Consider the following 144,179-nt stretch of genomic DNA (forward strand, 5'->3'; position numbering starts at 1 on the left):
AGAGGTTCACTGGCAAGGAGAGGACAGGAGGAACACCAGACTGAAATGTTACACAAAGTCAGGTAGGTCTGGAATAATACTTTGGTTAACTGTTGATGGGAATACATATATGTCTAAGCTTCCTGAGTCTTGAAAAATACATTTTGTTACTAATTAAAAAGCAAAGACTATTGTTTATTCTTATGCGTCTTGCTGCATGTTACTAGTGTCCTGTCAGAGTATTCAGCTGTGACCTATAATGCTGAGAAAATGAAAGTGTATCTTATGATAAACAGTATCAAAAGATGTTGTTTCACTATAGATTATCCCTGAAAAGCTTTCATTTCTTCTCTATTTTCATGGATCCATCCAATGAGCTCTGCAAACTAGGTAGAAATGCCAGTTGTATGTGTTATCATCCAACAGCTGACCCTGATACAAAACATTCATGTGAAGAAGTACTAGCGCTCAGCAGAACAAAAGCTTTCTGCTGCAAGAGCTGAGAATTTCAGAACAGACATGCGGGAGAGGGAGTTGTGAGGACATGCAATCGGCAGCGGAACGTTCTTGGCAATGCGGGAGGTCAGCTTGCTCCAGTGAAGGGTGCTCTGCAGACGAGGGCTGGCACCAGCAGGGCTCGGCAGAACGGTGGCCCACACAACAGTGCATCACAGGGAAGAAGGCAAGACCGAAATCAATCTGGGAAAGCTGGAAGAGGATGCAAAACTGAGAGCAGAAAGCTTAAAGTGGGTGCAGCAACAGGTGGGACCCAGCTTGAAAATGCGTGAGCAGTTCAGGAATCAGATGACAAGCTGAGCAGCTGCATTTTATACAGAAAACAGGCTGTGTTAGCTGTGTTATGCTCTTGTGTCGCATATTGCAGGGAATAAAAAAACCAGAAACTTTATTATGGGGCCAGAAGGATGAAGTCTAACCTAAGGAGAAGGAATACACTGACTGGGTTCTGGGGAGAAAGAAGGAAGTGAGAACAGATATCTCAAAGACTAAGGGCCCAAATGAGAAGAATAATGGCAGTGTGGTCAAAAATATTGGATAAACAGAAAATGGGGAAAAAAAGACCAAAAAGTTATTCTGATTCCTCTGGTTGTAGAAAAGGAGATGATTTATTGCTTAAAAACAGAGAGGACACTGGAGATGAGATTGACTTACAAATTATTACCACAAAGAGAAGTTAAACTAGGTCATTTGAAACAATATTGTCCTCACCAAGTTGATCAGGTCTTCCTGAATGTCTTGCAGTTTCCCTTTAACACGCACATTTGCATTTTCAACCTGGTGCAGCTTCACATTTAGTTGATCAATCATCACAAGAAGTGTTTTGTGTGACAGCTCCAGCTCATTCATCCTGTGATAGTGAGAATGAAAATCTCTGCTAAGTAAATACCACACAGTACAGTTCCAGGTGGATAAGCAGTCGTCAGCAATGTATCAATTTATCTTTATTTTTCCATTTTTCTCCCAACAGTAAAATAACAAATTGTTGATGGCTAATAATAAACACTTAATTCTTAACAAGTCTACTGGGGTTTGCGTATTACGCTGGAGACTCTCAAAACTGCTAAAGATGTCTATGTTCACTCTCTCACTTCTGGCTTCATATGAAAACCACAAGCAAACACATTTACAAGATTAACATTCACTGAAGCTTGCCGTGCTAAATGACGTAACAATTTACCATAAAGACAACCACAACACTTTGGTCTCTATGTGTATCTGATCATAGGATTTTGCTAAGTTCACAGTTAGCAGATTCAAATTTTATGATGATGATAAATGCCTCCCATCAAAATGAAGATTACAGGTAACCTACAAGTAGCTATGTTTTTTGCTGACTGCAGTGTGGGGAAAACATCTCACTTTAACATACCTCACAGTATGGTACTGAAACCTACAGTGTATAACTGTATTGACTTTGTCCACAAAGCTGGATTCTGACAAAATACATGTTTGCTTTTCCTGTTGCTATTTAAATGGTAATGTAAGATGACGTGGTGTGATGTGATGGGATTCCTCTACACAGGAGGAATACCTAAGGTAATCTTACGAGAACAAGCTTCATGTCTTCCTTAAGATTTTCCTTCCCTTTTCAGCATAGACATCAAAATTTTCTCAATGCTTTAGATAGCTGTGAATTCTGAAATATCTTTTTCTTGTTAGGGAAATTTTCTTTCCAGTCTCTCATCTGCTGTGGCAGGTACTAGAACCTCCTCTTTTCTCATCTCAGAGGTGCACACATTACACCCTGTGCCCCTCAGGACTGTGTTGTACCATATCTTCCTTGAATTTCTTCATTCAACCTTCAGCTGTCTTCCACTCAGCTCCTCTGCTCATTTATATTTTCCCCACCCTGAAATCTTTGTTAAAATAGGCCCATTCCTACAAAAGCTTCCATTTAAAAAGCATACATAACTACTTTGAAAAAAGTCCGTTATTTTAACATTTCTGGCCAAATCCCTTGATGAATCAAAACAATTAAGAAATTATACAAATAATTATTTTGAATGCCATTCATGTTTTCTATCCTTTTAACTATTTGGCTTTGTTTGGAACAGTGCAGTTGCTGACTATTAAAACCTTGATGTTATTATTCTAGTCAACTACAGAATTAATGCTTAATGGCACCTTTAGCTACCGTAAGGATTAGCATTAACATACTAAACTAGATGAAACGTTCTGAAATAAGCAACTTTTTTTTTTTAAACACAAAATTCAAAATTAACCCAACTTAAAAGGAAAGGGATGTATATTACAGATGGAATTTACACCTTTGAATATTTAAGAATGAAACATCCTGAGTAGGCTGTCTAGTTATTTGCAACAATATTTTAGATTATGCTGTAAATTTGAATTAGATAATAAAAACAAGAAATCGAACATTGCATTTCTATTCTGACAGCTACACAAGACACTTATACGTGCATCTTATGGCACCCTAAAAACACATAAAGTCTTCCTTTTTGCTAGCTTTGCGTGTATCATTTGACAACCAGTACATGCGGCAAAGAGTAGGTTTGTCACGTCACATTAATTTTGAATGCAAAAACCCATTTATTTACCTATTTCTTAGGACGGAATCTGACTCCATGTAGTTCTCTAGAATACCTTTCAGGTTTTGTTCAGAATTTTCCAGGTCTTTTATTCTGAGGTTCAAATTATCTTCTCCAGCACTGTTTACTTGTTGATCAGGTATGCTTGCATCTTCTAATTCCTGGAAAATCCAGGAAGTGTCAATTTTAACATGGAAATTCAGCATATCAAGTTCTTCATTACCGGGCATTTTAACACAGTAACAAAATCCTTGTTCTCTCCCAGATGAAGTATCCATGATGAAAAAAAACCCAAATTATTATGTTCTCAATGTACTGCAGTCTAAGCATGCAAGAAGAGTCTAAGACTCTGATGATCAAATGAACAGTCCTTCTCAATTCTGAACACGTTTATTATTTATGAGAGAGTCTCATTTCATTGGCCCCAAAGTAATACAGCATGTATGAAAGGAGTTGCAGTTTAGAACATGAGATCCTCATAAAAGATTCAATTAGACTAATTCATGAAGGAATTAAGCATCGAAGTTTTGAAAAGAGGATGTCTATTCTACTAAATAGAGTTGGTAAAATTGAATATGTTTATTAAAAAAATATGCTTATTTTGGATGAATGAATGATATTTTTATTGTTTCAAGACAGAAGATTTAAAGAAGGATATATCCTATTTAAAAAGCAATCTGTGAGTATTTCAGAGAAACATTCAGTATATTTAACAGGTATTTTGGAATTCTGCATTCAGTATTTGACTTAAAAGTCTACTTCACTTCTGACAAGTTATGAAACCATGCCAAAAAGGATTTTTTTTCACTTGGGCTTGGGAAGGCAAGCCAATTTTGGTTCTTTTTCTTTGCCTCTTTTAGCATAGCTCTAAAAGTTCTTCAGTCTGCAGTTCACCTTCAGTTACAGAAATTCTCTTCAGTAAGTACAGTCCTGTAACTCGCATCTGTGAAATGCCTTTGCTTTTGCTACATTTGCATTGATTTGGAACTGGATCCGTAATTGGAATTTAACCACTGAGTTTGGACCTACTGTCCAGGAAATAATGCAATTACCTTTTTTTTTTTTTTTTTGTAAACAAATACTGAGCAAAGAAGAAGGGGAAAAGGGCGATATTTATTTTTGTCACTGAAGAGTAGAAAATAGCAAAAAATCACTGAAAAAGAATAAACAAACAGTTCTTCTCTTTTTGCCTCATGTTTTGATATGTGTTATTCACACATATGGCAAATTACATAAAATTTTAGTATTTTGGCCCAATGTAGCATTCACTGGCCTTATGTCAGCCACACAAGGACCTAGAGCTTAAAAGATTCAGCCACTCCTCTGTCCCTTGAGAAGTCACGATACTTAAAAGTTACAGGTGTGGAAAGACAAACAAAGATTAAATCCACATGGACAACAAAGCTCAAACCATTTTGTGATCTCTTCCAGACTTACCGAGCCCAGTCCCTTCTCAGAGACCATGCATTCCTGAGACATGTAAACATAATCATGGCTGTTCCCTGGCCAATATAATTTCCCAAATAGAACAGCATCTTCGATTTTGAGCCCCTTGAGACACTAATATTTTGTCTGTATTTATTATTTGTAAAGTGAATAGACATACTGCTCCCTGAAATGGGCATCCCTGAATACCACTGCAAAGGGAATACATAATAATAGTGGACATTGCTACTCTGCTCATTAACAATTTACAGTGGAAACCAAATTAATGTCATTTGCAACTGTGCCCCAGTCTAATATTCAACTCATAAGCTGTGAAAAGAAAATGTCTTAGTGGTATATTTTTCAGAAAGTAGCCAACAGATAAAAACAGTGAGGACAGACCAGGTGAGAAATAAACTGTCACTTAAAATCATTGCTCTGATTTCTACTCACATATTTCTGTTACATATTCTTGTTAAAAGTGCACTCTTATTCACTGATATAATGAAAGTTAATACAAAAATTTATAAAGTTTCTCAATTTCTAAGTTTTCTCAAATGTTACAATTCATTAGACTCCAAGCTTCTGATGTTTCACCCTGAAAACTACTGAATACTTCAGCATAAGACCAGGAAAGCTGTTACAACATTTCAGAAATGAGGAACTTATTGTTTCCTTCTTCACTTATGCAGCTGGGAGAGATGATTTAAAAGCTGTGTCACAGAACATGAAAATCAGGCCCAGCATCTTACATGTACCGAATTTAGTCAAGTAACACACTTTACCTGTTCCCAGCTCTATAATAAATAAGAATATGCAATAGATAGTAAGACTGGAACAATATACTTGGTTTTCTAAAACTACAAACTCTGCTATTTTCAGTAAAGAAGAAAAACACGAATGTCATGGAAAATGTGTCCCAAATCAGCCAGCTTCTTTGAGAAAATTGTCACATGTGAATTACAATGTAATAAAACACATAAAAAAATAAGAAAATGAAACTGTTCATACCTTTTCTGCTTCATAACAAGACCATCTCCTGTTTCAGCAGTGCATTTACCCTTGCGGCCACATGCTCTGACCATCTCACGTTTGTGCTTGTAGTTTCATTTCCAAAGCAGTGATGAGCAAAATGATGTCTATGAGAAGAGAGTTCTTTGCCAAGTGAATCACACTTTCCAATCTCTGTTCCTTCATCAGCACCTGGTTTGGTTATTCCAAGCTCTGTTTTTCTCTAGTTATGGTCCTTCTCTTTAGACTAATGCCAAATCTCTTCCTCTTGCAGTGAAGACTTCATTTTTGCACATTCTGTCATCACACTGCTAAAAGCTTTAACCAAATAATGAAAAATCTCTATTTGAAAACACATTCTCTAAGTGCTTGATCCTTTTGAACAACATATTGTGAGCAATACATTCTTTTGGGAATTGAGTTTCCAAACTTCTGTATGATCCTTGTTTCCAATTTAAATTGTGCTTTGTACCAGGAAACAGGGTTATTCAGACCCTCACAGAAGCCACAGTTTGCTGCATCTGACTGAATTAGCCTTGTGGAGTTCCTCAGCTCCTTCAGCAGGTAAATGATCTTGTCTGGTGACTCTTTGTGGAGAGTGTATCTCTGGTCTTGTTTCAGAGATTAAGTTCATCTGAGAAAACTGGCTTATTTTGAGGCTGATTCCTGCACCTTCAACAGTGAGATATTCGGTTGCTATAACAAACCGCTTCCTCAGCTTTCTTTGTGCTGCCTTGATTGTTCTTTGCCTTATGTTATTTTTTCAATCACAATTTCCGCTTCATCTGATGTATTATTGTAATCATCTTACTCCACTCTATGTTCATGTTGGAGTTCAGTGTATCTATGGGAGCGGACTTGTTTCTCTGTAGCCTTCTGTATAGCCCTTTTAACACAAAGATTATTTTCAAGAAAATGTGAAGGAGAGAAAGCTATCTTTTAATATTGTGCTCTTAATATTTTAAGTTTGTTTCAACATTCCAGAAATAATTTATCTATTTCTTATATTGCCTTTCCAGCTCTGAAACAATTATTTGCTTTTCCCTCTTTGAAAGAAAAGCCTGATATTTTTGAATTTTCTGACCATTCTCAATCTTAAATAACTCTTTTCAGTTTTCATTTTTTTAAATCTCTACTTCACCCAGAATTTTTCTTGCAGTTCAGGTAGTCAATGTCCTTGACTGTTTATCTACCTCTGCCTGTTGAGATTGTGCCATTTTTTCCTGGTAGCTGATGTCAATATTTTTGTTGTTGTTGTTGTTGTTTCACCTGGTAGGATGCCATGATTTCCAAATATTTATATCCAACTATTTCTCTGCTTATCGCATTTGTCTACACACCCATTTCTTCAAGCCCTTCTTTCTTCTTGAAGACATAACTGAGCATAGCGCATCTCCCATTCTTTTTCTGACCTCTCAGTCCACCCTGGGATCTTCCACTCTCCCAGTGCTGTCTTTACAAGCTACTGCCTTAATTTTCAAGAAACATTCAAGAAATTGTTTCTCCCATGCAGTTCTTACCACTTCAAAGTCTTCTTAGTTTCTTAGCTCAATCTACCATCTTGCCTTTCTCCATAACCCATCTCTTCTCTCTCTGTGGATTTCCAATTTATGAACTGAATATGAATTTTACTACTGCAGGGTTGTAAATCTGTATTTGTTTCCAACTTTAAACAGTTTTGTTTTTTTTTTTTCCTGTCAGCTATTTACTATAGAGAACTTATTGTCGAACACTTAGCTTTTTTATATAGATATTTAAAAGGAGATTCTGTGTTTCCTGGGTGAAATGCAAACCACGTTTGTTGAAAGCATGCAGTATGGAGACAAAGATCTCAGTACTGTAAGAAAACCATTTGGTAGATAACAGTTCACACAGCAGCCAGTAATTGCACTTGTATTTTTTCCAGTGTTTGATTGGTGTGAGAGTGTAAATTCTGTTTAGGTTTTTTTCAGTGTTTATGTTGTGCTGGTCATTACTTGATTATCAAATCATTCCAGCTTGAAGCCGTATCTTTAAAAAGTCTCTAATTTTAAATTCAAATATTTTGCAGCTTCAAGTATTCCGTAAACTGTTTTATGAAAAAATGCACCAATTTAAAGCTGCTTAACAACTATTTTCTATATTTTTGCATGTGGACTCAGCTGTTCACTCCGTAGATTCTTTCAATAGCCTGTATACAAAACAAAAACAGAAAACAGAAATAACAAAAAAAGAAAAAGTCTACTGAGCTTTAGATGGGTAACATTAATTTAGAAATAAGTGTTGGCATCCAGCCCTAAATACACAGGCAAAGTTTTATATTAGTTTCAAAATAACATGAACCAACATTACTATCAAGAAACCACCTGGTTTGTGTTGAAATCATGAACACTGTTCAAGACTCCAACTATAGTTAAGTGCCTTAAAATAGGCTTTGCTGTCTTACATTAACCGAAGACAGATTCACCTCTGGCAAGATGAGTTAAAGGGAATTACTTTCCACACTAGCACCGCAATATAATGTGCACTCCAAAAAATACGAGAGTTGAGTAGCTGTATGGCTACACAGCCATTATCCCTGTGTTATCTCCTCAAAATGCTTGTCACCAACCTTGAATTTAATAGTTAAATAGTTGCTGTTGATGGGAAGAGTAGTAGGTTACATCAGCCCCATGTATTTTCTGGAGACTAATTATACCTGTAATTTTTTTTTTTCAATGGGGACCCATAATACTATCACCTATATGATCATGGAATTCTGTAGATCAGACTTAAGCTTTGAGCTCACAAAAATATTGGAACTAACAGTATTTCAAAAGATTTTAAATGGAATTTTTTAAATGCTGGTGATCTCAGTTTATAGAAAGCTTATAAAGTGTCCCTAAACTTGGCCAGTATAATTTTTGCGGTATTTAAAAACAAATATGCTCATCCAGATGTTAGCACCTCTGATCAGGACTGGAGTAAAAAAGCTGGATGAAACTCAAAGACAATAGTCTGATGACTTGCTTTAACGTTACTCTTTCCACCTTACAGTAGGGAAAGTAGCATCTGCCCTTTCTGATCTCCACAGAACAGAAAAGTCAACTCAAACTGTGGTAAGGTGAATAACGTACTACAACACTACTCCTTTCTTCTACACATCTCCATAAGCATGTGCTCAATTTTTGACAAAATTAAGGAAATTTCAGAAGGAACACTCAAAATACTGTAAAATTATTGGCTCTATTTCAAGTAATTTTCAACACTCATCTAGCATTGAAAAGAAAGCTACTGCACTTGTAACAAATCAATAACACCCTTGGATTGCATTCCACCCATCTGCACCTACCATCATTTTTTTTGCAAAATATAAAGCATATGCAGCAATGCTAATAATGAAAGACCTGAACCAGTTTCCAAGAGCATCAACAGAAAGATGATAACCAAGTGTATTGGGAGCTGAATAAACCCCCAAAAGAGCCTATGAAAATACAGGTCTGATTTTTCAAAAGTACTTGTGATCGGGGCAGAAGAAAATACTGTTTCAAGCTTAATGTAAGGCAAATATAATAGCTTTTTTGAGTAACTATTTTCATCATGTTTCTTCATCATACAGTACTTGGTCACAGTTTCAAAGGGGTTGATTAACCGCATCTCTTGCTACAAGGAGATTCCATGAACATAATTCACAACAGGTTCCAAAGAAGAAAATCTTGGGAAAATTGTAAAGGTAAAAACATTGTATATTTTCAGTTTAAAAAACAAACAAACAAAAACCCACAAAAAAACTCCAAACCAAAACAACAAGAGGAACAACAAAAAGACTGTGTAAATATTCAATAGTTTTAAACCATAGCTTAATCTTCTAACAGTTAAGTAGTTGAGTTACCATCCTTACTGAAAGTCAGTGTGCAACATGCATTGCTCCACAGAAGAGGGCTAGGACTGATTTTCTAAATTGTATTTCCCTCTTGTTCAGGGTGAAAAGTGAGCACTGCTGCTATAGCTCCTGCTATAGAAGAAATTCCTTGTGTATTTTGCTTTGAACTGAAAGGACCAGGACACTGTGGAAAGGACAGTGGGAATGACAGCAGCGTCTCAGGGGACAGACATCGAGGTTTCTTATCCTTGCCCTTTCCACGTTGGATGGACACATGGAGGGTCAGTCATGTTGCAACCTTCACATCGCCTCATAAAAGGGAAATTAGGTTATTATTCCCAAGACATTTCATGTCTTTAAGGATCTCAATGAAGTAAAATGAAACCCCTTTTTGCATGAGTAGTGATACTTACAGGGCTCTTTAGAAAACAAAACTGAAAACCAAACAGTGTTCGCCACTTCTCCATCCTACATGACAGAAGGTAGGATCCAACATCAGTACCTGAACTCTTAGACAAAATGTATCTGCTCTGCAGAATTAAAAAGCACCCATTGCAGTTAATGCAGTCAACATCTTGTAATGCAAAATCATTTCTCCTTGAAAACTCAATGACTTTCTGCAGAAGTCTAGGAAGGTAACTGAAGGCATCGAAGTTGGATTTTATAGGTGACTCTTCCTTTCTGTGCATGCAAAACCAGTGTACCCTCCCCCATGGTTTCAGGGTCTTACAAAGACATTTCTCAAAGATGGCAAAATCTAAGAGTTAAAAATTCAGTACAAAGAAATATAAAGAATACCAACCACACGTCTTGGCTCAGTTGTGTCATCAAGGCCACAGAATGAAAGCTAGTGAAAAAAACAAAAAAAGGAACAAAAACTATAACATAAGATCAAAAGAAAATGAGGAAAAAAGAAAAGAAAAAAGATGTAAGATATGCAATATGAAATCCAATGACATTACAGCAGTTAGTCTTACATCAATATTAATTGGGTTGATCTGGAAGAGAGATACAGTATACCAATCTTACTCTAAAAAGGGGGAGCAGGGTACAAAATCCAGTATTTGAGGGAAAATTTTAAAATTGTAACATTTGTGGATTACGTAACTTTAGAAATATTAGGCTCGGGTCTGTGACTCAGGCAGGTACGTACAATTGCACACTTTAAAGCTTTCCTGAACCAAGACTTACCAAGCCAAGGCCACAAACTAAATGCAGCTTAAATGGTAGAGAATCAGTTATGAGAACAGCACGAAGTGTTTAAACAGCACTTGTTCCTCATGTATCAACTTGTAGAATAAAACTGAGATTTTGCATTATACTTTTGTATAGCCTTTAGAGGAAGGACATTTTGCTGAAGAATCTATAGGGTAAAAATACTGCCATCCTTATGTTCTTATTTGACAGAATTTCACATAAAACTTAAAAATTGAATCCATTCCTGAAGGAAAATAAAAAGCCATATTCATGACACTAACGATAAGTGGTGCACTGCTCTTAGCTATAACCAGCAATGAGGCCCAGGTCTAAGTACTGCCCTTCCTTCAGAAGCATACGAGTTCTCTCCATAAGAAATTATTGTGCTCAGTATCAACAGCATGTAGGTGTCAGTCTGCACCCACTGACATATTAAACCTTCAGAAGAGCAATGAATTCAAAGTATATAATACATTGATTCTCTGAGAACACAATCTTCCTTCAGGCAGTCAAACTCAGAATGGGATTTTATCCCGAGGAAAAAAAAAAATCAAAGATAATACAGATAGAAGGAAGCCCGCCACCCATCTGGGAGTTCGAAGGATAATAGAAAATGATAAAGCTTTTATGAGGTCTCCTGTGAATGCAACACTAAGGCAAAGAAAATGTTAATCATTTTACTTCATTACCAGCTTTCTGCTGAGCTTATGATTAAGCTGGTTCTTTTCCAATACTTTTTCCTATCCATCGCACTGATGAACCAGCACAGATGATGCTAACTTCCATTTTCAAAATTAGCAGTCTGCCTAATCCAATAACTTCTCTGTAAACTGTAATGACAATGATTAAAGACTTACATTTTGGAAATAGCAACATCTAGAGATGTTGTTGTTTTAGAATAGGTGGATAAACACTAATATTTGCAATAATTAACATGTAGACATATCACCTGTCCCTCAAGGTTTCTCTCCCCCTTGAGGAGTTAACTGTAGCATCTTAGACATCACTGGCTGCTAGGCAAGAACATCTTCAGGTATAAAAGGGGTCCAGGGCAGAAAGGGGTCCAAAGGCAGAAAAAAAAAAGGGGTCCAAAGGGAGCAAAAGAGCCCTTTAAGGGCTGGGTACTGCCTGTGTTTCTCTACTAGTGGAAACAGGGACCACTGCCTCCCTGATGGACACACACAGACTAACCCCAGCCAGGGAGTAGTGAGGCTGGTGTAAAGTGACAGTGATCAACAGCAGCAGACAGCCCAGCTCCCCACAGCTCTTCCCCTGGCTCTTCCACAAACCCAGCTGGATATCGCAGTTCAAAAAATGCAGAACGAGGTATTGCAGAGGGGAGACAACTACAGCAGTAGCAGAAGGGGCCAAGGAAGCTGCTGAGGGAGCTGGAGTGGCTGCTAGAAGTGCAACACCCCCAGAGGGTGACACAGCGGGGCTGCGACATCCTGAGAGCAGAGGAAGGGACAGTGAGACTAGTGAAGGGTGAGGAAGAAACCTTCCCACATCCAGCATGCTGCTCCCTAAAGCCTCTCTCACATCTGCAGACCTCTCTGGCCTCTTCCGACTCCCTTTCAGAGTTCCCCAAAAGTCTTCCTTTTGCTCTTTTGTCCTATTCTGATCCAAAAAGAAAAAACCAATGAAATCTCCCCTAACATCTCCAGCAGCAGGTTTGTGCCCATATATACCAGAGAATATGAACATGAGATGATGTGACTCATCTTGGGATCTAGGCACTGGTTTAGTAAAAGCAACATAACTGAAACACTTCGCTAGAGCTTAGAGAAAGGCCTGTTGTCAGCCTATGTCCTGCAGAATGGACTGAACTCCACAGACCTAGGAAACCCTTCAGTCCACAGCCCGCGAACCTTGTGGCATCTCTTGCTTGTGACCACAGTGACCCAAATACATTTGCTGTCTTAAGGCTCCATCAGAGCTTCTTCAAAAGAGGAGAAAATTTGCATTCCAGATTTTCATTTGTAACTTGTTTCCATCTTAAAGCAAGAAATATTTTTTGGTTGCAGTGTTCGCCACATGCACATCATTAACTTTTTTAAAATTTTCAGTATTTGCAAGTTTTGCAAAGCATTGTTATCCAAAGAACAGGGCTGAGCTAACTGCTTCTGTCAAACAGAGACAAATCTTTATATTGTTTCTTGATCTAAATCATAGCAATCCCCCACCTCCCCATTTAGTCTAGTGTCTTTCAGACCTCTTGATTCCTTTCTGTACTTGAAAGAAAACCCAGATAGCAAATTATTTCGAGCAGATTAGGGACGGAGCTTCATTTTATGCAGCACTGACTTGAACACAAATTTTATCTTTCTTGTTTTAAAATAGATTTCATGATATTAAGTACTATCAACATCAATGCAACAGAGAAAAATAAATTATGAAAAACAATTCATTGGCATTCCCCAGGTATTTATTTACCTTTTCCTCAATTTCTTTGAGTTGCCTCTTTTGAAGTTCGATTTTATCTTCTAGTTCTCGAATTCGCTGGAAAAGAAAAAAGTGAAATATGAATAATTAGACCTAATTTGAAAAATATATGAATAAAAAAGATAAGAAATAGATTAAAAATTAACACAGCAAATGCCCATTATTAACGTAACACTTCCTTTACAGTTACAGTAGGTATGTTCATGGCAGGATCACTCCATGTTTCTGTGAAAACATGGCATTTTAAACAAGCTAAAATTTATAGCATCATGTTTACTACCAGGAAGTCTAATCATCACCACTCATTAATCGTAATTTTAACATATACACACAGAAAATTCCAGTTAGCACCAATACTTTTAGAAGTACAACACTTCTTTCTCTGCAACTGCCAGAAGTTTTTTCTACTTAGCCAGATAGTCTGCAGATTACACCATCTCCTTTCATTCTAACTCTCTACTTTCATTTCCTATGAAACATAACTATGCTTCTGGCATAGTCACGCTATACCAGAAAAACAGAGCACCCAGATTTTCAAATCATCACTAAGACATTATCCAGATATTCAGCTCCGTCCTGTTGCCAGAGCCACCTCCCACCAGAATCAGATAGAATGTGCCCTTCTGTGCAGCTCTCCACATTTTTAAGGATTTTCCTTGTTCAGATCCACAAAGGTTCTCAAAAAATATGACTGTTGTTGAGTCTTCATGTCCTATGTTATTGCTGTCCCCTTGTTTCCTTTCTATAAGTTATACTTCCTTTCTTTTTCTTTTCCTTATCTATTTATTTTTATTTTTCTGGGCTTCTACATTAAGAAGATGCATTTCATTACACCTTTGGTATATTGTATAGTATATTAGTATGTTTTTTCCTCTTTTTTTATAGGCAGAAACCTGGAATCTCCTACTAACTCCTGCTGGGAATCAAGGAGCAATTTCATACTATCAGCTTTCTCAGGATTACCTGACCTTTATGTGACCTACAATAGTTAAGGTTATTAACAATTTCTGAACTTTGAAAGAGAAATCATCTAGTCTAATTTCTATGCATAGGTCACTAAAATTAACATGGCAGCTGCTGCACCACTCCCAAATTATTTTATTACATCCAAACTGATTTGAACAATAGTATCTGTTTCAAAACAACATCCAATCATTATTTACGTGTGATCAACTGCCACCACTAATTAATTACCTGCATTCAATTCAAAGACCTCAAATAGTGGAAAATGTCCCTCACTCATGGTAGCCCAGAAGAGTCACAGCAAGGCAGCAGCTGATCCATTGACCATTTTCTATTGGTTTTGAGAACTACAGTTTTCAGCTTGAATGTTTCAAATCTAACCCGGAGCTACCCTAAAGATGAGGTATATCCACTCTGCAGTTCACCTTGTCTAGGATGTACTCATCTCCACACAAATACTGCAGACGGGTCACAAGCAATAGCTTTGTTGTTGCTGCTGTTTTAAAACAAGAGGTTTTGCTTAAATGACTGTTTTGAATATTATGCAGTCAGAATAAGTCAATCAAAGCCTCCATTGTATCCTGCTGCATTGCTCAGAGATTTTCTCAGATAATATAAAAGCACAAACCAGATTACCCTCGTGTGACATGAGTGCATGCAGCTTTGCTGACAGTAACAAATGCCCCAAGCACAGCTGTATTAATTTTACTTTTCCCCTATTACATTTAAATTGATTTATACTTCATGTACTCCCTGCTCAAGGCAAGTCTATCTCTCAAGCAATGATCTTTATATACCGTATGTACCAGGAATACTGCAATCACTGCGAGAAGACACGGGATGAGAAGCAGTCAGATGTAATCACCTGTGAGATCTCTGGTCCATCAGGTTACACTCCTATTTCTCTCCCACTCATTTCTGTTATGCTGATTCCTACTTACAGCCACATCCCAGATCTGAGTGACAGACTTCAATTCTGTGGGGGTTCTGCTATGCTCTGTGCTAAAGTTTGACCATTGTGAGATGAGTGGGAAAAGCACTATTTTTAAATATCATTTTCACCTTCAAGATTTTTAATATGAGATATTTTTTCAATATCTGCTGAGAAATACCCACTGGAAAAAAAAGGAAAATGAAAAAAACCCCTAACATCTGGTGGGTTTCTCTCCTCAGGGTTTACAGCAAGTGTTCTTTCATAAAATAACATGTTAATTAGGATAAGATGGCATTTTTCAGATTTAGGAATTCTGTTAATTAAGTAAAAATTGAGGTGTTATTATTCCCTTATAAATTCTTAATCTTTTTAAAAAAATACAGCTATTCACTCCAGCTATTCAGAATAGTTCTAAAAAAAAAACCAACAGAGAATAGCTTCAAGGTAAAGAAATAAACACTTTCCCAAAAATCAGACAACCTAGTGATTGGAAGGGAATATACATAGGGTTGAACTCCTTAGCAGTGAAAAATCTACCAAAAAAAAAATCGCAAAATAACTCGATTTATGTCAGTAAGGTAGATATATACAGGGTGGGTATAGTCCGTGGGGCAGATATTTACATGTATACATGTGTATATGTAGACCTTGAACTTGCTACCTAAGGGTAATATGTTGAAGACAGGTGACTAGTATTTAAACAGTGACTATTCCCCTTATAAGAGCAGAAATCACAACAGAAGACTTAAGATGCAAATTAGTAAGATTTTGTAACCAACTTCTTTACTACAAAAATTAGCAGTTCAAAGCTAGACAGGTCAGAAATTTGCTCTAAAATACAACCATGGGCTGGAATTTTCCATCAGGTATCAAAGCTTGGGGTTGTTTACTTCTGGTTGTTTACTTGCTTTCCCCTGAAGTGTTGTAGGGAGGATTATCCAGGAGGATGAAGTGGGCGTAGCTATTCCCATCAATATCCTCTGACTGCACAGGGTCAGCACTGGAAGATAACCAGCCTAGCTCAGCTATTTATATATCCTGAATAATCTGATTTAACTCATTTATTTACATTTAACTGCAGAAATGGCCTTAAAAATATACACATATATACAAATATGTATGTATAAAAGTATATACAAATATACTGGCAGGAAAAAACGAGATTTACATCTGCATACATTATTTAACACATAAAACTAATTCTTTTCCCCCATTGTACCTATATGCTTTTACAGCATTATGTTGATCATACAAAGATAACCATTTCCAAAATATTAATTTAAAAAAATACATCTAAGCTACATTCAACAATCCTAGCTTTAAGAAAAAAAAGTATCTTCTAGAAGTAGCCAGAGATGTTCCTCAGTCAAAGATTGTACTAAACTACTGAGAAGGAAATTACACAAGAATTACACGTACTAAAGACCAAAGGCAGGACTGCTTGAGATTCAGTATAAGCATTTTCATCTTTATCTGCCCTTCCTTTTATTTGCAAGAATTAGCAATCAAGAAGCTGTGGACTCACTCTCAGGTTTTCTACACTTGACTAGATGCTTTCAATGAATTCTGATTTGTTTATGTTTGCAAAAGCATAACTGTGACAACAAATCATGCAGAACTATTATATTGTTATCAAGAAATTCTACCCGCTTCCACACTTTGTGGCATGAGCTGGTGATCAGTAAGTCAAGCTTTCCCTACTATGTCAGAGAGTTATAGCAGTTGTGCTATAAAAGATTCATTCAGCTCTGTCCTTGACAAAGCTCTCAGGAACCTTGCAGGGTAAACCCAGCACATTTTCAACTGCACAAAAAACTATGTGAGAAAGCAACGAAATCTACTATCTCTTGCTCTCAAATATTGAGAAATCATGGTTGAGATGAAAGCCACAGGCTATTCTTTTGTTTCTTTTCTTTTTTTTTTTTTAAAGGAGGAGTAGAACATATGGATAGACAACCCAAAACCAGCAAATTATCTGTGTTTCCTTTAAAGCCCCTAGCACTGGTCACAGTCAGAGTGCGGATTAGGGAGAGAATGGAGAGGTGCTCTGCTGGGTTCCAGCAATTCCTGTGTTAATAGCTGCCCCTCAGTCACACGAACACACCTTTCTCGGGACTGACAGGATTCGTGAGAATAACACCGTGATGTCAAATCACGAGGCCATACAAAGGAATTACTGTAGGTAAACAAAGAACCACAGTCAGATAAATATAGGGCAATGAGAATGCAACCATGAAAGAGAAGAATGCAAACATTAGGGACGTGGATTCTTAACACTGTCTGCCTTCCTGCATTCAAAACCAATCTGCCAAAATAAGGAATGCTAACTTGTAATTGATTTTATTATAATAGCAAATAAAACGTCACAAAACTTCTGGATGATGGATGAATAGATTTGCAAATACTCCCTGTTACTACCTTCACCCACATGTAGCTCTCCTGAGTTTTGGGAGGAGGGTCGGATGAGCATCCATTTTAGTATGGCAGGCATCTACTTGATAAATCGTCCTTCCACTAGCGATGAAGCGTGATGCCACTTCTGAGGAAGTGCTTGCAACGAGCCAGAAAGCAGCAGGGGCTGAAAGGGTCCTACTGCTGTCCTGAGTTAACAGCAGATGGCTCTGCTGGCCAAGCTACGGCTGGAACAGAAGCTTCAGCTCTGCCAGGAATAAGGCTCATCTGTGAAACCATTTGCATCTCCAGACAGCTACAGAACAAAGATGCTAAAGATGTACAACATATGCCTTACTTATTACTTAACTGCAATTTGATCAGACTTTTAAGTTCCATTATAAATTTTTTCTTGATAGTAGTTATTTATACATTATATATGCAAAGGTAGGGGGCACAGCTATAATTCCGATGGACAGTCTAAAAATGCTAACAGTTAGGTAAAAGAGACAACATCCAGAAAGTTAAGGCAGCTAAAGCATACATTTCCTTTGGAACTCTGTAGTGTGAAGACAGGCATTTGACTGAAAGTCTGCTGAAGAACCCCTACCATGGCACTACTTACCACATCGCTGAACAGACCCATAAAAGGGAAGTTTAACATCAGTCATTTGCAATTGTATAAATTATATGTTCACTGACTGCAGTGATCATATACTGCCCCTTCTATTCAATCCAATGCTTGAAGATCTTCCAAACACAAAGGGCTGTCAAATTGCCCAAAAGTGGGAAATTAAGCATTTTTCTCAGCAAAAGATTCCTAACTTCTGGAAGATTCTTCCTAAATGCTCATAACCCTCATTTCCTTTCACCTCATTAAGGGAAGTTTGTCTTTCCGGGAAACAGGATACACTTCTTGAACTTCAATAATTCACTTAAGCGATGGAAGTGTTTACTTGGATCCATCCAAGTAAACTTGGATGGCAAGTGCCTTCAGTGTGTATCTTCCAGTACCAGTAGGGAAATCAAGGCAGTCAGCTCTTCCTTTCTGAGGTGAAAGAGGTCTGAGACACAAGATGGGACTACATAACATTATTACTCACAGCAGTTCTGACCTTCCTCCAGAAGCTGAGGCTCCAAGTTTGCATGGAGCAATGTTATCTGAGCTGACCTATGCAGGACCAATTCAGGTGTCTCTGCACCTACAGCTCAGTTTTCCTGACAGCTGGATAAATTCCTAGAGATTTTTGTTTTCCAAATATATCCAAACTCAGTCAAAGGCTAGGTAGCCCTAGATGCAAATTTATTATTTTCACTAATCCCTTGTACAAAGATGCAAAAAGAGGGATAATACAGTTTTAAAAACTGAATTAAAGGCAACAGGTTCCTTGCAGACCATTCATCAAATCAGACGTCAGCTCAAATGGAATAGTGTTAATGCATTGGCAGTGGAGAACCAGATAGATACTGGTTTCAAAAGGGAAATTTCTGTAATTTTAGCATGATGTAGCTCCTGTGGCTATGGTGTAATCTCAGTGTTGCAAGCCACATCTCTGGGACATCTGAGGAATCAAGGTTTAAGTGAAATGCAAACAGCATAATGGTGGATGTGTGCCTATTTTCACTAACAGAGAAATTCCAATAACACAGGCTTAGAAAACTCTTCTTGCATTATGGAGCAAAGAAGCACAAGTGATGAACTTGATACTGGAAATGATAATATTATTCTTCCACTACTTAACATCATTGAATGGTTTAACTAAAATGAGAAAATTACTCTATTGAAAAAGAAAAAAAAAAAAGTTAATTACATTCCCTCACAGTACATATGAAGCATGTGTGCCTCACTTGTATTATAGTAGCAATCCATCTACATTAAGTACCATCTCCATTTATATAGTGGCTAATGTAAAGGAGCACTGAAACAAATGGAAATCCTTTCACTAAGCTCAGCGAGCCCCAGATTGCAGTCTCAGAGCTATCATTTTTCTGCTGGAGGATGTAAATCAGCCCAGTAATGATTTGTCATCATTTTGAGAGTTTGGCAGGGGAGGAACTTCAGGATTACAAAGAAAGAAAATTGATCTGAAATGTAATGAAGTGCCCTACAGGTTTAAGATGCTAGGTCCAAATTTCTCCCTCCAACCTACTCAAATATGTGTATTTCCTCATTTGTTTTAGTTTTTATTTCATGATACCACAAATTCTGATGAGAAATGGACTGTGTCTCTCTGCAATTACATGGTCCCTTACACATATTCTGGTTTTTTTGACCCCATCTCCCAGATATATTTTTAGCAGAAAACACAGATTCTGAGAATTTCAGTGATTTCCGTTAATTGTATAGTGATACTGGTAGATGAAGTGAACTTCTTCATCCAAGCCTTTTGTCCTCCACAATCCTTTCATACCATTACCCAGCCATTCGCAGTCATCAAACGAAATCTTGGATGATGTCATTCCTCAAACTTTGCCAAATAGGGAAAACATCACCAGGAAAGGAACTTCAGTGACAAGTTTCATCTACCAGACAAAGATGAAGACGTTCCTTCATATAGCTGTCGATCTGCGGAACTGATGTTCTTGCTTCCTAGATAAGTGGGTAAGTAAAGAGCTCATCTCAACAAACATACTGTTTTACTGACAGCAACATCAGGAACATCAATTTATCCAGCTGCAAAATATGCTCCTTGACATGCTACAATAGTTGTGAAAACACAAGTAATCAGGGGATTTAGAAATCACCTTAATAGTTCCTGTGACACACATTTATTGGATTTACATTCACCAGCACATCCAAGGAAACAATTTGATAATTTTAGCACAAAGCAGACAAAGAAGGATTTGCTAAGCTGCTTAGAGCCTCGGCTCTGAAATGTTGGAAAGGTTCAGGCTGATGTACATTTACAGAATAGGCACTATGGATGGACTATACCAAACATGAACTGTGTTTTGAACCTTTGAAGCCAGCTTATGATCAAGAGCGTATCTCATTCTGCAGCAAAATTTAGCAAGGGAAATGTTTTCTCTGACAAAGGGAAGAATCAATAGTATTTCATTATATCATTATCTTAAGCAGCTTCTCAACACTATTAAGACACAGGTATGTAAGATCTTTAATAATGTGAACAGCGTAACTATGTTACATGTATAAAATTAACAAAGATGAATATAAATTGGATTGACTTTAGCTATTATTCAAATGACTAAACTAATGGATAAAATTCCTTAATGAAAATAAATATATTATTTTCTTTTTTTTTTCATAAATTTAATGCATTTTAATAGCCCTCTACTGTGTTTACAATACAATTTGCATAGGTAGTTGCCACATGCATTTACTCAAGCTGTTGCTTCTGCTACTGTAAGGGATCCAGACTCAGGAGTCCAGATGTTTCCTTTAGCTTCATTTTCCTAGTATGTGATTTTGCATAATGGTCATAAGAAAATGAGAAAGCACACTGTAACAGCATTAGCTTAAGCTATCTTTGTTGCCGTCTTGTTTTACTTTATGAATGAAAACTTAATATAAATTTCGTCCAGTTGAATATTATAAATAATACATCATTTTGGTTATACTATACCTCTGATTCTCACCAAATTCTTTCTTTACATAGTAGGTAAAAATTTCATTCCTTTCTGTGTTCTGCAGTCTTAACCATGATAATCCAATTAATTGTTATTGAAGCAGGAGAATTGTTCTAGTTAATCTTTATTAGGCATTTGTCATTTCTTTGTTTGCCTTCCTGAGGAGAATGACTCTTTTAGAGCTGCACTGATGCATTTCTCAGTATGAAAGTTAATATGTTCAATCACATTGCTCCTAGTAGTAAATCAGTGAATTTAATTAATGCATTTAGCTTAAAATAATAATTTTTATGAGTTGATACTGAGTGACTACATGTAGGTGAAGACATGGCTTAATCTACTAGTAAACTTGATTTATTATTTTTTAACACTGGGAGTCTTTTAATTTATGCTATATTAAAACTACATCATACATTGATATCTAACAGAAGAATATCAACGGTCTTATTGCTTTTCATTAGGGAAAAACAATAATTAAAGCCACATTACCCTTAAATCTACAAAGAATGGTTTTTGTAAGTCTGCTTGAGCTCAGAAGGAAAAACACATTCAGCATCTTAAAAATGACTTCTTGACAGCCTAGGCTCTTTATGGGGGGGGGGGGGGAATTTTTAAAAAAAGCAATATTTATTAGTATTAAATTTATATTATTTTACATTCTGGTATTTAAATAGCAAATTTCCATAGAAGTAAGTATCATGATATATGTGTGAATTGTACATATAAACCAACATTTAATCTTCACTTCTATAACAAAACTTACAACACTTTCTTTTTTAGATTTGCCTTTCCTCAGCTCCCACTGGCCTTTCCTAAGAAACACAGAGTATTCACAATTTCAGATCAGAGGATTTCAGCATTCAAACTTCAGACTAGAATTTTCTTGATTCTAATACTACTTTAAGGCACACAGTTGCTTTTGAGAACAACCTCAATTACACCTCATTTAGGACAAAGGGAGCAGACTTTTCAGATATGTTTTGTAGGTATTACACCAGTCCTACTATCATCACTTATTCAGACAAGTAGTATCACTGAGGCAGTTAGCAAAACAGGCATGGGTAGATCTGAACTATAAATATACACGAAACATACATAAGGAAATACTGAAAAATAAACATACAGAAATAACTAAAATTAACTCTCATTTGCCATGCATGTCATCTGTGGGAAATTACAGAAGTTTATTACGATATTATCGTTATAATAGCAATGATGCCTTGGAAGACTCAACATTCACTCCTGCATGACAAGTCAATACCCAAGGTCAGCTATGATTAACCCAGTCACGATGTGCTTGATAAATACAGATTGCAGTTAGACAGATACAATAGCAGATGTCTTTAAGAGTAATTAATGAATATTAAAAAGAAGTATTATCAACAGTAATTTATTATGTGCTGAACAGCAAAGCACAGAACATTTCTCAATTGCAGACATTAGTACTTGCAAAAATTAAAAAATATAACTGATTGCCCTATGAATTCCTATTCGTGTACAGCTGTATGGAAAAATGGGGGGGATGAACTTTGCTAGCATCTTAGCACTTCAGATTTAAAATATAAACATTAAAACATACGGTACCTATATAGATTTGGTTGTAAAATGATCTGAAACTTGACCCAATTGTTAATATTATTGTGTAAGTAACCTTAGTAGTAATACTTCTACCTACTTTCTGAATTGTGTGGCAAAGCTGTGAGTTTTTGACCAAGCCAGCCTCTCTGCCACAAGGCAACATGCCGGAGTAGGTGATGTCTTTGATTTGTCCTCTCTGACGCAAGGCAATGTGCCAAAGAGGACAAATTTCAGACAAGAGATCTTCATGCCTATCAATAAAGTACTCTGAGTATAGCAACCTCCCTCCCCCAAGAGCCTTTCCAGTAAGAAACATTAAACCTTGTGTGAAAAATAGACAGTATATCAACCATGACATTACACAGCAAAGGGGAGCAGATTAACTGCTGGATTCATCCAAACTTCATCTCAACATCTGCAGTACATCAAGGGCTAAATCTCAGGCTCCTACTTCACATTGGCAATTAATGTATTAACAAATTAATTGTTTTAAAATAAAGGTTTTCAGAGAAAACCAATGAAACCCCAAATAGGTATTCCAATAGGCTGAGCCAATAGGATTTTATAGATATAGTGACATACAATCCTATGGATTTGCAAACAAACTACTCTCCTAGTGTGAAAAAGGTGCCCTACCTACAAGAGAGCAGGGCGAACTCATGGAAGAGTAACATCTACTATATCTTTATTTGATCTATAAGCAGTAAGAACTCGGTTTTCAGGTCAGGGAAAAAAAAAAAAAGGAACAAAGAAACAAAGAAACTTAGAGAAGGAAATCAGTTTGTTGTTTCTTGATTTCAAGCTATCTTTATATTTTGAAATTTCAGGATGAAAAAAGACATCATTGCTTCTGACTTTTCCTTGGTGTCCATGAAAAAAGTGCCTGAGACAGTACATTTACAGTCAATCCTTCTCTACATCAGTGACATATAGAGGTCAGTTTTGAGTTATACCTGTTTTGTCCTAAACGATAGTCCTATGCATTCTTTTCGTAAAATGTGCCAAGAAAGTGGTGATTTCTGCTTTTATTAACGATGAATAATCCAACCTCGTCATAGGACTAAATGCTGTAGTTTAAAGAAAACATGCCTAAAATATTCCTGCTACATTCCAACTATTTAAAGCTGCAATTTGGATGCCTTCAGCATTCCATAGATGTATTATGTTCAGGCCTAGAACTGAAGTGATGGTTTGTTTTATTTTGCAAAACTGAGCTCCACCCAAGAATATACTAACTCAGAATAAAACATCCTCATTTTAGTACAGTACTACAGTGCGACTCAGAGAAAAAAAAAAAAAGTTTCACACTTTTTGATGACACAAGGAACTAACATATTTTCAATTTCCTTTTTCTTACAATTTTATACAAAGATAAGACTGCTCTTGGAAATTATTGGATTACATTAACAAAATCTGTCTCATACCCTTTCTGATTAGCAGCAACTATTTTTGCAAATGAGTGTGTGTCAATCTGCTGTCCTTCAAGGACTTTCTCTCTTCTCTTTGTATTTAAAATAACTTAAAATGAAATCAGAATAAACTCTATTTCTGTTATAAATTTTCTTTGTGTTTGAGTACTGCCAACAGTGCAATTTGATTTAATCTATCCTAATTTAAAGCCTGGTTCTGATCACTTTCCACAGTTTTTTAGTCCAGAAGCAGATGCAGTCAAACCAACAGGAATATATTTCAAGTTGGATCCCATTTGGTTTATATAAGACATAACTTGACTTTAAATATTCATTGATTTCATCAGGTAACACAATCATAGTATATTTTTAGGGTGATTTAACTATGATGCTCTGTGGATTTCTTGTGTTGGGTTTTTTGGGCAGCTGGGGTTTTTTGGGGTTGTGGGGTTTTTTTTGAGTTTGCTTAATTAAGAAGTTGATAACACTACTTCAGAAACATATTGCTCCGATTGAAATATTTCTTCTCAAAGATGGTTTTTATAGCTACATTAACACATTTTTCTCTCTCTCTCGAAATGGCTTAGCATGTTATATATGTGTATATATATACACACACACACATAATTACCCTTCTTAACAGAATCTGCTAGTAATGATCTTCATGTTTTCCAAAATGCACAAAAGTCATGCCACTGCACTGGCTAGAGCACAAAAGTTACTTTTAAATGAAGTTCTGCTAAAAATAAACCAGACACTGATTTACAAAAGCTTATAATAACAGTGTAGCACAATGAGACATTTTTGATGGCAATGTATTCAGGAATAGCAGTTGAACTGCACATACCCTATGGCTAAAAGCAAATATCACAAGCTGCTCATGACAGATTTTTAATTAACATATTTTGCCTCCTTCCTAGTAGGGAGGATGGTGTAAATCAAAGCACCTTCTCTGACTTTAAGGGAGTACTGTCAATATGCTTCAGCTGAAGATCTTTCCCCTAGACCTGCATGTTACACTCTGGGTTTAATAAAAGAGTTCCATGCCTTAGCAAGCGGATCTCATCACACTGTCTGTCTAATTTGGCTCCACAGAGGCCTGTTTCCTTAATACGCAAGTGGTGTACACGAATGGTTCCATTTATATACTAATGAACAATAATAATATGAGGCTACACATGCCCAAGATGAACAGACCTGCCAACATAAAACAGGCCCTAACATCCTAAAATTCATTTATTTCGCTGGAACAAAATCAATACCCAGTGGCTAAGAACTAAGGCTTTCTGTCTGGACAAAGAAGCACACAAAGCAGCACAGGCTCACATTTGGACAACAGTTTACCCACCTCTTATGCACGTCCCTGTCCTTTTCAGAGTGTATTTTCTCAAGGAGGAGCATTTACCTGCTCTGTAAAATCAACACCTCACAAGCTAAATCCTCAAAGTCCCTGTGTGAAGCAGTTATCCTATATGAAACCTTGCAGACCTACCTGCAGCATTCATCTCATGTCTTGCCACTTCTGCATCCTGCAGTATGTTCAAGGATCATGTAAAAACAAGGAGAGAACTCAACTTCTCCTTCTCCATCATCAGATCTTCTTGGACACCCACTCCACATGTCTGACACAGAAACTCTGACTCAGAGAAGGCCATGCCCAGTCTGCCAGCATAAGTAGAATTGTTCTTTCTAAGCACTTGTATCAGGCAGACCAGAAGGTAATAGAAGCAAATAAACAGGCCTTCTGGAAGTGATCAAACTTCCAGAGTTTCAGAGAATTTGGAGTCTTTAATACATGGCTGCTGTTTCAGGCAAAGTTTGAGAGTGCTTGCAACAAGGACATTCTGTATTAAGTCTTGAGGTTCACCATGATGTCATATCATTCTCCATATTCAGCAAAGTAAGAAGGGTGGTGCATACTGTAAAGGCTCTGCAGGCTCTACAAACATATCCAGGAGTAGACTACTGTTTTGCCAGAATAAGGTGTAATAGGTGTTTGCTAATGCCAGAATGTCAGCAAAATCTCTGGAGGCCATAAATGTATCAAGAAAAGAGGGGTTTCATTTAATGTAGCATCTAGGGATGTACTATATTTATGGCAGCTTCATCCATACCTTAAGGACTCTGCCAACACAGGTATGCTCTCATTTTTGCAGCATTTCAGCTTCTATCTCTTAGTGCAGATGAATGTAATTCTATGAGAATTAGCCCTGTGACACTACTGATCTAGAGTTTTTTGTTTGTTTAAGTTGTGGACATTTGCATACAACTACTAGGATATCAGTGGTGACAACTGGTCCCATAAGGACCAACAAATACAACCTTAAGAATAAAACAACTGAGAAAATATTTTCAAATGCAATCTGCTAATCTCCCTTACACCAGGCAAATTAACTACCAACTTTGCCTTTGTTTTTCCTATCTACTAAGGGGGAGCGGGCGAAGTAGATGACTAAAATACTCAGCTCGTTATTAACCAGTAGGATTCAGTTTAACATGTCCTGCAGGGCTGTAACATTAGCATGTGTAATGAAGTGGGCACAACACAAAACTCTAATAACAGACTATAAAATGGAACTGGAGACACGTACATAAACATCCAGGGCTAATGAGTCTATGCTTACACTAGCACTTTTGTTCAGAGCAGGAGTGAAGTTCTCATCCACACCCACCATATTTAACTTTATATTGTGGAGCAAGCTATGAGTACGTGAACTGGACTCAAACTGAAGATGTGTTCCAGATGTGCACCTAAAGTGCTCTGACTGATAGTGAGCAGTTCATGGGACCAAACAGAACATAGTCCAAATTAAACCCCTGATAGGCAGCTAGTATGGATATTGAGTCCTCAAGAACAACTGTTTCACTCTACAAATCTCCTCCTATTTTTGCTTCCTATTTGCCAATATTATATGAGCCTAACTTAGAAGCTCTGCTGAGGTGTCCCCCAAAAATACACTCCAGTAAGGGTCACAAAAAGGACCTAGCCAATAGTGATCCTTCAAACAGCATCGAACTACATGCCTGGTGGAAGCAAAGGAGCAAACTACATCTAGCCTGATGTAAAAACCTGAAATTGTACATTGTTTAAGTGTAGAGGCATCAGTCAACACACAACAACATTCATGTCCATTGAACATCACTGATAAATAATATTTACTCAACTGAAAAGTGTTGCTTTATTGTTCTAAATAAACACCAACAGTCTGGCTGGGAAAATGGACTGTCTAAGATACTGGAAAAAACCAAACAAACAAACAAACAAAAAAACCCTAACCACATCTCACTACACTACACTTTCGTCTACACCTTTTTTTACCAAATTTCATATATTTAGTCTAGTCTCTATTTCTGACACTTTTAACACCAGCTGGTGCCTACCTTCTCCAGCTTTCTGTACGCCATCATTGATCTGACACCCATCGAAAAAAATTCAAGAGCTGTGCCTAGCAGAGTTTGGTATTTAAAATATGTGATTCTGGATTTGTACAGATAGTAGCTAGAGCAACTGGAGGGTAGTCCTTAAGATCTAAGACATCTCGCTGCATCTTCCGGAGCTTACTATAGAGAGAAACTAAAATCCTTAGGAACAATTATTCCTGCTGGAATAATTAACACCCTGAGACACTCAGCTCTCTTCTTTCCCTGAATATTTGCACAGAAAAACCAGTAATCCTACCAAATGATTCTTCAGTAAATAACTACCACACTTACCAGGACCTTGTCTGAACTCAAGTTGTCAGTATTTCTCCTTAAGGAAGTGTTTTAGACAGACAACACTTTTCCGGACTAATCTAAAGGCATGAAGCTTTGTAAATGGCTTCCTATGACTTCCTCTTTTTTTCTTTTTTTTTTTTTAATTTTAAAAGATTTCACAGCTACAAGAAATAAAAGTGAAGGGGGAGGGTGGGGGGTGGAGAACGAGAATAAAACACTGGGATTCCTGTAACTACTGCTTCTGTTACAGTCTTAAAACCTTCCATTCTGGCTTTTTCTAATTTAGGCCTTAAGCTTGCAGCAAGCTCCCCGTGGAGTCAGTCCCGTGGAAGACTGTGTCATTGTATGCACATGAAACAGATTGTGCAACAGGACCTTATAGTGAGACAGTGACTCGTTTTGTGTGCGTACCATGCCCTGACACTGCTTGTCTCCTTGACATGGCAGCAATACAAAGAATAGACTAAGCGTAACTTGACGAGGTGAGGGTGAAGCGATGCTGTTGTATGGGCAGTGGTGGCAACCACAGAGGTAACACCAACACAGGGGAGGAGAGAGAACCGGGATTACCTGCTGTGCCTGCTGCAGCATCTCCATTCGCTCGTGCAAGATCTGGCTGTCAAACTCACGGCTCTGCCGCAGGATCTGCCGCCGCACCTTCTCCACTGCAGCTCGCAAATCCTCCCGCTGGGCTTCGGTCAGCGACTCGCTCGCCCACCTTCCTGGATCCTGCTGCAGGGCATTATACAGCGTGGCTTCCAGCTCCTGGATTTTCTAATGCAACCCAAATCACATACAGAGAGGTTGCCATTTGAATCCAGCAAGCAAAGGACGCACCGACAGCTAGAGGAGAAGGCTAGCAAGCAAAGCCTTAGGCAGGAGGGAAGGACAGACAGACACAGGTAGACAGAAAGCAGCAGTGAGCAGTGAGGAGCATTCCACATAGAGTGCACGTGGCCTCCCGGCACTGATTTACACCCAGGCGATGCTTCCCATTCTAGTAAACGATTGATTTCTTCTATATAAGAAAAATTCAAATCACAGGTCTGCGTTCAATGTGTGATAAAACCCCAACACCTGATGCTGAACATTACGAAATTAATGCAAGCTAACAGATTCCTTTCAACTGCAACTAAATTGTTAAGTCATCCTATAAAATAAAAAGCCCACAGAGAGAACTGTGAACAACAGAAATCTTACTGTCTCACTCTCTCTAGCCCTATTGTCCTGTCATTGTCTACTTCTCTGGCTTAGTTCCAAGTTGCCACAAGCAATGAAGAGAGGAACGCTTGTGTATTTGCGTACACTAATCCCTCATCAGTCTCTTGCCATTTGTCAGATTCCTAACCTGATTCTCATGCACTGACCAAAACTGCTGTACTTTGCAAAGCAGAGAGCACAGGAGAACTTCATATTCACATGGAGAACTGTATTTCCAAGGGTAAAGAAAGAACGGAATCATGGCAGTGTTTCTCTGATCACTAGGGTTAGCAGGATCCTATTAAAAACCAGCATCCAGACTGACAATATTTGGACCAAGTGCATCTCTTAGCATTCCTTTAGCCCTCACAACACCTTTGTGAGGTAGGTAATTCTATCCATATTAGTGTTGCATAAACAGCTGCACAGAGAGGTTAAATGGCTTGCCCAAGGTCACAGTGCTATAAATAGAGCCTGTTTGCTTTTATCCCTGTCATCTCCTCTGAGCACTAGACCTTGCTTTTTTTTTTTTTTCTGAAAACAGTTTTCTCATAAGAAATATTTACAATGTATTCATTATTCTTCCGAGCATAATATTTTTATTTCCTGAAGACTCACTATTAACAAAGTTGGGTGTGCAGTTTTACCAGTTCCTGGATAATTCTAATTGTTGCTTAACCTGAGAGAAGGCAAGGTTGCAGCTTCTCTTTTGAAAACTAGGAAAGTTAAGGTTAGGACAGCACAGGAAGGAATCACATAGGAAGAACAGGCATTCCCAGAATAGGATAGGTTAGCAGCAGTAGTATTTACAAATACTTAGGGAAAAGCAATGTTGGAAAATTTCTAAAGTAATTTCTGGTGTATTTTACCAGTCATGGTTTTGTGTACACATAAATAAGTCCTTCCCATTCCAGATGTACTAACAAGATGTTCATATACTTTAGAACAAAAAAAGCAATGCAAAAACGTTACACTTCTAAATACTGTAATCCATTTCCTAAGTCTCCATTTAAGTAATATTTGATTTCCTAGTCTGGCAAAAAAAAAAATCAATTAAAAAAGAACCGTATTTATAATTAAAAGATAAAAAAACGCCTGTATTTTATAAAATCTGTTCAAACATGAAAAATTAATTACTGTTCTTTTCCTACCATGTATGCCTGGTCCAAAGCTTGTTTCCTGTAGTCGAGTTCTTCCTCTAAATAACCCTTCTGTTTACTGAACAGGTCCTAAGCAATAATAAAAAGAAGGGAGTATTTGTTCTTTATCCTAGTTAATGAAGAATCATAAATGCCATCATTTTTATGTGAGCTTTCCATTTGAAAGCAAAAGAACATCTATAGCAAATGACCACATTCATCCTAAGGATATTTAGAGTATCAAATTTACAATATTAGCACTTAAAATAAGTCTATCATATTAATGAGTTGTACCTAGAAAGTGTAGACCTCTACACCAGTGTACAAAGCTGCCTTGACCTGTCAGGCATGCACACAATGGCCAAAAGGTGACTGGGAATGTGCATGCATGTGGTCCAGCAATCGTCACTTTCACAGGGCAGGCCAAGGGAGGGAAGAAAGAAACAAGTGAGGGCACTCTACTGCTTCTCTGTAAATATCCAATGTGCACTCTAAAGGAAATAATGAGGAAACCGTCATTTGTGTTGTCTATCCTGTTCTTCTAGGCAGGAAATCAGAACATGCAGGGTCCTAGCTGGATTCTGCAGCAACTTTCCCTGATGCATTAGTGAAGTGGGAGTAAAAGTTCAGTGCTTGATTTGTAAAGGTAAGAAGCCATTTCAAAATGGGTAAAGTGATGCCCAGAGAGGTTAAGTGACTTTAGCTGAAGAAGTCTTCAATGTTTTACAGGGTTTACAGGGATTTTTTGCTTTTGTTTTTAAAATCAAACTCACCAGTTTTCATAGTTATATGTATTTACACATATCTAACACAGGCTGAGGATTCAGTGGGGCACAGTATCCAAAAGCATAACGTTGCAGGAAAGTTGTGGACATTTGCATGGTTGTCTGAATAGTCAAGCGAGATCTGACTGGTGATGGTGCTCTTGCAAAATATGCCTTTAAAATATTTTGGATGATAGAAAGTAGAATATAAAATAGTTAATTGATTTGATTAGCTTTTCCTTCTAGGCAGGTTTTCATGCTCGAAAAAAATAGTAGTAGTCCAGAAAGCAGAGAAGCCCTTTGATTGAATTTAACCTTTTCCATAATTTTTTTTACTATTCAACAAACTCTTAATTTCCTCAAATATAGAATAAATGCCAAATTAAGTACATAGTGTTCTTAAGATGATTAATTGTAGCTTGTATTAAAAAAAAATCAAATGTTGCTGGTCTGGCTAGTTTTACTGGATATGGTTTTGCGCCAAATTTGGCCAAATTTTACCTTCAGACATATATGTGGAATTCCAACAGTTTTTTCTGTCAACAGTCAGTATAGCACCAGCATGGAATTTGCCTGAGCATGAGCCATGATAATGAATTCTCATTCCAAACATCTGGTTTAAACCAAATTCATTCTGATCAGCAAATTATTGCTTGGGAGGGGCTCAGAACATAAAATGACTATGGATGACCTCCCACATTTTAAGAACAACTCAGAATTGGTGACAGCGGCAACATATAAGACCAATACTAGATGTCTTGGAAGAATAACTTGCTATTTGTTTTCTGTATAAGATATAATATTTACTATTCAGTATTTTTGTAAACTTGGAGTTCTTTTAATTGCCTATGAATTAATGTCAAAAGTAGAACCAAAGTTTAAGTCAGGCTTCGATCCTGGTGCTGGAATTGAGTTACCCACAGATGGGCATTTATTGCTCTTATAGCCATTTTAGGGTGTGCTACTTCAACTGCCGGATCAGAAGGGTAGGGATCTCCAATAGGTCCTGTAGGGCATATTTCTTAGCCCCTCGTGGACATCTCCAGAACTCTGAAGAATGTAATATGGCATTAGACACCATGTTTATGCAACTGAATCCCATCTTGACTAGCCAGGTGGCATTTTCTTTTGCAGATTACAGCAACAGCTACATGGTTATTGTGAAAGACTAATCCATAGTAAAGGACAAGCCTGGTCCTAATGTGCTTACAAGTGTCTCACACCAGAGAAGTAGGCTGACTTGTCCAAGACTATAGAGAGGGTCAGAGCTACCAGCAGATCCCAGAATAGCAATGCACCTGCTCCTCCAAAAGCTATGGTAAAAGTTGGCCACAAAAAGCAGGAGAGGGGAGGAAACAAGAACAGGGTCTCAAACTCCTAACATGGATTCCAGGACAACTAAACCAGCTCAGCTCTTCTGAAAGTGACATGCTAGAATATTATTGCTAAACTCATTTCACCTTTGAGTCTTAGGAGACACAATAATCAGCAATGAAGACTCTCAGATTGCTATACTAAACAAATAGACACAGGGCTGTCCAGAGTAAGAGTTGAAAACATCGCAGGTAGTAAGTGGGAAGACAATAAACCAAGTTAGAAAGAAACGACTGTTTTCCGATCCATTTTATAAGAGAATCTAGGGTTTGTGGGCATTTTCCCTTGCCAAAGCCTTTGAAATTTTCCATAACAAGAGTTAAAAATAAATACTAAATTGGGAAAAGATCATGCCTGTGTTAATGCACAACCACTATGATGGGCTACACTTGACAGAGAACAAAGTCTGAGCACTTCTTTTTTTGACTGTGGTCCAAATGCATACTTCTTCAGTGGCCCTGGGCAAATCGCTTAACCTCCCTGTCTCAGTTTCCCATTCTTTAAGATGAATGTAATGCTGGTTACTTATCTACCTGTTAAAGGTGTGGTGAGGATTAATCAGTGTTTGTAAAGCCATCTGAAGATGCGAAGCACGGCATGCATGGTAAACCAATAAAATCAAACACGTGCAAAAACTCTTTGTTCAACATATGGAAAAATAAGGTTGGGATAGCACTGCGTTTGTTATGCAAGACAGAACTGCTTTTGAGAAAATAATCTGTCTTTAAGCATGAAGACCCTGGGGCCAGAAAGTTTATCTGAAGTAAGAGGTCTTTACAGCTTGTCCAGAAGCTGAATACCAGAGAGCAAAGGAATATCCTTGACAATTAAAATAACATGACCCCAAGATTAAAAAGATGATGCTGTTGCCAGGCACATTAATACACAGAAAAAGCACAAAGACGATTTCACACTGTTTAGTTAATATGGTCTGTAAAGTTATGCCTTCATGTCCTAATTTGTATATATTTTGCCATTTTTGTTCTATATAGCTTTGACAGCTCCCTCCCACCTCAAAGAATAAAAGCAATAAATTGTTCCAGGAACCTCTAGGAACCTTAATTTTACCATGGAGCAATTTCTGTTAAGCAGAGAGAGGCAGCAAATCAACCTTTGATGAAGTTTATCCATGTCCCCTTGACATAAGTTTTAGCTAAGGGAATTATATTTTTAGTTATTGTTCCTTACCTTTTCATTCTCCAGGTCTAACATCTTCTGTGTCAGTGCAGCTTCTGTCCCCTCTATCTGTTTTAACCACTACATGAACATAGTAGTGTGAAGAAAAAAAAATAAAATATTTTTTAAAAAGAGCTCTTCAAAAATTTGCAATGAACATTTTGCAAGTTTGTTGCCAACACTCCCAGGCATATGATTACAACGTACTATCTATTCACTTTGAAGTTGCACATGAATAAAGAGGTTGTGAAAACACAGGCAGAATGGAGGACCGTAGAAACATACTAAAGGCTAACAAGTGGATGCTGTTTTCCTATGATAAATTAAAGGCTTGCCCCCCACAACTCCCCCACTAAAAATTCAAGATACAAATTAGACATGGGTGAAGAATGCAAAAATAACCTGATTGTTTCTGACTTGATATACACAATGCTTGATGGCCTGATTTGCAAACCATCATATGATTTCAGGACACCAGTCCTGCATTTTTCCAGATGGCAATTTAAACAAAAGACAAGGTGGTAAATCCGATCCTTTATTTTGCACAGTTTACTGCATCCTTCATGGGAAGAGGCTCACTTCTAAAACATTGGTAATGTAGAGGGAAGAATAAAATGGACAGACAGATGGAAGTTCATGTGTTTGCTACTGTGAATCCCTTACCATTCTGGTGATAAACAAAACAATCAGATTTAAGAAGAAGGGGGATTGCATTCCAAGGGTAAAATTACATATTGTAATAGTTAAATGCATGGATAGAAAGTTCTTGCTTAATTTCTAACCATCAGCAGGATTATACTAATATTCAGTATTTAAGTTTATTGGAATAGATAGGAATGCTCAGTTCCGAATTGTTTTATTTAATTTCCTTATCAGTTTACAATAAGGATCAATGACTAGCTTACAGAATATAGTTTAGACTAATGCTTCTTTTTATAACACCGGCTCCCATTGAGACCAATTGCAGCTTTGCCACTGATACTTATCACTTTCCTCAAATGTTTTGCTTACTAACACTAGATTACACCTATTTAATTCTTTTGGTAAGCATTATACACTGACTTTTTAAATGTAGGGTTTTGGTGAATTCATTGGGGCTCAGATTCAAAGGAATTAATGACTTTTTTTTTAAACCGAATATTTAGATAGGAAATGTGCAAACATAAGTTTACAAATAAGAAAAATGTGAATTCATCCTTTTGGACCTTCCACTATTTAAGAGGCTGGTGGATAAAAATGGAAACTTGTTTTATCTATTTAGTAGGTTTAGCTTTGTACAGAGCTGAAAAAAAGTGAACAGGAACTCCATATTCCCCAGTAATCCTATTCTCATCATCTTTCTTTTCTTCATTTTGAACATGACAGACTGAAGATATTTCTAAGGAAAGCCACTCAGCTGCTAAAGGATTTCGCAAGACAGTGAGCATTCTGAACCCTTCAACAGCAATAGGAAGTCCTCAGCATCTCTCACAGCTACCCTCAATATTTGCAAAAATCAGAGGTCTAATTTTTTTTAAGGTATGAATGATATGCTAATCTAAATGTTGATTCTGATCTTCCTATGCCTGTAAGCCTTTCTGGAACCAAGTGGCACAGAAGAGATAAACATATATTTAGGACTTGTAGTCAATTGTAGCATTCAAAATAAGCTTCTGGAATTGTGCCGGCAGTATCCAGAAACTGTCCTTGCCTGATAGCTTGATTTCCAAAAGACCACTTCTAGTGGCTGAGTATAACAGTTTTGATCTAAATAAACATTGTGTGATTCATTAGCACATGTGAATATAACTAGCACCACATCTATGTTTGCAATACCATTTCTCTACCAAAAGATCCCATTATGAGATTATTATATACGATAATTTCTTTTAATTAAGGAATTACAGGAATGTACATGGGAAGCTATCTGGCCCTTACTTAGAGGGGTATCTGAGATGAGGCAGTGGAGTTGCTGGAAATCTCCTTTAGTCCAAATAACTGTTGAAACAATCATCCAGTTTGACTTAATAGACTTTGTCTGATTTTGTCTGTGATTTAGAACACAATATTATAAAGTGTGTTATCGTGTTTATTTTGTTAAGGACGGTGTAGGGCTATTTTCCGTTATTCTTTGTTCTAGTAAACTTCAGGTATGGATAGTGCCTTCTGTATGGAGAAAATTAGAGTCGCTTGGTTAGCCTGTATCTCGAATGTGCACCATGGAATAGATGAAAAGGTTTCATGATTCTCAGAGTACCCTCTTGATTTAATCTGCTGTCAGCTTGTACTTACTAGGTTACTGTGAGGCACTTCACTGAAATGGCATCAAATTGATAGAGTCCATAGATAACACGAACTATTTCTATCTCATTATTTAAATGAAGTCTATTTCTCTATAGAAGATAAAGCTAAAATCTCTATCTTTCTGATGAAGGGTTCAATTTCTGTAATAACCAGATTATATGACATGACCACGAATAAAACAACCAAACAAAAAACAAAATAGAGACAAACCAGGAACTGGCAGAAATTTTATCAAAAAAAGAAAAGAAATTATATTATAGACCAAATTTAGCATGAATAAATAAAGTCGCCATTGTAATTGTATGTCTCTATTCCTTTAAGGAATTATTTTAGTTGAGAAAACTTCCAATCCCTTATTGCTGTGATCGGTTGTTAATGCAAATAATTTATAGATTAAAAAGTATATGTTTTATTCTGCAGAACTGACACAAATTAAACAAATTCACCAGTTCTAGTGGCACTTTTTCATGAGCCCTAAATTACTTGAGGAATAATGACCTAATCCATCTCTACAGTTTGGCCAGTTCTGCTCTCTATCTTGCGTACTGGAGTTCTTCCACTTTCCTTGTTGGATTTAGGCTATGATCATCCCCTCCTCTTTTTAATGCTATAACACAATGAATACCATGTGGATTATAGCATTTTCCCTAATTTTTATTTTGCTTATAGCAATTACACACTTAAACCAATGATTATTAAATTACCTAGTTTAGATTTTCTACATTAAGATATTTAGATAAGTAATTACCAAAATTATACAAATTAAAACAATTAGCACAAAATGCTCAAATTTTAATTTTAAAGTTCAGATTCTGAATTTCAAAAATGCATCTTGGAAAGATTTAATAGAAACCTATCAAAAGGATGGACAAAACTTCTTCAGAGAAAAAGGCAAGTCTTCCTAAGGTCTACATGTCATCATTATTCATATACAGATTATTTCCTCTGTAATTGGAAGAGCAAGGAACTAGTCTAGCAGAACTGAGTGACCTGACTGATTACCTACCTTGTACAAATTACTTTTTTGTTATCTGTGCCTAGTAATTTATGGAGAACAGGACCACATACCACTCAGAGGCTTTTCAGTCATACACAGAAACGGACCCAAAATGGACCATGGTGGTACAACTTGCAGAGGACTTCCCAGCAACCTGTTCCCAGAGAGCTGAGTACATTGGCACTTCTGAGAATGAAGTCTCTTCTGTTAAGTGGCTTTTTAGTACTTTATTCTAAGGGAATATATCCAAAACTTGGCTTTATTTTTAAATTTTGTTTATTTTGTAAGTTTGATATTATGTCAAGAATCCCACAATCCCAAGTCATGTAAAGATGAATACATGCTCCAATCCAGATGACTTTAACACAGAAGCCTTGCTTCCCAGGCTAAGTTATGTGGTATCTTAGAATACATGGCGAGTCTTTAGGCAGAGAAAAATCTTTACTGAATTCTACCTTTTCACAGAGGGAAAGCACAGTCACAGCTTGGATTATTGCAACCTGTTCTTCATTTCTCAAATTCTAAAATACAAAAAGATGCATTTTAAATTGGATTGGAAATCCATATTTCAAAAAGTGATTAATTTTAACTGTATTTTAAAGAATAAGTCAGTTATAACATTTAGCATTTTACGAACATGCCCATAAAGGATCCCATGATTGAAAGTATTGAAAGCTAAACCAAGGGTACTTAGTCTCCACTTCATTTCCGTACATCAATCCCAGAACGCTTTTATAACACTTAGTTATTCAACGAAAATTAAGTGGTTTCTGTCTGGGATTTTAATTTTTTTTTTCCTAGTCACAAAAATGTCAGTTCACTGGACAGTAGCCCTGCAGCAAGTGAATCTCCCCCATGTGCACTTCAGAGCTAGACTTCCCATTAACGAAAACAATGTAAAGATTTGAACATAAAAAGTAAATCTAGAGCTTAAAACTAGCATTATAAAGACCTCAAACTGTTAAAACTAACTTTACAGTGGACCCAGCTCCATGGATGTTTGTGCCCTAGCCACATGACAAAGATTTATACTGTATTTGGCAATAAAAGGGACAAAAGGGAACCAGTTATCCTTGTCTTTTCTCCCAGTAAATCCATTCCTGGCAGAGGCATCCTTCACCAAAACAGGTGCTACTACTACTATTAATACTCAAGAGAAAAATCAGGAACAACTTGGTCTGGCTTTTACTTCCTTATTTTTATCCCCTAGCCTGTTTTATATCTTTTCGCTCTGCCTACTACAGCGCCTTTTTTTCCATGTCATTCAGCCAAGATCAAATCCTATCTTCAAAAATACACTTTTCACTAGTATCACTGTAACTGAAAGATTTTAAGTTTGTAAACATAGTACCTAACCATTTATGTTGTTCATGCAAATATAAGCATATAAAAATCACTCTGTGCACTTTCTTGAATGCTATTTTCTGCTATGGGAAAAATGCTTTAAAATAACCATAAAACTACAGGTATATTTGAAATTAAAAAATTGTTACCCCATTATCTCCAAGAATATCTAGCTTCTTCATAAGTTCAGATATATTCACATCCTGCAAAAGATGTTTAACACTTATTTTTTATATAGTAGGTGAGAAAGCTTTTATGTTACGTTTTATGTACCCTTTATTCGCTTCTGCATGCAAAAAGACTTGAAATATAATTAAGTGAAACATGGGTTTTGCATCACAATTACAAAGTGTTATTGATACTTTCAGAGGCAAAACCAAATGTCACTCTTGATTATAGCAGGCAACCTGGATGTCTGTATATGAAGGCAGAATATTCCTGTACAATTCACATTTACCATCCTGCTGATGTATGCAGAGGAAAGATCAAAACTGATAAACAGGCTCAAAGGAGCCTGTTTTTTTCTGTTTGTTTGAAACAGAGCATCAAGCACACTGAGCTCCAGAAGTCAAAATGAGAGTGTGAACAAAATAATTGCAAAGAAGTTTTGTTGGGTGGTTTGTTTTATATTTTCTTTGTCAAATGAAAAAGTGGACTTTCAAATCAGTGTTACGGTGGAAGAAGGAATTTGCACAGTGAGCTGCACATGCTCCACCAAGTACTGTCAGCTCACAACCTTTGTGAGTAGAAAACCATGTTTCTCTGCCAGTCAGCCTCCAGATCCACAACCCATCCTTATTAAGGCCCAGTCACTGAAATCAAGAAAAACACTCTTCTGATACAAAGAAAAAGGAGAAAGGAATAAATTCACACAATTTCTGTATTTTACACAGTGCCAGGAACCATTCCCACGCCCCAGGCCTCTGTTTTCTACCGCAAAAATTTGTTGGAAAGGTTCATGGAACTGTTTAACCTGTGCTAATCACTCAACTTCTACTCATATTCAGCACTCCTTAGAAGAGGCACACATTTCACAGGGCTGTATCTTGGCTCACTAGTTTCATTACTTACAGCACATAACACGCTGCTTTGTGTCTATGTGTTGTGCATCTGCATTGTGTGGGTAGTCAGGAGGATCAGTCTTTAAAATTTTTAAAGGCTAAATTAGCTATGCTTGCAAATTACATAACTATACCAGAATATATTTGCTCATGATTCTGTACCTAACAGACTCCAGCAAGGAAGGCTTGATAAGAAATGAAAGATTTGCTGAAGACCAGACACAGATGTGGGAGAGACTACAAATTAGTCCACCCTGGCTCCAAAAGAAGAATTACATGTGTCCTGTCTTGGGATGTCCCTCCCTCTCTTCCGTCTCTCCCCAAACACTTCAGCAGCGTCTCCAAATGTTACATTAGTTATTAAAAAGAGCACATCAATAATTTTAGAATGGTGCAGAGCTTAATACACGCTCATGTTTGGATTGATGTTAAAAACAAAATTATTGATTTTGATCAGCATTGACAATGTTGAATGTAAACTTCTTCAGCTGATCAGTTACACTAGTGAAGAATGGCATTCAGTAAGACATGCAAGTTCTTGCAACTATTGAGCCAGAAATATTCATTCTAATTCATTTATTTCCATGATGAAGCACATAGGAATATCTAGAAACCAGATCAGATTTTGCACCTGTCTAGAATCTAATTTGTTACTGATGGCTAACGATTCCAAAAGACATTGAAAACATGTAAAAAGTCAACATTTTCACTATGTCCATTGATAGGTGACTGCCCCTGATTCCAGGTAAGTGAACTGAAAAGGCACATTGAAAAAAACGCCTCTGTTTCGGAATGCAACTGAAGACAGTGGAAAAACTATGAATCCTAGATCCTAGTAAGCTGTACCTGTTATAGCCAACATGCAAATTAGAATAAGAGATAAGGTAAAAAAGCACGGCTGGCATCCCATGGAGGTTCTATTTGAAAGGTAATATACTAACTGATGACTCCTTTTGTGGTTTGGGAAATGATCACCCAACCAAACCTGTAGGTAATAATCAGGTTTTAACTTTTTTTTCTTTTAGACTACTCAGCTCCCCAACAATATGCAGCCTAAAATTTGAGTTTATTTCCAATAAAGATAATATTGTGCTTATTAAGGCACTGAATAGAAACAAGCCTTCTTTAAGAGGACTTGTAAATATAATTACAGATACAAGCGTAAATTACTAGAGAGTGCCACGGAGTATAACACAGAGATATTCCACTTTAGTTACTTGTAGAAAAGGTACCCTGGCCTGTTGTGCAACATTACTCACAAAGAAAGTCTGAATTCAGTCTTAAGTGAACCAGTAGGCAAATCAACATGTATAGCCAGACTATTCAAGGGAGAACAGATGTAAAAAGAGTAATGCTTGCTTACTCATAGCTAAGCTAACCAAGTGAGATCCCGATATTTGTCTTCTGCTTGATTTAAAATGGTAGATAGAGTCTCACTTATTTGAATGAGTTTTTGATCAGGCACCTCGTGTTTCAAGGCCCTGGCCTAGGCAAATAACTTAAGCATATTAATATAACAACAACAAGCAGCATAGGTGCTGCACTAAATGAAGTGTAAAATAATAGATTAATGATGTATTTTTGACCTTAGATGAAAACACTTAATATAAAGAACAAACTACTGTAGCAAGCCTGCCAATGATCCACATCAACATTTACATTCTTCTAACATTTTCATATGAGTACCCTAGACTAAATGTAAATTATCTTGATTGAGCAGCCTTCATTTTTGTTGATGAACTCCTGACAGACTGCCAGATTATATTTTTACGTAACTCTTCCCCAGTTAAAAATCTCTTTTTTTTACTGTATTTATTTTTTCAGATTTTCTTCCCTACAGCAAGGAGGCAAACCATTTGTCTGGGTATTGGGTTGGTCATTCCAAAAAAGTTCCTGGCCATCCAACCCTTACGAATGCTCTACATATACCTTTATTCCTTCCTGTTGACAGAACAGTTGAAGTGCGCTTCCATTGTTTTCGGGGAAGGTGGTTATATGAAGATTAAATGCCGGCGACCTTCGTTCTCTCTCCTGAGGAAAGATTTTGTTTAAAAACAACACTTGTGATTATATGTAAATATTAGTTTCCCATGTTTTCAAAACGTACTTGTACATTAAAAAGGCAGATTCCTGTTCACATTCCAAATATATGGTATTTCCTCCTACTTTCGACGTATGTGAAATATTTTGGCTTTAGCTAAGCACAAAAATAGTATTAGCTTCCAACTGATTCCATGCACGCATAGTTTCTGCAAAGTTAACCAACACTCCTCAGATGGTGAAACCCTTGCCAAATACCTGAATGAAGCCCTAAAAAACTGCAGTTTTGTATGTTGGTTGTAACTGTATTTAACTATTGCTTTCTTTCATGGAACAAACAATGATTTAGAAAGAAGAAATATTATTAAAAAATTAAACTCCGTCATGAAATAGTATTATCACTGAAGATTTTCTCAATAAAATTAAAGCTGTGTATCTGTTCCCTGTTCGTTCTACAGTTAAACTTTCTATTAGAGCATGTAAAATCCCCAGTCCTATTCACTGAACAACCCAGGATGTTGGAATATGTTAAAAGGCCGCACTACTCTACATTTATGGTGTTCTTTGTGCCAAAACCAAAAACTATAAATTCCCGTTTACCTAAAACTATAGTATTTCTAAAACTTATCCAGCCTATCAACTTGATCTTCATGTGCTTCTTCAAAACACTCGCCTATTATTTTTTGAGTAGGTAGAAATACAGTAAAACAATAAATAAGCAACTTTACTTAAATTAAGTTTTATCACGCTTGTGAAAATGAATGGTTTAAGGCTCTGAGCAACCAAGGCACTGCATCTTACTCTGAATTGTCTATGGCCATGGGAACGCAGGTGAGAAAAAGTTTCCTCTCCATATTACAGGAGGCGGCATTGGCAAGAAGAGCTTCAGTTTCTGACAGTATAATGAAAGAGAGCTACTGCAAATATTTTAGTTCCTATGATTATCCGTATGCTAAACCACAAAATGAGGTGCTTTAATTGATATGGCCAGTGGGCTGCATCCACTCAAGCAAGTTACAAAGCATGGCAACTCTTGCTCATTAACTAGCTTAAACGTAATTTGAAATAACAATCTAGAGGGAAAAATCTCTGTACTCTATGCATTTTTCCCCCCTTGTAGGCTCTATATTAAATAATTTTTGCATTAACAGTCTAATTTTGAAACATGCTTAAATGACCTAGTTCCTGTAATCTAAAACTGGAATTTATATTCTTGTCCAATTCAGTTACCATTTAATATTTTAAAAAAAATATTTTACTGCATTAAACTCACCTGAATTTGCTTGCATTAAATGACAGACAAATGGTTGTGTTTTCTATTTCTATTTCTATTCTATTCTATTTTCATGTGAACTAATTTAATTGCTTTTAAAAAAATACTGTCATGATTACCAGAAGAATTCATTATTTTACTAAAGCATTCACATTGTCAGTCACATTTGTGTTTACATGCTTACCTACTAAGGAAAAAAAACCTTTTCTTGCAATCGCACAAAAATATTTCTGTTGTTATTCTGTGAAACAAGTCCTTCAAGATTTGGCACATGAAAAAACTCAACATATCACACTGAGCTATTTTTGATGTGATTCTTCTATGTGAAAAAGACATTCATAAAGGATGTATTGAAGCACTTTTTTCTTTTAGTAAGAAAATTTTTTCAATTGTTCTGCTTCTAAGAGCACTTACACTTTAGGAAGCAGTTTCTAGTGTATCTGCCAATTCAAATGCTAAATTCTTCAGTATTTTACTTTACAGTTGCTTAATAGAATAGGTATTTATTTGAGTTATATATTTATTTATTTTTCCTGAACATCTACTGAAATTCTAAAAACCTAAATTCATAATTTTGAATATAATGGGCTGTGACATCAAAATATATGGTTGATAGGTAAAGGATTAAAAAAAGATTAAGAAAGGTCAAATACAAAAAGCAGAACGTCCACATGACAGGAAGACACAACATTTTTGTCGCTATCAGAGAAGTTACACATGCCAAGATTTATGGTGAAACGTGCTGGGTGATGAAAATTATGGAGGAGTGACAATGACAGATTTCTCAGAGAGTTTATTCTAAATGGTGTTAAGAATGCTGATAATCTTTGAAGTTGAACAGTGTGTTATCAGGCAATAAACTGTGTGACAACTGGGCATCACACACGAGTAGTTTAGTGTTACCAAGCTCCACATGGGCCCCACTTACAATGTGATGAGAACCATTGCTTTCTACTGTAACCACAGGCTACATATTAAAACAGTTATTCACAAATAACTTCACTGTTATTTTGTTTATGCAAAGTATAGAATTTGTTTGCTATTGGCAACATACTACTTTCACATGCAGAAGTTGTAGCTGTACTTCACTAGTTTAACTTTGACAGACCCAGAGGGTTTTTTTCCTTTTTCCATTGACTGATGACAACTATTTCCAGTTCATGACCATTTTATACAAACAGAAAATGGATTTCAGGTAAGACAAATTATTTTAAAGCTGATATTAAAATGCATTCTTTTAAGATCATTTTACTTCTTATAGATGTTGTCAATCTTACTGTGACTTAAAGCAATTATACATTGATGTGATGGATGTGTCAGATCTTCAGTCAGATCATTGCATGCAAGATGTGAGAAGATGTGTTAATTTAAACAATGCCAACCAAGGCTGTAGTACACATACCAAGTGATTTTACATGCAGGAAAGGAGCAGTTATGGAAATGAAACAAATAAAAAAGGCAAAACATTGCAAAACAAAATATTTTATTAGATGAAAAACAAACTCTATGCAATATATATTAGCTATATTACATCTTTATAAACATTAGTGAGCACTCTCTTCAAAACATATTAAGGCAGTGGCATCATGTTCATTATCCCATGATACAACAATTAAAAAGTAGATACCTAAGTGATTTCCCTTAAACATGCACCAGACATCAGTAATCTTTACAGGAATTTCAGCTTGGGTTCAAACATAATTTCTGCTCCATTTGAGAGTTTGCAACAGAGAGAATCTCTTACTTCAAGCTCTAGCACTCTGAATTCTAACAGCTCGTTCTGGTCTTTTGCGTCTTGCATCTCATTCTTCAGCTGATGCTCTTCTTGCTCCATTCTGTAAATCTATGAGAAAAACACATCGCCATAACACCCCATAGGCAGTGAAAAAGACACTGTACAGAGTAGTGAGGAAGGGGTTTAGACAAAACTTAATTATTTCAGTTTCTCATTAGATGTTGGGCCATGTCTTGGAGATAAAGGAACATCACATCAGAATGTTTTTGTGAGAACTGCAAGCAGCAAATGGTCAATGATCTCTTAGAATAGTAATCTGGTAGTATGAAAAGTGACATGAATATTATATCTAAATAAGTTAAGAAATACAAGCTTTTTTTTTTTAAAATCAAGTTAATGAAACTAGGTTACATTAACATTTGTGTAGGCTGTTCTCATTGTCTTTGCATAACTAGATGTCTATTCTTTACAATATATGAAAGACAATAATGGAGAGGTTTTAATGCCTACTATTTAATTTCGCAGATTTGTACTTTGGGGTGCTAATAATGACAAAACAGAAATTGAAAATTCACTACTCATTATGCCAACTAATAGCTTTGGTCTCCTGTCTAGCTTAACTGGGTGATCTTTATATTTGTATGAAGCTAAATAAAAGCGTAACATCTGGCATAATGTACTATAATGCTTATAATACCTGTGTAAGTGTCTGAATAAATTAAGTCCAGCTGTAGCTACTTTTAGTCATGAATTTTTCATTGGTTATCTTATTTCTATTATTTTAATATTGAGCTACTATTATAATTAACAAAAAGAAATTCTTTGACTTCCTGAGTACTAAATTTCCCTCGAATACCAGTGAAGCACAATGAGGTGCTCAGGTCTGAGTATCTCAGAGAGTAAATAATAGTCTTAAATCAATCAGTATTACTTAATGTGTAGAAAAACTGTAAAAAATGGAAGGTTGAAGGGAGTAGGCAATTTTATTAGTGATCAGGACAATAATAATTTCTGTGTAACTTATTGACAAAATACAAGATTCCACATTATGCTTAATATTTTCAATTCTGTTTTGTTGGACACTAGAAACATCAGCCAGGTTGAGTTCAACTGTTGGCAACACAACATGTAATCCCACAGTAAAGAGCAACTTCCATTCCCAAAGCGTACAAAAATATATGGGTACTTTAATCAGAGACACTTATCTGAAGTTCTGTTCTTGGAGAGAAAAAAAAGTAACCAATTTTCATGTTGATGTTCCAGTACTTTGTACATTCATTTCCTTTTACGAGAAAGGGCAGCATTTGTGAAAATATTCCCAGATTCTGAACACATACCTTCTCTAGTAACTCCTGATTTGTTCTGATTAATAACTGCTTTTCTTCTACCCATTTTGAATCCTGTGAGGAAGAAGAGGATTAAAATATTAAAAGTATATCTATTTCTTTAAACAAGAAAAATGAATAACCACAAGAATTAGAAGATCTCAGACATCATTGTACATTCATGTATAAAAATGGTCATGCATCAAAAAATAATAGCTTTCATAAATATTTCGAGGATGAATAGCATTTTAAGTTATAGAGAAAATAAAAAATCCTTTCTTTTCCTGAAGCTGAGTCTCTTCTTTCCTAATATATTCCAGCTAAGCATATACTTTAAAATCTTTACATATAACAATTGTGGGTGAACTCAGTCATATGATATTTTATGTCATTTTAAAGGCATTTATTTACACAGCTTAATTCAAAACTATTTCTTTCCATCGTAACTTTCCATGGGAACTTTCTTGCAAAATCATCCCAATTTTGAGTGGTGTAATGCAAATTCAATGGAGAAAGGGAAGAAAAAACATTTAATGATCCCGAATGACTGAAAATAAGCTTTAGCAGTATGCATTTAATTGCCCTCTGCTAAAAGTGTGAGAATCAGGCTAACACACAGTGTTGGTGTTAAGGAATTCAAGGCTATGGAGGAAGGGCAGTGATCTAAGACATTCTATACTCCATTTGAAAACCTTATTTCCATTTGATCACTTGTTGCAAAGCTGATCTTTGCTTTTGGGTTTTTCCATGGCTTCAAAGGCCTCATCAAATATCCCTTATTTTAACTTAAAAAAAACGCACTGCCAGCCATAGCTGGATATTCAAATTTAATGGTTTATAACAGCCAGTTTCACATGTTTAAATGTCTTTATTAAAGTATTAAGGCTGATACTTACTCTGTCAGCAAGATGTTTGCATACTGATGCTGCACAAGAAATTAATGAAATCTGGATATTTGAGCCCATTAACTAGCCTTGACACATCAACCAAAAATATCTAAAGTGTTATGATATATTTACATTTTTTCCAAAAGTTTAGTTTTTCTGCTTACTGTCCACAACACTTACATATTCTACTGGTCTTTCTCCTTTTCCCACACATATACAAAAATATGCGAGTGTGTTTTAACTTTCATGCAGTAAATAAGCTCTTCAGGTTTATGATGTTAAAAGCATCATACTAAGAATAATATAGTAAAATACGTACCAAAAAGGCATTACACTTGTCAAGAAATTTTCAAACAAATGAAAGAAATGTTGAAAATAAAATCCAATGTCTAGTTTAACATTTAACTAGCATTTTAGTAAGGTCAAGGAATGAACAAAGAGTTGCACTCACTGACTCAGGGTGCATAACCCAATGCACGCATATGATAAGAGGCAGGTTCAACAGTTACATCAGACCTGCAAGTTCCACTACTCCAGTTCACACAAGTAGAAAAAAATGGATTAATTTGCCCTATTGATAGTTAACCATGTGTCTTCCTTGATGAAGTCAGTTCCACTCAGCTTTCTGAAAAAAATCTTAACTTCAGTGTGATTGTATTTATATACATAGCAGGTCACCAAGAGAGCTGAACATTCAAAAAAAAAAATCCATGTGGAACATTACATACTCCAATATTTTGAGATTTATTATATACCACTCTTAATATGTTATAAAATTTCTTCCCTTAATATAAAGTTTTGTATGCATGCACCTCAATGTACCTTGCAGAAATGGATTATTAGTCTTTTTTTTTTTTATGTCTAGGGGAATTCTGACAGATCGAACTCAGGAGATATTAACAACAGCCTTTGACACTTTGAAATTACACGTAAATTGTTATAAACCAAGCTTCAAATCATTTTTAACAATAAGATTCTAATCTTCTGCTCTGAATTTGACTTCAGCAAAATCATGAAGGTCTTCACTTCTTCAGTTTCTTAAAGCTGCAAAGTAAGACTAAAAATTCCTGGAATATACACTAGGATCTTTTGGTTCCCCAAATGAACATTTCACAAGTATTAAATCATCATCACTACCATGACCTCCTAAATGACGAAGTAGTAATTTAAAGAAAAAAAATCACATAGTGCACAAAGAAGTCAGTTTATCATCAGAACCATTTATTTTGTTGAATGTAAATACTAACAGGTCAGGAGAACTGAGCAGGTACTAGAACTCCTGGGAAGACACTGTCACCACTTCTGTGGAAAGCTAACGCTCCGTGTACACAGTAGCCCACTAGAGACAATATCATATTGCTCCTTGTCACATCCCTGTTGGCCTTCTCAGGATTACTAAGAGATACAAGGTTGAAAATGTGGTTATGAATCTCAAAGTAATAACTAATTTAATTCTAATTTCCAGGCATACCTTTTTGACATACCATTCTGGAAGCAAACTCAGTAATAGTTTCTTACATGGCCATCCTTGCTCACTTATTTACATACACAGTACTTACTTCTTACACTGTAAGAGTCAACTATTTCGCTAATGTTTTTGATTACATGTCAATTTGCCCACAACACCTATATTACCAACACACTAAAATGTCAGCAGCAGATCCACAAGAGGTCTTCAGTTTCATTTGTTCTTCCAAAAGCTCAGTGAGCCATCATTTTTAGATTCATGACATAATTTCTATTTTCAGTAATGTTTTATTTACATGGAATTTACTAAGAAAATTGTGTGGAAGACAGGATAAATGATTTTTATCCTTAATTTGTATATGTTCCCAAAACCTTTGTATTTATACAGAATCTTACATAAAAGTTTTCTTACAAAGAATAAACCACAAAAATAGCAATATTATTAACTTGGCATTACCCATAGGTTGTTTTTATTCAATTCTACAGGATCATTAGTCTTTGAAATGTCTATCTATAGATAGCTGTATCTCATTTTATTACCATATGTTATCTGCAATCTTAAAACAGTTATTTCAAAAAATAACATGTAAAATTACATCTCCCCAATTTTCTCAGCATGTTCTAACATTTATGCAACCGAACTTCTTTTAAATGCACTCTCGTAACTATTAATCAGCCTTCCTGAAATTTCTAGAAATTATTAAATATGCATCAGCAACCACATAGTCGTAAAGTATTTACAAGATATCCTGAAACATAAGGCCTAGTTTTACTCTGTGTGATGGTATGGGAATTTGAAAGCAGTTGAGTTCTCCAAGAACTTCAGCCCAGGACAGTAACATTACAATTGCCTTCCAGTAACAAATACAATCAGTGGTTCCTTTCTCTAGCTGAGGGTGGGTGAAACTATTTGGTTTTTGAATTTTTCTATGCTACACACCAAAAATATTCTCCACTACAAATAAAGAATATTTTATTGGAATTTATAGCAAATATGAACAAAATGGAAACGGGAGAAAAGCCTTCACCAAATGACAATGGGAACAGAATTTACAAAGCATGTACACGCGGTTACTTCCATATTATGCTTTAGTGTATTACATGATAGAAAGTGAATCTTTAAGGGCATTTTCTTAGCCTATGTAATACTTTTCTTTATTTAATTAATCTATTGCTGGAGTAGCAATTAAGCTGCATCAGTCACACCAACACACCAGCAAGCAATGAAGATGGCACCACTGCATGCAAGGGAGAAAATGACGTGGTAGAGGATATTAAGAGAGCCTTTTACCTGTCCTTTCTCGATTAGAGCTTTCTCCAGGTCCTCAATTTTTGCCTGACACCTGAGAAGATCAGCTTGCAGTTGTTCCCGAGTCTGGGGAAAAAAAAAAATATATATCAGAAAGTGCTTGTATGTACATGCACATCCACGTAGACGGGTAGCTATAGTTACACACAGAATCAAAGTAAAGATACTTTCTACACATTTATGGGCCGCCCAGTCAGCTTTTAGTACTTTTCATTAAAATAACTGGATGTGTGTTTGTGTTACAAAATATTTAAAGCCATCAGTTTAACAGCATTTTTCCTCCCTAGCCAAAAAAGATATCATCATCACATCCATATTCAGTGACAAAGCTCTTCCCAGGGCAGGGTGGGGAAAAGTTAGGAACTGAAAGAGCTCTGAGAAGCTATGCATAAGCTTTAGTAATTCAAGGCAGTTGGGGGGGACGCGCACGGAAAGAGGGCGAGAGAGAAAGAGAATTGCAATAAACACTGAAAAAGTCTTATAGATTGATCCAAAATAATTTATATATCCCATAAATAGCATACACCAGCCATTTTTCCTCACGCTGCATGATTATGACACTATTACACTATAGTAGGTAGTACCCCCTGAGTACAGGGATACTCTAAAAAGGGACTGGATCATTCAGGGTACTAAACAGAAAGGATATAAACCAAAGGATATCTCTGGAGACCTTCAGACACTGAGGTCCCTTGAGCTACTGCAAGTATTTTTCTCACCCCACTTCAGGTACTCTTTTCCCAAGCAGTTCAAAAATTTCTACAGTGATTTCTTTCTGCACCTTTGGGCCCTCATTGTTTACCTTAAGACTCACCTAGGAGTAATAGGAAATGTTCATCCCACCAGAACTTTGGCCCTATGAAACTAACCATGCAAAAAGCTACCTTCTGACTCACTCAAGAGATGGATTTGCACGGATGTGACAACAGAGACCAAAGTGCTGTTAAAAAGAAAGAGCAACAATTCCAAAGTGTACTAAAGGGACAGTTCGCAAACGCCTGCAAAATACAATTTTAAAAAGCTAGGAGATAATATAATGGTCTCTTATAACTGTCAAATACATGACTGCCTCTGAAATCTTGCTTTCTTATAATAGTAGATGGAATTATGCCCTCTGCCCCACTACCAGCTTGAGACGTGGTCTCCAACACCCTTATTACTTTCCTTGGCAAAATGTCCCACACTAAAAAGAGAGTGTCAACTGTGACTAGTCTTTCGTAAGAGGCTGAGAACTCTCAAAAACAAAGCCATAAAGCAATAATTTTACTATTATAAGAATTGTATTTCACAGGAAAAAAAAAAAAGTCAAGGTTGGTTGAGAGCCACTTCAAAGAACCTTGGAAAAAACCCAAAATGAAACACTACACATTTTAAAGTAAATCCTGAATCTTCTAAATACTGGCTCTGGGGATAATAGACTAACATTTCTAGCTATAAATAATTTCAGATAATGTCAGGCAGTTTACATTCTCGTGTAGCTTTTATCTGGAAAGCTTTGCCTATTAACACATAGAAATTCTGCTCCCACAAGCATACTTTCCTTCATCAGACTTGGGTCAGATTTTTAATCTACTCATATGATAGAAGTACTTATAACAATCTATTCTCTGATCCATTTTAAATCCATCATGTTGCTATCCAAATTGCAGGTTAAATTGGGATATCATTCTCAATAACACTGTCTTACTACTGAAATCTTTAATATATTATGCGTGCTAGAATAAAGTATAATGATATCTTTGTTCTGATCACATGAGACGAAATCTAAATTGTCACTTTACTGATAATATCTTCTAATCCTCTAAAACACTGTGCTTTGCATTTCACTGACCTGCAAAGATATCTCCTGCTATTCTAAGTTTCTCCAGGTTTTTCAATTATTTCAGAGTTAAAAGAACTTTCAGTTAAAAAATTACCCTTGCTTCTCTCTCTGCATCCAGAGTTCCACCAACTTGTTCTTGAAGCAATGCATATGCTCTTTGCAAAGCTTGATACTCTCTTGTTAGCTGGCAGAACCTTAGTTCAGCTTCTTCTTTAGGCATGCTCTTAATGAAGAGGGAAAAAGAACAAAAAAAGTGGGTTTGTATAAGTATATTTGATAATGGGTTTATTTGTATAGACAGACTCATAAACACAACAAGCAATGCAATTCATACTGAGTCTCAAGGTTTAATAAAGGTTTTTTAAACTAATATAAGTGGAAATGGAAGGAAGGATGATGCAGAAATGCAGAGATCAATAACTGTGTCTAACTTACAGTTTCAGGAGAGTGTAAGTTACTACATAAGGCAGGAAAGTACAGAAATGGGAATGAACTGACTGGGGAAAGATGGAAGGGAAGAGTTCTATGCACCACTGTCTTCAGCAACTCCAGAGTCACAGGGGCTTCAGAGGGGTTCATTCTATTTGTCATGCAGTCCACCACTCCTTCCTTACTCTTTTTCTCTACAATGCTTTTTACCAGCACAAGTACATTAACACAGAAGTTATATTTCAAAAGCAATACCATGTTTTTTAAAACACGTTGGGTTTTTTTTGACACATAAATTGTTTTTACCATCTTAATTTTCTTTGATTTTTAAGCAACTCACATCAACAATTTTGAGATCGATCTTATAATGCCGAGGGCAAGAAATGTGCTTCCCTTTAATTAATTTTTGCTGTAGGAACTCAAGCTCCAAGGAAAATTGATTGCAATATCATTAGATATTAAACCTAGAAAAATAGGAAGCTTCTCGTGACTGAGAACTATTAGGGACAAGTTAGGGAACAGGAAAGAAAGACAAAAAAGAGCATCTAATTTGTGCTTTGTCCTCATCCCTGCAATCTTTTAAAGTAGGCCAGCTGCATTGTATATCACAGAGCTGAGACAAAACATGTCAGTGGATTTTACTACCTATAATCATCTAAGCCGTAATAAATAGCAAACCCTTCTCTTAGTATTGTAAGTACAGGAAGAAAATCCTAGTTATATCACAACAGTCAAATAAATTATAAGGTTGAAAGGCAAACCATTATCTAGTAACTACTGACTTTTGGCAAAGCAATGTCCCTATTCATTTTCTTCTGAGTAATAAGAAAAGGTTTGAGAAAAACAATTTTATTTCTCAGCCCAATATCTGCCAAATCTGTCAGGCAGAATATTATCTTATTAATTCTATTGCAATGACTGTATACGTTACCGGACTTGACACAAAACAAAGCAATTCTCTGCCAAATCTTTCACAGCTCCTGTGGCAGAATAGCTGAAAAAGATGTCAATTTTTACAGAACTTAAGAACAAATCAGTTACTACTTACATCTTCCAGATCTTCTTCTGGTGTTGCTGGTGTCCTATCTGTTTTATCTGTGTTATATGAAGTTATAGAGGATGTTTCTGAATCAAGAGATTCTTCATCAAATCCAAAAAATGTCTCCACAACATGCCTCTGAAAAGTGAGTTTTTCTTAGTTACTAGCAAAACAGTTGGAAAACCCCAATGACTCAGTAAGCAGTAGCCAAGGTCTCTCTGATCACTATTTTAGTACTGAGGAAGAAAAAGGTTTCCACTGTAAACTCTTGTTCTCTGATTAAAGGATCTACTTTCTCAACATCATTTGAATAAGAACTGCACATAGCACTGGGTAATGGCCAATAGAATAATGCTTTAGCAAAAGCATAAAAGCTAATTACCAAAATCATAAAGATCTTACAAGATTCACAGTTGAGGAATACAATATTTATCCAGAAGTAGCCCAGTACAATGCAACATATAAGATAAGGAAAAAAAAAAGGAAAACAAATTCCAAGGAACAATGTGGAACAAGTTTCAAAGTAAGTAAAGAAAAAGAGATTAATTTATTGTATCTATTTTGCAAAATCCTACGTAGAACTATAAGATGCTGATTTCAATTTATTTTTCCAATATCATCATTCTAAATTTTTTCAAAAGTTTGCTCCAATATTTTGACTAAACCTAAAAAAAAAAACCAAACCAAAAAATGATGCTTGGGGAAAACTAGCATTTCAATGCAGATTTTAAAAATTTTACACAATGTAATTAATTAAATGCATGTTTACGAAAGACTAGAGAAAACGAGTAGCTAACAGAAGTGAACAGTACCATACTCATTGTGAAAAAGATTATATTTTATATAAAATATGACAACTCAAATAATTGTTTCACCATTTTAAGAAAGTTGTAAATTTCTATGGAAAATTACACTGTTAAGAAAAAACTTAAGCTTTTAATGAGCAAAACAATTTTTCAAGTATTTTTTCTTCCAAAATAAAAACAACAAAAGTTAACTGTTATCAATCAATACAAAGCCCAACTTTTACACCATAAAAGTGTTCTAATAATCCAACAATTCAGAGAAGCAGGAAAATTAGGAAAACAAAAAAACCCAAACAAACAGTATTGCTGGAATAATAGAATCAGATTATGAAGTGTACTAGACAGGGAGAATAGTGGAGAGACACGGCTTTAAGAAGATGAAGAAAAATCTGTCTATCCATCTCTATATCTTTTGGCACTGCTTGATGCTGAACCATAAATCCTGATGTCACAGTTTGGTGGGTTGCTTTTGGCTTTGTTTTATTACAATATAAACCACAGGTTGTATGTGAGAAAATAATAGCCCTGTTTGTTAAAAAAAAAAAAAAAAGCTTAAAGGATTTAAAAAATTATCGGGTTTAATTAATTCAGAACATCAGACACCTTGCACCTCGGCAAAGCCAAACTGGCTAAGTGAGTGGAGTTGTAGGCTATCAATTTCATTCAAGATACTGAAAGGTTTTGTTTTATTTATAATGCCTTATCTCATGATGAATTTCAAATATTTATCTCTCCCTGCAGTGTTCTAGACTTACCTAGCTTTATATATTCTTCCAGTATGTCTACAAAGTACTGTCTTTACTTTCACAAAGCTCCATAATGCTTAATATATTCTTTTGGTTCAGCACAGTTCTCATCAACAGCCAAAACATTGTGTCTTGGTTTAGGTGGTGCCATAAAATCAAGCTCGTCGGTGTGACTTGGTGCCTGCACGCATGACACCATGCACTCCATCTACAGTCTGCAGCCCTGGTTACCATGGTCCACCAGGTCACAGTCTCATCACTCGTAAGTTAACAACTCCATCATATTTTCACAGTACAGCTAATCCCACTCAAACTACCAAAGACAGCTGCAAGGCCCTGTTCTGAACCACCTAAATTACTTCACTTAAGATGAGCCCTTCAAATAACAATAATTTTAAAATTTCATTCACAATGAATTTTTAAATTGACTGCTTCTACTAAAATCTCCTTCTGAAAGGATGTTAAGCAAACCAAAAAAAAAAAAAAAATCAAATGCCACATCTTTTCCAAATAAACTGTTCTTATCCGTATGGATACAGCACAGAAGGCAAAGAGCTTCCAAATGATCTTTAGAAACAACCTTCCTTTTGCAAGCTACTAGACCACTATTTCGTGTATTCACAAGAAAGGAAAAGGATCACAGTTATAGCACTAAAACCTTGTAAAGACACATTTCTCTCACTTGTTTAGGAAGCACTGTGATCCTTTCACCAGGCAGAGCTATGACTAAGGCACTTATGACAAATGATTTCCTGGGATAATTTAATCCTTTCCTCCAGCATTCACATGCTACACTAGTTTGTTCACCATTCTGACCGACTTAACAAAACAAAGGACATGGGGAACAGGTTTACAATCTACTCTAGAAATATAAAGACTTATCCAGAAAGCTAATGCATTCTTACACTCGAATTACAAATATTTCAGGCTACTCTCTTGTAAGTACAAAGGTTTACCACAAAAACTGAGGAGTAATTAGTCCCAGGGAGATGGCCCATCCAGCACTTCTACCACACTGAATACTGGTTGCAGCCTACAATCGCCTAACAGTAACACTACTGTTGGGAGTAGTGTTATTGGGAAAATAGGGCTAAAGACAAATTTAGAGTTTGGGTTGCCAGGGCAACTCATCAGGAAGTACTCCTTTCTGACTCCAAACCAATGAGCAGATATAGTTTCATAAAGACGAAGGTAGATTATATGGAGGTAAAGATGTTGATGGCAGGTAACCAATAACCAAGAGAATTTCATGAAAACCACATCCTCATTTTGAAGCGCAGATACTTTTAAATGAAAGATGCTGAGAGTAAACCCAAAACAAAGCTGCACACAGACTCTTATGTCAATACTTGTATATCCTGCTCTTCTGCCTGTACCAGCTTGTCTGTGGATGCGGCTCAGAACAAGTAGCCCACGCTTTGGAGGAACCTAGCCGAGGACAAACCACTCAGAGGACTGATGAACATATGACCTGACCCTGCTCATGCCTCCTGCTTCAAGGGTGCTTGGCTTCAAATATGACAAAAACACTTGAGGAAAGCTCAATCAAAACCTGTGATGAAGTATTTTGTCAAATATGACAAAAGCACTTGGGCAAATCTCAACCAAAACCTGTGATGAGGTATAGGCTTGAGGACTGACAAAGTAAATAAGAGTCAATTCTGGACTTTGAAAAGGCTGGCAGATGGCACTTCTAAAACAAGGAGAACAAAATTACAATTTATTATCATATATATGGCACAGAGTACACAGTACCATGAAGGTCAGCAGCAGATTAGTTAAAACTGACATTAAGACTTCTCATACCTGAGGTTTTTTTGCAATACCTGCTCTATACAGTCACTTTTGTAAATAACTTAGGTTAAGTATGTATCTTCCTTTGAGTCTGCATGCACCCACACACACACAGTTTCATGGAGTGAAAAACAATAGTAGAACAACAGTGGGTTTGATTTTACTTAAATGTATATAGGTTTGAGAAGAGACTTAAAGCAATGCCATTATTTTGGCGAAAGATACTTGCATTTAAACATTTCACTAGTAGCAAAAGTAGGGGAAAATAATTTGCATATAAGTCACTAGATGGGAGGGAATTATGATGAAAATTAATATTTCCTATCATGCTAAAAAACCCTAACACTTAAGGAGAGTTAAAAGTAAAAAGCAGTTAAATGCTATACAGACTGCATTTAATATTTGGATTTAGGAGGGAAGCACTTGTTTGTTTTTAATAACTCCTTCTTCAGAGAAGTTGTACATTTATCATTTTGTGGAGCAGATATTTTCCATACAAATAGAGATAAGGTATTTAACCATTGTATATTAATTGCACATGCATGAATTGCTTCATGACATAATTACAGAATAGCTGGTTTTATTATCGATCACCTGGTATCTGAAGCAACTAGCTACGAGAAGTGATTCACAGCAAAACCAAAACAAATTAAATGGTAAGGGAACAGCTGTAGAGAGAAAAAATAATTTGATTCATACAAAGCTTGTTGATAAACATTGTAATAAATAATAAGGCATAGATACATATACCAAGTCCAAGGAAGATGCCATATATAGCTCAAAAGCTGAATCATAATGGGTTTTGAAAAGTATATACAAACACGTACAATACTCACTGGATTTTCATAACTATACACTATTTTCATTCAAGTTTCATTCAAACTTTTCTTAAAAATGAGAACATTCTCAACTAACAAAGATTCTTTTCTATTGATTTGTACATGTGTTACTTCTAAATCATAACTTCATAACTGAGAATAGGCATTTAAATTGCTGAAAAATTCTGATTTAAATTCTAATTTCCACTGACTACTGCCATGCATTTAATGGCAAGTATTTTTCATGTGGATTTATATCAATGTTTTCACATAATTTTGAAGTAAAATTATGCGTTAGGGCTTTATAACTCAAGTATTAATGTTTCTACTGAAGTATGGTGCTCAATAAACATGGAAGTTTAGAATATTGTAAATCAATAGCGACACAGACTATATTATATGCAAATTTCATTATACACTCATATTTTTAACGGTTTGGTTTAGATACAATTACTTGTAAATAATCTGATTTCTCTGTTGTGAGAGTAGTTTCACTTTACATTTAAATATCTCATTTTCAAGTACTTAATCTAACATGGTAAAAATGATTGAAGATTAATTTCCTTGTAATGCAATCAGATGAGCTAATCAGTAACTTCTTACCTTCATGCTTATATGTCATTTCTTGGCAGCCAGAAAAATACAGGCACACCAAAGCACAGAGGCAGATAAAAAAAGAAAAGTATAAAACAAGAAATATGAACTCCATCACACCAGTGTGCAGGCTTTCCACTATCACGAACACAGTTTGTTTATTTATTGAAGCTAAAATACGGAAACAAAACCATAGAGTCCAGCAGTTTCCAGACCAAGCAATTATGTCGTATTTTCAAATACAAGACTCCATCAATCATGGAATCACTGTAACTGTATTCGACGTGTGAAAAATAAACAAAACACAAAAAATACTGTTTCTGGAGTTTCTTGGTTATTTCACTGCCAAAACTGGAAAAAAAAATAAACAAACACACCACCACACCTGGAAAAAAGCATGCCTTAAGCAGCAAAAGAATATTCATCTTGGGTACATCTTTTTCTTAGCAAATCTAGTGGCATGTTAACATAGAAGAAAAAACCAAAACCCTCTGTCAGCTTAGGCTGCTTCACCTCAGAGAAAACTATCCTACACTGCCCAGCCATACAGTCTCTCTATATTACTCCTGTAAACACCTTGCAACCATAGAGGTTATAAAGCCCATCCCAGTGTGCTCCTCCTTTCCTTGGGGAACCTGAGCTGGTTGCCAGTGCTGTTCTATGGACCTTCTGTGCCCCTTGGTAATTAAAAGAGTGCTCAGTCAAAGCAACACTAGCAACAGTAACCTAGTGCACCTACAGAGCTCCAGAAATAACAGACACATCTAACTGGGGGGGAAAAAAAAAAACAAAAACCAAGCCAAATATTCAAATATTTACTTCAGTAGTTTCTCCTTCAGCACAGCTGATTAGGAGAGAGACACCCATAATTTTGTTTACTATTGTATATATGTTATCATCTGTATGACATAAAAAACTTGCATAGATTATAGAAAGAGATACACTTAGACTGTACATGTCTATATATAAAGCAACTCATCTTCTTTTATAGTCATGGAGAGAAACAGGCACTACCACCAATTTTTTAAGGGTGTCATGAGCATTTTCTCCAACCCCCATGTTGCTCAACTCTTGCTTTCATCAATAAGGGAAAGAAGAAGAAGATACCACCTAAGAAGCAGTTTGCTCAAGAGAAAAATAGGTAAAAGGAAAGAGTACAGAGTCTAGGTCAGCTGTAGTTCTATTAACACCAAATATTTTTAAGATGTAAATGAATAATTACAGAAGTTTCTGACCTATAGAAATTAGCATCACTAGTTATCAACTCCTAAAACATTAAATGAGCTAGTTTTGTTTCATTAGGAACTTTACAATTTAGCAAAAGATCTTATACAATTAATTTAAAATCAGATAAGGGCAAATAATTACAGACTACTATAAAAAAAGCAATATTAATTATATATATATTTAATTGTATGTCCTGTTTTTAAACTCACTCTCAACACACAAACTTCCATGTATACTACACCTAGAAAGAATGGTTCAGGTTTACTCTAAATATATTTTGTCTCTATCAGCCTTCCATTACGAACAATAAAAATATATGCAAGATTTATTGTTACTTCTGATTTTTACTTTCTTCATATATAAAAGACATATCATTATTAGAAGCATAATTTGAAAAATTATCACTGAAACAGAGAATCACAAAGGACAAATTTTCCAGAATACAGGTATTACAGAAAGCAGAGCAATAAAAAAGCACCACCTGGAGGTCACCAGGATTACACTATGCAGAACACAGTGACAACAAAAACCCATTTAAGACAGAATGTATCTCAAGCTACCATATAGATGATAATCATCTCTCCATTCTTCACCTCCGTTTTTTCCCCTCTTAGCCCATTCCCCTCCCCTCACGCACTCCAGGCCACTAATGTTCAAGAAAAACCATTATTCAGAAAAAGTAACTAATTAATTAATTAGTAAGTAAGTATTGAAGGTACACTCTGAAGCAAAACTTTTCCATTTCTACAATATAAATTTTTCTCTTTTACTTTGCATTCTAGAGAAAAATAGTTACTAGAGAAGAATAGAGCTGTCTTACTGTTAATATATCACATACAGAAATATCATTTCAATAAGATCACTAGCATGAGTTCAAGTTTTCAATTGTGATTAAGTAGCAACTTGATACAAGCAGTTTAAAGGGTGTATTTTCTTTAAAAAGGACTGAGTATTTGTCCTTTGAAGTGTTAGTTGTTTCAAGTCATTACAGCATTTAGGCCTCAAGCCACTTGAATATGTAGGCCACAATGACTAAAAGTGTATATTGTTTATTTTGAGCAAAACCCAAAACAAAAACCCTCGCATGCAGTACAAAACCTGAAGCCTCTGAATTATCCTAAGAACAAAATATTAAGTGCTCACCAAAGAAAACAGGAGAATTATATGAAATTTTACTATTAATTTAAGTAGACCTTCAATTTCAGGCAGTATTTAAATCAAGTATTCACAACATAAGAAATGCATGGAAAACCAAAGGTTTGCTCACCTTTGGAGGCTTCAGACTTTTCCTCTTCTGTTTTTTAGATCGCAATAACCGTTCCCTTTCCTAGAAGGAAAGAAATATTTTGGTATGGGTTTCTTTTAAAACATATTTAGATATGCCTAACTCAAAGAAATATCATTAAAATTTTCCTAAAGCCTATGGTAAAGCTAACACAAAGACAATGCCTTTATCCTGTTGGATAAGGCCATGTTGATATAACGCCACGCTGTACTGCAGCTTTAACCAGTTAGCAAACAAACCTTCTGCCATATACTTCACTCTCTTGATGGTAAGCTGGCTGGAAAAGGCTTTATTAAATACTGGGCACTGATTTCTTACAGTTCTTTTGACTCTTTTACCAAGAAGCTCCCTCCAATGTTCAACCACCCTAAAGAAGAAGGTCAGTAGCCAAAAATGTGTCCGGTCTTAGTAATTACAAGTCATTATATCAGGCACACTCTAATACACAAGCATGCATTTGCGAACATAGTGTTGCACGTGACTTATCCTTGTAGGGCAAAAGTCTCAAATCCAAAGACACTCTCAGTCTGTGTCGACTTAGTTGGTGCCTTTTTTCTACTATGGCTTTGGAATAAGATCATGATTAACTATACCATAACAGGTAAAGGTTATAACTGGGAGGAAAAAAAAAAAAAAAAAAAAATTGGGGGATACGAACATTTAAGCCTGAGAATACTGCCTTGATTTCCAAAGGAGAAAATGAGGAACACAAGGTAAAAAATGTAAAGGAACAAGGAAAACAAACAAACAAACAAACCAAAAAAAGAAACCAATGAACGACACAGCAGGCAGGTGATCTGTCTCCTTGCCTTTTTCCTGATTATTTGATTATTTCCTTAGCTCTGCATCTTTGTTGGCAGCACCTCTATTTTTAAAAGAATGGTAGGAGTCCCAAGCACTTCTCTAGCAGTTATTGCTCACTGCATGGTATTATTCCATCCGGAGTTATTTGCTTTATATTCAATTCAGAAACTGGACAGATAGGAAGCTCCCAGTAGAAATCACAGTAAAAATATTCCTCTTCATTAGCACATAGTTCCAGGAACAAAATTTTGGAAAATACAAAATAATTCAGAAAAATACACCTACTTATATAGCACCTCTCAGATATGTGGTTTTCAAAATACAGAAAGGTAATGCATGCCAAGGTAGAATGGAGAAGGTATTTGAAGCTGCAGAATAATATAGTAATCTAAAGTTGAAACCACAAAGTTGACTTTTAGACAGTGTTGGTGATAAATGCTCCATCCTCAGGTACCTGGTTAAGGCATAGTCCCTGCATTAACCTGGGTCTCCTGCATCCCAAGCAGGTGTCCAAACAGCTGGAATTTCACTTCAGTGAAGAATGACCAAACGTGTCCAAAATTCTCCACTCCTTCCTGTTTCTACTCTTGTTTGTAAGAAGACTGGTTAATTTACTGTCTCAATAACACATCAAGCTACCAGAACAATAATAATGCCAATTAAAAACCACCATTTGCCGAATCACTAGCACCTTTTGCAATCATCTGAGTGTATCTTGACAGCTTTATTTTTAAGAACTGACCAGAAAACCACTGTTGTGGGAGAACTCAGCTTTATACAGCTTCAAATGACAATATTAATCAGTTCAGACAACCCTATTGCCTAAAAACATCATTCTTATTTCTTTATATCATATTGGTCTCAGCTGGAAGTAAGTTGATGACTTTATATTAATCAGGTATGTGACATGTGGGTCATTCTTGATAATTATGACACATTTGTATTCTGCAGAGGTCTGGCTTAAGCCAAAAAAGGTAGCTGAAAAGCACAATGGGAAGTGCAGAGCTCCACTGCATCCATATCAAAGGCGATGCATCGATTAGTTTGTACTGTTAACAAAAGCAGTACCCTAGTTAACAGTTTAACTTATTTCTGTGAGTGAAAAAGTATCCATAAATAGGAAACAAAGCCAAAATTTAACCATATTACAAATATTTATTTATTTTACTTTCACACTAAACACAAGTTAATACTAGTTGACCAAAGTCAGGGTACAATATATTTCCTCAGATTACTGGCTGAGACAGTAAAAAGAGAGTCCTTTCATACCCACTGTACATTGAAATATAAATGAGGTTGTATCTGTCATATACTGAGAATATCATGTCATAGTCCCTTCCTGTACAGTTGTATTTGTAAGGTAAAGCAGCACTGCTCTATGAATCAGACTCTACATCATAGTGCCTGGGTAACATCCTACTGCTTGTAACACTGGAGAATGTATGCAGATATCAATCTTTGGCACTGATTACAGTCAGAAATCATGGGTCAAGATCTCAGAGGAATTGCCAAGAACAGAGACAATGTTCCAGACAGAGCAATAACACATCTTGTCCTTTTATCTTTTTAGATCTTCTATTTTTATTTTCAGTGTTGTATCCAATTGTTTAATTTTTTTTTTTTTGAAAACATCAGTCAGCAGTGACATTTGAGATACTCTAGAATAGTCTGCCTGAGTTTCAGATGCTGCTCCAGAAGGGCAGGGGTCTCTCAGAGATGATATATCATTTCTGCCAGCACCAGAAGGGTATATCATACATTGCGCTAAATTGCACTAGACAACTCTAACACAACTCAAAGAAGTCCTGATCAAACAGTGCAAACATCTATGAGCATCATCTTGAGTGGTCTTCACAGTCAGAGGGCAGCAGCTGTGCAAGTCTAATCTTAAACTATGCCACTACCTGTGTTTGGATGAATCATGCATATTTCTCCCCATCTGTAATAAAGACAGCTAGTGTGGTCAGCTCAGAGATGCTCAGTTAGGTGAAATGAACACCATCCTGCATTTTCCTTTCTCTCAGGAGAATTTCTAGATCAGGAGAGTGGTTTGGTTTGCACCAGGATCTACATCCAACATGTTTCAGTCATTAAGTTTTGAAATGTGTCCTCTCTGCCAAGTTCCTAAGTTGTTGACAGACAATTTTCTAAGTAAGGTGGATGGACAGATGCACTTCTTTTCACAAGCAGCTCATAATAGGTAACTATTTTCTAATACAGAGATTCACACACATTCCAAAGAAATTTGTTCACTACTTGAGAAACAACAAGAACCTTTCAATGCCAAAGAACTATTTCTGCATCACTACAACTGGAGTCAAAATATTGCTCTCAAATCTTTAGCTTGCCTATAGATGTGTGTGCATGCACGTGTGTATACCAGTGATAAGCATTACCACTGTGAGATCATCTATAACATGCTGCTGTTCCTTGACTTGAAGTCTAAGGAATTCAATTTCTTGTTCCTCCCGTGTGGTGCTGAGATCATTCAAAGATGTGTGCCTCTTCAGTGCTGGTTGTGCAGATAACTTTTCTTTCTACAAAAATAAAAATAAAATTTAAAAAAACCCAAAACACAACAACTAAATATAGAGAACATTTTAAAGTGTCTTGCTGGAAGAGTAGGAAAATTCTCATGTGTGATGTAGTAATCAAGAATTCTTTGGACTCATCAGTGCATACTCCACTACAACATACAGCCTCTTCCAACAAAAAAAGTATTACACACTCTGTATGCCTAAGTGTTAACACTTCATATAAGATATTTTAAAACATGGTCAAATAACTCAGTCTGGGACAAAATTAGCAGACGTGCACTCAATGATATGATATAGCAGGGCCTTTGGCACAAGCACTCAAATTCAATTCTGACTTTTAATCATAAAACCAGCATTTATTAAAGTTGAATTTAGTCATAAATTTTTATAACCTCCAAACACACTTTATCAATCTGTGATTCTTTCCTGTAATCAGTGTGAACTGATACAACATAAAGCACATGCCACTCTGAATTTAGAGCATGAAGGTTCATTTGCATTGGCTGCATTTCGAACTCTGAAATGTCTATATTAGAGTAAAATCCTCACAAGCACTTCCACGTCAAAAGTAACTATGTACGTGTCCTTATAACATCATCTCAGAGATGATTACTTACCAATTCTACATTTTCCCTTGATAGATTTTTTATTTTCTCTTCCATTCTCTGGATACATTGCAACATATCATCATTTTTTTTGCTCATCCTCTTATTTTTTTCTACCAAAGGTTTCAGCTGACTTTCTGTCTCCCGAGAACGTTTCAGCTGCAAACAGCAAAGGAACAAAGTTAGCTGTGCTTTAGCTCGTAGTTGTAGAAAAGAAGAAATAAATGTTTTTTTCACTTGCCTTCTTCCTTCATTCAGAAAATTTAGTTCTTTTGTTAAGTGGCATCTGACAGAGATTACAGCTGAACTAAGAACTACAGGAATCCAAACAAATAACCCAGAGCATTTTCGTACAGTCTACAAAAGCACTAGATCTGCTCACTGGATTTTGCTCTTGGAAAACTCGATGATCCATAAAAGTGATTTATTGATAAACTAATTTCATTGTATATAAGCTTCTTGAGTAGTCATTTTCACTATCCCTTAGTAGGAGTAAACTCTTCCTGCTCTACTTTAAAAAGCCTATGCCTAATGTGTAATTAGAGCAATGAGAAAGTCAGCCAGGGGGCACAGATTCAATCTCAGCATTCTGCTGACATTTTCAAGCTGCTCAATTTTGTTCCTGTGGTTTTATGATGTTAGACAATTATGTGAAAAGCAAATTATTGCCCTTTCTTGCATTTATGCATATTCAATATTTCACTCTTCTTATTTCATTAATCCTTGAACTGTTTTGTTTGTAAAAAAATCTATTTTTTCCAATCATAAGATTTTTCAATTTACTGAGTTTTAACTGGAAATGAGAAAAATATAATCTTTCTCCTGAGATAATTTCACTGACTATTTGGTTTTCTGTTTCATTTTCAGAAGAAAATTGTTTTTCACAGTGCTTAATCACACAAGCTTACTGATATTGCTGATTTTATGTAATATTGTCTCACAATATGACAAAACCTTCTCCATATCTTTTCCAAAATATATTTCTTATGCCTCTAGGTTGAACATCAAGAAGAGCACTTGACTGAGTCATACATGCCCTCCATCTAAAGGGACACTGAAAGATAGCTGTTCAACACTCTTCAGGGATGTTTTGAATGAGTTATGTCCACAGGATTAGGAGGCTGAATTATCTCGTCTTTATATAACGTAATCTTCAAAAAAGGCAAGATGTTCTTGAGAGTATAGAGCAGATAAAACAACTGTAGCAGTTACAGTGGGGAGGGAGGGGAAAACAAACAAAATAAACAGTTCCTAGGCAAAGTAGGAAAAACGGAGAACCACACCCAGGCTAAAAAACATGTTCTTCTTCCCTCAAGAAACTTGAATTTTTAATGAGTAATCAATTTTGTCATGTGAAAGGGCAGGTTAAGCTATACAGCTATGTAAAAAGTTCTAAGAAAAAACACACTATTGTGTTATCAATTCATCTAATTTTAGTCCAGCATTGTTCAATTGCCTTCACTAATCTAGATTCAGCCAAGATATTGGACAAGAAAATTTCAAAAATTAGCTCTTCTGATAATCAATGAGATGTCATAACTAAATTAAGTCCTTTTATCATAAAGCAAATCCTTCATATCTCAACATGAAGAGCTAATTCTGACAAAGCAAGGAGGAAGATGTCAGTGCTTCACTCATCTATAGGACTGACACATGGAAAGAATGCCCTCCCCATACAAAATAGAACTATTTTAGAATCAGATACATGGGTTCTACCAGGGACAATTTCCATCTGATTAGAATTAAAAAATATATATTCTCTTCTGCTACTAGAAATAGGCCATTATAAGAGGACATGTAACAAAAAATTTTTATTGTTAAAACTCACCTCCCATTGCAGTCAATGCGAGTTTTAGCATTAATCTCAGTAAAAGCAATCAAATAGTGATGCAGGGTAACAAAATTCATTCTTAAAATTCTTGTCATACCATTTCTTTTGTAAGTTACTATCACTCTCCTAGGATAATTTCACCTACTTAAGAGATTTCCCTGGAGAAATGGCAGATTTTTCATCTCCAGCACAAGAAAGCTTTTTTAACTTTAGCATAAACATGTCATGAAAAAAAAAGTCAAGTTTCAAAAAGATTAATACAGTAATTTAAGTGCACAGTTTATGCATATTTCACACAACATCATTACACAGTGCCATAGGCAAGCTACCGGTCAATTTGATCACAATGACCCCCAAATAAATCTATAAGGATTTATTTTTCTGGAACAAGAGACTCCACACATGTCTTCTATGGTCACAAAGTGGATTTCTATGGAAATCTCTGTTATATTTAGATATAATTCATTGAGGCCAACCAGGACTAATTTGTAAATTATTTATAACACTGACTTTCTAGCATTAAATCTTTTACCATAAAGAAGCCCTCCCAGCCACCATCTGTGTTATTACCAATTAATTTACCAGTTCATTTCTTTCATCTGCTAGGAGGGTATTTCTGTCTTCCAGCTTCCTTATTACAGCATTCAGTTCAGCAATTTTTAACTGAAATCTCCGCACATCTCGTTCATCCAAATGCTGCTCCTTTACATCAAAACATATAGATACATAAAATTAACTTTAAAAATATTGTATTATCCATAAATTTAATATAATGGTTTAGCAAGTGGATTGTGTAAATTGAAAATAGAGGCTTTAGATCGATGTCTCAAACTTATTCTAATTAACTGAAACAATAAACAATAACATCCTGTGAAAATCGTACATGATATATTACCTGAAAAGTGTCTACCTGTGAAAGGAATGTAAAGGTTTAGCAATTAAAAAACTCCCAGCTACATAAATATTGTTTCACTTATTATTGGTTAGTTCTGACCAGATTTCTGACTACCAGCTAAAAGTAAAATAAATCTAGTGCATAGGACAGATTAAAATCACATGGCAGTTTTTGAAAAGTATAGTATGTATTTGCCATTGCTTAAAATAATTCCTAAAGTTATGAAAGAAATAGCTAAGAAAATAATGGGGTTCACAGCTGAAGCTCACAATGTAAATTCTAAAAGTTCTATATCAAGATATTTTTCAACATTCTTTGAAATTCAGGAGATCCAAGGACTTTCTAAGTCACCACTGAAACAGCACAGTGCAATGCAGGGCCATTTAGCACAGATTAGTCCTTCCAGTATTTTAAAAGAAACCACAAAAACAATGTGAATACCCAGGCAGCAGTTACCATGTTGAACATTGAAGAAAACACGATTTTCTTACCGGGCTTCCCATCAGTTCGGTGATGTCCCCCACTCCCGCAGGAAGCTCTCTCTTAGGACTGCTGTGGTATCGCTCTGCCTCCTTCACTTGGACAAGCTGTTCATCCAAAGCCTCTTTCTGAAGGAGCAGTTTCTGTGTATGGCCTGCCTGGACACCAAGGTCTTTCTCCAGAGCCAGAATCACTCTGTCTTTGCCTTTTATCTCATCCATCTGGAAAGAAATAAAGCAGGAGGTTTCTCTAACATCTCCAAGTGTTCACTGCATGCATATCCAAAACTTGCAAAAACAAAGTTCTGTTTCTCTCAGAATTATACCAGTACCCAAACTGTGGTGGCTAAAAAGAAGATCTATCCTCCTCTGCAGCCTTTTCCCCTCCCCTTAAAAAATATTCAGCCTTCACTTGATCGTGAGATTACTCAGTGCAGTCTCAACTCAAGAGACAAACAAAAATAGATGCAAACATACACCAAAACAGAATACATAGCCACTGAAATCATCCACTTCATCTGAGTATACACACTTCTATAAGCAGAAGAAAAATCTCTCTTCACTATGTTTCAGGGAAGAAAGGGCCAGTAGAAGATAAGAAAAACACACCTTTTAAAACTCACCTGGGCTTTGTTTTAAAGCTTGAGCCATACACATTTGCCCCATGTTGACTGCCACTTTATTAGTGAAAATCACATGTGGTAAATCTCTACACAGGCCTTTAAAAATTAGTAGCATATACACGCACACACATTTAAACTTAAAATCTTAAGCATAGTTATGTATTTTATGTGCCCTTATTATAAGATTCAAATCAGGACTAGTCTTTGTTTAGAAGGAAAAAAGCATGTGCACACAGAGCATTAGAATAAGGGATACAAAAAACCAGTTCTTAAGCAGCATCTATGGTTACTGAACTGCATTGTTCACACACCTTGATACAAAACAAAGCACAGTGCTAGAGATCTACTGCAGCTCTCATAGGATTTGTCCCTCACAGCATCAATATTAAGAAGTAACTTAAACTCTGAGTGATGTTCAGGATTAACACAATCAGATTACATGATTTGATACAGTTTGCTTCTTCAGGATTATTGCCCTACTGTTTTCACCGTCTGCAAAGCACGTGAAATTAGTTTGTGTACAGAATCTGAGTGGCAGGAGATGGCCTGGCTGAACCAAGTCAAGTCACAATTGGCAACAAAAAGCTTCAGATTTGAAGTGAATAAACCGGTCTAGACTACTTTTAAGTCCGAACTGGTACTGAAGAAGATTGGTTCTGACAGAAGTTTCTTTCCTGATTTGGGAAGGTTGCTGGGTCCCAATTCCTAGTCCAGTAAATAGGTGTAATTCTTCCCACTACATTAATTCAGATTTGTGAGACTTTCAAGTATGCCAAAAAAGACTTGCAGGAAAATAACACAGTTTTTATTAGTGGAAGAATCTGCAACATGCAGGGTTTCAGAGGAACTGTGCAGTGAACAGCAATGACAAAAATTAAGCAGCTGCCTCATTCACTGAATGCTATCTGTCACGAACACTGATCTATAGGGACCTCTTGGGAGGAAAACATGTCATGTAACTAAATACTGCAGAGAGTTTCGCTTTCAATTACACAGGTGTTCACACTGAACATCTAAGTAATTGAGATAGAGATTTGGCCATGCGAGACACATATTTAACAAGGAAGAACCAAGGTTACACAGGCAGCTTTGATTTTAGTCACCCAATAAGTAGCGCATTTCATACTCTTGATACTCTCCCAACTTAAAGGGTAAATGGAATGATATAGGGGTTTAAGTTGGAAGAAAAAAGAAAGCAACTATCTTGCTATGGACTGCTACTTGCTGAACTACTGCAGAACAGATTGTTTAAAACAGGTGTGACCAGTGAAATCACACCCATGTCACCCTTTACACAAACTTCCATTGATCAAAGCACATAAGCTCAGACTTGTGACAAAGAAATGCCATGAAAGAGCATGGCTTTGGAGTGGGGGTTAGGGGAAGGCAGGAAAGAAGGCAGAATTCCCCTCTGCTCTTCCTGCTACTGTTGGAGGTTTTTTTTCTACCATAAAATCTACATGCGGTGAAACTTTCAGAAATAAGAAACACCTCATTTTTCAGTCAAACAGAAAAATCTTTGAAACATTGATAATAATTGAACATAAGCATAGCAATGACTACACATCTTTTTTATTTTGTACTTATTACTGGCACGCACTAGAAAATCTCTTCCTCATGTAAACATGCACGCACACGTACACAAATGCGCATAGTACTGCAATAGCACTTACTTTGTTAAAAGCACAAACTAGCCTGTGGCATGAGACAATTCACCTCAATTTCCTCAAGGTGACAGCTACACCTTTGATTTCTCTAATGTAACTGCATCAACCCAGTCAATGCCTCAATTTTCTTAAATTTCCCCCAATGCTTGACCCTGCAAGCTACAGAGCAAACTTGTTCATCTTCCATGTCTGCTTTCTTAACAGAGAGTACAAATTATGCTGGGTGGGAGGGCAAGACGGGGGAAAGAGGAAGAGAAATATTTTACAGGGATACAACATCCCTCAGTTCCACATGGGAGAGACGGCAGGTCAAGGGGCAAGCAGGCAAAGAAAGAAGAGGTGCAAGACTAGGAAAAGGAGAGATATGGTCTAGGTTTAAACTGAACATAAGCTGACAGAGAAGAAAGGTCAATCACTCCCAGAAGACTTTAGTTTAGCTTAGTCTTATATTTTCAAGTAGTTGTAAAAGCTCACGCTAAGTCTCCATGTCAGTTCTGTACCACTGGAGAACTACTTTTTTCTTGTATTCTTGCCTTACACAAAGAAAAATAAACTTTGGCAGCATAAAGGAAAACAGCTTTATGTAATTAGACCATGTATTACAGTCTTCACTTTAGTGAGGAGTATCTTCCATTAGGTAAATGAAAATCAAAATGGATTAACTGTGTTCCCTGACGCTTGCTATTTTGATCAAATACATGTTGTGGAAGCAGCGCTGTCATAGCCAAGATTGTTTAGGAATCCACATGGTCTAAAAGAGAAGGAATGTTTTTTATTAGACCAAGTGACAGAGATGGAAAGAAACAAGGTTTCAGGTACAGAAGCCCTTCAACAGATTAAGCAGCTATATTCTTAAAAGCTTGTCAACTTTTCCCCCTTTGTAAATTTGATTTTCTCATAAAGGTTTTGCTCCCTCTCTCTATGATATGTATATGTGTACATATGTACATACACAACCACACACAGTGTACATATGTATGTACATAACACATATTATATATACACTCATATTTTGAGATATTATCCAATTGGCATTTATGACTACTGTAGGCAAGCTGAGCATCCTTGGCTTTCATGGAATTAACTGAAGTAAAAATTAGTGCTCCTCTCATGACCTTTCAAGTTTAAAGGTTTAACCCTGTATTCTGTTACTACAATATTCATTCACCAGACAGGATCCAGAATTTGTTACTTTTACCATGCATAGCATTCCTTTCTTTTTCATGATTTTTAATGTCTGTTCTACATTACCAGGGAGCCATTCCCAAACTACTCATCACTTAAATACATAAAATAGTTATCTTTAATCCTGTTCTCTCCAGGTGCAATTTGATCACGTTTAAAGACTCTTCTTTGCCTATCAGCTCTGAAATCCATACACATAGGTAGACTTTTACCTGAGTCCCTATACCATGCTTTAGTCATTGCAACACCCTCCTTACTGACCTGAAATGCAGTCCTGCCTGCTCACCATCCAATGTGAATGCTGCTGTTAATTATGCTCTTTTCAGTCAGAAAACTCTCATCTCTGGATTCTCTAAGATGTTTTTCTTTTCACTACATTAAACAACAACAATAAAAATCACTTTCACTGACAAAGTTGTCCACAGCCTAATTGGAGTCCATTCATCTTTTATCTAATATTAGGGTGCCATGTCCCCTCCCCAGTATCAGTTTGTCACATAGGCAGTCATGCATTTTCTTGTTTTCTCCCATGCCATTGCTCCTACTTGAAGGGACATTCCACAAACATCCGTTTAGTTACCTAACTGACCTTCCTCAAATTCCTCTTATATTTCTCCCTTTCCATGACACCTCTAAAACAGAAAAGGAAATGATGAAAAAACTGTAAATACTTAACAGTAGTTGCACTGCTTAGATCACAATCTATTGTCTGGTCATCGAACAGGATACCCAAGCTCAGAGATCCCTGAGAACCTAAGACATAAGAAGCACATTATAGAAATGCTGGGATTTCTCTACTGGGAGCGGTGCAGGTAGGTCAAGGCCAGCACTGAGCTAATAAACCTGGACAGACAAGTCCTCACCTGGTGATTCATGACCCGATTCTGAGCAAGCAGACGCCTTTCCATTGTGCTCCTCAACTCCTCATGGTCCAGGGAAAGTGGTGCAGGACCTGCCACAGGTTTCTGCACCTGTGGCACAATGTAGCTGGGACAAGCAACATATGGCAACTGAAATCTGACGGCATTAATCTCCTACCACTGCTTTCATGTATTCCTCCTCAGTACTACTATTCGCTTGGGACCTCTCACTAAGATACAAGGAGTAGAGACCACCTTTTCTTCCAACACACTTAGCACAGTGAGATCCCAATCCATGCATTGGGCTCGCAGTTATTATTTTAAATTATTCCAGAAATTCCTTCCAACTGGTTGCTTTGGTTTCAAGTTTGTTCTAACTAATTTGCCCACTTTTTGCAGCTACACAATAATCAGGGTCTCATGGACTCTTACATTCTGTTTTGCATATATTTAAAAGCATTTAGAATACCCACATTTTTCTTTATGCAATTAGGCGTGGTACAATTCAGTGCAAAAAATCTGTGATAAGAAGGCAGTGGAGCAACATGAGGTTAGAACACATTTTCAATTACATGCTTTGAGAACAAAAGTAGCAGAAATACCCTCAAAGAAGATTTTAAAGAAAATAAGAACATCCACAAGCAGCTGCAGAGGGAAATTACTGAGAAATCACCTTGAATAGCAGAAGTAACTCTGAAGCTCTTGGTTAAAATTACAGCTTTCTAAAGTATCATTTCTTAATTAATGGGGTTTGTGCTGTCAGACATTAGGTGCTGAACACAGCTATTAGCTGCATTACATCAGTGAAGAGCTAGTATTTATAGCCTGTGTCAAAGTTACAGAGATTCCTAAAAAGCTAGTGCCTAACTGCCTTCTAATATCTAATAGAAATTAGCAGAAAGAGATATTTTAATAGTATTTATCAAATACAAAAGAGAACCAAGTCAGCTATTGGAAAAAGTACCCCCTGCTAATTATCCCACACTTCAATAGCTACAGTGAAATAAACTCAGAGACCTTGGGGGGAACTTTAGCCTCTCACAAAGTTGAAAGAGAAATTCCCAGGGAATTAAATGCTAGATCTATCAAGGCAGTGACATACTCAGTTTTCAAAGTGGAAAAAGCCAGCTGCTGCATTGCCAAGTGTAAGACCTTCCTCTTTACCCATCCTTATCAAAGTTATCTCCTAGCCAACTGCCAAAAAAAAATTCTACAGTGCTCTTCTCCAGAAGAAATTGAATTAATCTTTATACTAAATATTTGACACTGAAAATAGCAGTATCTTGATAGAAGGATTGTTAGTTACTAGGGAAAAAAAAAAAAAAAAAAAAAGAGATGCTACTCAAATAAACAGGTAAAAGACAGAAATAAACGGAATTAACACCTTTTACCTTTATAAAGGAACACTAAGGCTTAACGACAATATCCCAAGCTAAAAGCCCACCTACATGGCCACCTATTTAAATAAATGTTTGCTGCTTATCTGGGAGCCTTAGAGGAAGGAGAAAAGCTGCCAGCCATCCAGTGGAGAAGGATCACAGACACGAGACTTATTAATTTCATGTGTAATTGTTCTAAACCAACAGTCAATATTTTCTTTCAGTAGCTTTTCCACATATTTTTTCAAGTCTGTAAATCTCATAAGTAAGGCATATATTAAAAGTTCTGAGAAATTATACAAGAAACACCATATGGGCAGACAATTCCAGAACTTACTAATTGGAGGTTTCTTACATCATTACCAAAAGGACTTTGCATTATTGTAGCTGGCTACAACCTCTACTACTGCATCTCTCCTGATACCCGTTACAAGTGTTCATTTACAGAGTTCTAATGAACTCATGGTCAAAAAGATGGAAAACATAGGAGGACTAATTAATACAAATTTAAGGAGATTTTTGGCCAGTTTCCACACCATACGTAACTTCTGTGGGTTTCTAATACTGTTCCATAATTTGTAAGGAGATATAAAAGTCAGATTTGTGACCTACCTGCCATAAGAGAGTCCTTAGAAAATACTAAGAATAAACACAAAATGCTGAGCCTGCACTATAAAAGGGTTTTATTAAATCTGCCTGATTGAGAAAAAAAAAGAAAAAAAAAACAAACAAAAAAAGGCCCGGGTGGAATGCTGCCCTGTTAGTTCCTGAGAGGACAAGCATAAATCTTCAGGGGACCAAAAGTAAAGTATTATTTGCAGTCCTAAAATGCTGGAGGTGGTGGAAGGGTTTTTACAGAAGATCAGCTCAGCCTTGGAATGTAGCTGAAACACACATCTCAAACAGATGGAGAATCCAGAGCAGCAGCCTACAATTTGATATCAGCAGCTGTGTGTGAAACACAGGTGGGTTTAAGCAGCTGATCAGAAGCATGCGATGGCAGGCTCTACCCAACCAGGCATGGCTGCACACACTGGGATGATTCAAAACACAGCTTTCCAGTCTCAAAATTTAAGATTTCGCTTAGGGATCGAAACTCATGTCACTGCACAAAGTGAAAAAAGCCAGGCCCCGTCCTTCTCAGGGCAGCAGAGGGTCATGGAGTGCCCCTGCCAAACAGCCAACTATCCCTCTGCACCAGAACTTTCTCAGAGAGACAAAGGTCTCTGCATTGCCCCCACTACCGAACGTAACCAAAAGATATTAATTTCACTGCATTAAAAGGGCAAAATCCTAGTAATGGGAATGCAGGAAAATGTGAATTATTGGAAAATAGAAGCCAACACTGCAAAGGATGTAATTTTGGGGTTTGGCAGAGTGCTAAATTTCTGTTGCTACTATTTTTCATTTTTTACTGAAAAATAATTGCTGAATATCTTGCAAGGTAAAAGGTCATCTAAATGATAGGGTCCTCTAAATTTTATCCCTTAAAAACTGAAGGGAATAACATACTTTAAAATGTCATCAACTGCCTGGATTAAAAAAAGGAATGCACCATCCTCAAATTTGTGGATGATGCCAAATTTTTGGAAGCTGTTACTGCACTAGAGAACGGGAACACCATACAGAGGGACCCTGACATGTTGGAGAAATGAGCCAAAAAAGCCTCATAAAGTTTGCCCAAAACAGATATAACATCCTGCCCCTGAGAGACTTTAAAGTCCTGCAACTGAAAAGACTGGATGCAAATTGAAATGGACAGTTCTGCAACAGAAAGGAAGAAAAATAAAGAAAAAAGAAAGAAAATGACTTCGGTGTCCTGGAGGACAAGCTGGATATGGGTCAGTGACGGGAGCTTGCAATGATTGAAGTTAACTTGATAGTGGGCCAAATCAGGAGGAGAGTAGCCAGAAGGATAGGGAAGTGATTTCACCTTTTATTAAGTACTTGTGAAACCACACCAGGAGCAGTGAAGCCACTTTTGGGCTCCCCAGCATGAAACCAGGTATTGACAAACGGGCACAAGTACCATAAAACTGTACGAAGTCCAGGAAGACCACAATGGGGCTGCAGCACATGGAACTGAAGGAATTGATGAGGAGCTGGGCTTGCTCAGCCGGACAGAGTAGACCATGGGATGGATTACAATTGCAGGTACCTCCTCAGCTATCTAAAGGGGGATACAGGGGTGAACAAGGCAGATGTTTCTCAGAGATGCAGTAAGCACTGAGGCAGATTGTCACAGAGATTGTGGATCTCCACCTTCAGAGATTTTTCAAATTTGAGTGGAGGAGGCCCAGAGCAACCTGATCCAGCTTTCCAGGCAGCCCTACTTCAATCGGGACATTGGACCAGACAATCTCAAGAGGACCCTTACCTTACCTTTCCATGATTGTATGATACTCCATGTATAGAATGCCAATGCTAAGTGTTACATTAAGGACTCATAGGCAGAAAAACACAGTAAGAGCTGCAGAAGCCTAGAAAACACTAGCTTATGAAGAACTTGAGTTCTCATCCCTGGAAGTGTTCAAGGCCAGGTTGGATGGAGCTCTGAGCAACCTGGTTTAGTGGAAGGTGTCCCTGCCCATGGCAGGGGGATTGGAACTAGATGATCTTTAAGGTCTCTTCCAACCCAAACCATTCTATGATTCCATGATGCTACAAAATTTGAGTCTGTCCTCAACTCGAATAATGTAGTTCTTAATTCTGAAAAGATGTCATCTTCAGTCTTTCAGAAGCCTTTGCTTAAATTATGACATGTTACACACAAACACAAAACTAAAACAACAATAATAATATTAAAAAAATACTATATAAACGGTACATAAACTTATTCCATAAGAGGGTTTTTCTGTTGAATAGAAGTTTCTGTGAAACTGCCTTGATTTTTGCCTTTAAAAGCTGCTTAATCCATTACTTTGAATTATATTCTTCCAGATACTGCATTATATATGGCAAACACCAAAGAGAAGAAGGGTTCCAGTCTGAAAGAGATTTTTAATTTATGCATCTAGATAATTTGGACTAAGGAGACTAAGGACACTTGCATAGTGCATCTCTCTTCATAAATCATGGCTGATCAGGAACTTCTGAAAATCAACCCTGAAAACAATTTGTTTTACTTTGATTTTGTTAACAGCAAAAGGATTTTTTCCTTGCAATAGAGCTGTAGTAATGTCACATTACTCTTTAGACATTTTTTTTGAGGTTATTTGAAAATACAATTGAAACAAGCAAATTTAATTCATCTAGTGTACTGTGTGCCCTCTTAAACATGAATCTGATCATGCACCTAATAAGATCAGTGGAATCTTTTACATTGATTTTGTGATTAAGACAACTGGGACTATTTTACATTCACATGAAATATCTTTGTATTCATTTCAATTCAGGCTCTCTAGGAATATTTAGGAAGGCCATATATGAAAAGAGTTTAACACATTCAAATGGTATGTATCTGTAAAACAGGTGAAAAGTCTGATGTTAAAGACATTTCCAATAGAGGAAATAATATTTACTAAAAGCCTACACCACAAAATGCAAGATGCAAGTGTCATCTGTTTATTCCAAAGTGTAAACATTATGTTTATATTAACAGTGTCTGACAAAACAAACATTGAGCTTCCTTCTCATTCAATACCGTAAATAAGTAAATCAGTGATGAGATAATTCAATATACTTTTAATGACTGTATTGTGCACGTATTTTCCACGGCAAGCACCATAAAGTGTCCATTGTTCTTATCTGTGCAAAGAGAGTACTTAGAGAAATGTGCCTTGCAAAGTAAGTGCCTACTTCAAAAGTGTCCATGTAGTCCCTGTATGAATGTAACCTCTAAATAATATGATCTACTCAGTATTTATGTTCTCCTTCACAGCTGTGCTGATAATAGAATAAGGTTGGTCTGTTGCCAAAACTCACCAATAATTTGAACATGCTACTTCAGCAATTTGAAGCAAATGAGAGAAATTTTACTTACCACTGAAAGCTAACTTTAAACTTGATTTTAAAACCAAATAAATCAGTTAAATGTCAAGCTTGAGTTCAAAGAAAAACTGGCTGAAATATACTTTTATTTTGCGTGCTATTTTATATTTAGATTTAAACATTAAATGTCCTTGTAGTACAATTCTGGTCTTTAAGCTACTTCATAAACACAACTTAATAAACTCAAATTCTCTTCACCATTAATCAGATGTGTATAAAATTTAACTTGTACCAGCTCAGACCTCAGAAGGAAATGAGCCATACGGCTTCCAAGAATGCCATTAAAAGTCTGTTGATAGAGTTATTTAGGTATGGACATGTTCGCCTATGCAGCCCTCAGCTGACTGTATGCTTCAGAGCTGTTTATACTGAAGCTCCATGAACAAAAAAAAGTATAATTATGATTTTCTACATTCATTTTTTGAAAAAAAAGTGATCCATAAAAACAGCCTTTAACATTTCTTCTTCAGGCAGATTATTCATGCAAATTATTTTTCAATTTGCTATTTCCTTTTTTTTTTTTTTTTTTTTTTCTGTTTTTGGGGGGGGTTATGTGATTTCTGTTTGCAAGTATCTGCATCTCTATCAGCATAGTTTTCATACTACATTGGTAGAACAATACAACTGTTAATACTCAACTAGTCAGAAAACATTGTCTGAATAAAACTACATAGTAGCTGTTCTTGCTTTCTTATCATATTCTCAAAGTTGTCTCTTTACTTTTAAAGCATCTGCTTAATTTGTCTCTCCAGTTTGTTACTAGCTATTCTTACCTTCCATTTCCCTGTTGTGAACACACACATTGTGCTGATGCATATATACAGCAAGATTTTTTTGGGGGGGGGGGGGCGGGGGCGAGGGGGAGAATCCATGTTCACAGGCATCCCTTACATTAATGAAAACATTTCTAATACTGTAATATTATAGCTCATTACAGGAACGGACAAATTCCTACATAATTTCATTCCGCACAGAGAAAAAGTCTGTTATATTTTTTTGCCAAATAGCTATTTTACTTTCTCTTACTAGGCACTAGGAACTTCCCTATACAATTTTGTTTGTGTTGAGGCTTACTGGGTATTTTTTATGGCTCATCTCAAAACTCTTAAGGCAATCTGAAAATTGATTAATCACATTTTTTTAAATACTGACATTCGTACAATATAACCATGGCTGTTTATGCACACAATGTAAATGTATCCATATATTCATGGATAATGGATTTTGCTTTTTTCCTTTCTTACTACTCTTTTCTTGACAGCAAGACAAAAAATGCAAGATTTTACTCAAATTAGTGATGGGTATTATAATTAATGGTAAAAATGTTGATTTTTTTTTAATCTGCAATCAACCTGCGGTCTAAGATGCAAAATAAATGAGCCAAGTCTGACAAGACAATCAGACACTGCAGCCTGAATTACTCTATCTGAATTTGAATTACAGCATGGCCAGCCCATTTATACCAAAGATGTGATTTCTTAATAATGCCATAAAACACAGACAGACATACAAAAAAGTGCATGAATTGAAGCTTGGCTAAAGAACTGTGCTAATATTAATAATACTACCTGCCACATCCTTGCTATTTCATCCCACGAGGGTAGGAACCAAACCAACCAAGAACCCCAAATCCACAGCTGATACAGTTAATCTGAAATTGAAGGCAAGCATCCCTTGCACTAATTAAAATGGGGAGGAGAGAGGAAAATATCCTGATGATTTGATTCCATAATCCCACTTAGACTCCCAGAGCAGCATCTAGGAACTCTGCAGTATTTTTTACCTTGCCCCAGATTTAAAGAGTGCCCTATGCAATAACAGCTGCCTAAATTGCTATGAATTCCTAAAAAGTAACACCTCTCTCTCAAAAACGACCCATACAATTTAATGGAAAAAACCAAAATTCTTTATCTGAAAGAAGTCGCGATGCTGCAAAGGTAACACAAGGCTCCTGATATTTTTCCTGTGTACTTTTTCTGAGGGGGAAGGCAGGAACACTTCCAGTGAAAGCCCACGAGACTGTCCCCAGTCTTCCTCTGGGGCTGGGTACGGGAAACAGAAGCTATCTGCACATTCTTCAAATACAGTCACCTTTTAAGATGTATGGAGTAATGAAAGCCCAGTAAGGCTCCAATTATAATTCTTACTGAATTCTTTGTATCACAGCAGGCTGAAAGCATCCACTCTTGAAAGAGAAAAGTGGTTCCTTTACAATACCAAAGACGTGACACAGGTGTGTTTACTGGAGCAATTTAGGGTGCCTCACCTCACCATTTCTTAGGTTTGAGAAGGTTAAATGTAGTTAGAAACTATTCTCTAGTAAAATACAAGCCACAACATAGCAACCTTCTCTCCTCTTTAACACTTTTAAAAATTAACTGTACTTTATAGTCAGGATTTTAAAATTCTACATTTATAATATGGAAGAAAATATTTAAGAAACTATGCTTACAGAAATCTCATGTCATCAGTCTTTGCAGTGGTGTTTAATCAAGGCAATTATATCCCTGAGGCTTGATCAATTCCAGTTTATTTAAAGCATAAATATTAACTAACTGCATTAAAAACTGCCATTGTCTCAGACAGAAGATCACCACCATTAAACAGATATTACACATCTGCAGCTTGCCATCACCATCATTTTTTCCAAAGGAATACAAGAAATAAGAAGACCTACAAGTATAAACACAAACTGATAAAATATTTTTCTTAAGAAAACTGATGTTTCATTCCATTTGAAGTCTGTTCTTCTTGATATGGGATAAATATTAAGCTTAATATAATTTCAGATTTTATTTGCATAGCTATGATACTGCTAGTTTAGACAGATTAAAAATCAGATATATACATATCCATATAAAATATCACAGTATCAAACAGAAGTGTCATTTGATGATGAACTCTCTAAACGTATTACTGTGAACAGCCCATCTTAGATTCTTTACATTTTACAAAGCTGCATAATTTGAAATATTTGGGGCACCCGCTGTTGGGAAATATTGCCTGGTTTTCAATTTTATACTGACAGCACAGTTTGCCATCTGTGCTGAAGTCCTAGGGTTTGTGAAGCGTGAAAAAAGCCTGCAGTCCTAGGCCTTAACTTTGCTGCTGTAATAGAAAAAAGCACAAAAATTTGAAAAAAAGAAAAAACGGCAACAGTGTTCAAAATCAGATGACCTAGATAATGATGTGGAAAAAGCATAGACATTGTCTTGTTTGAGCACAATTGGCTCCTCCAATATAAATATAAAATCTCTCTGAAAAGTTAATTTTTCCATCTCACAAAGGTGTTCTTGCATTGCCAAATGAGCAATGCCTGACTGTTTTCATCAACAGGAATTCGTAAGGAAATACCATTGAGCAAATGAGAAAGTCTGTTTCTTTGATCTGTGGAGAAAATTCACCCTGGAAAGTCTTGGTTCATTCACATTCTATTTGGTGGGACATAAAGCTTTGGATTTGGTTGGGTTAACATGGAGCCAAGGTTCATCTACGCTGTAAGGAGGAGGAAGTGCAAATAGTCGCCTACTGCAGCAACCTGCACCGATGAGAGGCGTCAGTGCAAAAGAACAGTTTGATATTTATGGGCACATACAGCAATACACTAATACCTGCTAGAAATTGAAATAAGCACACATTACTTAATGAACTTACCAGTCTGCGGATCTCTCTCTCACATTCCCGCTTTATTCTATTAATCTCATCCTGATGGGACTGATAAGCCGTGCGCAGGTCAGCAGCCTTCATTTTATCTGCCTGCATAATGTTGTTCAAAGCTTCTTCAAGCTGCTTTTTGCCAGATTTCAGCTCCAAGATCTCCTGTTGCAACTTCATCCGTTCACTGTCGAATGCCTTGCGAGCCTCCTCCTTCGCTTCGCCCAGCAGCGCCGTCTTCACTTTGTCAGCCGCCCCGTCCCGCAGGACATTGACTGTTGACTGCAAACGCTGGATTTCTCCATCTTTTATTTTCACCATTCTCGCTACCTCCTGCTCATGCTGCCGGATCAGTAGCTCTCTGACACTCTGAAGTTCCTTCATTTTCTCCTCGTGGAGCTTGGCTTTCAGTTCAGAAACATAAGCAGTGTGCTTGTGCTGCTCCTGCTCCCTTTCTTGCTTAACCTCTTGGATTTTCTCTCTCAATTTACCCACCTGGAACATCAATATAGAATATCAATTAACAAGTGGTACCACAGTTTTAAAGTCTTAAAGGGAACTTTTTCTAAATCATCGTTTAAAACCCCATCCTGAATATTCAAAAGCAAAGATCACATATCTGATGCTTCTCTCTCCAGTGCGCAACTAGAGAACCAGGGACAGAAAAAGGCTGTGTGTCTGTGCAGGAATCTGCTATGGACATGTGCTATTGGTGACAAGTTCTCACAGTTTTAGGTAATAAAATAAAACTGAGAAGCCTCCAATCTAGTTCTCTCCTTATCTCCTCCACCAACCATCCCAGACTACTCTTAACCATAATCCCTCTACTGTGTCCTACAAGTAGAAGGAAAACAAATCAGAGAGAAAAGAGTTTCTGTTTATGCTGGGAAGGAAATGCTAGAAAATCTTGTAGCATTTGAAGGACCAGACTTCATGGATGCTCATAGTGACGTAGATCTTCACATATATTCAATTAATTCATTCTCACAATAACCTTCTGTAGCTAAGCAGGACTATTATTGTTTTACAGATGGGATGCTCAGACAGGCATAGATTAATTTACCTAATTTACACATGAACTGTCTTTGGATTTGAGTCCCAAATTACTACACCCAAACCCACTACTTGACCTGAGGTACTTCCTGCTAATCAGATGAGAAAGGATCTTGCCTTGAAGGAAGAGAGAGAAGAGATCCTATCAACAAAGGAGCATTCTTATCAGTAGGAACATCAGGAATAAAAAACAAATTAAAGTGGGAGAGGAAGGGAAAAAGAGACATTGATTTTTTTATTTCTTAATTTCTTAGCGACTTTAACAGGAAAGTCTTTATTAGATAAGCCAAAAGAATTGGTATTCTGGAAAATCAAGTCAAGGGGCTTCAGACAGGACCCCCCAAAACTGAGGCTATTCACGGTCCCCAGACACTTCATAAAATATAGGCCAGTGACTCTAACAGTTGTGGGGGGAGTAGGGGAAAGGTCTTATAGCCTATTATAGTAATACCCGCTGTGACAAAACCTCATTATAAAATGATGCTCAGCAGGCTGCATGGAAAGCAATGCCTTTTCCAAGTGGGATTAAATGTTAATTTAGAAGAAAAAAAAAAAAAAAGGAAAAAAACCTGCATTTCATCGTGCATCATGTCAGTAATACCTTTCTACTATCCCTGTCACTGAGACTGTGAAGATATGGGCTCTACAGTTGTACTTCTCATGTAAAGCAAAGTCAGAGAAGAGGTTTCAAAGACTTGTGTTTTAGCCTTGTGTGACAATATAAACATACAAACCAAACAATGCTTTGTGGTAAAAGGAGGTTACTGAGCAGCAGGACATTAATCACTGTCACAATATTCATAGACTGCTTGCATCTGTGCTATACAAAGCTAAGATCTGTAGTCATAAACCACATTTAATTTATGCTAAACTAAGCCAGAATTGCAACTTGCCTCACATTAATGCAGAAAGGATGGGAGATCTCTATTAATACTCAGACTATCACTAGCTATGAAGGTATAATTCAAACAAATTTTTTTGCATGTTTCTGGATTCTACAGTCAAAAGAAAAAAAAAGTTAATTAAAAGTAATAATACTAGTTCAGGAAAGTTCTGGAAGCCTTCATTATTTTGTTTAATGAAAGCAGTTTGGTTGTCAACAGGTATTTTGGTGGGTTTGCTTTAGGAAAAATGGGATATCTTAACTCAAAAGCCTCAGATGTAACTAATCCAATGAATTTAAGTTCACTACTTAAGAGTGACCATAAAATGAGACTGGTATGTTACTCAAACCCACAGCACTGACAGTAGGGTTCCCAGAGTCAGAACTTCACCTGAAGTCTTCAGGCAGCAGGGGCAGCACACCTTCCCTGTGCAGAAGATCTTATGATCCTGTTATTTTCAACAGTAACTTTGAGAATTAACCAACTCAAACTTATCCTAGATTAAAAAAAAAAACAAAAAACAACCAACGAAAAAAACGACCAACGAAAAAAACGACCAACGAAAAAAACGACCAACGAAAAAACAGAAAGGAAACAAACTGGAACAGGAGAGGGAGCAAAGATATCTTCACTTTCATTAGAGTAATCTAGATACACTGAAGACTAAACACCAGCTGAGAGAGCACTAACATTATATTATAGCTGTGGAAAACTAACAGCTCTGAATCAGACATTATCAGAAGCAGATTTTATTACACAGATGCTGTTACTCTATTCCACAATGATTCAGATAACATATCTTCTTGAAGAAAAATTGATTGTTTTATTTACTTATTTTTCTCCCAAAACATTAAGTCCGGCTATTGGAAATTATCTGCCGGAGATATCTATGTATTATTTCTCCTGGTGGGATGATACTTAGTTCCAACCCTATAGTGGACAGCACCAATTTTCAGTGCTTGCATTAGGGTACCCAATTCCATAGGACAGTCTAACACTCTCCCGTCCATGTCCACAGCATGGGGGTTGAACTAGATGACCTTTAAAGGTCACTTCCAACCCAAACCACTCTACAATGCTATAACAAAGCTAAGCCACCTATTCATGTGTTTACTATCACAAGTAGATGAAATAAAAAATTTGCAAATGAACCAACACTTGATATTCATGTAAATCTATTAGTTACTTCCTTATTGCTGAGCAAAGAAAATCGAAATGAAACTGGGTAATGAAACCTAGTAACAATGACACAGGAAAACTGTATAATGGCATCTATGAACAAGGTTAATATACCTCCAGAACTACAGTCATTTAAAATTAGTTATATCTTACATAAAGCATGCAACTTAAAAGCAGTTTTAAATAGAACACTTTAATGAATGTGGCTTCCTAAAAGAATTTTTAATATATGAGAAACAGGTTTTGAAATTTTGGTGGAGTACTGAGTTACAGAAAATTACATACTTGCTTAATTTTTTTTTTGTCTTTTGCTGAATTGAGGGAAGGCAACATCTATACACATTGTTTCTGACTGTGTCAACACATACTAAACCACTCAAAGTAACTGAATCTTATCACATATCACTAGACATTTTACTTACAAAGCTTCAGCAAAGAGCAAGGTAAACAAGAAAAATAAGAATCCTTCTAAACCCACTAGATTTTCATGCTGCCAATCACTCTTCATGACCCAGTGAAAAAGATGCATCCTAATTCTCAAGATCTTTAAAAAGTGTTTTCTTGTTGTTGCGTCTCATCCAAGAAGATGGAAAGTTAGATCTGTCTGTTAGGTCTCTCCTGTGAGCCACAAGCTGTCTTCCCTATACTCCCTCCATCTCTCTCTCCCGCACGCTATGTGGATCTGTTCACGTCTGGCTTCCAGAGCAACAGACTGACTGAAAATAGTAATGTGGCATTTTCCTATAATTTCTGGTGTGGGTTTTTTGCTTTGTTTTTGTTTGTTCGTTTTTTTTGGTTTGGGGTTTTGTTGGTTTGTTGGGGTTTTTTTTGTTTTGGTTTGGGTTTTTTTTAAATGAAGAAAGCTCTTATGTTCATAGGCAGAACATGAAGCATAACCAAGAAATTAAGCCAATAGGTAAACAAAGACAGGCAGGATATCAGGGCACCAATGAAACAAGTATTTTCTGCCTTTTAAAATTAAATCTTTAATAATTGGTACACATTGATACAACATTGTTGCCAAAGCAGAAGCTAGCTTGTTGGAAAAATAATGCCAAACATCATTGCTTCTTCCCTATCTTACATCTGAAAAAAGGATTTTCCTTAAAACAATAATACTATATTATCATAGAATATTTGTATCTGGTGTTGTTTTCTTTGACAAGAGACTCTGCACACTTGAGACAGAAATGGAATAATTCAGTTTTATGAACTGCAATCAATGATATAATTTTTAAATTATGCATTTCTTAAAGTCAATAATCCACTGATGCATATATGTTTCCAAGTGCTACTGAACTACTGCCCCCCCTCTCCCAAATGTTATGATAAGATCTTACTAAGGACCAGCTCATGTTTTTTCTCTTGTATTTAAATGTAGATACCTTTTATTTGTGGCACAACAGTCAATCACATGGGGGGCAGGAAGGATACTCTCCATGCAGCTTTTTCCCAGGAGCTCAGGTTATGGCAGGCAATTTATTGCCAGCTATGAAAGGGCAGGTTACTAGGGTGAGGCCAACGAGTAAAGTTGCTACTGTTCATTTGTAAAATCAAATGCAATAGCAACTTTCCTTCAACAATAACAAAAGAAGTCCATATGCTTTGCTTTTTCTAAAAAATATGTAAACTCTACTCCTATTTAAGAAGACTTACAGTGTAATCTAGTGTCCAGCCAGCAGCGTCCTTTCTGTTAAAATTTCAACATGCACTGGATCACACCATTAAAAATGATTCACTTGGGCAAGACTGCTGCAGACATAAAAAAGGCAGGCCTAACACTGGCCCCATATTTAGCAACATAATAGCCAAATGTTGAAGGGGAACAGAACATGTTTGTCATAGTGACCCAAGATACATGGCACTTGTCATGATTTGTGGAGTTCAGCCTAGAGTTTAGCTTCTCCAACAGCTAAGAACAAACTTTTGAAGTTTTTTGTTTGTTTAGGGTTTTTGTTTTGTTTATGTTAAGTAACAAGTTTCCTTTCCTGACAAAGTTCTCTATTTGACTACCTATTTGCAATGCAATTCTAAATTCAAAATCTCATTTACACTGCAGATTATATAGCACAATGAAAACCACATGCTGGGAAGAAAATCTTATCTCTTTCCATAATAACTTTGGAAACTCAGCTATTTAAATTAAACTAAATAAATTTACCTTTTGAATATTTGCAAGCTTCAAGGGAAAGAAAAAAAAAGTACGTTTACTGGTCTTCCATTCAAAAACATTACTGCATCTACACTAGCTTTTCAAAAATTAATTGAACTGTAGTTAGATAACTTGTGCTTGGAGTTGGGAATATAGAGTCATAGAATAGCTGAGGTTGGAAAGAATCTCCAGAAGTCATCTAGTCCAGCCCTGCTGTCAACCAAAGCAAGATGCTCTAGACAATGTCCAGTTAGATTTTAAATATCTCCAAGAACATGGCTTTCACAGTCTGCATGAGCAACCTGTTACAGCGTTCCATCATCTCATACTAATAAATAGATAAATTCACACCGCAATGGCAAAAAACCTCTCTTACATATAAATGTTATTTCTTGCATTACACGTTATACTCACTGCCTCCGGTCATCTCACCAGGTACCACTGAGAGTGTCTCGCTCTGTCTTTATTCCCCCATCAGATATTTTATACACATTGATAATGTCTATCCAAATGATCCAATATGTCTATCATACTCTTGCACTAGGGGATCCCAGCACTGGACTCAGCACTCCAGACGTGGCCTCATCAGTGTTGAGTAGAAGGGCAGGATCATCTCCCTCCACCTGCCAGCAACACTCCTCCCAGTGCAGCCCAGGGTACCACCGCCCTTTCCTGCCTCAACAGCACATCGTTGCCTCATATTCACAGACATTTTTTCATCACTGCAAACACACACTGAGCAGGTTCGTACACTCTATTTTAACTCCACAGGGATTCTCCCGTCACCAGAAAGGTGATTGTTCCTCATTGTTCACTCATTGTTCCTTCTCCATATCAAAAAGCCTCTTGTCCTCACTCTTTATTCTGCCATTTTCATAAATATTGTCTTCTTGCATGCCCATTTCCAGTAAAAAATATATAATAAAAACACTTTCAAAATAATGACAAAAATCAAGTCACATTTACTGCAATCTTTCTTGCCTCAAGTGTTTGCACTTCTGATAATCTTTTAACTTAAACTCTCAAAATTATGTGACAATATCAAAGGATCACAAGAAATGTGTTTCTGTTCATATTTGAATATATGAAACATCTCTTTTCCCTGTGCTATATTTGGATCCCCTTGAAACTTCTGAAGACTCCAATGATTGCCCTTTTATTCCAGATTTAAATAGTTTAGATATAAAATTTGGTAAGATACATTAATTTTAAAGACCCTACTACAGTTCTGAGTAGAATTTTCCAGGAGATCACATTGTAGCATCAGACTTTTTTAGGCTCTCTTCCACTGTGTTTTCTATCACCCTCTTCCAACATACCATCTGAAAAGTTTACTTATCATACTTTCTTGTCGATTCTTCCAAATTAATGATAACTGCTTAATACCTATGTGTTGATGTCTCACTCCTCTCCATTATCTGTTTTAACTGGGTTAGAAATTGCACTATCACGTCTAGCACATTCACTCATTTAATAATTTTGAATTCTGATTGAAGTAACACTGCCATATTTATTCTTAATAACTTCGTTACTTACTGTCCAATGTTTGACAAATGTCCAGAATTCTCTAGTTTTAGTGATTTTGTTAAGCATTGAGCATTTACATTTATGTATCAAGCATAGAGAACAACTGAATTCAAATGCCCTTCAACTGCTGCCAGGAAACTACCCAGCCAAAGGGATGTGCTTCCTTTTAGTCCCAGTCATTAGTGGCAGGAGAAACTATACACAGTTTTGCCAATACTTCAGCCAATTCCCTACTCCAAGAGGTTTGTCATATTTCATTCCCGATTACAATACTCCAGTGCCTCCTTGCTATTCAGTACGCTCTTCAGTAAGTTAACCAGCTCCTTTCTAATTCCATAAATAGCAGATAGGAATAACATTCATTTATATATATATTCAGTATGCCTGGATTCTCAAATCAACAGCTGTATATAGAGTTCTTCCATACATACTGGCCATAACTCTTTTCCGTATGACCTTTTTTAATCCCCACTAAATAAAGCTGTTTTGACAGCATGATATGCTCTTTTTTAATTATTATTTCATATATTGAAAATAGATTTTTCAACTTACAAGGAAAGATTGTTACATACAGATTCAACATCTGACATCAAAGCTCAAAAAAAATGAAGGAAATCTGGGAAAAGACTTAAAAAAACAATCTGTAAAGTTGTGAGATGATACAGTGGCAACTGAGTTGGAATACCTCATTTATCCTAACTCCTAAATGTGTTGTGATCTCAGCTCTATAAATGTACAGTCACAAGCAGAATATAAATATTTAACAGCAATAGCAGAACACAGTGAAGATGGTGCAATAGTAACAGCAAACACTGTAACACCTGCTATGAAGAACAAAATATTACAAAATAGACTGTCTTCTAATGTTTGCTAACCATCTCGGCAGGAGTAAGTACTTTCTAACACTTGTTCCTAAATATTCATGGATCTCAGCATAAGCATTTATAAAACCACTGAGCTGATGCACATTTTCTTGACTTTGACTGCCAAGACCCTACTCATTCACTGCAGCTTCTTGTGCTCATTGGACCAGACTTAAGTTCAGTTAGAGTGAGTCTTGTCTCCATGTTGAAATAAGTATACTTTTTGTACTTCAGTCAAATATTTTTGTTACTTGATACTCAAATTTTGGATTTCTTCCAACCAAACATTTCTACTAGCAGAGAGAGGGCAGTATGTGAGCCCGTGTTCAGTTCATGCACATCCTTCTCCAGCCTCTCCATAGATGGCAGCAAACCTACAATCTCAGGAGGACATGCTACATCAACAGGTTGCCCAAACCTATCAAACCAGTGCTCCCAAAACAGAGGTAGTACAAGGGAACTAAGGCAGGGCCACAACTTTTTCTTCACCCCTTAGGTAACATAAATGAATCCAGCTACTTGTACACCAGAGGCCCAAAACACCACCATCAAGATCCACAATGATGCGTATTCAAAGAATTGCAAACATACCAATTTTTGATCAAGTACTGAATAAGCATGGAGGGGAACAATTTTATTTAAATGGCTCAACAACAAATTAAACAAAGTGAACTGGGAAAATATGCCTGAAACTTTGGATGTCTCTTACGTAAAATTTTATTTCAGAGAAACCAGTATTCTGCAGGCTGGTTTCTAACAGTGCTGCTGTTCAGAAGAACGATCACAAAATATAGTCAGACAAATACCTTGCTTTTTTCTTGCTGAAATTCTATCTGGATATTGGTTAGTTTAGTTCGTAGCTCCTCATTAGCAGCTTGCAGGGCTTCAATCTCCATGTCGGACTTCTCTCCCTTGGCACGACTTTTCTTTGACATAATTACTTTTGAAGTTTAAAATAAATTTTTTTGCTCCACACTGAGCTAGTGCCTTTTGCTTTTAGCACTTAAGAATCACGCAGCGTTCAACAAAATCTTTCACACAAGTCTCTGCCATCGTGGGAGCAGTCCCTCGTGTCCTGGAAGAAACAAAGTAGTAGCAATAGAATTAGGCTGCAGTATTGAGCAGAATCAAACATCGGTTTTAAAGCACTCTGAACTTCTTCATAATATGTGCTATATTTGTATAGTGTACTAGACTTTGGAAGAAATAGATCAGAAAAGAAGTAACACAATGTTTCATCATCTTATCTAAACCCCGTGCACTGTAATCTGATGTCTTCACAGTTATGGTGAATATAGCATATAAACAGAAATCACATCTTATTCAAGACCTGAGCTGGATCATGCTCACGATTCCCAAGAGGCACAGGGACAACCATAACTTAACTGAGACTGGTGGTGTTTCACTGGCAATAGTTTATTTCCTGTAGTAGGAAGAATAACTGCTACATTAAGGTGAGAAGTGCGCAACTCATAATTGTATTATTCATAATTACCATTGGGTCTCACAGCATCATGATATATGGAAATGGTATCACAAATCTCGAAAAATATTTCAAAATTATTTCTTAAAAATATCATACATATAAACTGCTTATGTTCAGGGTTAATCCTGTTTGAACTGCCCTAATGAAAATGTGAAGGTATTTAACTTCATTTTCATTCCCCAGCATGCCTCTAAGCTTAAAAAGCATTCAATTATTTAAATCAGATTTATGTAATATTCAAAGAGAATATCAATAGCATACAAAGAACCTTAATTCCAATAATTAGGAAATCCCATGATTAGTTTACTTCATGAGTAGTTACAGAAGCTTAATCTGAGGCTCTTTTCCCCGTCTGCTCTCCTCTAATAATAATCTAGTGCTCCACAAGAACAAACTGAGCAACAAATGCTATCAATGCTGAATTAGTTTCCAAACCCACATCTTCTACTCATTTTAAATACCCATCATTAAATTGCCAACAAAACAGAGAGGTTCCTACTTTAATACTGAACTACATTCCTGGAGTATCATATTTCCAAGAAAATTGCTACCAAATTGCCTTCGAGCAATAAGTTGCTCTTTCCAATGTACTTCTGCCTGGGAGCTATTTTAGAAATTGTATTAGAATGAAAAAAAATCACATGCATTCTTTAGCACATACTTTCTAAAGGGTTAACAATACCTCAGGTGTGTATAGACAAACACCATTTGGTGAGTTCAATTACATACATAAATTTTATTCTCCTCTTTAAGGGCCGGTAAACAGAAACCAAGGAGTTAAATATCTTGTTCAAAATGACAAGTCAAATCGGATGAAATGTGCACGGAACTTAGGACACCAAGTATTCTCTGTCTGTTTGACAATATTCCCATGGAGTTCTTTCATTTATAAAAAATAACTGAAAAAAGACCAACTATATCAATTGTTTGCTAAGTAACATAAGTGAAATCATTGATTTGCTTTGTAATATCAGATGTCTTTCCTTCCAAACTTAATAACCTGTCAATTTATCCTACACAATAAAATTTAATCTGTTCTTTAAATTCATTATAGTGAGTATTTTAAGTATATAATTTACAAACAAAGAGGAAATTGAGTTAAATTTTAATTTTATTTATGAATCAAACCTGCCTTACAGAACAAATAAACACTGGTGCTACTGTGATTTTACACATAATTATTGACTCAAAAAAATAAATTAACAATATTCTTACAGTAACTTGAAACGAAGACCTCTTTAGTGCATAGAGGAAACGTGAGGAATTGTTCTTAAAAAAGGAACTTCATGCTGTTTTTCTATGGGGTTTCTATAATGCTATAGACTAAAACTAAAGACTGTTTAATCAATGTTTTCGTTCAAAATCCTTAACCACATGGAAAAAATTTAATTTAAAATCAGTTGCTACTGTTATTTCCCTGATCAATTTGTTAAGAAAACCTAGGATAACATAGATGTGAAAATCCGATCTATAATAATTCCACAACATTTACAATAGTGGAAGGGGAAAATAGGGGAAATTAGTTGTTCCTTATGTAAAAGACTGTCTGAGATATTCACATACTATCAAAGAATTATTCCTGAAATTCTTACTAAAACAAAATTCCTAATGCAGCCAGATTATATATGATTTAATTCAGCAGATGTTTAACTACGCTAAGGAAACAAAAAACATCCCTCACTGGCCTGGTTACTTTAATTTTAACCTTATTAGACCCACCTCCCCCCATCTCAATTACAGTTTGGAAAAAAGAACATTGAAGTTATAGACATGTTTGCTTCTCCATCAGTCAAACAAAAAAGTGAGGTAACTGTGCTTGATGTGGATATACATGACATCCAGAGAACCAAAAAAGAGATTTGGAATGTGGAGTGTTTTGAAATTACCACACGTATTTTATTCAGCAACAACAATTTCTCCTGACCGTACCATGTTTCCGAGCATATTATGAAGATACTAGACCATTCCACGTGAACAACTGATATTTCTGCACTTCAAGGGATGGCCCATCTCTGAAGTCCTGGTCTTGTAAAACTCTCAATGAATGCAGATTTCACGTTCTACCCCAGAGTCACCACCACTCAAACCCTTTAACAAATCAGGGTTAGAATGAGTGAGTGCCTAGATTCCCCTCTAGCTGAATACCCACTTGTACTGTTTGGAGAAAGGTCAGAATAAACAAAAACAAACAAACAAAACACAGGAAAAAACCACCACACCACACGCACACCACCACACACACATACTTGTAAATACAGTGAGAAAAAAAGAAGGAAAAAATATTCTACTCTGACAAAATTTACTGATTCAGAAGTTTCAACCAACTGTTTATTAACTCACCAATTGTCAGTTGAGAGGCAAGTTCATGAAGCCACCACACCACAATACAGTTCCACAATCACTCCATGAATAAAAATAGCGACTTCCTGCACTGTGAGTTCTATACACTTATTGTAAACCTTAAGATCATCTGAATATATTGCATATTTCACAAAAAAAGAAAGGATAGGAAAGAGTAATGGATTCCAAATCACAAGTCACCTTTTCAGCAGTTTCTGGAACACACCAACTGTCTCACTTTACTTGATAGGTATGGGGCACTTGTAATTCAAGATAAACAACAGCAAAAGAAATAAACTTCACTGGATTTGAATCAACTGTTCAACTGTTTGAGGGACTGACATGTGAGAGATCAAAATATTTGACATGATTAACAAATTATTACTCCATTTGTGTCAGACCTTCTGGGAAATCCATTAAATGTCTAAGGTACCTGGAAAACTAATCAGCTGAACAATGTTCCAATCATAACTTTCAGTTTCTCTTCTATTTGCTTTACAGATTTAAAGAATGTACTTTCTCACTGTCTCAATCTCTTCCCTGATTTTAGCGAGAAAGGCATAGAGTCATGAATTGCTATCTGATGCTTCTAGATCCTAAATATCAATAAAACATAGCAGTAGAAAAAGAAAAAATAATTACTGCAAAAAATGTGAAAGTATAGCATCAAAGAATTTTGAATATTGAAGAGTAAGAAGAGAAGGAACTTAACAGCTTCTGGTGAAAAATAACTTTAAAGAAATGCAATACTTTTAACATGATTCTGTACTGAATACATGAAAATAAGTGGAGAGTTATACCCTTAGAGAGTGAGTCTAACAGTAATAAACAGTGATCAACAGGAATATTACGTATAGTCAAACTCAAGTAATAAATATGGTTAAATAACATGGTAACAAGAAAAATTTACTAAATGGTGTCATCCAAAATTCATCATTCCAGTCTTGATTCAGACTTGAACAGTGTTATTTAGCTTCAACAGGATTTTAGGAAGGTGAAGTTTTTAACGAGTCATCTCAGCTGAAACACCAAGCAAAGCACACACACATCCCCAAAAAAAAAACCAACTTCTTCATCTAGGCATTTTTTTTTTGTCATTTTACTTCAGCCTTTCTCTTATATTACTGCAGAGCCTGCTATAGGCTACCCTCAACTCATTATACTTGTAAACACGAGATTTAAGTACATTCTTAGTACAGCACAATCCTGGATGCTTGAGAAGTTTAAAATAAATTGATGACCCTAGCACCTGAGAAGAGTAAATGCAGTGGACACAGGCACAACTTTAACTTCAGAAGTAACTGCCAGTTCACCTATGTTCTAGTTTATAAACCAGTCATAATCAACCAGTGACTGTGTGGGAAAGACAATGTTCATAGCTCCCAATGCCCAAGGCGCATTTCTTACAAGGTTCAGATGACCTACATTTCTTGCTTCAGTTCTCAGTTCTATGTAATAAAATGTGACTGAATGGATAAAAGCAAAATCTCTACAGGATGTAAAATAATACTTTTCCCAGGCCAGAAATATAAATACAAATTATCAGATACATTTTCTAGGTGTATTGTAGACTAGCCACATTTTAGATACCCATTCATTAGCTACCTACAGAAATAGATCCATTTCTAAAACAGTAGAGCCTTTGAGGGTTATTTCAAATCCTATCCCACTTAGGGAAATTGAGAGTTTCCCTACAGTGCAACACTTGTGTCACTGGCAATTTTTTTAGTGAATAAAAACAAAACCATCTTTATTGTTAACTACTAGCTCCATGTTCATTTTTCCAGATTCACAGGCTACAGTCCTGAGCCATTCTTGCTTTAATAACAACATGCCTAATACATCCAAACTATGTGAAAAGCAACCACCAGGAAGCTTTAAGTATTTTTAACTGTAGTTTTGCAGAAAGACGTCATAGCAACACAACCCTGTTGACCACGTTTGAACAGAGTTAACTTCTTTGCTTTGTAGAGATTCCAGTGTACCATGAGTTAGGCTTTTATGACACCTCACTCAGAAGGTTTCATAGCAAGTGATACTTTGTGGATGAGCAGAGTATTTGTAAAAGTCAGGTAGGTCTTCTGCCAAGGACAGTAATTGTTTCCAATATCTTTTCCAATGGCATCTCAGGAAAAGTGATCTGCTGAGATCCTGTATTTCCACAGTCTTTCAGAAAATTTGCACTGCCCCCAGGAACCAGTATTCATGTTTTAACATCGCATCACAAATCACTGCCTTCCAGGTCCTCACGGGGCAGTTAACAGAATAAGTGTGTGGCAAGTTTCAGAATGAATTTCACCAATGTATTCACTTTCACTTCAGTTAATTGGTTGCCTGTGTCATGTATGCATCTGTTAAAACATACACAACTAAAATAAGTTTCCAAGTCACTGCATACCACAAAACAAAAAAACCTATACACACCCTCAAACCTATGTGTACCTACTACAGACAGCCATATAACACTGAATAATTACTTTTCATTGGTGCTGCTGTAGGCCATTGGATGACATCCAGTACATTAATGGCTTCATTCTAGCCAAAGAACGTAAGCAGCCCACCCTAAAAAAAGCTGGCCCTTAACTTAAATAGTCACAAGTTAATGTGTCCAGCCGAGCAGGGGAGTGACAGAGCAGCTTTAGTGGGCACCCAGTGTCCAGGTAGGGTCAACCCACCACAAGGATTTAAAGGAACAACAGGTCTCTGATTTCATAGGTTATTTTGGAGGGCAACTGAAGGACCAGTTCAAAAGTATAACTGCAAATGGACTATTTACTATTATTACAGACAATTGTCACTACTTTTGTACTGCCAAGCAACAACAGAAATGCAATACTTTGGGTGCAAAGATGCTGACCTCAGATATGAGACCCCGTCTGATATCCTGGAACTGATAATCTCCTCAAATTGCTACAACTACTCAGGTCAAAGCTACTGGAATAGCAGAGAACAATCAAAATGACAAATTCACATAATGAGATGGGAACGAAAAGCACAACAAATGTGTTTGCACAACACCACAGCTCATTTGGAGACATCTACATAGTGCTCAATGAGCAGTGCAGCTGCCTTACAATATCACATAGTCTTCATGCAGAGAAGTGCTGGAAAGCATTGACTCCACTACAACCTCCCAGGAGAGACAGTGAACCAGATCTCCTCCAAAACACTGTTGCCACATACATCCTTTGGGTCGGCTGGCCCATTCAAAACCCTATGCAGGTGCACTCTGCAACTTCCTTTCTGCACTACACAACACTTTAATATACTAGGAGTTACAGAAACCTTGATTTGAATCTCCCTTTGAAAAGTGATGAGCTTGATCACAGACATTTAAAGTAAATAAAAATATTCATTGGCTTCAATGAATGATTATTCTTTACCAATATTTACCCAATTTCACTTGTAGCTCTGTTTTGTGGATTAGTCATTAAAATCACTCTGCCACCCATATTAAAAGACAAACTGCTACAAATAGAAGCCCTGTGGCACAAAATAATATTAAAAAAAAATAGCACAAAAAGGCAAAGTTCAACTGCAAATAAAATAATAAAACAAAGCCATTCCTCCACAACCTTCCAAACTTAGTCCTGTTACAGAGTTAAGAGACGTTTTGGGTGCTGGTTTATCTGCAATCCCAGAGGCAGCTCAAGGCAGAGATGTTCCTCTGATCTCTGTGCCAGGTTCTTTCTTTCAAGCACATGCAGGAGACCTGACAAGATACCTGCGGTCTAGCACGACCTATGTCCAGCTTCCTGCTCTTCCAATGGTACCCTGCGGGTGATGAAGGGAAATCCCTGGGCTTCCACTGACAAGCAGTATTCCCTTTAAAGCACAGTATTTAAGAGTGAAAACAGGAGCAGGAAGAAAGGGCAAGATGTAGCATCTGCCAATTAGGGTTAGATAAATGGCAAATACAGAGACAGACTCCAATATCTGTATTCATTGTCACTGACAACCCACAGATCAGTCATCCTGCCCGATTTAGGCTTTTGGATTATACAGGACTGCTTTTGTTTAATTATTTATCCATTTTTTGCTGTAAGGTTCCTTCATATTTTTTTAAAACCATCATTATTAGTAGTATTTTTATTGTAAAGGACTAGAATAGTTAAAACTTGAAACTGGAAAAACAAAAAATTCAGAGATGGCAGCTATGTAGAAAATGTGCAAGACATCTGCTGGGCTTGGGGAGAGAGGTTCAGGTTCCCAATTTGACAACTTGAGAGACAGGTGGAACCTCAGTGGGAGAAAAACTGGGGTAGTCTAATACTTTGTCGAATACTTACTTTATAATCAATAGGACAGATCTGAGAGGTCAAGTAGGTATAAAGAGGAGAAAAGGTATATCTGGATGTGATCTAGTTACCAGCTGAAAAGTGAAGCAAACAGAGGTGGAATGATTTGATTCTACTGTCTCTGATGTCAATAATCCTTGTGTGCAATTAATCACCTTTCCTAAACCTGCAAGCTACCTTGTATTGTACCAGCCAGGCCACATTCCCACCTTACTGCCCCGTTGCAGAAGAATTACACAACTACGTGCAGAGCAGCACACGCATATCAGTCAGCACAATAAAGAAAGATATAACACAGAGCAGTTTAATGAAAAAACTTTCTCACCTACCAAGGGCCAGCTTAACTTCAATAAATATTGTTGTTAAAATCAGGGTTCTCAGCCAAAATGAAGATGTCAGCCTGTTCCAGTAATACAAGAGGACTGATAAAATGCCATCATGCTCCACTTTTAAAGCCAAGTTCCACAGTTCCTGAGATCAAAATACATACACTACAGACCTGACAGTGCGGTTGTTTTATTTTTGAAGAGTCACAGAATCCTCAAAAAGTGTCTACTTGCCCTCAGGAATTTAGGACCTCAAATTTACATTTGACTGCCACTATCAAGGTCTCCTGCTCAATTTCAGCTTACTTGAAGTAAGACATCCCACATTCACATTTAACTGGATAATAATAATATTATTTTGTGAGCAACACACTGGGCTAAAGCTTGATGGATTTTGGTTGCATCCAGACTTCCATCACAGATTCCTTGTACGACCTTGAACAAATCACTTAATCTCTCAGAAAAATAGGCATTAGACTTGCCTACCTTATAAAGATACTCTGAAGACAGACACTGGGTAGCAATTATAAGAAATGGGGCTTATGAGAAGCTAGCAAGAGTTTACAATTGTTAGTTGGCAGGAACCATCAAATTCAGTGTCCCACAAAACTACAGTTCCCTCACAATATCTGTCAATTTTTTCCTAACAGTGCTCTAAAATCAGCCAGCTAGTGCTGGCATTTCAAGTATTACTGAGTGAAAGGTACATTGGAGTAAAAAGAGTTTAAGTCCCTCTGGTTCTGCAGTACAGGCTGATGGAAGAGCATCACCTGGGATAAAATATTTAAACTGGATATTTCAGCCAGACAATAGTCTCTTTCATCTCTCAATTCGCTCAATTCTACAAGGGAGCAGTGCAGCAGCTTAAAACTACAGTCAGTAAAATGCACAGCTAGATACTAACACAGCAAGAACCTGGAGGCAAACTTTCATTTCTTTCTCAGCTTAAACAGGGCACAGACGAGCATGAAAAAGCACAAGAAAAGTACAGAGGAGAAACTTTGTGAACTAAGGACTTTCTTTGTGTAACCATCCTCCAATATCCATGAACTGAAAATGCTTCACCACCGTGAGAAGGCTACCAATAAAATATTCTTCTGGTGACTGCCAGCAAATTCAATTCAAACCACGCCAGGCTTGTTGGAAAGGTTGTTGGCAAGTCAGCCAATAGAAGCATGAATGTGCTTTCTGAAGATAGTTAGAGTTGAATGTGGTGGCCATGAAGACTTGCAGAAAATACTTTTGTCCACATACATGCATCAAAACTGTAAAATACATAAAGTTGAGGCCAAGACATGTCACCTAAAGCTTACAGGAGTCCCTGTGGCTGAATGAAAGATTTTTTTATGTGTCACTCCTGATGAACACAACTTGCTTCTTCCCACGGTGACTGCAAAGAAGGCTGTCTTCTGCAAGATCTAAATCATTCTGTAGATCACCTTTGACCACAGACAAAAGTTGGAATATCATGTAAATATCATGTAAATAGGACGGAGTAGCAATCCTAACTTTGCGCCGTTGTATAAAAATATACTCATATTCATATAATTTCTGCTGTGAATTCATTTTAGTATTCAGATCTGTTTGTCTCCCCACCTCATTCCCTAAAAGCAATGGCAGAGGGAAGCCTCAAAACTCAAGGGTGTTGACAGTGACTTTACAGACACACTTAGTCTTAATGAAGACTCAGTGGAAAAATACAGAAATAGATATTGCCGAAAGAACTATTCTTTCCCTATCACACATCATCTCCTAAACTTTAGGTGAATCTCTGAATTCTGCTTTAATGTTAAGGTTATCACAGCTATGACAGTAGCACTGCAATTTTTTACCTCCTAAACAGCAAAGCTACAGTAGCTATAGTAGCTTTAACTACCTGTTTCCAAAGTATGAAGAAGGCAGGGAAGAGGGTGGTGGTAGAATATATCCTGGCAAATGAACTATCTGACTGGAGCCTGCTTAAGAAGGCACTAATAAAGGAATAGAACTAATCTTCTCAGTGATGTAGCCCACTTCTTAACACTAGCCTAAATAAGGGTCCTATCTGCTGTTTGTCTGTTACTCCCCAGCACCCTAGAGTCTGTCCCAGCTTGTTCCTCACAACCACCAGTTCACACAGACAGAAGAAAGGAAAGTGCATATCAGAAGAGGAAGAAGAAAAAATAAGGGAGGTGAAAGCTGAAAGTTACACACAAGATTTAGTTTTTATCTGCATACCCTGCCTTTGCACAGGAAAAGGAAACTGATGAAATGCTGCCTGATTCAGTGAACAATGTGTAAACCAGGAGGTCTTAAGTGTGACCACATCCATTACTCCCCAGGGAATATCAGTTCAAATGGCTATACTACAAACATATATTATTATTTTTTTTAGCAGTACATCATAAAGGTCTTCACTAACACTTCCCAAGTTGTAAGGGATTAGAGAAAGGAAATTACTAGACGTTGTCTTTGAGATATGCAGGCCTTCACCTTAGATTGATTGTTGGAAGTTAATTGAAACGCTCATATATTCTCCACCTCCTTTCTACTACCGAATTGCTCTTTTTTTCTTGGGTTGTAATAAAATCCACCAGACCTGGAAACTGCTCTCCACCAGCAATATAACACCCTCTCCCTGCTCCTCTTTCATTGACTTAAAAAATTAATTCACATATCTATCACTACATGTATGGCAGGGGAAATATAAAATTATGTTTGTGCAGGAAATTTTTACAACTGAACTCTTGCAAGCAGTTTAACACAAGTTCTTTTACTTGAGAAAGATGGGAAGTCAACTCCCCACAGTTTCCTGAAAAGCACAGAAATATTAAACCGTCACTGTTGAACAGTTGGAATAAAGTGCAACTGATCTCAAAAGCAAAACAATACTAGGGTAAGGCTCAGAAGAACAGTAAAATACTATAACTTTTTTGCATTCCTTTCTACCTCTTGTCTGAAACAACAAGAAGGCATTAAAGTATTTGCTCAATAAAGAAACACAAGCTCCTCAATGAAGCAATACAAATGTCTCTGCTATAGATTGCACAATTGTCATTTACATCTCAGCATATTCCGTCACCCGGTCCCCTTTTGCATTTCTTAGTTGTAAGATAGATGTCAACGAGAATTTATTTCCTTTGCCAAAACTTTACTTAGTTTTAATGGCAAGAAGTAGTGCACAGGCTAGCAGGGTTGTGGTAAAGAAGTTTATTAAGCCCGCACAGCACTGTGTTTAGGGATTGCCAACTAATCAAACTTAAACTTCTTCCTATTCAAATGATTTAATTAATTCTGATCCCCACAAACATACACATTCCCTTCAATATTTCCATCTTGTTCACCTTCAGGACTAAAAACAGATTTGCATCCTTGATGGTCCTGGCTTCAGAGTACACCTATAAAACCCATCACTCTGTCTACATAGCAATCCCTCTTGTACATGCATACCTCTAACAGATTTGCATTATCAGCTTCTCTAATCTCCTTTTCCTAAACTGTAAATAGAGAGAATTCTTCCAGGAGCATGGACTAGTACTGTCTTCAGGGCTGGGGAATACAGGCAAGGGTACTGTAATGATAAACGTGTGATAAACTTTCAGTAGCAAGTAACACTTCTGGTTTTGATAATACGGTGGTTTTTTCCAGACAATAAATGCTTAATACATCTTAGATACAATATCTAAACAGTGAATCAACATCTAAAAATAATTCAGGTAAAGAGGATCATAGAGATTCAATCAGTGAAGTAAGTTTCAGACTTCAGAGCTTACAAAACATATTTCTTCAAGATCAAAATACTTTCAAAAAGTGAATAAAACAGAACTTAGGACAGTACCTGAAAATGACACCGTCTGGTACCCCATGCTAATACTGTGCCTTCAAATCAACATCTTTGATGAGCAAGCAGTTTTTCAACACAAATCAGAACTCTGTTGATTCTGCAGTCATGAAGTATATTTGTGCTACTTGGTTCCATCCAGATCCAAAAGAGTATATTCACCAGAAAGGGTTTTTTCTTCATTGTGGTGGGCTGTATTTGCTAACATGCTCTGTTGTATTCAATTTAGTTTCTATACTCATATATATGGTCCTATGAGATGCTCATTCTTCCTCATATCTTGTTTTCCTCATTTCTGTTTCCTGATATAACCAATGCACACAAGAGCTACTAATACGTTTTTAAATAGGAAATGTTAATAAATACGATTCTACCAAATATATTTCCATTTGAAGTAACTTTTCAAAAAAACTCAAGGGACCTTCTAGTAGTTTGCATTAAAGTTTAGCTTTTGACACAGATTCAGAGCACCATTCACACTGAATACAAAGGGAACTCAGCTGGGAGATGGGAGCATTGCAGTATGTGACATTTTTCAGGCATAATGACTCCTAATTTCATATAAAATAGAAGAAGTGCAAAGAGATCACACAAAGTGGAAAAGGAGCAGAAAGGTCTGTGTGAATGAAACAAAAATCTGAGAGAAAGCAGTTTGCTCAAAATAATACATTATGCCACTCTACAGCATTTGGTTGCAGAGCTGCAGCACCGAGCTACTGAGCAACAACCTGAAATCAATTGTTATTGTCCAACCTGATCATAATTTGGCAACACATAAATGTGCCTTTTAAAATATATTGTTGCTTAAGACTACTAGTGAAACAAGGATTCTTACAGCATATTCAACACAAGCATGTATAAATATGTGTGTATGTGCACAGGATGGGTTTCCTCCAGAAAGAATAAGTTTCAGGTGTTGAGATAATTTGTGTCCTTCAAAACTATTCTCCTGGAAATCTATATTTCTACAATGATACAATGCCCCCACACCCTCCCATATATTTCCATAATCAGATCACGTTATCAAAGTTATTGAATATTCATGACACGCCATGCAGAGCCATTGAACTTACAAATTAATTGACTGGAAGAGCTGAGAAAAAACAAACAAAAAGCTAGAAAGATACCCATAAGCATGAGAGAGCCTATTTACCAAGAAAAAGCACCAGGTATTACAAGGACAGTATCCGAAAGAATTGTCAAAACTGCCAACTTCATGTTGTCTCACTGCCATTTTTTGAATGCATACCATGTAGGCTACAGGTTTCTCACAGTTCATACCTTCTTTTTCCATTCATACCTATTTATGAATAGACAAGGAGCTTCATAATAGCCTGAAGATCTGTTATGCTTAATACTGGACAGCAAGGCTTATATACACAAGAGAACTTTCCAAGGTGTCAGAAGAGCTTGTTTAGTTTTCTTTTCAACACCTCTTGCAAACATTCAACACATGGATGAGTACTTTTAGATGACTAAGTGAAACATTACCTATCTTATCTCAACACGACCATTACCAGCCACAGTCTTATCTAATGGTAAAACGCGTGTGGGAATTCTGCCAGCAGCTGTACAGCTACGCAAATGTACTATTTACCTTGTTAGATTTGCAAGTAAGAGAAACTATTCAGACACAAGCAGGTTCTAGTACTTCTTTTCTGTGTTTGAAGAGCAATGGATCTGTAATCACAGATCCAGCGACCATGAGTAATATTTGTACAGAGGATTAGTCAGCACAGATGGATCGTTTGAAGGATGTTAAGAAAAAAAATGGAAATATAAAAGTAATTTCAAAGTTTATCTAACTTCTATTTATGCCAATTTAAAGAGAGAGAGAAAAATTTCATGATCAGTCAGCAAAACAGAGAAAGAGTCATTTTAAAAAATGTGCCCAGTCTTATACCCAACACATTGCAGCAATCCTCATTTTTCACAGAAGCAGCCAGTCTTTCTCTACAGCGAAGTGCCTGCATAGATCTGCATGACATAACAGCACTGTTCCTGCATTAAAGTCTGTGTTTACATCACTATTTTGAAGAGATAGTTTGGAAATGTCAGAAACAGTCTAGACAAAGAAATAAGACATGCAAATGCAAGAAATATGACTCATCAAATAAGACAAATAGGGACCAGATAGGGAAGGGGGTGGTTACCTCTAGCATTGGGCAAACATGCATAAGCAATCCAGAGGATTAAATCCCTCTGATCAGATTTTCATAAGCTAGTTCCAAATAGTAGCAAACATCCTTATAGATAATTTGTACATGACAAAATCACTTTCCAAAATATACTAGTTGTTAAAGGTGCTCTCATGTTTTGAGCATTTCATTTTCTTTATACAGAATCAGCTAAATAAAAGATTCCATCTAAATCAATTTGTTAATTTATATTCAACTGTTTGAATGTATAGGAACAGGACAGACTAAAGGACAACAGGGAAAAAAAAAATCTTTACATAGCATTTCTCTCAGATTTAAAAAACAAGACACATTCACCTTAGCAGAGAGCCAAATGATAATACTCAACAGCTGGTTTTAGAGTTCAGCATTTTTATTCTTTTCAAAATCAGCATAATCTACTTTCTCTTATTTTAAAGTAGATATGAAATGATTTTTTTTCTAGATACATCTATGATTGAAGCTCCTCGTGCACTTACCGTAAAGTTAAACCCAGTCAGCAGTAAAGGTTGAACTGCATTCCCAATTACAGAAGAGAGAATTTAGGGTCACATTACTTTATCTGTTGCCCCCAAAACAAATTTATATACCATAATTCTTCTCCATAGTAAAAGTTAAGTACATTAAGGAACAACAAATTATTTTAAAGTATTTTTTCACTGTTTATAATGGCTACACTATAGTGAAATTATCTGAAGCATTAAAATCAAAGATATTAATGAACTATCAGCTGTATTCGAGTGTCACAGAAGAAAATCGAATACTACCCACACGGGCCCTAAAGCGTGTTCTGTACCCTACATTTTTTACTTTACTCTCTTCTTCTTCTTGAAGTTTTCAGTAACAGTCATACACTCCATAGCAGTCATTTCCCACAGCACTTGCTTTACTTAGGGTCACATTTTACCCTTTTGTTCAGAAATAGAAAGTGTTCACTGTGCACTATATTCAACATAACAGTAGGGTTCATGAGCAAAGAAGCAATAATTTCAATACGTGAACTGCAAAATATACACTGGGAAAGGATATTTCCTAGACCTACCGCTGCTTTCCTACAAGATGAAAAAGCCAGGAATTAGGCATTGCGTTAAACTGCTACACTTACCATACCTCCTCCAATAGGCGGAAACAACTACTTTTCACCATACAGTAGAAGGCCCCTTGAAGCAACCAAAATACTGTGGTGTGCTTTTATGCATAGCATATATAGCTGCCTTCTGAATACCCAGACTATATACTATAAACACATAGAAGTCAACAGAAGGCTGGGAAGGTCTGTCAAAGCAGCTTAGCATCCAACTGAGACCAAAGCAATTAAAGCCTATCTTCTTTACTAATGGTGACAGATGTAGCTGAAGTACGACAGTGGTCAAGTTAGCGAGCATATGATAAACATAAGACACTGGGAAACATTCTGTAGTTCATATTTTAGATTCCATGGTGGGGGGAAATGCCTTACAAATTTAATGAAGAAAAATCATGAGTAAGACAATGTTCATATCACTGAGAAACTTATTCACTGAACATAGAAAGTGTCTATGTAAAGAGAAGCAAATTAAAGCAAAGACAAAAACTTGGCACAGTTTTGGTTTACTTCACTGCCTGAAAAATCTCATTGGGTTTAAAGTCAATCTTGGTACAAAAGAAAGTTTCAAACTTGAAGATTCAAATGAAATTGTCTCTAATACATTTATAACATCATATCTGTATCGTAGAGTTATTCCCTCCCTACCCAACCAACATGCTGGCAATCCACAGTACCTTTCTCTTGTCTGCAGGCTTCTGAGGCAGTTGTGTTGAATTTTAACTTGAAGAGCTGAAGACTGAGCAGCACCAATAGCTAAGTCAGTAGCTACGTTTGTACCAGGACTTTCCACACCACGACTCCTACTCCAGTTGGCACGTTCTCTTTTTCATCGGCAAGGAGAGATTTCTGAGCAATATTGGTGACATCATCTGTTAAACAAAAGAGAAGATAGTTAATCCAAATCAGATTTGATTAACAGCTTTAATGGTAGCAGTGTGATGAAAAAATATTTACACAGGGTAATAAAATGCAGCAGAATAAGATACCATGCCAGATTACAAGTGTGGTTTCTTTCTACCAAGAAGAACATATGCAGAGTCTAATTCATGGTCGTCTTTGTTAGATGGTCCTCATGGATGAAAGCAGGATGAAAGCTGCTAAACTACTAGACAATTAAGCCAGGTCAGTCTAGACTGTTAACTCTGCATAGCTAACACTAAATTTGTATTCCATTTCAACACGTTACCTGTTTTGGCACTACAGGCTTTAATTGTCATGGTGGCTACCTGTAAATTGTCACATACAGACTGGACATTGCCAAGGATCTTTATAAATACCAAAAATATAGCAACATAAGGAAGTTATATGTCCTGTAGAAAAGAGGACAAGACAAAATTTCAGAAAACCTGAATTATACTCTTCTTTCTGTGTATAGCTCTCCTGTACATGGAAGGTAATGACAACACTTTCCTCTCTGAAAACAAAAAAATCAAGATATGCACAAATGCTTGATATTGTTTCACTTCACATTTCTTGATAATATTTCAACATATTTTGATCACAGCGGGAAACAAAAGAAGCATTGAAATTTGTGTTGGTATGCACTGCATGTTAGTTTGGATTGATATTTCCCATGCTCAGAAAAATATATTTACAGAAATAAAATTATCTTGATGGAAAATAACAATCTGAAAGCTTAATAAATAAAAGAAAGTCAAGTTCCTTAGTGAGTATCATCTACCTCAGTTTTCCTGGAGTCTCTAAACACCTATGACAGCACCTTTATTTACACTGTGGAGTAAAGAGAGCATAGTCTCCTAAGCAATAAACCTTGTTATGGCATGCCTTTCATCTTAAAGTCAAAGACTGAGTAAAAGCGATTCAGGAAAGGCGGACAAATTCCAACAACATCTGGTGCAGACACGGCCATACCATGGTCTCCAAAGCAGAGGGCTGGCAGACATGACACAGAGCTGATCAAAGACCCTGGCCTGTGGGCAGAAGAGCTGAAAGCCAGACACGATACCCCATCTGAACATCACTGAAACATGATGGATAAACCTATTACCATGTACATGGTTGAAGTCTTCACAATAAGCTGTGCTTCATCTAAGAGATGTCTGGCTTTCATCCAATGGTACTGGTCCCAAAAACATAACTCCTAAATGGTTTCCTTTGCTAAGAAGTATAGCACTCATTTCTAGCAGTTTGTTAAAGGTTACAGAGTCAATTCTGTTGCTGGTGGCTTAAAAGCTAAATCCTCAGGGAATAATTTATTCATTCAATGAAGGCAGCCATCTAGGCAGTATTTAATGGGAAAAAAATGTGCATACTCATTTCCTTAGGGTAAAATTCTCTGCTGTGAGGGAACACTTTTGAAGAGGATGAAAGCACAGCTAGGGCCAGATCATGGCAGCAGATCAAAGTGCTGAAACGGCTTACTCAGCATCTTTAAGGAGCATAGAAGGTTAGAAAAGAGGAATTCAATATATTTATACAGTAACAAGCCTCCTCAGGGAGAGAGGGAGGCTAAGAGACTCTACTTTATGTGACGTCAGATATGTCTGACTTCAGCCTATCTTCATCACCCTTTTCTGAGTTGTCCTCTTTGTATATATACTCATATCTTGTTATTCCACATAAAACATTTTGTTGCTTCCTGAAGGTCAGAAGAAAGCAGTGTGAAACCATTTGACTACCAGGGAAATAGAAGTTTTTGCCATCTTAATAGGTAAATGCAGAAACATCTAAGAGAGAGCAAAAATTTACTTGTCAATATAGCAATCAGACCAACAAGAAGACAACAAAATAGAGTTAGAACAAAGTTATTTCTAAATGTGCATAGTATAAATCTCAATACTAAAAACCAAACAAACAAAAAAATCACCACACGACACCTTCAAATTCATAAGTTATCCAGGTAAGTTTTCTACATTTAAAAACGTATTTAAGTTTTAGCAGATCTATTCATTCCACAATCACAGAATCACAGAATCACAGAATGTTAGGGATTGGAAGGGACCTCAAAAGATCATCTAGTCCAATCCCCCTGCCAGAGCAGGAAAACTTAGGTGAGGTTACACAGGAAGGCGTCCAGGCGGGTTTTGAATGTCTCCAGAGAAGGAGAATCCACAACCCCCCTGGGCAGCCTGTTCCAGTGTTCCGTCACTCTCACTGAGAAGAAGTTTCTTCTCACATTTAAGTGGAACCTCTTGTGTTCCAGCTTGAACCCATTACCCCTTGTCTTACTGTTGGTTGTCACCGAGAAGAGCCTAGCTCCATCCTCGTGACACCCACCCTTTATATATTTATAAACATTAATGAGGTCACCCCTCAGTCTCCTCTTCTCCAAGCTGAAGAGACCCAGCTCCCTCAGCCTTTCCTCATAAGGGAGATGCTCCACTCCCTTAATCATCTTTGTGGCCCTGCGCTGGACTCTCTCCAGCAGTTCCCTGTCCTTCTTGAACTGAGGGGCCCAGAACTGGACACAATATTCCAGATGAGGTCTCACCAGGGCAGAGTAGAGGGGAAGGAGAACCTCTCTGGACCTACTAACCACCCCCCTTCTAATACACCCCAGGATGCCATTGGCCTTCTTGGCCACAAGGGCACAGTGCTGGCTCATGGTCATCCTGCTGTCCACCAGGACCCCCAGGTCTCTTTCCCCTACACTGCTCTCTAATAGGTCATTCCCCAACCTGTACTGGAACCTGGGGTTGTTCCTGCCCAGATGCAAGACTCTACATTTCCCCTTGTTATATTTCATTAAATTTTTCCCCGCCCAACTCTCTAGCCTGTCCAGATCTCGCTGGATGGCAGCACAGCCTTCTGGCATGTCAGCCACTCCTCCCAGCTTGGTGTCATCAGCAAACTTGCTTCTAGAAAACTAGTCATTAAGAATTGTATGTAAATTTTCTAGTAAATTTGGAAATTAAAAGTACCTTAATATTTTTAGCCAATTGGCTTCCCTGTGTGAAGAGAACACTGTTTACAAAAGTTTTGAAAGAAGGATGAACATAGATCTAGAGCCTGCAATTTCAATTAAAATGGATGTTTCAGTGGTATAGCATACCAGTGAGATTAAAAAGATGATTATTTCCCAATAAGTTTTACAGAAACTATGGCAAAACTGAAACAATTATGCCAGCCATTACAAGCTGTTATAGTGCTATTCACAACAAATTGCCAGCAACCACTGGGAACCTACAACCCAATAATCCTTCAGTAGTACAGTTCCTTAAAAGATATGGTAATTAAAAATAACTTAAAATAATTGGATACTTAATTTGTCATTTCCAGTAACTGCTAAGCTGAATCTACTTCTAATGGCAGAGGGAAAGGATAAAGAGGGGAAGCTGTTGCTGTGGAAATGTATCTGTTAATCTACAAAAAACCAGAACATAATCACATTTGTTCAAATCCATTCAGAACTCAAAATATACCATGTATGCCATCAACTCCTCAAAGAACTAAAACTATTATAGAAATAATTTGACAGAGGAGCTTATGGTTAATAAACGACTAATTTCACTCAATGTAGTAAAGTCACCAACATATTCATATCCTGTAGTTATGGGAGTACATGCTAAACAAAGTAAGTCGATTCAGTTATGTGCTTTATTATGTAATGGCTCTCTAGACGAAAGTTCAGTGTTATAAAAATGAAGGTTTTATTTCTGTTTACATGGCAATGACTTGCAAATCCGTCAATACTTTCCAAATAGTTACGAAAGGCCTGAAAGTGTCCAAGTTTGTTTGGTTTTTATTAGAAACTGAAATACATAGAATCTTTGGTGAAAATTATTTTTCTCACACATTATTCCATCATGTCAGGTAGCACCATACCTTGAGAACAACACAAATTTAAAGGTAAGAGAGTAAACCCTGATGCCAACCTCCACCTTTTAGATTCCCATAATTGGCAAAGCACTCAGATTCTCAGAGATTTTTGGCCAGATCTGTTCATATGGGACATCTTAGTCCATTTGAACTCTTAAACAAAGTGCACTCCTTGCAGAAGGTTTAAATAAACAAACACAAACAAACAAAAAAACACAAAACAAACCCCAAACCTACTAAGATGGGCATCTCTTTTAGAGACTTTAGCTATCTTAGAGACAGTTCCCCTGGTAATTTGGTGATGTCACATACATCCCATACATGCAGTGTCTGAGGACTACCAATGGGAGTGGGGGGAGGAAGGAATAATGTCAACTCCTTTTTCAATACGAAAGAGGTAAGTATGTAAATCATCCTCCCTCCTGTCTTCCACACCTCAAACAGGAACAAGTAGGGTCCAGCTCTAATCTTCAGAGCAGAAAAATAAGATAAACAACAATCACATCCTTCGCATGTGGTGACAGCAAAGTAGTTTCCCTCAATACTTCAGAAAGCCTCTCTATATCCTTGTACAGCTGATCCACATTTTGAAGACCTTTTGGAAACAAGGTGTTTTGGTCTTAAAATGACTAAGCACAAGCACAGTAGGCAGTGACAAGGATGACCCAAATAGAAGGCAATTCCTTTTGGAATACAGTGCTGAGCACATCTGTGAGTTCTCTGCAGTAGTTGCTAGAAATTTTGCTTGGCAAATGCTTTGTAACAGGAATGTACATTACCATTGGCTTTTCGTCAGAAGTTATTCTAATCGGCAGTTGAAAGAGGGAGAGAAGGGGTTCCTTCTTATCACCAAATGTTCAAGTATTAAAAAACCACACTTCTTTCCAAAAACCCATTACATTTTACTACCATATCTTGCTTTCCAGTTTAAAGCTTTATATCTGTAGTATTCATTTGATTTATAATTTTTCAGTAAGACATATATTTGCCATGCTTACAAATTACATGCAAGAAGATTGCATCTTTCCATTCATGCCTCTAGTCTTTGATTTTCAAGAACGTGATATTTGCTTTGCTACCACATACCCTTGGATTTCCAGCAGAGCAAAGAATTCATTTGTGCGTAAATAAAGCAGCACAGATGCAGTCCTTCATGAATGCGGCTTGACATGTCGACAGCCAGAACATATCAGCAACAGACACTTGCATCCAATATGCATCACTTGCTCTCTCTTTTGCCCAATCAGTCTCCACCTAATACACCACATTACAACCAGAAAAGTGATGCCTTCTGCTGCGGCTGCATCAAAAGCAGATAGAAAAAATGGTATTTAAAAGAATCATCAGAAAGCAAAGACAATATAAGTGGAAGCTTCAATGTAAAACATAGTGACTACATCATGGCCAAGGGTAGAAAAAGCACAGATCACGCCACAGTGGCATCCCCTTTCAACACAGAGACTTAGCAGCAAAAAAACACCATGGCATGACATTTATAGAATATTCTACATGTTCTCAGCAATGCACACTTAGTAAAATGCGCAACCGCCATCTTCGTCCTTTATATACTGAACAAACCTAAAGAGGAGAGGACAGAGTGACTTTAGGAACTTTTCCTACTAATACTTCTTATTTTTAATATCACCCTGGAAGTTGACATGGCAGAAATCAAAGACGTGATAAGAAGCAAGTTCTTGCCTACAAACACTTCTTCAATGGCAACAAGGAACATTGATGGAAACTCTCCTGATTTGTTTTAATCTGCTGGTTTTATTGCAAAATATGTCTTTGGTGGATGAAACACAGAATTTTTATTTGGGTACTAGAAACAATGACAGACTTAAAAGTTGTCACTCCCTTTCCTGCCTCCTCTATATTACAGCTTTCTGCTTTGGGATTCCAATATCAAGTCACTCCTTGGGATTCCTTTAAACTTCTGCCAACAACGGTGGACTACCAAAAATAGGTCTAACAATTGAAATTAGTTTCTGTGCTGTTCTATTTTGCCTTACTGCAGATTATTACGCCACAATTCCCAGACGGAAGGCCTAAAAATGGCTGGTAGGCAGTGCATCATGCAGCAGTGCTTTCACAGGAATTGATATCTTTCCTGCCACCTTGTTTTAACTGGATTGTCAGTGCAAAGAAAAGTCTTCCTATTCTTCTTTTTTTTTTTCCTGAAGTTGGAAGCAGTAAGAATTCTTGAGTGGGTATTTCAGAAGATTGTGAATGTGACTTGCATGTATAGTCAATTTAACACCATAAAACACACTTGGAAAATAAGTTAATTACAGTATTTACTAGACTTTGTGAAAAATCTGGTATGTAAACTGCAGGACACTGTTGATTTTGTGTGTAAAAGTAGGCAGATCTATATTCTCTATGTTACATAGTTCTTATGTATAATAAAGATATACAACAACTTTCTCTGTAATTAAGATGACTAGGATGAAGTAATTGGGTGGCGGAGAGTTATGCATGTGAAATTATCTCCTTAAAGACTACCAATAATTAACTAATAATCAAAGTTATGAATGACATTCTGTATTCATTAAATATCGAGCATGCTAATGTTCTATATATTTTTTTATAAAAACAGATTCAACAATTTTTTAGTGAGCATGACCAGAGACTACAGAGTCTCATTAACAGTAAGAACTAGCCTTTTCATACATTTAAAAAAAAAAAAAAAAGGAAAAAAAAAATGGAACATTCATCACAAAATATTTTCCCCAACTCAGATTTCCTTGCTGAAGGCTGAGACTGGTGACATCTCTCAGGCTGTTTACACAAGTTTGTGGGCTGTTTTTGTTCTCAAGTCTGCCAAAGAAGCCAGCCTGCTTCCTGAAGTCTCCCCTCTGAGACTGCTTCTCTCACACCAAATTACCTTCTAGATAGGTTCCATACAGCTAACAGGACTTAGACTCCTCAAACCTTACAAAAATAGACTATCCTTCTACTTGTGTAGCATTACTGTTTATATTACCATAGGATGTATATAAATGCAAGAGAAACAGGAATGTCAAAGTATTATACAACCATCCATACCACATCATCTAGAGCAAAGGATAAAAATCAGTGTTCTTGGCACTTCAATAGGAGCAGTGTTGAGTGCATTAAGAAAGTAGCTGGAATATTCTTTTCTTTATACAGTTTTAAATACCAGCGAGTTTACTCAAGAACTTTTAAGAACAAATTAATACACTTCGACAAACTTTCTATACAGCCTTTGCTGCCTGATACAGAGATCTGGGGGAGTTTCCAGCCACTTACTGTTTGGTGCCACTCTCATGCCTTGGCTTGATGTCTCCTGCTCTGTTTGCTTGGTGCTTCACCAGCAGGGAGCTCAGCCCACACAGACTCTATGAACTCACACCTTGAAGGGGGTAAGAATGGAGATGTTGTGCCATTCCTCTCTGTTAGCAGTAGTCTGCTTCCAGATCAGTTTCAAGCTGCTCAATATCATTTTTTGTGCCCTGGACTGACCCAGCAATTGAAGCTATTTTGTTTTGCTCTTATACAGCTTGCTCAAAGACATAGTCTGGAGTAATGAAGGTTTACAAGGCTATTTTTCCTCCCCACTACCACACACAGCATTCATTACCACTTTGATAAAGTGACCAAGATTGCTGATGTAAGATCACCGATTAGACTGGCCCTCAAAGGGAATATAACTCCTGGACTAACTCTCTTCTTCGCGATTTCAGATATTAGAGATTTTGTAGTCGTAAAGCCTGAACAAGGATTCCTCATATATCTGTCACTGGTAAGACAATTACATGTATTTGTATGTCCTTCACACGATGGAAAACCAAAGGTTTCAACTTCCAAAAATAACTCTTATTTTCCGTATCATGTGAACAACTAGAAAGTATAAGCTTCTGCTTTACAATGTTACAATGACCTTGTAGGGTCACACAGTATTTCCCTTAATTTCTTCTACTAATTTGAGACAAATTCCTGGCTTTGGAGGCTGCTGTTTTTACAAACCCTTGTAACTCAATATTTTTTGGACAGTTAGTTCAAAAAAAAAAAGAAGAACAGTAGCTATTGAAAAGAAGTCAAAGATTTGGAAAGCTAGAATATAAGATTATCTATCAAGAAGGGGTAGATAAGGTGTCAAAGACCCATTACAGTGACAGTCCACCATAATGCTACTAATTCCAGATGATGTGTATTCCTAAGCACAGACATGTATGCATACAAAAAGCCATACCTAGTCAAATTAGAAGTAAAATTAAGTTGAGAGAAATTTTATTTTTAAGTTACTAGCACCAGCTTTTATTATTATTATTGCTTTTTAAAACACAGCCCTCTTAATAACTTTGAATTAGTGTTGCAGGATCAACTAGCATATACTCTAAAAAATCTAGGAATGCAAAGACAAAGTCACTCAAAACCTTATCTACAATCTACTTATCAACCCTCTGTCCTGGTTTTGTTAAAAACAAGTTTCTCTTTTAGTGAATTTCCCTGTAAGCTAAAGTCTTCTTACTAACTGCAGTTGTCCTGAAAGTTAGATACATGTTTTGGTAGACATAGCAATGGAATGCAAGGTCATTGATAATGATGCATCCCGCGAGATGTGCAAGCAGGAGGTGAACTGAAACCGACCAACTAAAGTATCCCATCCCATTCACGCGATACTTCATATAAAAGTGGGGGATCACGAGGATCTCGTCCCTTTTCCTTATGGCCAACATTGGGAGAGGACCTTGCAAGTTGTCCCTGCGAACTGAGGGCTAGTGACAGGCTGAATCCAGCTCCGGTTGGCTGCAGAATCCAGTCCAGGACTTCGGGTGCCGGCCCCACATCTGCCGGAGCAGCTGTCGGGACTTTCAAGATTGGTTTTGTATATTTTGTATTATTTTCTCTATTTTTATTGGTAGCATTAGTAAAACATTTTTAATTTTTCCAACTCTCTTCTCTCTGTCCTCCTTTCCCTTCCAATCGCCTGTCCTTAGTGGGAAGGGGGGAGAGGGAGGGGCTGGAGGGGGAAGTGGGGTGAGAGGAGGTTAACAATACATCTGCCACGGTTCTATTGTCACCCCGCAATCAAACCACAACACCCTCCATCCCAGTTCCCTCCTTTCTGACCCTTGACACATATAGCCCTATCTTCCTTTTTATTACCAACACACAGGGCTTATCATAAGGCTAATAAAACATGAAACAAAACAAATCATTTACATCAAATCTGCAGTTTCACAGAACTCATCATCCACGAATAACACCACAGGTCATTGCTAGTACTTCTCCTTTGCAATCAGCATATGCCAAGGGCAGAGGTCTACTCGCGGTCACCCAGTGAGTCAGCAACAAATTGTGAAAAGGACTCAGGGCAGTCGAGTCGCAGGTGCTTGGACTGCAGCTCAGCAGTTAACCCTGCCTCAGAGGAAAAACTGCACTTTCTATACCTAACAGCATCAGTTAGCTATGGTAAGATACAAATTGAGTAACCTCTTTAATGTTCGGTTTGTAGTATATTATTAGTAAATGCTTCAATTCTAACAGCAAATTTACAAGTATCAACATTTCTCAAAGTTACATAGCAGCTACAAAATGCGCAGATCCTGCATGCTCAATAAAGACTTCACAATGAACATAAAAGTGACACATGTACATACATCTGTAAATTCTGTGCTTCTCAATGCTCTCTTCCAGGTTTCAAAGACTTAAAAGTTAATAAATATCAGAATCCAGCTAGCATATTATTCCACCTGCTCATAAAGGGGAGATTTTTATACTCAGAGACAGCATGTTAAAGTGATTCACAGGAGGACTGATAGAAGTTTCATCCTCTAAGAAACCTTGGCAAGTCCAATTAAACAAAGACAAGCGTAACAGTTTGAAACAGGCACTGTTTGATACAAAGACATCACTGTCTTTCAGTAAAGGACTTCATGCTAGTTTTACATGAACAAAGAGCTGTTTCCAATTAAAATCATAGTAATGAGGGATGGGAGGGGGAAAAAAAAATATATTGACCCAAACGCTCTTCAGGTACTTGTCTTTACAGAACAATTACCCAGGTATGGAGTGACATCCCTCTCTAGCCGTTTTACCAAGAGCGCCATGAGTGCTGTAGAGAAGTAGTCACGTCTAAACATGCTGGCTGTTAAATTCTAATTCTCTGTTAATTCCAGTCCAGTTATTTACCAAACTGACCTCTTCAGATGTTTCTACCATGAGGATCTAATGTGGCAGACTTCAAAACAGATCATATAGAATTTTACAACTATTAATGAAAATGCAGCTACCAGTCAAAAGGTATTTAGGTATCCAGATATGCAGTGACCGAATGATGCTTTTTAGAATAGCAATCAATATACATTGAAAAGTACAACTTATCTACCACAGATTTTTCAGTCCCTAAGACTGAACACTACAAGCCCTGTTTCAGTTACTGCTACGCACAGAAAGGGCAAAGGCTTTGACATTTTTAGTCCTTTAATTCAATAATAGCAGAAAAGCCACACCTCACATTTTTAAAAGAAAGTCTAAGACTATTGGATACTAAAACTACAAACTCAATACCAGGGTTTTTTTAATATAATTGATTATATTCTCCCTCTGCTCCATCTCCTCTCCCATCTTCATGTCCTACAGAGAATGAACACTCTCTCACTGGAGACAAATACCTCATAACTTCTTTCCATCTACCACATCACATATCCTTTGTATGCCATGAATACTAAATACCTTTTCTTCTAGAGATGTTCTGGCTGATATATATCTAATTAAAGTCAGAACAAGTCTTCGGTCAGGAGATTATGATCTGGTGGCAATTACAGAGACATGGTGGGACAGCTCACATGACTGGAATGTGGTCATGGATGGCTATGCCCTTTTCAGGAAAGACAGGCCAGCCAAGCGTGGTGGTGGAGTTGCTCTTTATGTGAGAGAGCAACTGCAATGTATAGAGTACTGTCCAGGTGCGGTTGAGGAGCGAGTTGAGAGTCTGTGGGTGAGAATTAAGGGGCAGGCTGGCAGGGGTGACACTGTTGTGGGTGTCTATTACAGGCCACCAGATCAGGGTGAGGAAGTTGATGAGGCCTTCTACGGGCAGCTGAGCGTGGCCTCACAGTCACAGGCTCTGGTTGTTATGGGGGATTTTAACTACCCTGATGTTTGCTGGAAGGACTACTCAGCCAGCCAGCCTCAGTCTAGGAGGTTCCTCCAGTGCATTGACGATAACTTTCTGATGCAAATGGTGGAGGAGCCGACTAGAAGAGGTGCGCTGCTGGATCTCGTCCTCGCTAACAAGGAGGGTCTGGTCGAAGCAGTAAAGGTGGGGGGCTGCCTTGGTTGCAGTGACCATGAGATGGTGGAGTTCAGAATCTCCTGTGGTGGGAGCAGAATACCGAGCAGAATTGCAACCCTGGACTTCAGCAGGGCCGACTTTGGCCTTTTCAAACAGTTGCTGGAGGAAATCCCGTGGGCAAGGCTGCTTGAGGGTAAAGGCGCCCAAGATAGTTGGTTAACTTTCAGGGACTGCTTCTACCAAGCTCAAGATCAGTGCATCCCGATGCGCAGGAAGTCAAGGAAGGGAGCCAGGAGACCTGCGTGGTTAAACAGGGAACTGCTGGGCAAACTCAAGTGGAAGAGGAGGGTTTACAAATCATGGAAGGAGGGGCTGGCCACTTGGGAAGAATATAAGGCTGTTGTCAGAGGATGTAGGGAGGCAACTAGGAAAGCTAAGGCCTCCTTAGAGTTAAACCTGGCGAGAGGGGTCAAGGACAACAGGAAGAGGTTCTTCAAATACATGGCAGATAAAACTAACACCAGAGGCAATGTAGGCCCACTGATGAACGGGGTGGGTGCCCTGGTGACAGAAGATACAGAGAAGGCAGAATTACTGAATGCCTTCTTTGTCTCTGTCTACTCTGCCGGAGGCTGTCCTGAGGAGCCCCGTACCCCTGAGGCCCCAGAGGAAGGCAGGGCAATGGAGGAGTCTGCCTCAGTTGATGAGGACTGGGTTAGGGAGCAATTAAGCAATCTGGACATCCATAAATCCATGGGTCCAGATGGGATGCACCCGAGGGTGCTGAGGGAGCTGGCTGAAGTCATTGCTGGACCGCTCTCCATCATCTTTGCCAAGTCTTGGGAAACGGGAGAGGTGCCTGAGGACTGGAGGAAAGCAAATATCACTCCGGTCTTCAAAAAGGGCAAGAAGGAGGACCCGGGCAACTATAGACCGGTCAGCCTCACCTCCATCCCTGGGAAAGTGATGGAACACCTTATCCTTGGTGCCATCTTAAGACATATCAAGGATAAGAGGGTCATCAGGGACAGTCAACATGGCTTCACCAAGGGGAAGTCGTGTTTGACCAACCTCATAGCCTTTTATGAAGACGTAACAAGGTGGATTGATGATGGCAGAGCAGTGGATGTGGTCTACCTCGACTTCAGCAAAGCATTTGACACCGTCTCCCACAGCATCCTCATGGCAAAACTGAGGAAGAGTGGACTGGATGATCGGGTAGTGAGGTGGACTGCAAACTGGCTGAAGGAGAGAAGCCAGAGAGTTGTGATCAATGGGGCGGAGTCTGGTTGGAGGCCTGTATCTAGTGGAGTGCCTCAAGGGTCAGTTCTGGGACCAATACTGTTCAATATATTCATCAATGACTTGGATGAGGGAATTGAGTGTACTATCAGCAAGTTTGCTGATGACACCAAGCTGGGAGGAGTGGCTGACACGCCAGAGGGCTGTGCTGCCATCCAGCGAGACCTGGACAGGCTAGAGAGTTGGGCGGGGAAAAATTTAATGAAATATAACAAGGGGAAATGTAGAGTCTTGCATCTGGGCAGGAACAACCCTAGGTTCCAGTACAGGTTGGGGAATGACCTATTAGAGAGCAGTGTAGGGGAAAGGGACCTGGGGGTCCTGGTGGACAGCAGGATGACCATGAGCCAGCACTGTGCCCTGGTGGCCAAGAAGGCCAATGGCATCCTGGGGTGTATTAGAAGGGGGGTGGTTAGTAGGTCCAGAGAGGTTCTCCTTCCCCTCTACTCTGCCCTGGTGAGACCTCATCTGGAATATTGTGTCCAGTTCTGGGCCCCTCAGTTCAAGAAGGACAGGGAACTGCTGGAGAGAGTCCAGCGCAGGGCCACAAAGATGATTAAGGGAGTGGAGCATCTCCCTTATGAGGAAAGGCTGAGGGAGCTGGGTCTCTTTAGCTTGGAGAAGAGGAGACTGAGGGGTGACCTCATTAATGTTTATAAATATATAAAGGGTGGGTGTCACGAGGATGGAGCTAGGCTCTTCTCGGTGACAACCAACAGTAAGACAAGGGGTAATGGGTCCAAGCTGGAACACAAGAGGTTCCACTTAAATGTGAGAAGAAACTTCTTCTCAGTGAGGGTGACGGAACACTGGAACAGGCTGCCCAGGGGGGTTGTGGATTCTCCTTCTCTGGAGACATTCAAAACCCGCCTGGACGCCTTCCTGTGTAACCTCACCTAAGTTTTCCTGCTCTGGCAGGGGGATTGGACTAGATGATCTTTTGAGGTCCCTTCCAATCCCTAACATTCTGTGATTCTGTGATTCTGTGATTCTTAGCCCAGCATAAGCTGTCCTTTGAAGATTGCTTCTTGTGTTTCAGACCTGATTAAAAGACTGCATGTCCAAGATCCTGTCTGTCTCTTCCACTGACATTAGCTGGATTTAACAAAGGCAAGGAGGGGGTGCCCCTGCCTGCAAACATTGCCTTGTCATTAGAAAGAGTCACTGTTCTTTCTTGAGAAGTACATATCTATAAACAGGGATGGAGGAAAATATTGGAGTGATTTTGGTCATTAATGAACAGAAAGGTAGGAATCCACTCAGTTATATTTTAACAGAGCTTTGCCTTCACTTTTATATGATGAAGTTCAACTTCTACCCTTCCCAACAGGAGCTGGAAATACCAGCTGTGAAAATCTGAGTGTCTTAAAAATATGGCTGTCATGGCCTTCTCAAGACACACTAGAGAAACTAATCTTGTTCCACTAAGTAAATAAATTAAAAGTAGAAACACACCTCACAAAGCCTGGTATCTAAAATCCTTTTTCCTTCTTCTCCTCACACATTTTTATCCTCTCTCTATGTATAAATGTACATATACACAGTAACACATATACTATACACCAAAGCAGGATGCTTGCATTAAATGCTGTTCAGAAATAGCTACAGATTTGGCAGGAAAAGTCAATTTCTGGGATGCCTAATGTCCTGCTCCCTCAGCCCCAAACACAGTGACCTATTCAAAGCATTATGCCAGCATTCACAAAAGTCAGGAGGAACTTCATAGAAGAATCATAGAATCATTTTGGTTGGAAGAGATCCTCAAGATTGAGTCCAACCATTAACCTCACACTGGCACTAAACCATGTCCCTAAGCATCACATCTACATGTCTTTTAAATACCTCCAGGGATGGTGACTCCTCCGCTTCCCTGGGCAGCCTGTTCCAATGCCTGACAACCCTTCCAGTGAAGAAATTTTTCCTAATATTCAATCTAAACCTCCCCTGACACAACTTGAGGCCATTTCCTCTTGTCCTATTGTTTGTTACTTGGGAAAAGAGACTGACACCCCCCATGCTACAACCTCCTCTCAGGTAGTTGTAGAGAGCAACAAGGTCTCCTCTGAGCCTCCTTTTCTCCAGGCTAAATAACCCCAGATCACTCAGCTGCTCCTCTTAAGACTTGTGCTCCAGACCCTTCACCAACCTTGTCACCCTCTTCTGAACTCTCTCCAGCACCTCAATGTCTTTCTTGCAGTGGGGGGCCCAAAACTGAACACAGTATTTGGGGTGCAGCCTCACCAGTGCTCAGTACAGCAGGACAATCACTGCCTTAGTTTGCTACACTCCCTTTGGAGTTTCAGAGGTCTGTTTATACAAATGTGCAAAATAACCACCTTTCAGGAACATGAGTGTGGGGACCAGCACAGACACAAACCTGCTTTTAATGTTTCCATGAAGGAGTTCCATCACCATGACATATGCTGAGCTTAAAATTCTTACTGGCCTGTCAGCAGTGACATAGTTCAGCTTATTTTACTTTGTCAGCTCATAAAGTTCAAGCTCAGCATCCCTAACTGCAGTTCAGTTGTGTTTTCTCATTTCCACATCTGAACCATCCCTTCTTTTGCTGCTTCGTTCTCACATAGACATGTTTGGGTTTTTTTAATATCCTGCTGCCCTACTAAATTTCCAAAAGAAGAAAAAAAGTAAATCCAGTTCCAGGCTAAGCGTAAACTCACTTTAAATGTGTTTGCTCTATAACACACTAATTTTGAAATTAATATTCTTCTAACATTATGTCAGGAAATACCAAGTCACATTCTTTTCGATACCAGATACATTGTAGAAAATATTTTTTATTCACAATTGAGTTAAGATGTTGTATCTCAAACAAAGTTACCAGCAATACTATGACCTGATCTGTTTTCCTGACAGAGTTTAAAGTGTTATTTTTCACTTTCTTTTTAACACTACCTTGAATACAAAATATAAAATAAAGCGCTTTAAAAAAAATCTGTATTGCATTGTTATCTATAACTTCAATGCTGAATAGAAATCTTCTGAGAAATTATTTGTTTTCAGGTTTGTTTGTTGTTCTTTTTCTTGTGTTCCCATGTTTGATAAATCCCTTGGTTTTATACCACCCTCCTTTTACTGTGTATTTATACAAACACCTCCCAGTAAATAAAGTTTCAGATGAAATAGACTGCTGCTTGAGTCAGCAAAGATATACTAGAAAAAAAGAGAACTAACATATGCATGCTACTGCATCAAAGTATTCATATTTATCAGGGACAATGGAACAATAAAGCCAAGGAAAGTGCAACCATCAGCAGAAGTGCACATGTTGCTGATAAAATATATTGAAGAAGCCATGTAAAAGGGATGCAGTCCCTAGATACAATTCAGCTGGATTATACTTAGTCCTTTTCTCCACAGCAATAGTTTATATAAATTTATATTTTATATATATATTTAAATGTACATAAAATAAACACATACAAGCACCCATGGTAATTTTTTGACCAACATAGCAGTTCTTATGCATCTTCTCTCTAAACCAGGAAAACACAACTTTTTTAATGTCGCGTCGTTTAGAAGTCCTTAAAGGGGTTAAAATGGATAGATGTATACCTTGAACTTGTATCTCTTGCACAGATTTCCTTTGTTAAAAGGTAACCCTAGCTAGGACTAATGCTGTGGACATTACCAGTTATGTGGCAGTGAGGGCATTCGAGTGCCAATGAGCATGCTCTGTGCCCATCACCTAATAGGTCAGGGTACTGAGTTTGATCTTTTTGGTTCAGGATAGCCCAAAAGCTTTTAAGTAAGCTGTGCACTAGGTTGCGTTTATCCGTTATAATTTCAAATCTAGCAGGCATTACAATACTTTATTTGCACATGTACCAGCTTGAGCAAACCTGCACTAAATTTATTCCGTTATCATACAGCCAACATTCACCTAGAAGCTTTCCAAAATTCAATTAAACTTCATACTAGAACATTGCTAAATATTAAATGTTATTGTATTTCAAATATGATGCATTCAAATTCATCCATTTCAGATCACTGAACACTTCACACACAAAGGAGTTGTTCTTAAAATTTAAAAAAAACAAAACATAACAAAACAAAACAAAAACCTTAATTAAGGTTTACTGGATAAAATATGTGTGAATGAGCCACCTAATTATCATCAGGTTTTAAATTCCAAGTAAAGTAGTAACATTTGGAGTGAAAATAAAATCTAGCTAGAGGACAATTGATATTTATTGGTACTATTTCACCCAGAATGTAACAGAAATCAATTCCTCACTTTATCCCACAAGATTCTCTGGCTGCTGTACTGCAACAGGATAAGTTATACCTTCCTATTTGTTCTTGATGTTTATAAAATATGACTCAGTACTGCTATGAGCAAGTCATCAGCATGTTTGCAGACAGAGGAGAACATGATTTATGCACATAGAACTAGATTCTCCTATACACACACTACTTGTTTACTGCAAACTCCATGAAACTTGGGAATTGTATTTGGAAATTTTAGTGTAATCTGCTCTAATTCCAAAGGGTGGAGACATGTAATAAAAGGGAAGTCCCGCAAACTGCTCATTGGAAATGTGTTGTAACCTGAAGAATATCTCAAATAATTCTTGTTAAGGAGCAGAGTTATTAAAAATATGATATTATTACAAACATCACAATAAGAAATTGTTGAAATCGAGAAAATTGATGACTGAACTTTCAGAACTGATGTCCTGATTCAAAAGCAGCACCACAGATTTCTAAGATAGAAACAGACATTTAATGAATCAATAATATGATTGCGTTGATCAATAGGAATCCAGGTGAAGAGTTGCTACGTAATATTCTATTCTTATATAGCACTAAATATACATTTATGTGACATATTGTATTTATAGTCTTTAAAAAAAAAATAATAATTGATGGTCTCCAAAATAAGTCCAGGATTAACACAACATGAACAAGTAATTTTATTTTGACAGAAGCATGAGAAGATACAAGAACTTTTATTCAACTCAGATCTTGTCTAACAAAGGCAGGATAACAAGTTAAAGAACAGCTGTCCCCTGACCTGCATCCTGCTAATTACCATTTCTACATATATGGGATTTTAGCCTAATTAAGAAATGTAACTGAAGTCCAATCTACACTACAAACGATAACTGTATTAAGCATAGCAACTTGCTGGCTTTGCTGGATCATGAGCGCCTCTCAGTGAATGCCAACTGCAGGACACCACTCTCTTGGGCAAACATGAGCTGAGCCTCAGCTGTGCAGCCAAAGGAGCCATCTGGCCAAGTGAGCCCTTCTCAGTGCCCTTCACCTAACCCACAAGTCACAACCCATTATTCAGAACATTACACAGATTAGTAGCATTTCTTAAAGGATTCAGGTAGCTATAAAATAACAAAAACACTTAGTAAAGCCACATAAACATGTTTTTCAGTAGTCATAACACCAGCTTTCACATTTCTTAGGTGATTGCTGAAAGGGAATCATAAGACACCAGATTGGACTCCCCTTTAAAGAAAGCTGAAATAAAACCATGCATCTGTTTACCTGGACTTCAGTAAAGCTTTTGACACCATTTCCCACAGCGTTCTCCTGGAGAAACCAGCTCATGGCTTGGATGAGGGGACTGAGTGCACACACAGTAAGTTTGCAGATGACACCAAGTTGGGTAGGAGTGTTGATCTGCTGGAGAGTAGAAAGAGTCTACAGAGGGATCTGGACCAGCTGGATCGTTGGGCTGAGGCCAACAGTATGAGGTTCAATAAGGCCAAGTGCCGGGTCCTGCACTTGGGTCACAACAACCCCAGGCAGTGCTACAGGCTCGGGGAAGAGCGGCTGGAAAGCTGCCTGGCAGAGAGGAATCTGGGGTGTTGATTGACAGCTGGCTGACCGTGAGCCAGCAGTGTGCCCAGGTGGCCAAAAAGGCCAACAGCATCCTGGCTTGTATCAGGAATAGTGTGGCCAGTAGGACTAGGGAAGTGATTGTCCCCCTGTACTTGGTGCTTGTGAGGCCACACCCCGAATACCGTATTAAGTTTTGGGCTCCTCACTACAAGAAAGACTTTGCTCTTCTCTGAACTCTCTCCAGAACCTCAGTGAAGCTGGTGAAGGATCTAGAGAACAGGTATTGTGAGGAGCATTTAGATTGGATATTAGGAAAAAATTCTTCACTGAAAGGGTTGTCAAGTATCAGTACAGGCTGTCCAGGGAAGTGGTTGTGCCACCAGTCCTGGATATATTTAAAAGACACATAGATGTGTTGCTTAGGGACATGGTTTAGGGGTGGACATGGCAGTGTTAGGTTTATGGTTGGACTGTATGATCTTAAGAGTCTTAACAAAAAGACATATATACCAATAAAATTTGATACAGACAAGTAAGAGCATAAATTGTTGTTACCACGAGAAGGAGGGTTAAAATCCCCATTAAGTTAACTGGGAATCATAATAAAGGAATAAGACTTAGGACAGACACTGTGAGGGAGAGAGGAATCCAGTAAGACTGACCAGAGAGATCAATAATCTAGAAAGAAGAAACCTAGAAGATCTATCTAATCTTTCTGAAAAGTCATCTCCATCAGGCAGTCAATTAAGAACAAGTCAAAAAAAAATACGTCAGCTGTGCTTTATCTATCTATCCTACTCTTAAGAAGGACAATGGACCAAGTAATGTCCAAAAACATTATGTATCCTTTACAGATTTTTCTTTTTTTCTGGGGGCTTATGAATAGATAAATTTTTCTCTGTATTGCATGTCAGTTCTGTAAGAGTATTTCTCTAATATATCTCCACAAATTCAAGGGTCACTTAAATGCCAAGCTAAGATAATTTGATTGTTTAGAGAAGTCTCAAGGCATTTTGAAAGGGTAATGATCTAATGCTCACTGTACTTGCCTTATCAATCATCATACTTGCAGATTTTTTTGTGCATGCAGCACTGTACAGTAGGACTTCTCTCTTTTTAAGGACAGAAATCAGCCAGGGTACCAAATTCCAATCTAAATCACACACTGTCTTCGCAAAGGTTTTAACAGACTAGCTAATCACTGAATGGTTTTAATTGCATGTTTTCATACAAGTAAAACATCACTTAAGTTCAACACATGTACCCAAGAAATAAAATCTTGGTTCTATAAGACAAGCAATCCAGAAAATATTCATTGAATTTAGTGTTAAGAATTTCTCAAAAACCAAACACCCAACCAACTAAAATTCCTTATATTTTCATGGGCTGATTAAAAAAATCATATTTATCAAGAATTACAAAGCAAATTAAAGTTGTTATATATCTCATGTCTACAGAACTAAATTTTAAGTCAGAATTTAAATTTAGCCCCTGAAGTCATAGTCAAATGAGGAGGAAAATCCACTGTGTTTTCCTATCCTTGCATGTGCTTTTGTAAATTTTTTTGACATGTAAATAACAGAACTCCAGAACAATCAAGAACTACTTATTTATAGTTTGATGAGCCGCAAATCAAGATGCAAATTGCATGGGCAAAGCAACAGCACTGAGGATTTTTTAACACAATATATACTGAAAACAGTTGTACGTGACATATAAAATATATGCAAATGGATGTTCTCACAGATCCTGGCACATTTTTAAGGGATCGCTATTACAGGACCAGCTTGACAGTTAAAAATGAAAAGACTATGTTTATTTTTTTAGTATTACCAGTGCTCCCATGAATGTATAGGAGTGATGTGCAGCATTGTTGGAGAGAAGTCCTGGTTATCCAGGTGACAGGATAGCAGAATAGCATGGGTTAGCAGGGAAACTCAGGAGGTTTCTAGTTCAACCTCCTGCTCAGGGGGCGGCTCTGAGGTCTGACCAGATTGCTCAGGGCTTTATACAGCCTGTCCTGGAAACCTCCAAGGACTCATGCTGCAAACCTCTCTCAGCAGCCTATTCCAATTAATTCCTAACTAGTACAGGAACAATTTGCACAACATATTATAGATTGCGCATAGTACACTGAAAACACACCCATGTCCAACAGCTGAGGCTGTCCTGAGAAGAGGTTCCTCCACTAAGCATTACAGTCTTTCTTGAAACTTGCAGAACCCACTCTTTCCTTCAAGGAACAGATAACAGAGATCTGTTATCCCTGACCTTCTATGACATATCCCCCAAGACAATTAACACAGACTATATTTCCCTTTCCCATATTCCTTATTAATCAACTAGACACTGAAACCTGCAGTTACTACAACATAGCACAAAGTAACATCCACAGACCAAGCAAAAATCACTTTGTTTCACTGACTAGTTTTTCATCATTATGCTTAATCACATTCTCTTACCATTTTAATTCACTGATTCAGTCAAAGGATAGGGGAGATGACAAAACAAAAAATACTATTTGTAGAAACACATAGGTGGTGAAAAAACTATCAGTGTTTTCACACACTTCTGAAATACATTTTAACTAAATCAATGTTACCAAATTTCTACAGCTTTATTGTTAGGGAAGGAAAAAAAAGAAAAAAGAAAAGAAAAAAGAAAAAGAAAAAGAAAGAGAGAAACAAACAAAACACACCCTGTCATACCTCTTTGGTCAGATGGGGCAGAAAGATTTGCCCCATCCTCCACCAGAGCAGGAATAATCAAATACAAATGAAGTTGAAAAAGAAAAAATTCCTCCCCTGCTCCAGTACAGCATTGGAGAGATGTTCTTCTAAACACTTGTAGATTTGTTCATACAATATAGCTCATGAACTTCTGATATTTAGGCATACTAACACATGGACACAGCGCAATGGTAGAAGATAAACATCCAAATGCAATGATTGCTCCAAATTTATTCCGTCTCAATATGCAGTCCAACATAAAAGACATCTGCCTTATCACCTCAGATCTTAAAGGATGATGGATCTATTTGCACAAGCACCAGCAGTGATTTTTCTCAAGGACAGTACGGACAATCTTTTTAAGTATCAGTAATTGATCAGTATTCTATTGACTCCTCTGAAATTATTCAAGCTTGTCAGCAGCATAACTTCTAAGACGAAAAAACAAAAACAAGACACACATACACACACATGCATAATGTGTTATTTTAATTTAACTGGCATTGCTCTGAAAATGGCAAACATACATTGGCTGAATACAAAACATAAATGCTGCATTTTTCCAACTAACTGCAAACTTCTACAGTCCCATCACAGCAGGTTTGATACAGCAAAAACATAGAAGACAAACTCCTGGTCACTACAAAAGAGTTGAGAATACCCAAGACTTTCCAAAACTAAACCCTTCAGTGCCCACAACTGACTTGACATGTTGAGATACAGCATGTTTGTTTGACAGATCTGCCTTCACAAAATGCATTTTAAAAGTGGATTACGGACTTGAATATTGTTGGTACTTTCACATGTCATGCATTTTATCATGATAAAAAAGTGCAAACAATATGAAAACGCCATTTTAAGATCTGATTTTGTACCTTACCTGTTTTGTACACAGTAGGCTGAAATAATAAGATTGACAACAGCTTTGCATTTTCTATGCTTCCTGTATATCGGTATTATTTACTGATAATATAAGAAAGTACTGAATTCCAAACAGTTTGCACATTTTAATGGCACTGCTTGACTATGATACATGAGTCAGGTCACCACGTTGATGTCTTTATAATCTTTTGTTATGTTTTGCCCTGTTTTACAGGAATGTGTTATGACCTCACTCCACTTCTGAATGGACAAGTTGATCTTCGTTAAGGAAGCCCATATCGTAAAATGTTAATCAAAGAAAAGGTTTCTCTCTCTGTTAATACTCGTAAGGCAGAGAGGGAGATTTTGAGACACACTTGGGAATCAGACACCCAACTGACAAGAACCAGGTAATTAATTCAGTCTTTAAAGCTATCTCCCCATTTACAAGAAACATTATACAAGTTAAGTTCCTGATCTCATGTGCAACAATAGTATATGACATGCAAAAGAAACCTGAGTACTTACTACTGACATTAATGCTTCCTCCCTGCTCAGAGCTAAGATTTTGGTCAATAAAGTGTCTGCGTTTGGATATTAAAATAACTTAGACATGAAATAGTCAGAAAAATACTATGTTGGCAACACTTTGGTCTTCATTAGAATCTCTAAACCACAGAGATCAAAAATAAATAAATAAGCAAGCAAGCTCTGCTTCTTTCTTATGTGGAGAGAATGGTAGAAACCTGTACCAGACCTAGAGACTGCAGCAATCAAAACCATTTTGCACTAATAGAAAAGGTTAACAGAATAGATACATTTAAAAATGCTGACAAACAGCATCTGCAAAATATTCCTGAATCTGCAAGATAGTCACACATCAGTAGCAACTGTGGTGCAGGCATCTAACAACCTACCAATTCCTTTCTTTTCTCTCTCTTGCCACTGTATTTCTAACAGAAGTAAGAATAGCCTTTTAAACTATTAATCTCAAGAAATCAAAAAATCAGACTTCTAAATCATCTGGACTATTGAACAAAATTCCAGCCATCCCAACTGAAGCATTTGGGCATGACTAGAAATGCCTCAGAGAAGTAAGACTTATCATTTGCATCCTGATATTCAGTTGTCAACAAATCACGGACATATGAAGACTGGTGCTGTCAAAACAGTAAGTATGACAGTCAAATGGCACAGCTGGATTTTCATATTAAATATCTTAAATATTTTTTCAGATGTAAACAAGATGTAAGCAAAACCCTAAATTATTCCCTCGTGACACCTGTACATCTTTGCTGTCTGTATATAACCTGCCAGAAATCTTATTGTATTACTTTAATTTACTCATAAACAGAAAGGATAGAAAGAAATGACCAACAGCCACAGAGATTCATCGCACAAGTAAGAACCCATAGAATTACTCTGTCATAACAGAGGAGGCAGATGAATTAAAGTTCAGATACTGTATCTAAAAAAATCTAGCAAAATCTGTGCAATATCTGAGTCTGGTCAATCAAACTGTTGGCCCAAACATGAACATGTAAAGAATTCTTGGTAAACATAAACCTTGGTAAACTTTACTGTAGGTGGGAGAACCCAACTTCTTTCTTCCGCATTCATTTTTCTAAATTACTCACAGATTCACCATCTGTATTGTTTATACAATATGCAATACTAAACAACAGCACCAGCTGTGGCAGAACTTATGCATAGCTACACTGGCTCACATCAAGATCATCTCATCTAACATACTGTCTCTGACACTAACTGGGTGCTAATCCAACAGCAAATGTCTTTGGATAAACATAAGAATAAAGCAAATGAAGGGGGAAAAAAGGCAAAAAGTATGAAAGGGCTCCTGTGCAAGGAAAATTGAGTGTAGAGCTCTTTAACTCAGAAGGGAGTGGAAAAATAATCCAGTGAAGGTTACTAAATACAAATAAACCACATTCAGTACAGAAAACCACTGAGCTGCAAACAGCTTGAGGATGGAAAAGTGGGAAGTGTCTCATATTCTTGCCCTGCTTTTAGTCTTACCTCATACTCAGCTTCCTGTTGCTTAGGATACGAGATGCTGTTAGATAAAATGCAGTATGGCACAGTATAACTTATCCCTAAATATTACAAAAACATATAAAAATGTATCAGATTATGATGAGACCTATACTTAGAGTCAAGAAACTTTCTCTCAAACATTACAGTAGCGGTCATTACCCGAGATCAAGTATAAGACTAAAGATACGTGCATTGGAACCAATACGAGAAGAGTAGGCTTCCAGTGGTTTAGCTACTTACATTCAGTGTTTTACTTAAAATAAAAAACCTCAACTTTGTCATGTTTTCCACAAATCTGATTATTTTAACTAAGTACAAACTATTGAATTACAGAGAGATTAACAGAAGACCAGATTTTTCTTTTAGAACATCTCTTAAAAATATGATTTTTACCAAGTTAACTTTTAATTATTTCCTCTTACAAGTGAATACCACTTGAAAAAGACTATGCCATTATCTCCTTTCTATTTCCAAGCAAACTCTTCATACAGGTTTTTTTGTTGAATAAGAATAGAAAACAAGCCTAGTTCTAGTTTCAAAAATTAATGACGGACATTAAATCCCAATTTGGCAAGAAGAGGGATGAAATAACTGCCTAAAGACTGGTTACTATCTTCACCCTATATTATCATGTCAAGTTGTCATGTTGAAATGCATAGAAAAAGAACACAAAAGAGAAAAGAAAAAGCAATCTGACAGTAATTTATACAGCAGATTTCAAAAACCGTAGGGAAAACAATCTTGTTTGATACACCTTGTTGTTTTCCAGTCATATCTTGAGGGCTTTCCCTTAACGTCACTGGAACTACTTTTTAATGAAGGCTTAGGAAAATTTGTAGTTAAAGCATGGCATGGTTTTTCTCACTCTATGACATTTATCACGGCTGTTCAGCTTTCTGAGAATTCCCAAAGGTTTAAAAATCACGTTGACCAATCTGGTGGGAGGGATAGGAGGGAAAGTTAGGCGAGTGCCAATTCACATAACTCAATAATTAGAATCAGCAAAATTGCCATTGATCACATCACCTTTCACCAAAAAATACAAGGTTTTCTACAGAACATTTTTATGCTACCTCACAATAAGAACAAATACTCAAAAGGACACTGATAAAAAATGTGTTTATTTATAATTGTTATACTATCACCAGCAATTCTGCTTTACAAATCACTGAAATTAGTTTCACAGTTTACACTTTCTTCCCTGTTTCAGCTGACATCCCATACACTTGAATTTGGAATAACTATTGACTGGTGAAGACGTGTTCTTTCATTTGGTTGCAGTAGCAAGTACATGGAACAAAGATTTATCACATGCACATGTCCAGACACACGCTTGAAGCCTCGAGAGACAGCTCACACAACACTACCACAGCTGATATCCATATTACATATGATATTCCAATTGATATTGTTGTTGTTAATATTACAGTATAAATATTTTTGCTTAAGGAAGCAACTACAAACTAGAAGATGTGGAGATTATATATGAATGACACAAATGTTCCAGAGTTTCCCTTATTTCAGCAATGCTCCATGCATATCAGTGATACTTCATGGAAGATATTCAAAGTTCTATATACCTGTACCATTTTCTATTGTCTAGCTAAATTCTGTATGTAAAATAATTAAATGCAACTCCTTTAAAGCAGTAAGTATTAGCAGAAATTCTATTTCAAATAATACATGCAGACGACAAAAAACTGTTAGGCTAACGAAAAAGAGTATTACATCTAGGGAAGTTTGTGTTTTAGATGCTAATCATATGTAGACATCTCTAAGGAAAAAGAAAAAGAAAGTCCTCGTAGAAACATTTCAAGAAGTTTTAGGAGATTATTATGTCAAAATACGTTCTGCATGATACAGTGACACTCAAGTCTTCTGCTGCACTTTCATATTTAATGAAAGAATGGTTAATTGACATCCTATGCCACACCCTCTTTCCTTCCAAACATACTGAACTGATACCAATCACATCAAATCTATATTTAGAAACTAGTCTAGAGGTTCTATTATGTACATATTTACTTTACATAAAAGCCAATTCCCTGTCGTCCAAGAGGAAACACAGAAGTCTCTATGTAAGAAGGGTGGTTCAGGCTCTTTTCATTGTTATCACCTACACAATACTTGTGTGTTTTATGCAAAGAGGGAAGTACCAGCACAGCAGCACAGATCAGCCCATATCAACCAGGCTATAGCTTTTTCAGTCCATGTCAACTATGCTATAGTTTCACATCAGGGAAATTTAAAAGCAAAAAGGGCTAACAAAGCTGAATTCACCCTTGACAGTGCTGAAGTTAAAAAGTGCTCTTTACCTCACTTCATAGCAAGACTGAGGGCAAGTCGAGCAGCATTTCCTCTTGAAAATGGCTTCATATATCTAACACCTCAAAACACAATTGCATGTGTACATTTGCTTTACAACAGGAAGGAATAAACTTCAGCATTTAGGCAGTTTGGCTAAGAGTAATTTGTTTTGGATTTTTTCTCTTAAAATGAAATAAAATAAATCTTGCAGAAAATTACAGTCTTATAGCCTCAGTCCCCCTATTTCTGTTGAAATACTGAGCCCTTACAGCTTGAAGCTTCCCTAGAAGAGAAATTAAGAGAAAAAAGCTCTGAAAAGTTGATTTGTTTTCATATATGTAGGCAAATATCTCTTCTCCTGAAAGATTAAAAAAAAAAAAAAAAAAAAAAAAGAAATTGCTTGTATTTTCTATAAGGAATCCCCTAAGTAGGGAACTGAGGCAAAAAAAAAAAAAAAAGAAAAGAAAATCTGCCCAAGATTATACAAGCAGTCTGTGAAAGAACAAACTAGGACAATCCCTTTAAATCTCATCATCAACAACAGTTACTAATCTTGTTATGAAAGCTTTACTTTTGCTTGAGGTGAGGCATGAATTTCTTAGTTTCCTCAACTTTTGTCTCTTAATATCCCATTAGACTTTACAGTGAACACCACGTCAGAGTGTGAAGGTTCTTAGAATCTTTTTCAGAAGTCAGTGTGTTGATGTTTTTGTCAAAAGTTATCAACATATTATATTTCTAACTACTTATTCACATTATGAATGAACTTATTCAATAACTATACATTCTGTCTTCAAGACAAAAGGAAAATCCTAAGGCATACATTGGGATGAAGTAGTATAACTCCTCCTCAAAAGAGCACAACAGTACTTTTAGCTCACGAACCATTTTAATAGCAAAACAAACCTAAATTCAGAGCCTGTTTTAGGCTTAGTCCGTTCCATCCTCCCTAATTTATATCAATTAATGATAAAGATTTAATTTTCTTTACATGGCAGGATTATAGGCTACCAATTACAAAATAAATTACTTGGTTTTTCAACTCCCCACCTGCTGGCATATCATTAGATCATATTGCTTCTTTGTAAAACAGTCTGGCTACATCTTCAATAGCATCACTGATCCTTGCTAATATTTTTGCTCGCAGTGTTGCTTTTTTTTGGAAAAAAAAAAAAAAAAAAGCCGAAGAAAAAAGTAATAATCTATTGTTATTCATGCACAACTTGCATTAACACTAAACAGGTTTGGAAGCAGAACAGAAATACAACATCTTTGCTAAGTTGCCACTTCAGTTTCAGTAACACTAATTTACAGGACTTGTATCTTTCACTAGGTAGAAGTCTCTTGAAGGTGCAGTGGTGCTTGGAAGAGAATGTGAGGCTGGTGAAACAGCAAGAACGAGGATCATAGCATGGGAGAGACGAAAGGCAAGGGAGCGAAGGTAACTACCTAATAGAAAGGTGAGGAAGGAAAAGGTCCTCCTGGGCAATCCTGTAAGAGCCAACACACTCACAGCCAGCATTTGGAGCCACGAGTGGTCTCTGGGAAAGTTAATACACCAGCATACATACCCTACAGCGTACTTAAGTTACTGGTTTCATCCCACAAGAATATATTAAGCTTTCATCCTCAAGTCCAGCAAAATTTAAAATTACAACTTATCACTGTGTTTTAGTTGCAAATCAGTTCAGGCAGCTGCAGAGTTAAGAGACTGCAATCTTCCTTACAAAGTTATAGATAGGACATAAAATAGTCATAACGTTGCTAAGTAGCAAAGCAAGACAACAATATATCTTCCGTTTTCAAAGGTGCTTTAGGCAGATAAATCTTCCCCTAAACAAGAGGAATATACATGCCGCCTCATTTGCAAGAGTTCAAATGACTACCTACAGTTACTGTGCAGGTGTTTTTTCATGTAGGATGTTCAATTTAAACCACTAGAATTGCATTACTGAAGGATAATACAAGTCACAAGTACTCTAGAGAACAACGTAGTCAATACTTTGAGCACTCACACTTCATACAGTGCAAATATAAATTGTAATCTTTGCCTTTGACACAAAAAGCCTAGAGATCTGTAGATTATACTAGAACACATATATACACCTATCCTAACCCCAAATAATAAGTTCCTATAGAAATTTTAAAGTCGCAGCATTTAAGAAAAGATTATAACTTCTCTTTTCATTACAGGCCAGTAACAAAACCTAAAACTTTTTTCCCCAAATGATTTATTTCATTTATCTCCCCTTATACAATAACAAATTTTTACCTCCTGCTCTCCTCAACTAGCTGCCAGCCTTGAAAACTAATTGTCAGCCCATCTAGAGGCAGAAGAGAGGAGAGAGAAATAAAGAACAACAAAAAAACCTGCACTCACAACTATTCTCTCTCTTTATAAAAAAGAAATATGCATTTCTGTGTGCGTACATATAAGTTAAAAAAAAAAATCCCCAGTGTTTCAAACAGGCAAAAAGCATCAGGAGATCCACTCCACGCCTTGAGAAATTATTTATTGATTACTTATTGCCAAGGATCTTACCAACTGAGCAACTAGCTTTTCTTCAAGATGTACTTGGTTTCTTGGATTTCCGCAGTATTTCCAAAAGTACTCCCTTTGAAGAACAAAGGGACTTAGGGGGGATATTTTTTGTTAGTTTGCTTAGTGGGGAGACAGACAGCTGTGGTGAACATAAGGACTTTTCTAACTAGGAAGATGGATTGCCCAAAGGCAAAGAAACCACAATAACCAACCAATCAGGTGGATTCTTTGCTTAAAAGAAATGCTCAAAAAGTGGCAGAACAGGTGCTCATGATTTTGGTTAATGAGTTAATTTTCAGCCCGCTTTTGCCTTGGCAGGCTGATGCCTGACATGGTGGGATCTATTTTAATTATCTTTAACTTTTTATTTAATTGTACCGCCATAAAAATCAACCCACACTTTTGAGACCTTCTCTGGTAGTGTCTTGCTTGCATTTGTATCACAGTTCTTCATAAGCTCTACTTTACATCAGAAGCTAATTTTCAATTAAGTTTTTGCATTACTGAGAGTGTGTAATGCACGTTTATTTGCAGTTTTACCCATTTTTAACATATTGCAAGATGTAAAAGGGGATTCTATTAAATATATTAAAATATTTTGTCTAATTATTACCTCCTTTTCATTAGCTGCATAGATTTATTCCTACTTTTCCTGTAACCATTTATACATAAAGTTGTTAAGGCTACTGTTAATAAACTGTTTTATGATTGTTTCCTGCATGTAAATCATCTATGTTGTTAGGGATAAATAAATTACAAAATCTGCCTCCCTAAATAAGTTACTGGGTTTCTAGTCACTTCTGACAACTTCATTTTGCTTTACTCAGTATAGCATCTCTTATTTGTTATTTTCTAACCTTATAAATATATTATTTCTTATTATATTAGGTCTTGCTGAGGAAACCACAGAAAATATATCTAAATGTTAATGAGTATAAAGGCTTTTCTAAATCTTTCTTAAAATCTGTGAAGATCTGGAGAGTATTCTCAGTGTTGAAAAAACCCTGTCCTGGTCCTGTACATGTACATTAGCTAACTAGAGATTAAAAAACCCAAAAGCACCCAAGGAAAAAATAAATGTTTCCAAAGGTGTATAGATCAGTGGGGTTTCCTAACAGCAGCAACAAAACTACACTATTGTTAAGATGAATTTTTACATTATTATTCATGATTTATGGCAGAGAAAATTCTTTTCAATAGTGTTCCAGCTTTGCTCTTGCCAAGTTTTCTTTCAATTCGATTGTGTAATCAAGCAGTTCATGTATGACAGGATAACTGGGAAGGCTTTTTAAGCATCCTGGGCTATCATCAGACATCCTCTGTCCAAACAAATTGAGACTCACTGACCTGAGCTTTACCAACACCATGTCCATCCAGCCTTTCTTACCACTCTCAGAAATCAACTCTGAGATCACTAGTGTGAAATTCTGTCAATGTCTTAGTACCATAAAAACAACACACACTTCTATAGGAACTCATTCTTGAACCACAGCATACAAGGTCAGAGAAGCAGAGTGGACTGTCTGCCGCACCCCATAGCCTTCCTCCCCCAAAAAGCCTTTGTCAGTATTCCAGTAGAACGTTATTCATACTAATGCTTTTAAAGTGCAGGAGGAGTAAAAAAGTAAGTACACCTGAGAAATATCTTGACTGTAAAAAACCAAAACACTTAAATGGTAATAGGTTATAAAAGCAGAATTACAATAGCACATTTCTGTAAAGTGATTTTTTTTCTTATCAGAGGTATGCTTTAAAAAGAGAAAGAAATGCTTCCCAACCAAAAAGTTTCAAAAGGAAGTAAAAAACTGTCCTTTGCGACATAAAATCATACCGGTAATTACAAAAGTAACTGAATTCCTACAGTAAATTATATTTAAAAACCAGACACTTGACTCACAATGCTTTTTATTTTACATTAAAATGTTCTCGCAGATACATGTAATCCAGATAGGAGGAAGAGACTATTGAAGACACTATTTTCTATTCAGGTTATTCTTCTATCTTTGGGCAGTATATAGATCATGATTTGAATAATTTTGTTAATTTCCTGGCTCTGTCAAGAACATTAAAACTTCACAATTACTTCTACAATAGTGTTTTGCCCTCTAAAGTACAAGATAAGTGTCATTGTAGAACCCTAATAATTCACAGACGAAATTCAGAGCAGCTGAGTTTTGCTGGGTTTTCCTATTTTTAAACAGAGCTAGACTTCATTTCATCTGTGGCACTATTTAAGAAATAGAGAGCAACCTTTCTGCATTTCTAGAAAATAGCAACTTTAGATTTGGCTGTCCCATCTGCAAGGTGACTACCCAGCTTAGAAATCTGTCAGGAAAACACTGTGATGAGGCCAGATGATCAGGTGGTGAAGTTATCTAAACTACTAATATTAGGACACTTTAAGAATAAATTTATTTGTAGAAAAAATAAAACAAACAAACAAACAAACACAAAAAAACCCTCACCACAACATATTTGGAATAAGTGCTCTGCTTCGAATTATCTTTAAAACAAGAAAGAAGAACTTTAGGGCAGAAGGGTGAATTGCATTTCATTGATTTATGGAATGGCCTGTGTTTCATTCTTGATGAACAATGGTCAGCACTATAAAACCATGAACACAAACTGGAACTCTGATGCATCCCAGAGCATGCAGTGACTTACATGAACCACTTCTGACTACCACCTTTTGACTGAGTATGAGGCACACCAGCACTACACTGTAAAGCTACACTACACTTTTTAAGAATAACAATGTTATTTTCGAAAAATAATGATTTGAAGAAAACAAACCCAGTCCAACCCTAGTAGAAGTAAATATACCTGGAATCTTTCTCTATCTGGGACAAACTCTCCTGTTATATAACACAAGAAAGATAGAGCAGCTACTACAAGACCCAAGGGCACTATACAAAGGCAACAGAGTGAAGACTAAGAATTAAAAGGAATATCTGACTGAAATTCTATCACAAGAAGTATTTACAGGGTGTTTCAAAATGATGGACCCATTTTCAAAGACATAGTGATTTCAAATTCGGTCCATCTTTTTGAAACACTCTGTATTCCCTCAAAAACTTAAAAGGTCTGAAAAGATCTAACAGATATAAAGTTGGACAGTTAATGGTGAAACTTAAAAATACTAGGAAGGGATAATGCAATCAAATGAGCAAAATACTGGTTTCCTCCTTTCATTTTTATTATTGCTACCTACTGTTTGGTACAGGGAGTAGACGCAAGGGACTCACACTGCTCATCATAGAATCATAGAATGGTTTGAGCTGGAAGGGACTTTCAAAGGTCACCTAGTCCAACCGCTGCCATGAGCAGAGACATCTTCAACCAGATCAGGTTGCTCAGAGCCCTGTCCAGCCTGGCCTTGAATGTTTCCAGGGATGGAGCATCTACCATCTCTCTGGACAACCTGTTCCATTATTTTACCACCCTCATTAAAAATTTCTTCCTTATATCTAGTCTGAATCTCCCCTCTTCTACTTCAAAACCATTACCCCTCGTATGAAATGGCTTAACGAGCCCAAATGTATATTTATTTCTTATAATGAAAAAATGAAGAAAATATTTCATTGGCCTTCTAAAGCCAACTTCTAAAATCACCATGAAATTTTCATGCTATGAAATAGAAGTGCTATTTGACATACCTAAAATGCTTCATTACCACAAAATGTCCTATCGGTTGGTGGATTTGCACAAATTTTCCTTCAAACTCAAGTAAACTACAGAAGAAAATACCTCCTCATTTTTCTGTTTCTTCCTTATAAACCGTAGTATTCACCAATGTTCTAATAATTTACAAGAACAGTCAGAGTATGGTGTTCTTCAATAATTTTTTAAAATATTAAACTATGAATCTGTTCATAAGGCCTTAGATCTTACTACTCTGGCAGAATGTCATCACAGCAGAAAAGGAAAATAAAATTTACCTCTGTGGCATCAAGATTTATATATTCATGACTCACAGCCGAGATCTTACCCTTTGGCAAACGCTTCAAATCAAAATAACAATGTTCCAAACAGATGAATGAATAGTGTAAGAAGTAACATGTTTAACCTTTCATGTCTAAATGAGGTTGTGCTACATGATAGCATGCTTTTGAATGGAAAAAAAAAAAAAAATCCTTCACCAACGAGAGTTAATGCAGCTGTGATAGTTAGTATTAAAAATCTGTCATTTATCATCCTGCAGAAATTCTGCTTTGCTGTGGTACACTGACAGAAACAGAGCAGTTTTTGCCTTCCTGACATCACAAAATATGAGGAAAGCCTTACATAACTAGATGTGCTAGTTTACGAGGGATATCCTGACTTTGTAGGGCATTCCCAGCTGCATGCATTGACTTCCAATTTCTGCCTGGCTTTCCAACGGATCCTGGAGACATTCAGTTGGCTGCGCCAGACTAGGAGAGAACTGCATCACAGCATCACTTCTACCTACCACTGCCCCACATGCTATCTGTCTACTGGAAGATACATTCAAGAGGAAGAAGGAGAAGTAGTATTCTAACAGTCACTAAATAATGCAATTTAATTTTATCTTGCATCAGAGTAAGACAGGAAAACTATGTAATGGTACAACATTATCATGACACAGTAAAAATAAAAATCTTTTTGAAGTTCAAATTAAGAATTACAATAGTGATGCACTTATTCTACAATAGCAGTTATTTACGAGTCTATTTATACTGTTCTTCCCTATGGCAAAAGACAAAGTTTAATGTCAGCATCATGCTTACGTCCTTACCTCTGGTGACAGTAAACCCTTATTATCTACAGTTGCATATTTATGTAACTGATATTTCTTCTTAATCTGCCTACTTTAGAAACAGGTTAGAGTACAAGCAGAATTTCTGACTAGTGATTATGAAATTGCTTCACTTGAAATAATAGAAATTTAAAAAATATATATTATTTCCATATACAACCCTTCTCAGAAAAGGTGGCCTGTGTCATGTACACAGAATTGAAAATGAAAACTCAATCCTCTCATCTCCCCATCAGTCCAGTGCGTTTATATTTACAGAAAAGAAAGACAATGAGAGAATGATTACAGCAGGATAAAAGTGAAGTGAGTACAGGGCTTCAAAGCAGAAGAAAGTTAGAATACCAGAAACTGCTATGTTTATAGGCACAGAGAATCTATTTTAGTGTCATTTCTTTTTTGGAGAGCTTGAAAGAATTACATTTACTGCTTTTTCTGCATTTCAGAAAGCAAATTCAAATTAGTTACTCAAATTACTTGGGGCAACTAACATTGCAGGTAAAAAAGGGTGAGATGTTCCCAAATAGAGGGGGAAAAAAAGCTCTCCAAAACAATCCTAAATAGATTGTTTCATGTACACAGAGAGAATATTTGATACTGGTATACATTGGTATTACTGCATTAATTTAAAGTTAGGTACCAAAAAAAAACCCAAACCAAACCAAACCAAACAAACATCAATTGCATCACTGTTCAGGGCTGATAAGAAAACTTTACAATACATGATAGCATCGAGTCCTCTCTCAATGACAGTCAGCATTACACTGCTTTATCTAACTTGCTGAACCCCCAAGATACACAACTTCAGAGGCTCCCATCCTTTGCCAGGAAACTTTACTCCTGGAACCAGCAGACTACACAGATAAAACAGTCATGGTGGGTTCACTGCCGTATGAGTGATTTGCCTGACATTTGGGCTAAACTAGTTTCTCATTCTTACTACATAAGAATGCTACGGTTCTTCATATGTTCATTTTGGTGGTTTTCTTTTAGCCTCATGACATTTTAGCTTGAGTCAAGCCAATACCAAGTCATTTTTTGCTGCAGTTGAGTGCCATCACCAACTGCTGTCAGCTAGCAGACCATCTTTTTAAATTTGGTTAATATGAAACAGTTCATTGGGAACGATGAATTAAAGAACTAGGAGTACTTGATAAAGAAGTCACCGTAAAACTTTTCACTATTCTTTGATATTACATGTTTTCTTATAGCTGTGGCTCTGCTATTCCTATTGCCCAGTGCATTAAGATCACCCAAAAGCAAACAAACATCTTAGGTCATCAATATTCCCCTCATTTAAGTTACTGTTATTTAAGCTGCTTTCAGAGATTAATAGTGTTTCCAACTCGGTCCAGAAGCTTCTACTGAGAAGGAAAAAACCAGACATGGCTTCTAAGTTTCAAGGCTATTCTGAATATTTGAGATGGCAGCAGGCTGAACTGCTGGGAACTGCACCATGCATTGATGGTGATTGTTACATCATTTCTAGTTAATGATTTTGGGGTAGATCCGCAGAGAGGTTTGGCAATTGCAGCATCACAAAATGCACAATTAAGATGCCGATCACTTAAGGGAAGTGCAATATCCAGCCTTTGGCCCTTCCTCTGCCTCTACAATAAATGGGAAAGTTCACTTTTCCCTCTCTATACAATCCTCAGCAGAAAATGGACAATAAGCTGTATTCCTGATGCTAAGATTTCCTAAGATGGGCATCCTCAGTTAATACAGCTCTGAATCCTCTTTTTGTAGTTTAATTCCCCATGCCCTTTTCTTCAAAAATGAAGCAAGGGCCGATTTTTTCCTTAGGATGCAAATTGCAAGCGTATGTTGTAACAGCCCTTCACACAATTCTAATGATTACAACACTTGCCCAGCAAATGAGTGATTTATTATTCTCCACTGAGTGCCCCAAACATTAGTCTAGAGATCTAGGTCCTTCCCTAAGGACGAATAAATCTTTAATTATTTTATACAAAGTGACCTAGTTTCAATAGGGAACTGGAATCCTACAATATTTTGTATAAGGATTGCTTCTGATCTGAACAAAAGTCTTCTAGATCCACAGAAAAGGATCCTAACTCTCCTTCTAATTGTATTTCTAAGCAAAAATTCCAGTAATTACATTTTTTAAGGCACACACAATTTACCAGTGTATGTTAGCATGATGCACCTACCAATTTCATCCCTTTTGGGGACACACATTACGTTAAACATTAGTAAACAGTGCCTGGTCTAGCAATGAAAAATCTGCATTAAATTGGAAAAATGCAAAAGCTGAGCTACGGACTCACACAAAGTTTCCTTTTAGAAAATAGACACTTACAGAATGCAGACATTTTGCGAACTGCACCTGTAGATCTGGGCAATCCAGCGTCTCTGTGAGTACGGCCTTTCCCTACAGCCTTACCAGACTAACACCTACTAATGGTCATATAACTTGATGCTGTTGCCACAGCCTGCAGGCACTCAGCCCCGTCAACACTCTGCCACTGATCACAACTTTGCAGAAACCCACGCTGCCTGAGCTGTGCAGAATTCAGCACAGAAGCAGTGAAAATGGTTAAACTTCAGCAAAAGCTGCAGTGGAGCGTCAGCAATTAAGTCGGTTATCGACCTGTCTTGGGGAAAATGGTCGTGAGGAACACCAGAAAGGAGCAGAGGAAGAGGACACAAAATGAGTACTGAGGCACGTACCTGAAGCAAATACCATCCTGAGAGAAGTTTCTAGTGAGTGATGTCAGAGGCAATCCCTAGAAGGGCAGACAGTGAGAGTGCTCATTCCCTCCCTGCAGCATCCCGCAATTAAGGCCGTAGCTTCACAAACACTTTAAGCCAATGCAAACCTTAAAAAGAAATAATTCTGTCCCTACCTGGAGCCAGCACAGCTGTGGTAAGCCAAGAGAGAAGCAATCCAAGCTAAAAGTGAGCCATTTTCCTTTCTTGATATCTTTAACCTTTACCACTCTCTCTGAGCCAAATCATAATCTGAAAAGTGCTGGCACCAGCACAAAGGAGAGGTTTGCAGGGAAGAAAGCAGCTGGGCATGGCAGAAGAGCTGAAAAACCTCTTTCAATAGCAGTGTTGGCTTCCAAAACATTTATGAAATTATGGCCTATACTGTATCAGAAGCCCACTTCCAGCTTTTTCATACCTTCCTGGCTATTAAACATCTAATGAGGTTTTAATGTTCTACAGCTCACTCTTTTTTTTTTAAATTTGAAAACACATAGTCAAACAGATGGGATCATTTTTTCCACCTATATATAAATTCAATATCTGTAATTATCTAGCTGACAATATGAAATTAGACATATCTGTAAAAAATGAAGATAGACCAAACAACTTGTACATTACAACTTGTTGCAAACAGATCTAAGAAATGATAATGGCATTTGCTTTTACATAGAGTTCCTGCCTATAATGGAGTTGCATTTTCTATTCCCGACTTTTGCTTGAAGGAAGATATTAAGACCGTTTAACCTGTTCCAAACCACTGCTAACATCTGTATGCTCCTCACTTTATATTTGCACTAAATGGATGCATCTGGCAAATAACGGATTTTTAAATCCTCTAAAGAGGTACAGAGTTCCAGGAATTCCCACTGTTATCAGACTTTGAAGCCTCTATTAGAAATGCTGCAGAGATTTCTAGAAAGAGGAGACATTAAAGGAAAAGGAACAATCTAATTTGTTTCAACACTGGACAATGTTCTGCATGTACTATTGGACTTTCCAATATGTGGAAGACCTTTATAGAATCATGGAAAAGAAAAATAAAGGGATATTTGCAAAAGCTGTGATATGACTTGATATGATACAATAACAATAGAAATGAACAGGCGCTAGAGCTAAGATAGGCCAGGGACAAGTTGTGTCTCAGACCTTTACAAAATTAAACTCCATTGGTTTAATATCCATCTGAAAAGATAAACTAAAAGAGATCCTAATCAGAACATTACTATGAGATGGTTTCCTTCTCTGGGAACAGCGAGTGAATGGGAAGCTGTTGCTTGAGAGCATGGGGCTGGGAAGGGAAGCCAGCAGTTGAACCTGTAAGATACTGAATGTAGTTTATGAGCAAAGTTTTAGTACTCCATAGGAAGAATGATTGTTTTAGTTATAAACAGTAGAAAAACCTGGCTTGGAATAGTGCATGTTCAGCTATTAAGTAAAGTTTCTTGTGATTCGGGTGTTTTGTAGACCTCTCTCTTGCTGGAAACTATCAGGAAAACACTTTGCGAAGCAAAGGGGCGTTACAAAAATAGGGCAGTAGTTGCTCCTAAAAAGTGAACATTTATCTTGGAATTCTTAGAGAGAAATTTAACATATTTTCAATCAAATAAATATGGCATCCATACAATGATTTTTATTTAATGTATGTCTTGAAAATAGAGCCATTCAAAGGTAAAGTACTATTACAAATGTCTCTCCACTTTCACTTATTCAACCTTAAGCAGTTTCCAAAATTTTATTCTTAAGCAAGCAACATCTATAGCAAGAAAGCTGAGAGAGCTAGATGTCATATGCAAACTCCACCACGTAACAAAACCACATCAGTCTTCAAAATTAAGCTAATATTTCACAGTAAAAAGATAGCTTAGTAAACAAAAATAAAAACCAAATTATACAACAGTATCTCGGCTCCAGATACTAATATAGGGCTGTCTGCTGCGTCAGGAGAAGGCAAAATAATAAAGTGAATATTATAACTCCTTCTTTATAATCCCAAAGTGCAAACCTTCAAGTTCGGCTATTTGAAAGTTACAGATTATGCTGTCATTCCTATCAACTGTTCTGGTTAATTCAACAAAAATGCAATCATCTGCTTAGGCCAGCCCAGATCAGATTAGTATTGCCAAGTAACCGTCGTACACAGACACTATATTACCATGCTCATTAAAGTGGATGTAATTCACTGTCATGCTTAGGTGTATACAAAGAAAACTCATCTCACTGGATATGACTACTTCCTTATGAAAAAGATAAAAAGCAGTCTTTCCTTTGTGTTCTTCCTATCTGTAGGTCTTCTCCCCGTCAATGTTTTTAAAATTTATTATTATTGTTGTTATTATTATAGCATGGCCTGTTTTATCCCTTTCCACATTATAACTCAATTTTGATTTATCTCATTTATTCCTGTAGTTATATACTCCACTAAAACCATCTATCAATGCATGGAGTAACAACTATATCCAAGATTTCTAGATGCCCCGTCCTAAGCACTACACTAAGAATGAGGAATCACGCACTGCTAAGAGGCACCATTCCGGTTCAGATGGGTTCAGCCCCATTTAGCGCATTGTCCTGCCTCCAACTGTGGCCATAGGTGCCAACTCAGAGACAGCTGAGAACAGAGTGTGCATATGCAGTAGCATTTCTCCTAACTTCTGGTTCAGGGGACTTCATGAGCCTACAGTGAAATTCAAAAAGTAGAAGTAATATAGAAAACAAAGGATGTTGTAATTTTTTCCCAATGCATCATTAAAAAGGAACAGTAGCAGAGAGAATAAGGAATTCAGGATAATGGCGAAACACCCACTGCACTGGTGCAAACCCATTATTCAGTAGTTGAGAAGTTACAGAACAATGACAGCATGCCTCAAACATTAAGGCTATTACACATTTCAGTTACTGCTCTTTTTGTCATCCGTACTTTGAGATAAATCAAAGGTCTTTTCTTCCCCTTTGGCCTGATATAGTCACTATGATTTGGGAATTTTCACAAAAAGAGTACTCTGCTTGGTTTCAGATGAGGCGAAAACAAATGGATATACAGGTCATGATGCAATCATGCCCACTGTTCTAGTATATTTACAAACATTACATAAACCAGCTTCAGAAAATAAAATGGAACAACACCTTGGCATCTTTAGAGCAGCCTTCTTAGCAAAACTCTAAGATAAACAGATGTGTACAAGTGCTATTTAAATTCAGCTGGTCTCGAGAGAGAGATAAATAACAAAATAAATAAACAAAACTGATTTCACACTACTAAAGTGCTGCCAACACATGATTCTCCAGTACAGTGGAATTCTAGTTGTGAAGTTACCACCAAGAGCAGGACACCTATAGGAACAGTCTGCAAAAAGCATTAGAGAAGGACTGTCTCATAGTAAGGACCATTCCAAACTAAAAACAAAAAACACAATGCAAGGCACCAATGACTGGGATTTTACCTGAACATTTTCACTTTTCCTGCCTTGAAAGAATTTGTATACTTGCCAAGGATATAAAAAAAATCTGGACTCACTCACTATACATATGTGATGCATAATGAGCAAGCCAAGACTTCTAAGAAGATAGAATTTACTGCCCATGAAGTATAAATCTGATGCATTTAGTAGCCACCTAGGGTGTGCAGTAGCAACTCAGTGCAGTACATCTGCACATTTTTCTGCCTGGGAAATTCCAGACGGAAATACAGCTGGCCCGTCGCTGCTGGCCTTACGAACTACTCTCTTACAGATCCTCTCTGCATTTTTTTGCTTCAAAATATGAGGATTGTGAATTTACATTCATATTACTAAGCCATGCATCATATTTCTGGCAGATCTTGTACTGTAAA

General features: G+C 37.0%; 1 protein-coding gene across 1 annotated transcript; it reads right to left on the minus strand.

Moving 5' to 3' along the window:
• Window positions 1-10,151: 10,151 nt before the first annotated feature.
• Window positions 10,152-101,269, minus strand: JAKMIP1 (janus kinase and microtubule interacting protein 1). The gene is made up of 21 exons (XM_065633200.1): window positions 101,196-101,269; window positions 88,451-88,719; window positions 79,987-80,481; window positions 66,641-66,850; window positions 65,837-65,956; window positions 63,436-63,582; window positions 62,678-62,818; window positions 59,460-59,519; window positions 52,217-52,345; window positions 50,834-50,962; window positions 48,900-48,983; window positions 45,267-45,329; window positions 43,939-44,037; window positions 40,811-40,912; window positions 37,970-38,023; window positions 36,932-36,997; window positions 33,209-33,277; window positions 29,895-29,972; window positions 28,114-28,317; window positions 12,955-13,020; window positions 10,152-10,202 (listed from the first exon to the last, which is right to left on the minus strand). Exons 2-21 carry the CDS (start codon window positions 88,577-88,579, stop codon window positions 10,152-10,154), a joined length of 2,496 nt encoding a protein of 831 aa, XP_065489272.1. The 5' UTR covers window positions 88,580-88,719; window positions 101,196-101,269.
• Window positions 101,270-144,179: the final 42,910 nt, after the last annotated feature.

The sequence above is a fragment of the Caloenas nicobarica genome, chromosome 4 (assembly GCF_036013445.1).
Source record: "Caloenas nicobarica isolate bCalNic1 chromosome 4, bCalNic1.hap1, whole genome shotgun sequence".
In the NCBI taxonomy this organism is placed as follows: Eukaryota; Metazoa; Chordata; class Aves; order Columbiformes; family Columbidae; genus Caloenas; species Caloenas nicobarica.

Excerpts from the sequence above, each read along its gene's own strand:
- JAKMIP1 (XM_065633200.1), bottom strand. The coding sequence starts at position 88,579 with ATGTCAAAGAAAAGTCGTGCCAAGGGAGAGAAGTCCGACATGGAGATT. Across the intron at positions 59,520-62,677 it reads TTATAGATGATCTCACAGTG|GAAAGGGAACGGTTATTGCG; the intron begins GTAATGCTTATC and ends CTTTCCTTCTAG. Across the intron at positions 52,346-59,459 it reads AAAGTCTGAAGCCTCCAAAG|AGGCATGTTGTGGAGACATT; the intron begins GTGAGCAAACCT and ends CTCACTTTTCAG.